The following is a 144179-nucleotide window of genomic DNA, read 5'->3' on the forward strand; positions in this document are numbered from 1 at the left end:
TTATATGCACCCAGTACCCACCCTTGGTTCCAAACCCATATGAGACTCAGTACTCTACCATGCACACATCCTGACCACACATGGCACTCCCTACCCTGTCCAGCACTCATGGCTCCCTGTACTAATTAGCACTCACATGGCATCCACTACTGTTTATCACCATCTGCTACTCATTCAGCAACTGCTTAGCACCCACTGCAAATAAACACCCAATACAAACTGGACGTTGGTACCCACAGCAGCTTGACACAGACAGTACTTTTGCACTTCAGCACCCACTGCAACTTAGCACAAACTGGACCTTTGCATTTTACCACCCATTACATCTGGGCACCGACTGCAACTTTGCACTTACTGCAGTTTTGTACCTACACCTACTAATGCTTACCAACCACTGCATATTAGCAACCACTTCTTCTTTGCCTGAAAATAAGCTTGGGTGCTTATCAAGAGGTCCCAGTAATGATAGGTGAGTCTACATCAGGCTCCACTGTGCCCACTCTAATAGTGGGCACCTTCACTGCTGATTTGAGGGTGGTGGTGCCAAAAGACTTGCTTTCTGGAGAGGGGGTATTAAATACACAATTTAGCATGATTGATCGATTAGCGCCCCTTTTTCAAATTTGAGCACCACCCCCTTGAGGATCCTCTGCACGACCCTTCTCTTTTGCTTAGATATCTGTTTTTCTTTAACTCTTCCTGTACTGGAAAACAATATAAGACTCTTTTATTTGCTACTATTGTTCTATTTCTTAGCTGTACTACACACATACGATTTATTATCTCATTAGTTTATTTTCGCATCAGTTTTGCTTTTAGAGTACAGTAACTTTGTTACATTGCTTTATAGGTCTTTCTAGTTTATTTTTTACATTTAATATTGTTCTTGCTTCTACTATTTAATAAAATATTGCCCACAATTTCTATATAAGCTAGTTTTTGGCTCATTCCTTGCTCTCATACTTCTGAGCCATCAGGTTCCCTTATTGGTTATCAGAGGGCTACAAAGCGAACTTAACCAGAAAATCACAATAATTATATGTGCTTGACGAGAAACAATCCACCAGGGGTTGAAATCTGAAAATGGGAGCTTGTTTCCTCTGACCTATGTGAGTAGTCTGCTCTCAGCAGGGGGAAATCAATAGTGATTTTTTTTCCTTGATTAATAATGCCCTTCAGTTCCAGACATTAATGACCTTCAGACGTAGCACCTTTACATAAAGTAGGGCCAGAAGCTTTAATTGTAAACCCAGGGGTTCCACTGGCGTCCAAATGCTTTAATTTTCCTGCATAAAAATGTGCGAACCTTTAATTTTCAGCAGCAGCTAATGGGATTCTGCACCAGTAGCATCATTACACAGATGTCAGCCCCTCTCCACATTATCAGCCAGATAATGATCTATCTCTTTTCTTTCCTGGCACGTTTTTTTTTACTTTGTTTAATGGGAAAAAAACATGAAAAAACAATGTAGATGATAAGCTTGCTGATGACCTGGTGGTAGTACCTTGTTGTTTGTTAGAGCACAACAATTCATCCTTTTTTTACGCTTGTCCTATTTAGAATGTTTAAAAGGTCAGTTGTCTTAAAGTGTAACTGAGACGACAAATAGAAAAGATTTTTATAATTACCCGGGGCTTCCTCCAGCCCCATAAGCAGCGCTGAGTCCCTCTGAGTGGATGCTTAAACTCTGCCTTCAAAATCCTAAACATGCTGTTATGTGATATCCTCATTCACTATAATACAATACAAACAAAAGGAGTTTTATGCTGGGTACACACATTACGTTTTTTCGTGCAATTCTCCGACCAGATCGGTTTTGCGGCACAATTCCGCACTTGATTCTGCGCTCGATTCTCTTATCTTCATTCGTTTTTCTTATCTTTTTCCATTCACCGGTATGAGAAGTCGAGCGCGGAAACGATGGGGAGCAATATCGGACATGACGGATTTTATCTATCTGATCCATCTATCGCACAAAAAAACGTAACGTGTGTACCCAGCATTAGGGAACTATGATTGATGACGTCCAAGCAGTGACATAACTATAATTCATGGCGCCCCCAGCGAAACTTTGATGGGCTCCCCCAATATTCACACCCCCTCCTTTGCCTCCCCATTGGTGCTCTTCACAGCCTTGGGGCCCATCTCTCAAAGGGTCATAAAACAAGTGTGGCCATCATGGTCTTCCCACCCATAATAAGTGTAGCCACAAAAACACCTGATCTGCAGTGTAGTCCTCTATATCGGAGTAAGGGAATGCTAGTAGTTGATGCTCCTCACAGCTCTGGGCTCCCCTCTAGTTACACCCCTGCGTCCAAGTAAACATCACATGACGTATACAGGGACTGCATTTACAATCATCCCTGACCCCAGTGGCGTAGCTAAGGAGCTATGGGCCCCGGTGCAAGTTTTACATGGGGCCCCCAAGCATTCCATGCATAGCAATTGATACGGCACACCAAAACCTGCCAAGGAGTTCCACAGTGTCAGAGGCGCAAGTAGGGGATGGGGAACAGTTTGTTAAAGATTGTTAATATTTTAAGCATCTATAGAAGTGATTATTACAAGTTCAGGACCAATAAAGAGCTAATATTGTGCTTGAGGGAGGGTCCCTCGGGCCCCGATGCGGTCATTACCTCTGCAACCCCTATTGCTACGCCACTGCCTGACCCTTCCAGATGTGCATTTCTCTGTTAAACACACTACCATTTGCCCTACCTCTCAAGCCTGCTCTCTGGGTGTCACCCTGGACTCCGCACTCCCCTTCACCCCTCATATCCAAAACCTCAAAAGTCCTGCAACTTCCACCTCTGCATCATCTGCAAGATCTGGCCTTTCCTGACCTCTGCCACCACCAAACTCCTCATCCATGCTCTCATAATTTCCCGTCATGACTACTGCAATGCCCTTCTGTCTTGTCTCCCTAAGACTCCTCCCATCGCTCCACCATGGTGGCTCCCCTCTGTGAATCCCTCCACTGGCTTCCTATCCAGTCCAGAAACAGATTCAAGATACTGTGTCTGGCCTACAAATCTGTCCAGAAAACCTGCTCAACCTACATTTCTGATCTTATGCAGAGGTACACACCTAGCCGCTCACCCAATGAACTTCGCCTGACCGGCCCCGCATTACCCAGTCCCATGCACGGCTCCAGGATTTCTCAAGAGTTGCTCCAACACTATGGAAATCCCTACCTCTCCCCATTAGGGCTGTGCCCTCCCTCCTTCAACATCTTCCAAAAAGGCCCTCAAAACGTACCTTTTCACTTTGGCCTACCCCCCTCACTGGTGCTCTAAACCCGCAGCTGAACTCTCATCCCCTATCTTTCGTGTCCCTACCTCTCCCTCTAGATTGTAAGCTTTCGGCCGGGGTCTACTCCTTGTGTCTCCTACCTGTTCATGCACCTCCATTATCATACACCCATCCTATATCTGAGTGAACTCTTCAGTGAACTCGAACGGCCAAATCTCCATGCTTCTATCCAGTGACTGACTAAGCATTACTTTGTACACACATAGGGTGCTTTTGCAGAAACTCAGTCAAGCACCGATACTGGCCATAGCGGTTGGTGGGAAGAACAGTGTCTAGAGAAAGCAATTCTTCGATACTGGAACACTTGGAATATGTGTTAAAGAGTAACTGTTAGGCAGAAAATACCCAATACATTCTCTACTGCAGGCTAATAGAGCAGTAGAAAGGATGCTAACCAGGCAATGTAAACATTCAAAATCATTCTTATGGTGGCCATACATGGTACAATTTTTTTCATACAATCTTACCATTTCTATGTAATATAAGGGAACTGCCTAAATTATCCTTTCAGTATACTCACTTAATTTACCCTTATACTACATAGAGATGGTAAGATTGTATGAAAAAAATTGTACCATGTATGGCCACCATTACTTTAGTATATTTTTCTCCTCATGTCCCAGTCTCTAAAAGTGAACGCAAGGCCGCAGAGAGAGTGACAGGCATGCTGAATCAGCCTGATTGGCTGATGCCTCTGTCACTCATCTCTCTGCACTACGATTGGCCGCCTGGTCTCCCCTTGTCTGCCTGGTCGCCGCTGCTGTTAGAGCGCACGGAGGGGGGCCAGAGGCTATCTCCTGTCACTGTCCTCTGCCCCCCTCCTCCAGTGGCATGTCCGCACCCCCCCCCCCCCCCCGCTGTTCTGCCGCCCGCCGTCGCCGCATTCTCCTTTTTCCCCGCACTGAGCTTTGGGGGAAGGATAAAGGTGGTGCACACACACAGACTCCCGGAATAATGGTTCCAGGCGCTGCAGTATCCTACACTCTGCACTAGTGCAGAGAATAGATGGGAACGACAGCGCTTGGATCCATTATTAGGTGAGTCTGTGTGTGGCTGCTGCATTTATTCCTCCCCGCTGTGCTCAGAGTCAGTGCGGGGAGGAGGGGGATGCTGGGGGGGAAGAAGATCTAGCCGGACACAAGATGGCCCCTGCCAGCAACAGGAACCTTCTAATATATAAATATGATTATAACTGAAATGAAAACTTTGACACCCAGATACATCTGTTATGTAAGTAGAGCATGTATTTATCTACTTATGTGTTTTTTTGAGGGGGCATTTTGGAGCAGTTGCTCTTTAAAAAAGCCAAAACTCAAAGCAGAACATTATGGTTTTGAGATCAGATTTTTTCTAACTTTATATTCTAATTAGGAAAAAGTGAGCAAATTTGACCTCCAAACAGCAGTTGACCTTTATTTAAAATTATTGTTAAATGACAGCCAAGGGTGCATCTACACAACCTCCAATAGTAACTTACTGAGAAAACATGCATGCATGAAAAAAGGGCGACATGAAAAAAGGGCCCAGGTTATTAACAAATTTGGTGCCAGGTATTAACGAAATTTGCGAACATGAATCATCGGTGTCAAGCTTTATTAACGATAATTACTGTTCCAAAAAACAAACGAGAAATAATAATGAATAAATATTAAATGTTAAATATCGTAACTTTTTCGTCAATACTGCTTAACCCAACCCTACCCTCACACAGAACCCTCGCCTGGTGGTCCCTAAAACTAACCACTCCCCTAGTGGCGCCTAACCCTAACCGCCCCCCAGGTGGGGTGCCTAACTCTAACCCCCCGGTGGGGTGCCTAACCCTAACCACCCCCCTGGTGGTACCTAACCACCCCCCCTGGTGTTGCCTAAAACTAACCGCTGCCTAGGTGGTGCCTAACCCTAACCACTCCCCGTGGTGTTGCCTAACACTAACCACTCCCCCTGCAGAAACACCATTTAAGATATATTAACGATAATAACTTTGAAAATGTAAAATCTTTACTTATTAACAAAATAATATGACAAAAACTATACCGTTATAAACCTCTAAAACGATAACTACCTTAAAAACTATAACGTTATAATGTTATTAACAACATTTTTCATGGCACCTTTTTTAATGCTTTTTTCGCCGTATTAAAGATAATTGCATTAAAATCTATGCCGGTGCCCTTTTTGTCCACCCTCAGCCGGCGCCCTTTTTTCCTGCTCCCGAATACATTGTTTAGGAAAAATCCATACTATGCAGTTGATGCACAAACTTGCAGTAATATAACAATATTATCACAGTTTTGTATATTAACCCTATAGTACCCACGTACTGTGAACATTACTATGGTAACACTTGCGATACTTGAGTACAGCGGGTCACGCTAATAGCTTAATTTGTCTTAACCTGCTGCCAGTAGTAATGGTAATTTCCTTTCCATCTCCATGGCAGCATACTACAGGGTTAGTCCCGCCCTCTAACCTCTCTAGGACATGTCACTATAAATTTCAAGACCGCCCCCACCAACGGTGCTTTTTTTTCTCATCCTCGATAGGACTGTTACTTTTTTATTTTTTCTCCTAATTGTAACGATTGGTGTCAGCACGCAGAGAGAATCTGATTATTGGTGATCTGCAGTATCACCAAGAATACAGATATATACCTGATTATTGATGATCTGCAGAATCACCGATAATACAGATATATTGCTAACCTCTGGACACCTGACGTGTGTGAGTGTTTGGTGTAACAGTAGAAATTGGACCACCGGGGTAGCAGGTGGTCCAATAAGTAGAGACAGACTCTACTGCAGTCGAGGACTCCAGGAGAAGAAGACCCTGACTGGTTTAGCAGCAGTGCCCCCTCTGAGAAGCAGAGGGCCCCTGCAGGGAGGCTGAGCACCCAAGAGGTGGGTGACAGCCAGAAAGGTCGGGCAGGCCGGGTCGGCAACACACTGACAGATAAAGTACAAAAAACGGTAAGCTGATTCGGTATCCAAGGCAAGCAGGGTTTGGCAACGGAATATCAGAAGTGCAAGGTACCGAATCAGAGATCAGAGGAGTGGTCAGGAAAGCAATACGTCATAACAGATATCAAGCAATGCCTAGTCTGGGTGTGAGGTCCGTGGTCTCTACACCCTGGAACTAGTCTGAAGTATAACGGAATGATAACACAAGTTCCCTAGTCTGGGTGTGAGGTCCTTGGTCTCTACACCCTGGAACTGGTCTAAGGAATAACACAGATGATACACAGTATTCCTAGTCTGGGGTGTGAGGTCCGTGGTCTCTACACCCTGGAACTGGTCTAAGGAATTACACAGATAATACACAGTAAACTGGCTAAGTGTGGATTCCCAGGACCTCCTGGTTCCACCACACTGAAAGATCTGACTAGGTCTGAGTGCTAACACATAGGTATTCACAACGCCAGACAACCAGCAACTGAACAGCAAGAGATATATATATAGTGGAGCGCTCTCCAGCGCCACCCAACTCCCATCAACCAATCAACCACTGAGCTGGGATCAGCTGACCGCCTCGCTCAGCTGACCCTTCTCCTATTGGTATAAAGAGCCTGTCTTGCGGAGCGCGCACGTGCGTAGCTCTCCATCTGTGTGCACTACTGGGTCCAGCCAAACCAGACGCATGTTGCTGCGGGGAAACCGCCGCTCTGTGCGCAGACACCGCCGCCTCACTGTCAGAAGGCGCAGCGGTTTCTCCGCAATCCGTCACACTAATTTTACTTTTCTCTTTTTTTTTTTTGTCAGCATTTTATGTTTGCCCTACCTTGCTGCTTTCCTGGCAGCTAGCCACACTTGCCTCCAGTGTGAGGTCCCCGCTGTTTGGTCTTAAACAGACCTAGGCGGCGGATTCCCCCCTCTTTCTGGCTGGTCTTTCTGGGGGATGTAATTGGGTCTCTGGCGCTGTAAATCGGCGCATTTTTAGATTGGGCAGCGGCTGTTTCGTATGCGCTCCACGCTGGAACGCGGATGGACGAAGATGGATGTGACGTCACCCGGGTGGTTGCTCTCTCTCTCCAACTTCCTCATTAGACGGCGCGAGACGCCGACTGCGTCTGCCATACCTGTGCGCTGCCTGCCTAGAATCACGCTGTACAACGGACAGGTCTAAATCGTTAAAGGGAAGATCCGCGCTGCCCAAAAAAAAAAAAAACTAACTGCACTTACCTCTTTCAGCTCCTGGCAGTCTATCGGTACCCTCGCCGCAGCTCCTCTCACTCCCGGTGTCCAGCGGTGAAGAAGCCGACCTCGCCAGGTCGGCTTCCTGTGCGCTCCACGGCGCGGGTCACGTGGGGTACGTGACGTCATCAGGTCTCTACTGCGCAGAACTACTGCACCTGCGCAGTAAAGGCCCGATGTCGTCACGTACCCCACGTGACCCGAGCCGTGGAGCGCACAGGAAGCCGACCCGGAAGTTGACCTGGCGAGGTCGGCTTCTTCACTGCTGGACACCGGGAGTGAGAGGAGCTGTGGCGAGGGCACCGATCGACTGCCAGGAGCTGGAAGAAGCCCTAGGTAAGTGCAGTTTTTTTTGGGGGGCAGCGCGGATCTTCACTTTAAGAAGCATGCAGGAGTGGTATTGCTATTTTTTTTTCCTTTTCTGTACAAGACAGTGCTGTGTTACTTTTTAATTTATGGCAACATAGAATACCACTGTTGCTATGGATTGCATTGCTATCTTCTTGTTGCAGATTTTTATCCATACTCCCTGGAGCATTGCAGCTGTATTTCGTTATTTAAAGGTACACATACCTATCTAATTAAATATTAGTGTAATATGTGGTTTCCTACACATTGAGACTCATTAGGTGTCGCATGTTTTCAATTGAGCTATGCTTGACCAGGAGACATGGAGGACACCGCCGCTGCCCAAGAAACAGACCAGCACAATCATTATAGGTAGGGCACGGTGTTTTAATATTTTTTTTCTTTTTGGATATATTTTTTCTTTATGAGGCATTACAGTGGAGAAATACTAAAGTATTTATTTAATGTCTTTTTTTGTTGCCACAGTTTCTCACAACCTGGTGAAAAACCCTCAACCTCTAAACATGGATCATCCTCAAGTAGATCACATTCTCACAGAAGTTCAAAGAGTCGCTCCCAAGCTAGGGAATCGAAGCCCTGTTGGGCCTGTGGCCAGAGCTGTATGCCAGGAAAGCTGGTCTGCCCAGAGTGCTTTTACTCAATTCCAATGGAAGAGAAACCTATACAGGACCTGCCTGCACTCGTTAGAGAGATAGTTCAACAATCTCTAGCGGAGCATTCAGCATCACTTGCATCTGTAGCAGCAGACGCTAAACAGACGGACAAATCACTGACTTCAGAAAAGCCAGAAAAGGAAGACAGCCTGCGCAGGGGCGTAACTAGAAATCAGTGGGCCCCCCTGCAAAACTTTGCATGGGGCCCCCTCCCACCAAGGGGGCTGGGTGTTGTACACAAGAGTCTTATGCACACTGAATAGGGACCGTCTACAAACCTTTGTCTGCAAACTTTGTATGATTCCTGATCAGTGGCTGAGCAGATGCAGTCATTAGAACAATTGTGCAGAGAGCAGAAAGCTTCTTCTTTTCTTGCCCATGGTTGTCAGTCTATCAAAATGGGGCCCCCTTTGGCTTCTGGGTCCCCCTGCAGCCGCATCCCTTGCAGGGTCTATTGTTACGCCCCTGCAGCCTGGCAGTCAGCTTTGATTTTTCCTTAGTGACCCCTTTCATCAAATCAGTACGAGAGGCTATTCATTGGGAGGAACCAGAAGAGCCGACTCCGAAAAGGAGATGTTACTTCACACACTTAAAGAAGAAACAATTAACATTCCCAATAATGCAGGAAGTATCTTGATAGTGGAAGATGAATGGTCGAAGATTGAGAGAAAGGTATCCATGACAAACCGATTGTCAAAAGGATATCCTTTGGCTGGCAAGGTAATAACGCAATTGGATACGCCTCCCACCGTGGACGCATCAGTCATACGACTGGCTAAGCACGTTACACTGCCTCAAGAGGATGCAGTATCCTTCAAAGAGCCGCTGGAAAGGAAAGTAGACATGGACTTAAGGAAGGCCTACAGTTCTAGGGGTGCGGCATGCAAACCGGACATCGCCTAGACCTCAGTAATGCAGGCCATTAAAGCTTGGGCGGGATAACTTAGATGGGGCCATTCAGTCCAATGTAGATCGCAAGACTCTCTCTCTTGCCCTCAAGGAGTTCAGGCTGGCAGCTGACTTTGTAAGTGAAGCAGCCATTGATGTGATCAGGTGCACTACAAGAGGAATGCTTCAAACAGTTACAGCTAAGAGGGCCTTGAGGCTAAGACCTTGGTCAGCAGACATCAACTCCAAAACATCTTGGTGCAAGATTCCGTACGATGGCAACAACCTTCTGAAGGTACGCCCACCTGTCTACAGCCAGTGGGGGGAAGGCTACAGACATTCGTACACCTGTGGGCGGAAAAGGTCCGGGGTCCCTGGGTTACAAGCACGCTAAGATGGGATAATTCATGGACTTTCAGGGTGCAACACCCAGACATGCATTTTGTAACAATAACAGTACCAAAATCATCTCAGAAGGCAGAAATACTCTTCAAGTATGTTCAAGAACTTCTAGAGAAAAATGTGATCATAGAGGTGGAGAAGACAGAAAGACAGAGGCCTGTATTCTCCGCTGTTCTTTGTAACAAAAAATCAGGGGAATTAAGCCAGGTACTGGACTTACATTTTCTGAACAAACAAATTTTACAGGACAAATTCAAAATGGAATAGCTGCAAACAATAGTACCAACTATCTAAATAAGCGATTGGTTACTAGCAGTGGATCTAGCCGATGCTTACCTGCATGTTCCAATAAAGAAATCCTTCCAGAGATACCTAAGATTCACAGTGGAGGAATCACATTTCCAATTCCAGGTACTACCCTTCGGCATTTGCACTGCCCCCAGAACATTTACGAAAATTTTGATCACAATTATAGTGCTATTGAGAGAGCGGGGCCTACATGTACACCACTACCTAGATGACATCTTGTTGGTGGCATCCTCGCAGGAGATATTGTTACAACACAGGTATATTCTTCTAAAGACACTACAGGAGTTCGGCTGGCTCATAAATTGGAACAAGAGCACGCTTCAACCAACACAAAATATCGTGTTTTTGGGAGCAAAGCTGGATACAATTCAGAATGCAGTCAAACTAGACAAGACAAGACAAATAACATTTATATTGCGCTTTTCTCCTTGCGGACTCAAAGCGCCAGAGCAGAGCAGCAGCCACTAGGGCGCGCTCTATTGGCAGTAGCAGTGTAAGGGAGACTTGCTAAAGGTCTCCTACTGAATTAGTGCTGGCTTACTGAACAGGCAGAGCCGAGATTCAAACCCAGGTCTCCTGTGTCACAGGCAGAGCCCTTAACCATTACACCATCAGCCAACTGCTACTACCTTCAGAAAAGCTGGAGTAGCTCAGGTTAAGAGTAACACAAATTCAAGATGTATCCCACCTGTCGGCCAGAGAATGCTTGGCGATTCTGGGCACATTTGCAGCCACTATCCCAAGGGTCAAGTGGGCGAGTTGGAATATGAGAAGTTTCCAAAAAGCATTCCTGGATCAGTGGAATGGGGTGGACTATCAACAGCAGATCACCATATTGCCCAGAATGAAGTACGAGTTGTTATGGTGGAAGAACAGGGAGAACTTACACAACCACCACAAACTACTGGAAGACAAGTCCATTGTAATAACGATGGATGCAAGTCAATGGGGCTGGGGGGGCGCTCACATGACCCAGAAGTATGCTCAGGGCAGATGGGAACGCAACACAGAGACAGTTCCAGCCAATATATTGGAGATGAGAGCAGCATTTGAGGCATTAAAATACTTTGTCACAGACATCAGAGGGAAGAGTGTCCTTTTAAAGATGGACAACACTACGGCAGTGGCCTACCTACAGAATCAAGGAGGTACTCGGAGTCGAACTCTTCTGGAAGAATTGGGGCCAATCATGACTTGGGCTCAACAGAACTTGGAGGGACTTCAAGCAGTTCACATACCTGGAGTAAGGAACACAGTAGCAGACTCCTTAAGTCGTCAGTGGATAGACCACAAGAGATGGAGCCTAAAACCTTCAATCTTCCAGACCATCTGCAAAATTTGGGGAGCACCCCAGGTAGACCTAATGGCATCTCCACGAACATGAAGTGCCCCCAATTCTTCTCGAGGTACAAGTACCCGCAAGCGGCGGAATGGGACGCCCTCTCAATTCCTTGGACGTTCGATCTAGCGTATATTTTTCCACCTGCCCCACTAATCCACAGAGTATTGAAGAAGATCCAGCAGGTCGAAGCAGTAGTAATAGCAATACTCCTGTATTGGCCGCACAGGCCATGTTTTCCTCTACTACGCAAGCTAGCGACAGAGCCTCCGTGGAGGTTGCCATGCCTAAAGGATCTCTTTTCACAGAACAGAGTGTACCATCTGCATCCCCAGCTGCTCAATTTGATGGCCTGGAAACTGAAAGGCAGAAGCTCATAACATTGGGATGTTCTCCAGATGTTATACAAACCTTATTGAAAGCTAGAAGGGGCACAACCAACATCACTTATCGCAGAACATGGAAATGTTTTCTTGCTTTCCTTGAGGAAAAGGACCTGCATCTGGATACAGTACAAGTAACTACCATCTTTGAGTTCCTCCAGAAGGGTCTAGACCTGGGATTGAGTCTAAGTACGATCAAGACTCAGGTCTCGGCCATCTCGGCACTGACACATAAGAAATGGGCCTTTGAGCCTCTAATTATTTAATTTATGCAAGCTGTGACTAAGCTCAGTCCAGCGAAGAGAAGCGGGTATCCACAATGGGACCTACCGGTGGTCCTTAACCACCCTGGCGTTCTATTACCTGCGCCAGGGTGGCGGCACAGCAGTTGTTTTTTTTTACTTTATTTTTTTTAAATCATGTAGCTAGCCTAGTGCTAGCTACATGATGCCCCCCTCCCTGCGGCATCCGGCGCGTACCTTCAATTGCTACCGGCGCGTACCTGTCACCATGACGATGATCGCGATGACGTCATCGACGTCGTGATGTCAGACGGAGTCCCGATCCACCCCTCAGCGCTGCCTGGCATTGACTGGCCAGGCTGCCCAGGGGTCTCGGCAGGGGGGGCGGTTACGCGGCGGGTAGCGGCGCATCTGCGGCGATCGGAACCAACACGCACCAAGCAAAGTGCTTGCTGCGTGTTTTAAAAAAAAATTGTGAAAATCGCCCCAGCGGGGCCTGAGCGGCGCCCTCCAGTGGTCATGGACGAGCTGAGCTTGTCCATACCGCCAAGAAGGTTAAAGGAATATCAAAGGAGCCTTTTGAACCAATACAGTCTTGCAGCCTGTTTAATCTAACGTTAAAGCTTGCGTTTCTAACAGCAATAACTTCAGTGAGAAGAGTTTCTGAACTGCAAGCACTTAGCTGTGAACCTCCGTATACTCAGTTCTTTCCAGACCGCGTTTCTTTAAGGCTCTTTAAGGCCAGTGGAGGAGTTTATTCTGAAGGTGGCAAGCACTTTTCATTTTAATCAGGAATGGAGCTTCTCTGCTTTTCATGATCCTACCTCAAATTATCCAGATACCTTAAACATACCACAGATACTTAAAAAGTATATTGAGCTAACAACGGATATACGTAAAATAAAACGTTTATTCATCATTCCAGCTGGATACAGAAGGGGAGAGGCGGCTACTACCAGGACGATAGCAGCATGGTTAGTGAGAACTATAAGATTGGCGTATAAGACGATGGGCAGAGAACCACCGGAAGAAGTCAAGGCACATTCCACTAGAGCAGTCGCATCATCCTGGGTGGCATTTGTGAAGGTGTCTCCGGACACGATTTGTTGCGCTGCGAACTGGTCATCGGAGAATACCTTCATTTCGCATTACAAAGTTGACCCGGGAGCATTATCTACTGTACAATTTGGGAAGGAGATCCTGTCGGCTGTTATAAAGCCGAAAATTTAAGTTCACGTAGTCTTTAGTGAAGAAACTCAAGAATACTTTTGTCATTGACTGATATTTTTCTTGTAATAAACTTATTTTGGTTATTGAGCAGATTTATTGCCTACCTCCCAATATTTTTTTTTTCTACTTAAATCGCCGTAGTATGCTGCCATGGAGATGGAAAGGAAAACGGAAAATTGAAATACTTACCTACCGGTAAGTTTCCTTTCCTTTCGATATCCATGGCAGCATACGGAGCTCCCACCCTAGTCAGTTACAGTCTGAAGTTAGGACTATAAAAAAAAAAAGCACCGTTGGTGTGGGCGGTCTTGAAGTTTATAGTGACATGTCCTAGGGAGGTTAGAGGGCGGGACTAACCCCGTAGTATGCTGCCATGCAGGGCCGGAGCTACCATAGGAAAAAATGGGCAATTGCCCCAGGGCCCCAGAGCCTGTAGGGGCCCCCAAGGTGTCCCTCCCCATCTTAGCTGTTGCTCCCCAGGGACTTTGCAGAGTCTGTTAAGTTGGGAGGTGATTGGGGGAGGGTCAGCAGCCAGCTCAGGGGCCCAGGAGGGAAATTTGGCTGCAACAAAGGACTTCTAATGACACTTTTTGGTCGGGGGGTGTCTGTTGGGGGGCCCCGGGTAATTTTGCCCTAGGGCCCAATTGTTACTTGAACCGGCCCTGCTGCCATGGATATCGAAAGGAAAATTACCGGTAGGCAAGTATTTCAATGTTCCGTTATTGCTGTGCACTCTCTGAGCGCAGCAGTATCACTGCAGCTTTGTGCATGTCCAACCCCCATAGGTATTAACCAAGCTGTTTTGCACTTTGCTCACAGAAGGGGCGTAGCAATAGCCCTGATGTCACGGCAGGTGGGGGAGAGCTTGGGGAGTATGTAATACAGAGCAGCAGCGGAGCTTTATACATTACATTTTCCCAGCAGCATGACAAGTCCTCTTCAATCTTGTTCAGTGTAGCTCATCCCCATGCTGTGCTAATAATCACCTTGCAGCTCCAGTCTCTGCATGTCATGGGACAGAGCCAAAAGATGCATGATGGTTGACTGCACAGCACGGCGATGAGTTGCACTAAGGAGGGCCTATCTCGCCACCAGGAGTATATAATATATAGCACCCCACAGCTGCTCTGCATTATGTACAGGAGTGCCCCCTCCCCCACGATGGAGATCAGCTAAATACTTGGGGGGGGGGGGGGGGGTTTGGAGCTGCCAATATGACCCAGTATTGTGGTTTAATGCACAGTAAGCTCTGCCATACCCCTGGTGTGAAGAAACCCTTAAGGTGGCCATACCCTGATAGATTTGCAGCAGATTCGACCATCAGATAGATTTCTGTCAGATGCCTGTCCGGTCGAATCTGACAGGAATCTATCTGATGTGTGACACACACAGTAGGACAGGATTTCCAATACATTTCAGAATGAAATCTATTGAAAATCGATCTAAAGGCATTACTGCACCATTAGATCCAATGCAACTCTATGGGCCATCGATCTGCTGCCAGCAGCAGATCGACCTAGATCTTCCATCCTGACAGATAGATCAAATCGATCGAATGGGGAATTTGATAGAGCAGAGAGGAGTTCTGTGTTCAGGTTCACTTTAATATAGAATGCTTACACTACTGTGATTGGTGGAGAGTGGCATTTTATGAGCCCAACTGTGACAAAGATGGACAGCAGTTTCATCGATCGATCGATGCCTGAAATCGACCAGTGTATGGGCCCCTTTAGTCTGTTAGTCATGTTGCTATCGTGGGTCTTGCCAAATGTTGAAATTTACATGCTCATCAATGTTCATTCAGCTTCCACAATCGCTGAATTATAAATGTCTATGATAATGAATTGCTAGACTCCAATTAACTGATGGCCTGGATGCTGGGTTGGTTAATGAAACTGCTGTCCATCTTTGTCACAGTTGGGCTCATAAAAGGCCACTCTCCACCAATCACAGTAGTGTAAGCATTCTATATTAAAGTGAACCTGAACACAGAACTCCTCTCTGCTCTAAAAGATACACAACAGCTTAATAACCTTTAAACAAAAAACATTTATTTGTTACACCTGATACAAATCCTAAAATACATCTGCACTGTTTCTACTTCCTGATCCATGGAAGCAGACATATTGTTTACAGCCTGTACTTTCAAGTGGGCTTATCTGCCAAAGACAGTCATGTGACATGGGGGGATCAAATTACAACTAATGATTAGACACAAATGAGGGGGAATTACACAGGCTAAACTCTCTAAATACATACAGGATCTTCTCAAAAAATTAGCATATTGTGATGAAGTTCATTATTTTCTGTAATGTATTGATAAACATTAGAATTTCATATATTTTAGATTCAAATACACACAACTGAAGTAGTTTAAGCCTTTTATTGTTTTAATATTGATGATTTTGGCATACAGCTCATGAAAACCCAAATTTCCTATCTCAAAAAATTAGCATATTTCATCTGACCAATAAAAGAAAAGTGTTTTTAAAACAAAAAAAAGTCAACCTTCAAATAATTATGTTCAGTTATGCACTCAATACTTGGTCGGGAATCCTTTTGCAGAAATGACTGCTTCAATGTGGCGTGGCATGGAGGCAATCAGCCTGTGGCACTGCTCAGGTGTTATGGAGGCCCAGGATGCTTCGATAGCGGCCTTAAGCTCATCCAGAGTGTTGGGTCTTGCGTCTCTCAACTTTCTCTTCACAATATCCCACAGATTCTCTATGGGGTTCAGGTCAGGAGAGTTGGCAGGCCAATTGAGCACAGTAATACCATGGTCAGTAAACCATTTACCAGTGGTTTTGGCACTGTGAGCAGGTGCCAGGTCGTGCTGATAAATGAAATCTTCATCTCCATAAAGCTTTTCAGCAGTGCATAACTGAACATAATTATTTGAAGGTTGACTTTTTTCTTGTTTTAAAAACACTTCTTTTATTGGTCAGATGAAATATGCTAATTTTTTGAGATAGGAAATTTGGGTTTTCATGAGCTGTATGCCAAAATCATCAATATTAAAACAATAAAAGGCTTGAACTACTTCAGTTGTGTGTATTTGAATCTAAAATATATGAAAGTCTAATGTTTATCAGTACATTACAGAAAATAATGAACTTTATCACAATATGCTAATTTTTTGAGAAGATCCTGTACAGGGTGCATTTCTGTTTGCCTTGTGTCCTGTGCAAGAGTTCAGGTCCCCTTTAACAGCTGCTGTTGTAATCTAGCCTAGGAAGGAGCTGTAACTGCCTTTGCTTGCGCTGGATGGGGTCCCAGAAGAAGCCATTCCTGCACAGAGACATGCTTCAAGAGACCACTTCTGTCATAACTATTCCTGTTTCTAGCAGAATTCAATTCCCCATTGAGTGAAATGAAATTGTCTTCAGAAGAAGCTCTTTGCTCCCTATATTTGTATCAGTGTGCCCTAAACTTTACCCAGTATTGTCCCACCAAAAATCCTGGCAAGGTCTGAGCATACATCTATACTTAATTTTATAAAAGGGACTTTTATTTAAATAACAAAAGTTTAAAACAATACAACAAACTATATCAGCCATTTTGTTTGAATTACACAAATTGTTTAACCACTTCAGCCTTTAGTGTTGTTTTACCTTATGCATCCAAGCAACTTTCACCCAGGGCTGTGGAGTCGGACTAAAAATCCACCGACTCCGACTCCTCAGTTTAGGATTCCACCGACTCAGACTCCTCTAATTTGCATATTACAATCTTGTTGATTGAAAGTATGTAACATGGAATTCGTCTCTTAACTGCCAACGCTTAGGTATTTTAAAAGACAACTGAAGTGAGAAGGATGCGTAGACTGCCATATTTATTCCCTTTAGTCATAGATTAAAACTAGTCCTTGGTAAGAGTACTTGTAAAAGGTACAGGCCAGAACAAAGAATATCTGTCAGGCCCTAGGAAATGTAACTGTAGGTACATGTAAGAGTGATGTGCAGGTACTCTGCAGGGGAATAAGGAGAGTTTTCCTCTATTACACATTCTTCATGCACAATCTGAACCAGGTTTATGGGTGATAGACAACACCTCTGTGTTCAATGTGCACAAAATTCTCAGTGGATTCCCTGCAGCTCTGTGGAGAGTGCATATGTAGAGTACTACTGTAGAGTACTACTGTGTAACAAAGTAAACCTGAGAGATGACATTAAAGTTGTAGACATACCTGGGGCTTCCTCCAGCCGCCTTCAGGCTAATCGGTCCTTCGCTGTCCTCCTCTGCCACCTGGATCTTCCGCTATGAGTCCAGGTACTTGAGCCAGTCTGGCGTAGTGCGCATGCACACACTCCGCCGCTGGGAGCGCACTACACCTGCGCAGCACTGTTGCGCAGGTGCAGAACGCTCCTGACTGTGGAAGCGCCATGCGGCCGGACTGCGCTGACTGGCTGAATTACCAGGACTCATAGCAGAAGATCCAGGTGGTGGAGGTGGACGGCGTGGGACTGATTAGCCTGAAGGGGGCTTGAAGAAGCCCCAGGTATGTATAAAACTTTTCTTTTCATCCTTCTCCAGTACCATTTAATTCGTAGTCACCAAACCAAATTTTAACAACATATCAAATTATTTGATTTCATGAGCAAAGAGTACATTTGCATAAATCAGAATCAACGCAGAATTATTTCCATCTCATTGACCATCTCTATTAGTGACACGGCTACACATCAGGCTTTATACTTACAGCATAGATGTTATTTCGTATGTATAAAAGATTCCTGTGTACACATCATATATACAGTCACAATTAGATGTGTATATCTGACTTTAAAAATATGGGGACTGCTTTATTGAATTAGCACAATTAACTATTTTTGATTGGTTTAGTTCATTTTTGTGGACTAAGCACAGCTATTACTGTATGTATAAATTTTTTATGATGAGTATTATCTGAGAAATAGAACATTTTCTCATATTTTCTATTTTAATTACAGTTTAAATTCATTAGGAGTCGGTGCATTTTTTTCCCGACTCCGACTCCAGGCACCCAAAATTGCCCCGACTCCGATTCCACGACTCCGACTCCACAGCCCTGCTTTCACCTCCCATTAATTCGCCAATAACTTTATCACTACTTATCACATTAAAAATGATCTATATCTTGTTTTTTCTGCCACCATTTAGGCTTTCTCTTTGGGCGGTACATTTTGCTAAGAATTATTTTATTCTAAATCCATTTTAACAGGAAGATTAAGAATAAAATGGAATAAATTCATTATTTCTCAGTTTTTGGCCATTATAGTTTTAAAATATTACATGCTACCGTATTTAAAAACCTTGTATTTTATTTGCCCATTTGTCCCGGTTATTACAAAATTTAATTTATGTCCCTATTACAATGTATGACGCTGATATTTTATTTGAAAATAAAGGTGCATTTTTTCAGTTTTGCTTCCATCACTTATTACAAGCCCATAATTTAAAAAATAACAGTAATATACCTTATCACATACATATTAAAAAAGTTTAGTCCCTAAGATAACTATTTATGAATTTCTTTATTGTATTTTTTTTTTTTTTACAAAAAAAATGTTGTGTAGGTATTGGGGAGTGTGGGAGGTAAGGGACTAATTTTAAAAGAAATTTTTTTTTTAATAATCTGGAAATGTTCATTTCCAGATGTAATTTTACTATTTGGCCACAAGATGCCCTTGCAGCTCACTTCTGCATGCATAGTATTACTATGCAAAGCGGAAGTAATGCGAAGATGGGGACAGAAGGGGATTTGTTAAAGCCGGAGCCGTCTTTTTGATGGTGTCCATCTTTCATACGGGGACTTAGATCAATGAATGGGAACTTTGTTCCCATTCATTGATCTCTGGGCTAATGGAAGGCGGCAGAAGCGTGCGGGAGCACGCACGATTTCGTGCCTCATGCAGCAGTGCAGGCCATCTGGCCGAAAATATCCTTCCAGATAGAATTAAGTGGTTAAAATAAGAAAACTCCATCTGAACGATATTGTTACTGTAACATGATACATTGTGATTGGATTGAAGTTCCTGACTCACCATGCACACTTTTATATTTAAGAAAGATTCACTGAGATCGTTACTAAGTAGAGAACTAACTACAGGTGCATACACACATACAATTTTGATTGACCAATCAATGTAGAAGCTCTCATACTACATGGAATTGGTAAAAATGACCAATCGTTGGGCAATCAAAATTGGATGTGTGTACCAGGCTTAAGATTTAGTGCTCTATGATTTGTGCTGTTGGTACTAGCTGCACATTACAGGCATTCTCAAACTGGATGAACCAATATGTGACCTGTGTTGACAGGTACAGCTAAATTAATGTAGAGAGGTCTCATCATTCCCTTTTACGTCATTTTAATTGTTGAAACCGTAATTCATGCTCAATTGTATTCAACTAAAAAAACACAATGGCCATACTGTTGCACTGTGCAGAGGCAGCATTGGGGGGGAGGGGGGCGATCGCCCCAGGCACCGCACCTGAAGGTGCCCACTGCACTCACACTGAGAGTCCCATTCTTCCTGGTCGGCTCATGCATAGGTGCTGACCCAGCACGCATCCTTGATTGCATGCCCACGGACGAGAGCGCCCTGCGCATTGACATCATGATTTACGTCATGCACATAGCACTCCTGGCCATGGGCGTGCAAAATACCATAGACCCACTGCGAGTCTGCGACAATCAACCTCTCACAGATCTCAGTAGCATCATATTTTGGAATTTGCTAAACAGTAAAAAAGACAATACCACCAACAGAATCAGTCAGCCAGCAAAGCCAGGCCAACAGACACAACACATATCACCCTGTCCCCTGATGGTGGTGCAGAAAAGGCATGGGAGCTCCCCATTCAGCCTAGCACCCATCCCCAGCCAATCTGGTACACACCCCTAGCTCCCCAGCCAGCCTGTATTTAGCCCAAGCTCCCCAGCCAGCCTGGTACCCATTCATAGCGCCCCAGCTGGCGTAGTACCCATCACTAGCTCCACAGCCAGCTTAGTATCCATCTCCAGTTTATTGGTTAGCTTAGTGGCCTAACAAACCTAATTGTTTTTAAACAATAATAAGACGTACTGCATTAGTAGTGGACAAGCCTGTGAGCATGGCCGTATGGTAGATGGCCTACACTTATGGCTCTAGGCCCCGCATATGACACTTACCCCAGGCCTCACATACTCTAAAGCTGCATCTGGTACTGTGCATTATCGTGATTTTGTCAAGAAGTACTGTGTACTTCTGCTTATCCTGTTTTTCTCTCTTCTTCCTATATGGTTAGGCTGTTGATAAGTAATGGTTCATGCCAAAAATTAGTGAAATATATGTACTCCCAAGTTACCAAATCAAAGTGCTCTCTCTACATGATGATCATACAGGTCAACTCTGCTAACATAAGTATGGAAACATTTATTGCAGATTTCATTATTTTGGATGAAAAGGCGTTGTTAACCACCCGAGGACCACAGTGGTAAACCCCCCTAAAGACCAGGCACATTTTAACTAAAATGGCCACTGCAACTTTAAGGCCAAGCTGCAGGACCGCACAACACAGCACACGAATGGTTCCCCCCCCCCCCCGCGCCTTTTCCCCCCACTAACAGAGCGCTCTGTTGGTGGGGTCTGATTGCCCCCAAGGTTTTTTTTTTTTTTTTAATAAATATCTTAGTTTTTTAAGCAAAATATGCTTTTTTTTTTTTTTGTTATTCCCTCCCTGCACCCAGCCAATCATGCGATCGGCTGTCATAGGCTTCTGCCTATGAGAGCCGATCGCTCTCTTGTCCCCCAGGGGGACAGCCATGTCACACGGCTGTCCCCAGTACAGCGCTGCTGTACAAGTATATAGACGGCGATCACGCCGTCTAACAGTCTCCCAAGCAGCAATAGCCACTTGGAGACTGAAGAGGGGGCGGAGCTCTGCCCTCTGAGCACGAGATGCACGTGCAGCTTGCGCGCGATCTTATGCAAATTAGAGCCCCAGGATTTGACGCCAATTGGCGTTAGGCGGTCCTGGGGCTGCTGCCGCGGCCACGCCCATTGGTGTTAGCCGGTCGGCAAGTAGTTATCAATAGTACAACAATAGGTTTAAGCGCTCATATCAAAAGTCTCTATTATAAAAAGTTCATATATTCAGAAATCGGCTGGCAGCTCTGTAAAGACACACTCCCTTCCCCCAATTTGGAGAGACTCACCGGACTTTGCGGCCTAGATGGGCCCGATAACGCATCAGGGGTATTGGCCACCCCTCAGCCTCTCTGGCAACCTCCGGGATGCTGCACTCCTTGCTGTCGGTATGCTTGGTCAAGACAATCTTGATAGCACCTCCATAAAAGGAAAGAAACCGCTCATAGCGTAAAAGTGCAAAAAGGGAGTAGTCCCGCTTTTATTAAAAAATTAAAAACATCAGGCACAGCCTACAAGTGGCTCTAGCGGCTATGCAGGGTCGGGGGCAGCAGCAGCCAATCCCAGAAACTTGGTAGGCCCGGCGTGTCCCCTCCACGTAACCTGCAATCCCCGCTATGTGTATCAAAACCGGCGCGTAAGACCTGTCACTGCGTCCAGTGACGTCGTACGTTGCGCCGCTCCGTAGCTCCGCCCTACGCGTTTCGTTGCTAGGCAACTCCTCAGGGGCTACGGAGCGAAGGAGCGGCGTGCATTTAAAGGCGGTCGTGCGCGCGCAATCAGCTGCTGCATTACCCACTCCGCATAGTGCTACATAGATAGCAATGATTACAGGATCAAAATATACTTTACATCTTACATTAATGCACAAATAAGCCCATTACTAGAGCATACCTAAGTACATACAGGCTAAATACATGGTAGATTACAAACGAACTATATTCACCAATACTCAATATCTCCAGTCTAAATAGAGCCACATGGTGGCGCTAGACATCACAGCATCAGGTACAACATTATTACAGAGTTCCACTTGATCCTAACCAGGGACAGCTGACATCAGTCAGCAGGCTATCAAAAGTATTGGAAATAAAAAGTAAAGAGGCACATTACCCCAGCCACCCATCCCTCAGAATCCTCACCCACCAGTCCCACCCCATGGGCCAAAACCACCTCTAATTAGTGCCCATGGGGTGGGACTGGTGGGTGAGGATTCTGAGGGATGGGTGGCTGGGGTAATGTGCCTCTTTACTTTTTATTTCCAATACTTTTGATAGCCTGCTGACTGATGTCAGCTGTCCCTGGTTAGGATCAAGTGGAACTCTGTAATAATGTTGTACCTGATGCTGTGATGTCTAGCGCCACCATGTGGCTCTATTTAGACTGGAGATATTGAGTATTGGTGAATATAGTTCGTTTGTAATCTACCATGTATTTAGCCTGTATGTACTTAGGTATGCTCTAGTAATGGGCTTATTTGTGCATTAATGTAAGATGTAAAGTATATTTTGATCCTGTAATCATTGCTATCTATGTAGCACTATGCGGAGTGGGTAATGCAGCAGCTGATTGCGCGCGCACGACCGCCTTTAAATGCACGCCGCTCCTTCGCTCCGTAGCCCCTGAGGAGTTGCCTAGCAACGAAACGCGTAGGGCGGAGCTACGGAGCGGCGCAACGTACGACGTCACTGGACGCAGTGACAGGTCTTACGCGCCGGTTTTGATACACATAGCGGGGATTGCAGGTTACGTGGAGGGGACACGCCGGGCCTACCAAGTTTCTGGGATTGGCTGCTGCTGCCCCCGACCCTGCATAGCCGCTAGAGCCACTTGTAGGCTGTGCCTGATGTTTTTAATTTTTTAATAAAAGCGGGACTACTCCCTTTTTGCACTTTTACGCTATGAGCGGTTTCTTTCCTTTTATGGAGGTGCTATCAAGATTGTCTTGACCAAGCATACCGACAGCAAGGAGTGCAGCATCCCGGAGGTTGCCAGAGAGGCTGAGGGGTGGCCAATACCCCTGATGCGTTATCGGGCCCATCTAGGCCGCAAAGTCCGGTGAGTCTCTCCAAATTGGGGGAAGGGAGTGTGTCTTTACAGAGCTGCCAGCCGATTTCTGAATATATGAACTTTTTATAATAGAGACTTTTGATATGAGCGCTTAAACCTATTGTTGTACTATTTTAAATGCTATCTCACTAATAGCCAGGCAGCGCTCCACCATTTATAGACTGGTGTTTACAAAATTCTCATGTACTGTTGGCTTTATTTTTATTTCCACTTCCTGTGAGCGCTTTTTGTACATTTTTTGTTTGAAGTAGTTATCAAAATGCTAAATACAGTGGTTTGCAAAAGTATTTGGCCCCCTTGAAGTTTTCCACATTTTGTCACATTACTGCCACAAATATGAATCAATTTTATTGGAATTCCACGTCAAAGACCAACACAAAGTGGTGTACACGTGAGAACTGGAACGAAAATCATACATGATTCCAAACATTTTTTACAAATAAATAACTGCAAACTAGGGTGTGCGTAATTATGCAGCTCCCTTTGGTCTGAGTGCAGTCAGTTGCCCATAGACATTGCCTGATAAGTGCTAATGACTAAATAGAGTGCACCTGTGTGTAATCTAATGTCAGTACAAATACAGCTGCTCTATGACGGCCACAGAGGTTGTCTAATAGAATATTGGGAGCAACAACACCATGAAGTCCAAAGAACACACCAGACAGGTTAGGGATAAAGTTATTGAGAAATATAAAGCAGGCTTAGGCTACAAAAATTTCCAAAGCCTTCAACATCCCACGCAGCACTGTTCAAGCGATCATTCAGAAACGGAAGGAGTATGGCACAACTGTAAACCTACCAAGACAAGGCACTTGAGGAAGGGCGACGCCCGAAACATGTCGTGTATTTTGTCATGCTTGGTTTCCTGTGAATACAGTAGTTGAACAAGCCTTCTGAGTGCGGTCTCTGATTTCTATGATCTACCAAGACAAGGCTGTCCACCTAAACTCACAGGCCGAACAAAGAGCGCTGATCAGAAATGCAGTCAAGAGGCCCATGGTGACTCTGGATGAGCTGCAGAGATCTACAGCTCAGGTGGGGGAATCTGTCCATAGGACAACTATTAGTCGTGCACTGCACAAAGTTGGCCTTTATGGAAGAGTGGCAAGAAGAAAGCCATTGTTAACAGAAAAGCATAAGAAGTCCCGTTTGCAGTTTGCCACAAGCCATGTGGGGGACACAGCAAATATGTGCATGTGTTAGAAGAAGAATGGGCAAGGATTTCAGTCTCTCGATGTGCAAAGCTGTTAGAGACATACCCTAAAAGACTGGCAGCTGTAATTGCAGCAAAAGGTGGTTCTACAAAGTATTGACTCAGGAGGCTGAATAATTACGCACACCCCACTTTTTTTTTTTTTTTAAATGTTTGGAATCATGTAAGATTTTCGTTCCACTTCTCACGTGTACACCACTTTGTATTGGTCTTTCACGAGGAATTCCAATAAAATTGATTCATGTTTGGAGCAGTAATATGTCAAAATGTGGAAAACTTCAAGAGGGCCGAATACTTTTGCAAACCACTGTACATGTCTATCTCTAGGACATGACCCTTCGATAAACTAAGAACTTGTTATAGCTCATGTAACTGCCAGTTCTCCGATCCAACATGGCTATTTTTTGCGTTTCTAGCAGTGGCTTTGGGAATGCATTTTCTTGTGAACAAGGAGGTAAGCATGCATTGGCATGCACTGGTATGTGACACTTATATCAAACACCAGTGTGCGGCACCCTGCATTGTGTCGGAACTCCACCTTTAATGTTAAGGTGAACCTCCCACTCTGGAAACAATTCCATCAAGTATGTGGTCATAGAGTTCTTCAGGAGAACCAGTATTTATCCTGTTTGCCCTAACTGCAGCTCATTTGCCTGCTCTAGTAAGCTTTATTCACTTCAGATTGCCTGAACAATGCTAACCCAATCTTAGTTTGTTCACTGTATTGCCACTTCTCCAGTTTCTTTCATCTGTAATGGGAGACCTAGGGCACTTGACATAAGTTTTGAAGACACAGATTTATGCTGCAAAGGAAGAAGACAACCTTCCGGGTGTGCTGCTTATCATCATGTCGGGTTCATCCCGTACTTGTGTAATTGCACTTTCTGTAGCCAAGTACAGGGGACACCCCTCCTTCAAAACTCCATAACTTGAGAACTGAGCATCCTACCAACTTGAGAACTGGTGCAACAGAAAGCTGGGACTTTCAGCTTTTCAAAAATTGTCAGATCTTCCTGGAAGAGCAAACAGAATTTTAACAAAAAGTTGCCAAACTTTCCAGATGGGATAATAAGTAAGTACCAAATCCCCCATAACATTGCATTAGCAAGAGCTTTTCAAAATCGCTAGCACTTAAAGGGAACCTAAACTGAGAGAGATAAGGATGTTTCCTTTTATACAATACCAGTTCCTTGTCAGTCCTGCTGATCTCTTTAGCTGCAGCAGTGGCTGAATCACACACCTGAAACAAGCATGCAGCTAATCCAGTCTGACTTCAGTCAGAGCACCTTATCTGTATGCTTTTTGAGTGGCTGTGGCTGACAGCATTAGAGACACAGGATCAGCAGGAGAGTCAGGTAACTGGTATTATTTTAAAAGGAAAAATCCACATCCTTCTCAGTTTAGGTTCCCTTTAAAAAGCTCTTGTAGTGTGCACCAGCCCTTATTTCACATCACTATTGAGCAGTTTTAGCCAATCTTTTAGAACAGATATATATTAAAAAGGACCAGAGTAGTGATCTGATTTCTGATTCTTTATTAACCATTTAGGCAGCTGAGCACCATTCAATTGTCTTATAATTACCAGGCCTGGCATATTTGGTACACCTGAGTGAAAAGTATAACTGGGCAAGATCCGCAGTATCAACCAAACACCGTAGTTCGCTCCAAGTTCAAACATTTTGAAGGTAACAAGTGAACATCCAGTGGGCAATTAATGCATCACAAATGTATACCAAATGCTTGACTATGTGGTGCGCAAGGCCTAAAAAGCAACTAAGTATTTACATACCAGAGTGTGCCATGGTGCAAACAAATGTTTCTACTTGTCTTCTCCTTGAGAAAAAGGTCCAAGCAGTGAAGGTTTCCTAAACATGTATATAATTTCCATCATCCAGAATGGATACACACAGAGCACAGAAACAGCTAGAATAAAAACAGATTGATGGCAGGAATTCAATCAATATTCAATTAAAGTAACCACTAGATCCATCTCTGTGGGGTTTTGGGCCATTGCCCAGGCTGGAAGTCATATTTACTGAGTGCTCCAAGGAGAAGCCAAGATTCCTATAGATGGAACAGAAAGAAAGGGAATATACGAGACTGGGGCCCCTAAATTATACAATTCTGAAAAGGAGCAAACTCATTCATGTTTTAGGTACTTAGTCTTACATCATACATTTAAGGTTAATAACATTTTACCAGTGATATATGCAGGGTTGGATGATTCCACAGATTACCTAAAAAGGGTAATATATTAAATTGTAATAAAGGGATATATGTTAATGCCAAGTCCAATGTGGGCCTGACAGCAATCTTAAAGTGCCCATATATGTGTATAGCTTGTAACAGATCTTCTATTCTATAAGCTGTGTGATAAGCTTAATTTGTTTGGTAGGTGGTTATTCACAGGTATGTCTATCCAGTATGGCTGGATAGTGTAATGGTTAAGGGTTCTCCCTCTGACACAGGCCTTCCTGGTCAGTAAGCCAGCACCTATTCAGTAGGAGACCTTGGGCAAGACTCCCTAACACTGCTACTGCCTATAGAGTGGGCCCTAGTGGCTTCAGCTCTGGAGGTTTGAGTCTGCCAGGATAAAAGCACAATAGAAATGTTCTGTGTCTTGTCTCATTTCATTTAAAGAGAACCACAGCTGAAGTGTGATTATGTGATCACATCAACACTTCCTTGGATCTGGTCAATAAGCACTCTTGTACATCCATGCTTCATTATGGAAAGCTTTCTGTGATATTGTATAAATCGAGATTGTGTCTAAATGAGGCATGACAAATACTTTTTTTAAACTGTGAATCTTAAAGGACAACTGAAGCTAGAGGGATATGGAGGCTGCCATATTTATTTCCTTTTAAAAAATACCAGTAGCCTGGCTATCCTGCTGATCCTCTGCCTCTAATACTTTTAGCCATAGGCCTCAATTCACGGAGCTTTATCAAACACTTTATCAAACGTTTGATAAACGTTTGATGAATTTCCTCATGGGTAAAATCTAATTTTGAATTCACTAAGGTGTTATATATTTATTGAACGTTTTATCGGTAAAAGCACTCAATAAATATATAACACCTTAGTTAATTCAAAATTAGATTTTAGCCATGAGGTAATTTATCAAACGTTTGATAAAGTGTTTGATAAAGCTCCGTGAATTGAGGCCATAGACCCTGAACAAGTATGCAGCAGATCAGGTGTTTCTGACATTGTCAAATCTGACGAGATTAGCTGCATGCTTGTTTCTGGTGTTATTCAGACAGTACTGCAGCAAAATAGATCAGAAGAACAGCCAGGCAACAGATATTGTTTAAGAGGAAATACATATGGCAGCCTCCATATACCTCTCACTACAGTTTCCTTTAAGTTAGGCTCCAAAACAAAACTGCAGAAAAAAATGAAAGTTACCATTGCTAAATCATGCTGAAATATAATTAAAAAGGAGTGGGCAACCCCTTTAACTTCATCGTATAACAGTAAAGGTTAATGGTTTTCCAACAGCAGGAACCTGCCAGCATGATACAACCATTAGCCGATTCCACCTCTACATGTTAAATCCTGAGGTGTTTAGAGAAAGAGTGGAACATGCTGAGGATTCACATAAAAAACAGTTTATTACAGTGCAGGCTTGGTTGAGACGTTACTGGGATGAGGTCATAAGCACTGAACATCTATCCCAATGCCTTGGATATAGTGCCTGGTCAGCAGCCCCAGTGTTCTCTGAGCACACAGCACTGAAAGATTTGCTGTCGGACTGTGAGATCCAGGAAATGTCTGTAACTCTTCCATACTCTAGCAAAACCTTGTAACAGAAAGAATAAAATGGGTCCACAGGAAAAAAACAAACCCTTCAAGTACTGTAAAGGGAAATTTCACTTACTGTATATTCCTGCGTATAAGACTACTTTTTAACCCATGAAAATCTTCTGAAAAGTTGGGGGTCGTCTTATACGCCAGGTGTCATTGATGCCGGGTGATACGCCCTATCCTGTTACTGCCTCTCATATCTTGCTGCTGAGCACTGTAGTGAAGTGGCACAGGCAGGGCCGCCATCAGAAATTTTGGGGCCCCTCACAAATCATCAGTCCGGGCCCCCCCCAACGAGGTGCAAGTGTCCGAATGGACGCGTTGCAAGCCTCAATATCGAGCACTTCCTCCTTCAAGCCGGAAGGAGAAAGTGCTCCATCATTTTTTTAGAACCTCCCAGTTTTATTTTCTGTTTGAAAAAGCTAAAAAAGTAGGTTTAATGCTATTGTCTCATATGGTAATGATTCAGCTTTTCCCATAGTCTCGCAGTTAGCAATCATGTGACCCCCAACAAGACAAATTCAGCAATCATGAGGCCCCCAACAAACCATGAGGCCCCCAACAAGACAAATTCAGCCATCATGAGGCCCCCAACCAGACAAATTCAGCAATCATGAGGCCCCCAACAAGACAAATTCAGCAATCGTGAGACCCCCAACAAGACAATTTCAGCAATCATGAGGCCCCCAACAAATCATGAGGCCCCCAACAAATCATGAGGCCCCCAACAAGTAAACATTCAATCATTAGGCCCCCAACAAGACAAATTCAGCAGTCATGAGGCACATAGACAGACAGCATTTCACATAAATAGGCAGAATGCCCCCTTATTATGGTAGACACCTCTCACCTGGATTCTGACAGGGACCCCCAGGTTAGGTAGTGAGTGACATGGAGCCCTTTTAGGTAGTGAGTGAGTGACAGGGAGCCCCTTTAGGTAGTGAGTGAGTGACAGGGAGCCCCTTTAGGGAGTGAGTGCCAGGGAGCCCCTTTAGGTAGTGTGTGAGTGACAGGGAGCCCCTTTAGGCAGTGAGTGAGTGCCAGGGAGCCCCTTTAGCTAGTGAGTGAGTGACAGGGAGCCCCTTTAGCTAGTGAGTGAGTGACAGGGAGCCCCTTTAGGGAGTGAGTGACAGGGAGGCCCTTTAGGGAGTGAGTGAGTGACAGGGAGGCCCTTTAAGTAGTGAGTGAGTGACAGGGAGCCCCTTTAGCTAGTGAGTGAGTGACAGGGAGGCCCTTTAGGGAGTGAGTGAGTGACAGGGAGGCCCTTTAAGTAGTGAGTAAGTGACAGGGAACCCCTTTAGGGAGTGAGTGAGTGACAGGGAGCCCCTTTAGGCAGTGAGTGAGTGCTAGGGAGCCCCTTTAGGCAGTGAGTGAGTGACAGGGAGCCCCTTTAGGCAGTGAGTGAGTGACAGGGAGCCCCTTTAGGCAGTGAGTGAGTGACAGGGAGCCCCTTTAGGGAGTGAGTGAGTGACAGGGAGCCCCTTTAGGGAGTGAGTGAGTGAGTGACAGTGAGGCCCTTTAGGTAGTGAGTGAGTGCCAGGGAGCCCCTTTGGGTAGTGAGCGAGTGCCAGGGAGCCCCTTTAGGTAGTGTGTGAGTGACAGGGAGCCCCTTTAGGCAGTGAGTGAGTGACAGGGAGCCCCTTTAGGGAGTGAGTGACAGTGAGGCCCTTTAGGTAGTGAGTGAGTGCCAGGGAGCCCCTTTGGGTAGTGAGCGAGTGCCAGGGAGCCCCTTTAGGTAGTGTGTGAGTGACAGGGAGCCCCTTTAGGCAGTGAGTGAGTGACAGGGAGCCCCTTTAGGGAGTGAGTGAGTGACAGTGAGGCCCTTTAGGTAGTGAGTGAGTGCCAGGGAGCCCCTTTGGGTAGTGAGCGAGTGCCAGGGAGCCCCTTTAGGTAGTGTGTGAGTGACAGGGAGCCCCTTTAGGCAGTGAGTGAGTGAGTGACAGGGAGCCCCTTTAGGCAGTGAGTGAGTGCCAGGGAGCCCCTTTAGCTAGTGAGTGAGTGACAGGGAGGCCCTTTAGGGAGTGAGTGAGTGACAGGGAGGCCCTTTAGGGAGTGAGTGAGTGACAGGGAGCCCCTTTAGGGAGTGAGTGAGTGACAGGGAGGCCCTTTAGGGAGTGAGTGAGTGACAGGGAGGCCCTTTAGGGAGTGAGTGAGTGAGTGAGTGACAGGGAGCCCCTTTAGGGAGTGAGTGAGTGACAGGGAGGCCCTTTAGGGAGTGAGTGAGTGACAGGGAGCCCCTTTAGGGAGTGAGTGAGTGACAGGGAGGCCCTTTAGGGAGTGAGTGACAGGGAGGCCCTTTAGTGAGTGAGTGAGTGAGTGACAGGGAGGCCCTTTAGTGAGTGAGTGACAGGGAGGCCCTTTAGCTAGTGAGCGAGTGACAGGGAGGCCCTTTAGTGAGTGAGTGACAGGGAGGCCCTTTAGCTAGTGAGCGAGTGACAGGGAGCGCCCCCTCAGCCGCCGCCGCTTTCCCTACCTTGCCAGCGTCAGACCTCAAGATCAGCGGCGACCCGACCAGAGCGGGCGCTGGACGCACCCGCTCTATATGCGGAAGTTACGTCACTTCCGCATATCAGTGCGGGCGCTGGGTCCTAGCGCCCGCACTATTGTCGCCGCCTGATCGGGGTCTGACGCGGCGGAGGCAGCGGCGGAGGCAGCGGCTAGAGGGATGGAGGGAAGGAGCAGCGGCCAGGCGGGGGTTGAGCGGCGGCCGGGCGGCACCCGCCAGGTCCGCGGCGGGGATGGGGCCCCCCTACAGGCCCGGGGCCCGTGACGGGAGTCACGGATGTCCCCCCCTGATGGCGGGCCTGGGCACAGGTGCACATGTGTGAGATCTGAGAGGCAGAGAAGGAGGTAAAAAGGATACAATGGTGGGCCAGAAGGGTGAAGGAGGCGTGTTTATGGGTACAGCGCAATCTATTCTTCCATACCGTTTTGATAGACAGGTAGAAAAGGAGAGCTGATCAATCCACTTAGGGAGAGTTGACCAATCCAACCAGTCAATTGCCTATATACTGTTATATACTGGGTAACGCATACATTACAGCACCAGTATATGTTCATACATAGCACCAGTATATGATGTTGTTTTTATTTTAATTTGGTGTGCGTTGGAAGAGGGGTAATCTTCTACGGCGAGTATATCCCAAACTCTATATTTTCACTGGAAAAGTTGGGGGGTCGTCTTATACGCCCAGCCGTCTTATACGCCGGAATATACGGTACATGAATTCTGCTTTCAACAGCTAATGCCCCCTTAGCTGTTCATTAGAATATAGGAGTACAGGATGAAGACAGGCTGCATGTGGCTGAATACCGAGTAGGGGAGTTGTATTCTACTACTGCACATTCCCCACCTGGTGGATTTCCCAAGTGTGGCTTGGGGTTACCGCTTTTAGCACTTGAAAGTAACCCCAAGCCACACTTGAGAATACCAGGGATGCAGCCCTAGGTCATAGGCCTATTTTTTATGCATATGATAGTGAATTTGCCTTAGAAAACTTCAGCATTCTATACTCTCTGTACTAAACATATTTATAATACCTGGTTGACTGACCCCGCAGTTCCTTGTCACAGCAGTGACAGGGCCACACACCAGACAGCTTCCAACTCCCTTGGATTTACTGCTTTTCTGGAAACTATGAGCTTTCTGCTGGTTTACATGATACCACAGGGATGTGGTCTACATCTAGTGGGCAGAGCCTGCTGGGACCTTCACTGTAGCCATACCTTACTAGTGACTATCAGCTAATGGCTAGACTGTTATCCAATAGGAAGGTGTGTCTGGGCCATGGATAACAGTTGACCCTTCCCCCATGACAAGGACCATGTCACTACTCATAACATATGATCTTTCAGTGATCTCCGAGGGCCCGTTTCCACTATCGCGAATCCGCATGCGTTGCCCGCATGCAGATTCGCACAGCCAATACAAGTGAATGGGACTGTTTCCACTTGTCAGTTTTGCTGTGCGTTTTTCTGTGCAGGATTTTTCTGCACGGCAGAGCCCTCAGAATTCGCTTGCGTGTGGAATGCAGGCGAATCGCACGCAATGTATTTAATAGGGAAATCGCATGCGTTTTCATCATGCGTTTTTTGCCGCAAATTCGCATGCGATTTCGCATAGGTACCCATGTTAATTCACACAGGCAGTAACATTGTTAAAATCGCATTACCCTAACCTATGCGAATTCGCATGCGAAGTCGCGGCAAAAAACGCAACGCTATAGTGGAAACGGGCCCTGACAGCTTGCCGCCTAAAGTAAAGATATTTCATTGAACAGCCTTGAACTTTTGCAATAAAATTGAATGCACTATTTTTATAATTACATGTCATTGAATAACAATTGTGAGAAAATAATAATATACCTGAAGTTTTCTAGTTTAATTCGCAAGTACAGAGAACGTTGTGCTGTATTTTCACTATTCTCAGAGATGATTTGCTAAGTAAGGCATGTAGTGAAGAGATGTCCATGTCGCATATCCAATCAGCTGCAGACGTGCTCCTGTTTACCACAAATCCATGCACATATAGCTGTACTCCTAGCTGAGGCAAAACACAGGCACAGGAAGGACAGACATTTCCAAAACAGAACGTCATTATTGTACTAAAAAAATTGGGTTTTTTATTTAGTCCTGTCTAATCTTTTCTTGAACTCGTTCCTTCTGGCCATTAGATTCCTAGCAGACTAGTGGGAAAAAAAACAGAAATAGTTTCAGGGTGTGACAGAGAGTAATACAGTTGTCTGTTGCTCTAGTCAGCACTGGTTGCAAATCTGTTATGAGCAAGCAGGCTGGGCACATTTATGGCAGCAGGAGGCAGGGATAGCACCATGTCCTACAGAAATACACATCCTAGTGTAACATAACTTGGCAACATGCAGTGGAAATTCAGCATTATTTTTTCAGTCACCTGTCAAACATCTTTAAAGAAGAACTATTGTGATAAATGTTTAAAATACATATAAATGTACATTTTTCCCAGAGTAAAATGCACTATGGCGCTGTCACAGTAGGTAGTGAACATTTAACAGATCTGACAGATTTTGGATGAGTCCATCTCCTCATAGGGGATTCAGTTACATAGTTACATAGTTACTTTGGTTGAAAAAAGACATACGTCCATCGAGTTCAACCAGTACAAAGTACAACTCCAGCCTGCTCCCTCACATATCCCTGTTGATCCAGAGGAAGGCGAAAAAACCCTTACAAGGTAAAAATTCCTTCCCGACTCCAGATGGCAATCAGATAAAATCCCTGGATCAACATCATTGGCATTACCTAGTAATTGTAGCCATGGATGTCATTCAACGCAAGGAAAGCATCTAAGCCCCCTTTAAATGCAGGTATAGAGTTATTTCTTTATTTACAAAAGCGCTTACTGAACTGTAGTTGGCTCAGTTAAACTGCCAAAATAGTGTGCAAACAAGTAGGGAAGCAAACATCTTTGTATCGATCCTTTACAGGCAGCAGTTTTGTAAAGAATAAAGGTGATAATGAGAATCCCCCATGAGGAGATGGACTAGTCCAAAATCTGTCAACTTTTTTACTACATACTAGTGACAGCAACATATGGGAAAAAAAAAGTAATTTATAGTGTATTTTACTCTGGGAGATTTTTTATGGAATAGCACTCCTTTAAGCAGGCCATACACAACTCTGTGTAATTTTGAAAATTACAATTATTATTTAGTATTTATATAGCACCGACATCTTCCACAGCGCTGTACAGAGTATATACTGTATTGTCACTAACTGTCCCTCAGAGGAGCTCACAATCTAATCCCTACCATAGTCATATGTCTATGTATGTATCGTGTATGTATTGTAGTCTAGGGCCAATTTTTTAGGGGGAAGCAAATTAACTGATCTGTATGTTTTTAGTTTTAGGTTGTGGGAGGAAACCAGTCTCTAGAGGAAATCCACACAGACATGGAGAGAACATTCAAACTCTGTGCAGAGAGTGTCCTGGCTGGAGTTCGTACCGGGGACCCAGTGCTGCAAGGCGAGAGCGCTAACCACTATGCCACCGTGCTGCCACAATTGAACCAAAAGGAAAAGTGGCGGTAGATCGACTATAGCACTGCACTGTATCAAACAGTGCAATTCTACGGTTTGATAGATTTTAAGTAGATTTTATCGTGAAATATATTGAAAATCTGTAAGCCGTGTATGGAGAGGGATTCGATACATCTCTGATCACATTCAGATCACAAAGAGTTTGATCTGTTTGCCACACTGGGTGGCATTATAAGCGTGTATGGCCACTTTCATCTTCTATTTGGAATAATTTAGCTTTTGCAGAGGATCTACATCACCCGATTAATTAAAATGTACCAAACTGCCCCAATTTCGTAATTTAAAAAAATGCCCAGTATGAAGAGCAAACCATTATCCAGCTATCGAGGTATTAGTACAAGAGGATGCACTCTACAGCACGAGTCAGGTTGGTCCTCACATAACCCAAGTGCTGCATGGAGCTTCACAGCTAGAGCCTTCAGCTGCTGGATCATCCCCACAAAGCCACCTGAGGAAAATTATTATGGGTAGAACCATTTTATTCTTATGGAAAACTAGATCATGACCTTAAGACGTATCGACAACCTTCACAAATACATATGCCGTTTCAAGAGCTTAGCAGAACTTCAAGGAAAGATCCAGGGTTAAAAAAAAAAGCAGATTTACTTACCTGGGATTTCCTCCAGCCCCTGGCAGCTTATGTGTCCTTTGCTGCAGCTCCCCTCCCAGCTGATGCCCCGGGTCCCCTCTGCTTCAGCAGCCGACCTGGCAAAGTCCGGAGCCTCTGTGCTTCACTCACGCTCTCACGTAGCCGGGAGCGTTCTGGGCAGGTGCAGTTCTTCTGTGCGCGAGTGGTCGGGCCGTGCAGGTACTGAGGCTGCTGACATCGCCAGGTCGGCTGCTGCAAGGAGGAGACCTCGGGCCACCGGATGGTAGCGGAGCTGCAGCAAGGGACAAATCAGCTGCCAGGTGCTGGAGGAAGCCCCAGGTAAGTAAATCTGCTTATTTTTTTTAAAACCCTGGATGCTTCCTTTAATGTCTGAAATAAAGCAGGTGTTCTGAGATCAAACATTTACACAGCTTATTAGAACCGTATCAATCATACCCTGCACTGATGAAGACCTAGACAGCCTGAAACAGCTGTCTGCAAGCTGAGTTATATGGCTATATAAAATGAATAGGATACAGGCATAGTGTACACCAGCAGCTCTCTACGCATGTCTGTCTTTTCATGGACATAAAGAGATGATTTGCATGTTCACTCACTGACCTAAGGTGTTGCATTACGGGAGTGGTACCTTCTAGCTCAAGTGATGCCGAATGCTTGCAAGAAAGCAATTTTGTATTTAGCCTCAAAGCAGGTAAAGAGCGTGCCTGAAGCACCCGGGTAAAATGGACGCCGCCATAGGCGACAATGATAAAAGCCACAATCCGCTGCATTAAAAGGAATTTTGGGCGCCTGATAAAATGTCGGGAGCTAGGGCTACCCGCCATGCAGATTGCGGTTATACATATTTATAGCCGCAATTTGCCTACTGGGTAGCCCTAGCGACCAAATTTCCCTGTAATGCCGTTAATAGCAGCTTTGCTTGGGGGGAGGGGGGGGGGGGGGGTTAAGGGTTAGGAACCACCGGGGATTCCTTCCAGATAATAATACAGAGCATGATGATGGTGAAAGCCTAAAGTAGAGTAGAATGGCATTTAACACTACACATTGAATTGTACACCAATCCGCAGATAAAGTGATATATTACGTGAAGGCTCTTCTACATCTGTATAAATATTTATGAATGCTCTCAGCACCTCTTTTATACGCAATTATGTTACAGGATTGATAAAACAAAGAAATGGCAAGAACTGAGAAGCCAGGTTTTCCATGTGATCAGATATATGACCCAGATTAACCTGTTTTTATTGGTAAATCATCACAAAAAGCCCCCTAGTGAAGCAGGGCACGCATTGCTGAAACAGAACAAAGTATTGGCGTAGACAGCACCCTCTTTGGGTATCTGCGCTGCATCCCATTTGGAATTTGCTTTATTTTCTGCAAGCCACTCTGACAGATGAACATAAAAGAAGCAAGGGGATGCCGATGTGAAATAATGATCATTGCCGTTTTTATATAGAAACTGTAGTGTTTAGTTTTTTATCGTCTTTGTATTACTTCATTTAAGGCCTGGTGTTGGTATGTTTGGAAAGGAGTTCCTCTTGGCAGCACCATACCTGTATCTTCTCTAGTGCAATACTTCTCTAATTCACCTCCAGATAATCTTCACATACATGAACTTCCACAGTTAGCAGGATAGACATTCTCCTCATCTGACCCTTCTTGTTTCAACATCTATATACAAACATTTATACACAAGGATAGGGCTGTTGAATCTCTTCATTCATAAGTATTTTGGAAGGTGCTACAACCTCCCTGTGGTATCCCCGATTCATCCATAAACACAGGAGAAGAGGGAAGTCTTTATGTAGAGGCCCTTGGGAAAGACAGTAAGTGTAGGGGTGTCTGGAACAGATGTCTGACCGAGTGCTGCTGACGAGGTCTCTTCCCAAGCTCTGGTTCTTCATGTTTGTAAAGTGATAGGTCAGTAGATGATCATGTAGTCTGACAACGGTGATGATATAAATGTGGATCAGCTCAGAAGGTCAAATGTCTGCAGACACTGGGTAGAGCAACAGTAAGCCACAAAACTGACAGCCGTTCTCCTGCAACAACAACACAACACAACTGCTCATATTGTATACAGTTACCAGATAAGCTATAGGCCTTGTTTACATGAAAACCCGCAGATGCAATCTGCGTTTGTATTTGTATTCACTTGTAGTGAATGGGTCTGCCGCACGTTTTGCAAATAAATTCGTGCAGCATGTGTTCGCAAATCGCACTGGTCCACAACGCATGTGAACATCAGACAGTGCAGTCTATGCACTTCTGATGTTCGTGCGTGACTGCCTCCTGCACGCGTTACCGAAATACGGACGGCAACACATGCAATGTGAACGAGGCCTTATAAAATAAATATGCATATTATGTCTAAAAGAAACATTGCTTCTTATTTTCAATAAAATCGCTGACGGAATAGCCAATTATATTTTTGGGCACATTTTTGATTTGGATATTGGTCTGCTTGTTTGCTTTCTTCATGTCAGCCATGCAGATGTATCGACATAGCTGCAGAGAAAACTGCTAAAAAACGGTTTGACAATAGTAGCTAATCCAGTGTCAATTCTAAGGCTTGGTTCACACATAAATCTGTACATTTCCAGTCCAGTCCGTTTTACCTGACTGGGTAGGAACTGTACACCTTTCATGTGTGAACACATCCATAGAAACATACAAAACTGATGCCAACTGTCAAAAACTGACAGGACTGGACACTGTTTTATGTGTGAACCAAGCCTTAGGCTTTATTAGATTGTTCATTGATTGAAAATGAAATAAGGCAGTTACACAGAATTTGACTGCGGAGAGAAGCTGGATAATTTGTTTCCTACATGAATTCTGTTCTTTGGGTTTCAAGTTCTCCAACCTTTTGTGTACCGTGTGAGAGCAGGTGCAGGAGACTTGCGCCTGCGCAGTAGAGCGGACCGACAGCGATCGGCTATTTCCGCCTATCTCCGAGCGGAGAGCCGATACTGCGCCTGCACTGGAGCCGGGGAGGTAAAGATTTACATCCCCGCTGTTCGGAGGGGCACAGCGAGATCAACGTGGGACACAGGAGGACAGGGAAAGCCTGGATAGGATCCGGAGGCTTCCCCCTACCGAGGTGAGTACCCCCCAGGGGAACTTTTTTTTTGTTACAGGTTTTCTTTAAATATCTGTCTTATGTGAATCATAGACCTTCTCAAAGCCAAGCATTCCCCAATTAGGCAAACCTTGTTGTAGCTCTGTACATAAAATGCTAAAAGGTGATGGTTTATGTTGATGACGCCACAACTGCCACTCTTTCTGCCTGTCTTTTAGTATCTCCCTCACACACCATTCCACAGACTAGAAATGATATCTTCAATATTACCCTTGATGAAGTCCAGCCATAGGCGTTTCTCTCAGAGGGAAAAGCTTTGGATAGACAATGGTAAACATTGACTGACTGCAGCGATGGCAATGTCCTAGCGGGCACTGCAGCAACTCCAGGAGACTTCTGGGTAATGAGAGGTGCGACAGACAGCTTACATCTAGTAATCAGAGAAATAGCTTGGTTAGTATAAAGCATTGTACACTTACAGGATACTAATAATCAAAAGTATTTCTGTACAATACAGGAACCAAATTACAAGGTGCAAATACCACTTGAGTTTACAAAATCAACAGTGTGGAGAATTGTGTAAAAGTGTTAGAAAAGCTGGTCGATTCTTCTCCTAGAGGCGATTTCTTCTCTACTGCTTCCCCACTGAAAATAATAAACATATCCTTACCCCAAAGGCTTATTATCTTATCAGTGGCACACGATATTAGAGTACTGACTTATTTCCATGTGTTCCCCCCTTCCACCTGTCTGGGGACCATGTTGTCTGTGGGACACACCAATCCCCCAATATCCCATGGAGGATAACAAAAAAAAAAAAAAAAAAAAAAAAAAAAGGAGGTTGAGTGGTAAGGCCAGTCCCACCCTGTCCTACAACCTCCCTCTGTATCACAATCCAGAAACCCCTGCACTGCATGCATCATCATCTGCACATTGACCGACGATAAGAAGGTTTACCAAACTGCCAAACATTTTTTATTTATCAAGGGATATTGTAGGAAGTTTACAAACAAAATGTCATGGGATTCGTATCCAAAAGAAATACAGGTAGTCCCCGGTTAACGAACGAGATAGGGACTGTAGGTTCGTTCTTAACCTGAATCTGTTCTTAAGTCGGAACACTGTGCCATCTCTGTCCCCTGTACCTCCTCTGTGCCCCCCTGTGCCTCCAGTGTTCCCCTCTGTGTCACCTCTGCCCTCTGTACCTGCGTATGCAAGTTTAAAAGCCATTTTTTCTTTGAAGTTTTTAAAATCGATTTTCTCAAAAACGTCCAATTTGAAAAACATTTTTTTGACTTGTTCCCATGGAAACACAGAATCCATGCCGTTCGTATTGGCGGGTCGTTCGTAAGTTGGGGACTACCTGTATTCCAATAATCCACAGGCTACTCTTCAAATAAGTACAGTAATAATAGGGAGATCAATGTCCAGAAAGGCATCCACCACTCTTGCTTCAATCCAACACAACAAACATGGCCTGGGCCTCAACCTGTAAGGAGAATCCCTTAAGCTTTATAAGCTAAAATGTAGCTGCCTACATAGTCTGGCTAGCATAATGTTTCAGGCCAAGGTAGCCCTCTGAATCACAGTTTTTAGAAACCAGCACCCAACTGAAAGTATCCAGGTTAGTTATTAGAATTTTGCAGACCACATCTGAGGTAACCTCTGTATTCCAGACAGTCAAACAACTTCCTGTACATCATCTACATAGCGGTCACTCTTCACCACTGAAATAACAAGGCATCCCAGCTCATCTTATCTGTAGTCTACAGCCTACTTGGCATTTAATATGAATGAATTAATGAAATAAGTATCAGTGCATTTACATTTTCATGAATTAAGACCTACATGAAAGATGGACTTTGTGGCTTTACATCTGGAAATTGCCAACTTATCGTCCTATAAAAATGTTTTTCCTTTGCAGTAATGGCATATAATCATAAAATGCCTTGTACTGAGCTGGGGTAAGTAATTACGCATAGTCTTAACACTGAAGATGTACATTTTAGTTTCACTGATATTTTTGGCCAGATCTAGCAAGCACTGAATAAGGGGGCAACAGATCTCTGCTAAGAACCGTAATTTTTCATATTGTTCTATACTATGCCATAGCTTGTTGAGTTATTTTTAACAGCGACAGTGAAAAATTGTGACCTCTACTCTGCGTGACAAAAATACAGCACAAATGATCACCCTATGGTGAAGAACTGCTATACAAAAGTATGAGGCACACAAAACCACACCCTAATCTTGTCTACTGCTCTGATTCAACCTCAAATAATGAAGATAAGCTAAACTGGGAACATGAAGTCATAGGAGACTGAAGGCCTGTCCACACTGGGAGATCAAGGCCTATTTCTAGGGAGCATTATTATTATTATTTAGTATTTACAGTTAGGTCCATAAATATTTGGACAGAGAAAACTTTGTTTTCTTATTTTGGTTCTGTACATTACCACAATGAATTTTAAATGAAACAACTCAGATGCAGTTGAAGTGGGGTGAACAAAACAATTCCATAATGTGAGGCAACTAAGGCATTTTTTTTTAACACAATCCCTTTATTTCAGGGGATCAAAAGTAATTGGACAATAGACTCAAAGGCTATTTTCATGGTCAGGTGTGAGCAAGTCCATTGTTATGTCATTATCAAACAGATAAAAGGCCTAGAATTGATTTGAGGTGTGGTGCTTGCATGTGGAAGATTTTGCAGTGCACAGATACTGTATCATGCAGTCAAAGGAGTAAAAATGAGTAAAATGAGTGGTACTTACCGGGGGCTTCCTCCAGCTCCAAGCTCCCAGGATGTCCCTCGCGGCAGCTCTCCCCGCAGCCGTTCGCTGCAGCCATTCGCCGCAGGTTCGTCCCGGTCCCCGGCGATGACGTCAGAGTGACCTCCAGGTCTCTCTGCACTGCGCCTGCGTGAGCGGCGCTGTCAATCACCGCCACGTGGGCCGCAGTAGTTCTGCGCTTGCGCAGTCCGCTCTGGCCCACGTGGCGGTGATTGACAGCGCCGCTCACGCAGGTGCAGTAGAGCGACCTGGAGGTCGGCCTGATATCATCGTCGGGGACTGGGTCGGAGCTGCGGCGAACGGCTGCAAGGAGAGCTGCGGCGAGGGCCATCCTGGGAGCTTGGAGCTGGAGGAAGCCCCCGGTAAGTACCACTCATTTTATTATACTTTCCCTGATGACTCCTTTAAAGGACTTACGAGGCCAGTATAGTGAAAAAAAGTGAATTACCTCCTTAACCTTGTACGGCACGGAGGACGCCGTCCGCGCCCTCCGTGCTGATCCGCCGGGTCCCCTCGCTCGTCAGCCCCCCCGGGATGGCTCCCGACCCCACGGCCGGGTCGGGCTCCCCTGCCTCTCCTAAAATGGCCGCTCGCTTTGGCCGCGGCTGCGCAGTCCGCACAGCCGCGAGTGCGGCTGCGCAGCTCTAGGGCCAACCTCCCCGATCCACGCTGGAGGTTGGTCCTAGAGCTGCGCAGCCGCACTCGCGGCTGTGCGGACTGCGCAGCCGCGGCCAAAGCGAGCGGCCATTTTAGGAGAGGCAGGGGAGCCCGACCCGGCCGTGGGGTCGGGAGCCATCCTGGGGGGGCTGACGAGCGAGGGGACCCGGCGGATCGGCACGGAGGGCGCGGACAGCGTCCTCCGTGCCGTACAAGGTTAAGGAGGTAATTCACTTTTTTTCACTATACTGGCCTCGTAAGTCCTTTAACCACTTGAGGACCCACCCTTAAGGACCAGCGCTGGTTTGATTGATCTGTGCTGGGTGGGCTCTGCAGCCCCCAGCACAGATCAGGGTGCAGGCAGGGAGATCAGATTGCCCCCGTTTTTTCCCCCCTATGGGGATGATGTGCTGGGGGGGTCTGATCTCTCCTGCCTGCTGTGGGTGGCGGGGGGGGCACCTCAAAGCCCCCCTCCGCGGCGAAATTCCCCCCTCCCTCTCCTACCTGCTGCCTCCCCTGGAGATCCGGGCTGCACAGGACGCTATCCGTCCTGTGCAGCCAGTGACAGGACGTCCCCTGTCACATGGCGGCGATCCCCGGCCGCTGATTGGCCGGGGATCGCCGATCTGCCTTACGGCGCTGCTGCGCAGCAGCGCCGTACAAATGTAAACAAAGCGGATTATTTCCGCTTGTGTTTACATCTAGCCTGCGAGCCGCCATCGGCGGCCCGCAGGCTATTCACGGAGCCCCCCGCCGTGATTTGACAGGAAGCAGCCGCTCGTACGAGCGGCTGCTTCCTGATTAATTAGGCTGCAGCTGGCGACGCAGTACTGCGTCAATCCTGCAGCTGCCACTTTGCCGACGCACGTTATGAGTGTGCGGTCGGCAAGTGGTTAAGCTGAGTAAACAGAACAACCCTATCTGAAAAATTGCTACAATATTACAAGTGGTAAGATCTACACTTTGGTACACACTGAGAAAGAAAGCAAGCAATGCAGGAAGACCTGGGTGTTCATGGAAGACAATAGTGATGATCACAGAATAATTTCCATGGTGAAGAGAAACCCCTTCACAGCAGCCAACCAAGTGAACGATACTCTCCAGGACAAGTGTTTTAAACTACTTACAACAGTTTACATGCAACATGCAACTACAAAATGATGTATTAACAAACAGTACTTGGAGACAACTTTGTATGTTTGAAACAACTTGAATTGTTTGTAAGTAGGGGACTGCCTGTAATGTAAGACTGATTTATCATTGATCAAGGCTTCATTTAAATTTATTTTAAGCACACTTAGTAAGTATGTCACCACTTTAAAACCAGGCTCGTGGAGGATTTTTGGAGGTCTCCTGGATTAGATGGTGTTCTAGGATTTATCTGGTCAAGATCACTGGACTTTACAGAAGCCGTTTATTGAGCTTTTAGATTCATAGTTTCACCACTCTTGAGCAACCTACAGCTGTCTCTGCACTCCCAGTCAGACTAAAACACAATCCCTTTAGTCACATAGACATCTGGGGTATACGTGGGAAGAGCTTAATCCACCTGTCCGATAACTTATCATGGCAGCCCATTTCTAGTAGGCAGACTGTTCACCTCCAGATGGGTGTAATTCTCCTTCAAGAGAAGACCACCTCTTCATGATGCATTCCGATATTCCTGTCAGCTGTAATTATATCTCTCTGCTTTTTTCTGGTTGACAGCAACGGTTTCACTTTTGGCTTCACCTACTCTTGTATGATCTTTTGCATGGCTATTTGAATTCTGATAATTTTAAACAAACAGCTGAGAATGAGCTAAATCCATATGGAGAAAGGTAAACAACTCCCATTTAGGGCTTGTTCACACTACTAGTAGAGGCAGAGCTTAGGGCTGTAAGCTCTGCTTCTACTCGCATCAATCCCCACCTCTCCCCGCCCCTCTCAGTCTCGCTTCACTGAGAGGGGTGGGGAGAGGCGGCGATCAGCGGTGATTGAAGCTAATGAAGGCAGAGCTACAGCGCTAAGCTCTGCCTCCCCGGGCATCAAAATCCACGACCAAGAAAGTCATAGATTTTGGTCCCGGTATTTAGGGGGTTTCTAAACAGCTTTCTGCCGCGGGGATGTATACCTCAAGCCAACATTGATACTTCCCATTGTGGGTGAGGCTGCTGGATTGTGCAAGTAAACCGGTTGGAAAAATGTTGTTCCTGGGCGCTAGGAGGCAGCAGAGGGGAGCAGAGGCTATCATCAAAACAAGGAATTTGTGGGGGAAGGATATACAGTAGTAACCTGCTGTGTGGGGAGCAGGGGTGGAACTTTATATTCCTGGAATTCAACTTTGAAGCTTACCCATAACCTGCTAAACATTGGATATGAGTCTTTCAGGGACTGGACTTATAGTGTTATTAGTAAACCTCTTAGTATAGGGGAGTGCATTCACCTGGTAAGAATGAGCAGATTGCCGCATGTAGGGATCGCAGCGCCAGCTCCTGTAGAGGCAACACTGAATCTGTTGGCAGACCGATGGCTTTCACCTCAGCTGGCAGATGGACGCTGAGCGGTCCGGAGGTGAAGGAAAGCAGCTTTGTTTCAGATATGGGAACAGGAGAGCCACAGCTGTGAGGATGGAAGGAAGGAAACTGTTAAACATAACACCATGAGGTGTCTTTCTTTCCTGGAATTCTTTTACAGAGGCATCTAGAGTTATAGTAATCTCACACAGCTCTCTTAGAAAATGTAAGCCAAGCTCTTAGCAGGTAGCCATTTGCAATCACTTTGCAGTGGAAAACAGTGATCACATCTTGGCCTCCACTGAGATGGTTCTTGGCGGTGTTCTAAACAGCAGCTCACTCGTACACTAAAGGGACGATACACAAAGCCTTGCAGACCTACAATACAGTTTCTCTCCGTGAAATACACTTAAAATAAGTTTTTCAAAATCTGATGAGTTGAAATCACTGAACTGAACACACATGCCGTCTTTTTTGAATAACTTTAAATGAAACGATTAAAGGCCTTGTAAAAGCAAAATGCTAAAATATTCCCAAATGCAGTATAAATGTTGCAGTTACTGCCAGTGAATTATTTTTTAGTTATTCAGTACACTTTTCCACTGCGTACATGGCTCAGCATCCATCAATCATCATGCTCACTTCCTGCTAGGCTTGCTTTCAGTAAGGATGCCAGTTTACTGAGGCAGAAAGCAGAGGCTTGTAGTAGACCCTGTAGTCTATTAGGAGGAGTGAGTCACTCAGATGGGGGCCAACAGTGTGTAGGCTAAAGAAGCAGTCAGTTTACATGCATCATGTCCACACTGTGTATGTCTTTCTGCATTAAAGAGGAACTTAAACCCAATCAGTAGCCCTCCCATGAGAAATCTTTACTTTTTCTTGAATAGATCATCAGGCTCTGTATGACTGATATTGTGGTGAAAGCCCTCCCACAAAGTGTTGTCAGGGCCATGGCCAGTGAACCCTGTTGCATTGTGGGAAATAATGGCTGTTTCTAGCTGCCAAGAAAACAGTCTGTGTTTGTGTATATATGCAGTAAAGATGCTGATCTACAGGATCTTGGTGGATCAAACAACATGCACAGATTACAAGGCGAATATCAATCATTTCTTGATCCATCTTCAATTTTTAACTTCTCACTTGCAATATATTGATTTTTTTTTCACTCTGCTTCTATCTTTCGGCAAAGTTCCTCTTAACGTTTCATTAAAACTATTTGTATTGCAGTTGAGACTTATATACTCCTTGTCCACTTATGACACCTCACCTATTCAGTAGACCTTAGGCAAGTCTCACCAACACTGCTACTGCCTATAGAGCGCGTCCTAGTGGCTGCAGCTCTGGCGCTTTGAGTCCGCCAGGAGAAAAGCGCAATATAAATGTTATTTGTCTTGTCTTGTCTCACTATCAAACAATGAGCCTGATCTAATTCACTTTTTCTCCTCTGTTTTCTCCTAGATGATATTTTCACATAAATAAAATGCCTTTTAAACCACCAGCAAGCAAGAAAATACTCTGCATACAGTAATTGTGACAGTATTTTAACTTTTTTGTACTTTTTCAAATGTAGAGTGCAAAAGTTTTTTGAAACAGAAGATGAAAAATGTTCTCCTAGGCGAAAACTTAAAGGAGTTGTCAGGCAATCTATAGTAAAATGAGTGGCACTTACGGGGGGCTTCCTCCAGCTCCAAGCTCCCAGGATGTCCCTCGCCGCAGCTCTGCCCGCAGCCGTTTGCTGCAGGTCCGTCCCCGGCGATGACGTCAGAGCGACCTCCAGGTCGCTTTGTACTGCGCCTGTGTGAGTACAGCGCCACGTGGGCCGGAACGGACTGCGCAAGCGCAGTAGTTCTGCGCTTGCACAGTCCGCTCCGGCCCACATAGCGGTGATTGACAGCGCCGCTCATTTTATTATAGATTACGTGGGCTGGAACGGACTGCGCAAGCGCAGTAGTTCTGCGCTTGCGCAGTCCACTCCGGCCCACGTGGCGGTGATTGACAGCGCCGCTCATTTTATTATAGATTGCCTGATGACTCCTTTAAGAGAAAAAGTGAATTGGATCTTGCCCAATATTTGTTTCCACAAAGGCTGTGAGCACACTATGCCACAGGGTGTTTTGCAGTGTTTGCTGGCACTCAGAAGTTGAAAGGTGCCATTCATTAAACGAGTGAAAAAGCAATGTGCTCTCCAGAAAAACACATGTGGCTGGATTTTTCCACAGTGGACAACACCACAACAGACAACTGTAAAAGGGCCCAGAGAACAGCTTGGGCACTTTCTGCGTAGGTCTACACTTGTAAAGGTTTGTAGTCTTCTATTTGATCTTTTGTTTGACCAAATGATAGCACGGCCACGTTTAGGCTAACTGACACAGGAAATTGAAGTGTGACAGTCCGGAGATGAACTACGTTACAGAAGTAAAAAGATTAGATTAATAAACATTTCAAATAACAGCACATGTATCAGAAAGAAACAGAACCATTAAGATTTATAGTTATTTTTTGCCGCAGATACCCAAAAGAGTTTGAAGGAGAAAAACAGACCAGGCATCTTCCAAAGGCTGGTGGAGTGTATCAATATGGGTTTCACTTTCCTCCACAGTAGCCTTCACAACAATCTGGCACTAGAAATCTACCTCATAAATGAAGACCACTGATTTGCCTAGGCCTTGAGGGGAATGAGTACACGGAAGCTAGCCAATCAACGATTGGGCTACAGAAGAATAGTTGTGCACACACCTCTTACATCTGTATATTGCAGACTGAATGCCTCAGTTTTAGGGGAATGGAAGAATTCCAGTGCTGTGTTCTTGTTGAGACTGTGGTGGAGAGAAGTGACGCATACACCGTCATAATTAATTCCCCTCAGCCCGTGCAAGAGGACTGGCTGCTAATCATAACCATGTCACATCCAAAGTGCTTACCCACTACAGCCGATCACTTTATTGTACAGGTAGGAAGGCAGACCCTTCAGCTGATTATTATTATCCACATAGACATACTGTAACTCTCGAGATCTTCCCAAATCTAAATGCATAAAATGAAAGACAAAAATAAAGTAAACAACATAATACTACAATTATAACGCTTCAAGAAATAAGGCTAGAACATGATATAAACCCAGCATATATCAAAGAAAGGTCTATGCGATATCGAGAACATAACGGTTTCCATGGTAAGAGAATGTGCGTGCTCAGTCAGAAGTCAGGGAAAGTAATAGTCTAGGCACAAATCACAACCTGTATATGCAGCAATCTCTAAACCTGTGGCAGAAATATCGGTCCTTATTATGTGAATGCCATACTTTTCTGCATGAGCTGTGATGTCATGAATGGAATGGCTGGTGCCATTCAGATGTCACTGTGTTGCTACATTTGGGGTGTCAAAACTTAGGCCTATCGCTGTTCTTGAGAGTGCAAGGGCGCGGAACTACAGAAATTAAACACAATTTTTGCTAACCGCCGTTAGATACACTATGCCTGTGACAATGTCAAATAAAATATTTCCATAGGAAATAACCCATATACAGTGGCAGATGCTAATCAGTGTCTGTTACTGCTGCTGGAACAATGACAGCTGCTAATCATTGGCTGCTACTGCTACAGTGGTGGCTGATAACCTAAAGACAAGCAGAGGGGGAGGCAGAGCGGCAACACAAGGTGGCCCCTACATTTGGCAGCACAGCTACGGCCTTCGGGCCACATGGAATTAACTGCAGAGAGCTTTGAGGGCCACCAGAAAAGGATCGGCGGGCTGCAGTTGGCCCCCAGGCCAGACTTTGGACATCCCTGTGCTACACTAAGGGGTTTCAAGCATGGGTTCACTTTAAGACTAACACGGAGCAGCTCTCGACAAAGTATCTTCTACACAGAGTGCCCACATAGCTCATGGTGTCCCATAATTACTAGGAGATTATAAGAGACTAAAATAGACCAAATAGTGCTTGTACAGAAAAAAAAAGTATATTTATTTGTTTTGAACTATCTTAAAGAAAAACCAAGCAGCACCTGACTTGTGCGCAAAAAGAGTGCTTGGGGCCCTGCTTCCCATTAACACATACGCATTTTTTTTGTGAACCAACAGCTCTTAAGGTGGCCACTAACGGTCCAATTTCTAGCTAAAAATCGTTCGAGCGATCAGAAATTCTGATCGGACGAAAAATCGTTCACTACACCATCAACTAACCAATCATTGCTTCCGATCTATCACGACCACCAAGAAAATCCAAATTTTCGTTCGACGAAAATTCATTCGGGCGACATTTTTTTTCACTCGTTCACAATCGATTGTGTCCACCAATGGAGATTATTTACAACCAATCCGATCAGAATTTCTGATCGCTCGAACGATTTTTCGCTAGAAATTGGACCGTTAGTGGCCAGCTTTAGTCAGAGAAAGAGACAATGAAGTAGGTTTTAGCCCTGCATATTCTGGTACTGAGGATGCAATTGTACATGCTGTGCCTTTAAATTCACAGAAAGGCTTTTTCTGTAACCATTATAATTCAGGTGCTGCTGGGTAATGAGCACTTAACATGACACTAATTTGTAAATCTGATTTAGCATTCATAAAACAGAATGCATTAGCAATAATTCAGCTTTAAGCGAGGAAGTACAGTTTCCCATGATGCATCACTTGTGAATAGGCAAATCATCTCTTTATGCTCCTGAAAGCCAGGCACACATCCAGAGCCGCTGGTGTACAGCGAACCTATAGCTTACAAGTTTTACAGAGCCACATCTACCCAACATGCATTCAGCTGTTTCAGGCTTTGTGGTCCTCATCAGTGCATTGCATGGATTGAGATGGCTCTATGGGATAGGGCTTGGACCAGTACTACAGAATTCTGCACACTGGCCCTAGAAATCCTATGCTACACTGTACATATCTGGTGACTATTTGTGTAAGACATGACTTCTTTTCTGGTTTTCAGAGCTCTAATTAAATGTATAATTACATAACACATCGAGATTACTCATTAACAGAATGACAGAAAACTTCTCACCATTAAAATGAGATGCTCTGTGCTGAAATCCTTGCAGCATTCTGAGGTGGTGTAGCTGCTAGTGAAGTGTCCTTACATAACATGCATCAGGTAGCCCTCAGCCGCACACACAAATGTCCACAGTACAGGAAATGTAGGGACATTTAGTTTTACTTACCACAGTACATCACAGGCCCACCAATCACTATGAGGGCTGGGACCTACTAGAGAGTGTCTGGCAGCGTTCTGAGATCGGTTTCAATCGCTAGCGATTTCCCAAAATGCTTTGCCAATGTAAGTGGATGGAGCAGATCTCACTAGAGTGATTGCGATTAGGGAGATCGCAATCGCAGCATTTTGAAAGTGTTTCCAATCTAATGTATTATACAGGAGCAGGGAAATCACTCTTACAAAGCGCTTCCACAAATCACCAGTGACTGTGATATCGCTTTGTAGTGGGTCCCAGCCCTAAGGTTCATTTAGGGTGCATACACACATCTAATTTTGATTAGCCAATTTTACCAATTCCTGGGGGGGTTAATAGGGAGAGGGGAGTTCTGGTTTCAGGCGTCAGGATACTAGCTAGTATGCATGGTGTGCTGTGCTGATTGCTTTCAAGGGGACGGGATGCTATACTTAAATGGAAATAAAAAATGAGATTTGTAAAGTTGAACCTTGAGGACTAATTCAAATGAGCGAAGTTTCTAAACTGGGAAAATTAGTTGTACTCTCTTTTAATATTAAAATGTCCTTACATCGGCTATATAAAAAATAAGCCACTTTGGTCTAGCAGCGTTTCCCTTGCGTTGTGCATTGATGGCTGTGGGCATATGGACACACTGCAGAAACCCTCCCACACATAGGAGGAACATACTGTGTGCAGACTGCGTCACTCTATAAGGCTGAGACGTGACAAAAAAAGAGCAGCTATTAGTTTTTCTGTGAAAATAGTAGGGCATTAAAAGAGGTTGAGAGGCCTCCACCAATTACCATGATATCCAAGGTTGGAGAAAGCAGAATGCTTTGCATTCCTGGTTTGGATGTCCTCCTGTCACAGTCCATAGGTTCAGTGAATCTCAGCCAAGCAGAAATACTAATGACATCCATTACACCAGCGCCCCTCCTGGGAGTCTGCTCTGTGTATCCACCACCTTGAGGCTGAAGGGCACAGTGTTTACTTCCTGCACAGCTGCACTTGGCACAGATCAGTAGAGATGCTGTTAAGGTGGTCACTAACAATACAATTTGCCAAATGATTGTTCATATGAATGATCGGAAATTATTCTTCGGTAACCACTAATGAAAGAAAGTCTCCTAATCAATATGATTGTATTAATAAAATCAATCCGCTTTTTTGATCGATCCCATCAATCTGATCGGATTGGCTATGAGATTTTCCTCTGTTGGTTATCCCGAACGATAATTTCCGATCCATACAAATTATCAGAAATGAATGATTGTTTTGTAAATTATATTGATAGTGGCCACCTTAACCACTTTGGTACCAACGGTCTCAGTCCCATTAAAGCAGGAGGATTAGCCATACTATACCAGGGAAAAAAACAACATTATAAGTAGATAAATTCTTGATCTACTTACATAACACATGTATTGTACTGTCCACATTTTGATTTCAGTGAATTTTATATAGCAAATTAAGAGAATTATGTTACTGGTGGGAACCAGGTCTTTTGCCTACAGTTTGAGGCTAAATCCTGATGTCATTTCTTCCTTTAACTTTTATTTTCTTTGCTCCTCCAATCACTGAGTCATCTCAGCCTTGCTCGTAAACAGGAGTGAGCAGAGGATAATGTTTCTGTTTCAGCTAGGCAGCAGTCTGCTCAGCCAATCAGTGAGAAGCAGGAAGGTGAGAGAGTCATTGGCAATGGCATAGAAAAGAGCCTGGGGGACTGAGAAAATATAACAGCCTAGAGATTCCTGGATAGATTGGAAAGCTTGTACTTGCAGAGAGAGATTTCTGACAGTATTTTAAACACACTGCAGTGTTTAAATAGAATAGGATTTGGTTTTGTGGCTGACAATCCCGCTTTAAGCACCACTTACCACTGGTACGAAAAACAGGTCTCGGCGACATCACCCCGGCAGGATTCACCATTCCACTGATCGTGCCGCTCTCCCGTCGCTATGACAGCAGAGCTCTGTGAAAATGTCAGGAGCCGATTTCAATGGCTCTTGACCCTGTAATGAATGTGAGCGAATGAGATTGGCTTGCTGATTTGGCTACGTTCTTCTACGTAATCTTCAGGTACTGGATACTTTCTCTACCTCCACCTCACCCCCGAGCTGCCCACCAACCTCTCTCTATCACCACATTGTTTGGCACAAAGCTCCCATGTCCAAACAGCTCTACATCGGTCTGACCCTCCACTGGTGCCACAGCATGTACAGTGTCCGCCACTTCCGCATCTCCCGCTGTTGCGCTACATGCCACCGAACCGGACTCTCAGGCCGGCTTTACACTGTAAATTGGAAAAACAGGCCTTTGGGAATTACCGCATTAGCACACGGTAATCCGTTTGGCATCCAGCCAAGCAGGAAGTGACGCTCACTTCCTGTTCGGCAATCAACGACATGCGCGGAAGCTTATTGTTAAAATACGCTTCCACGCAGGCACAACATAGAAACCTGTGGCGGGTTTTTTTTAAATACGCCATAGTCTTTACAAGACTTCTGTTCTGCCACAGGTCGCCGCAAGATCCGTATGGTAACATAGGTATTGAAGCGCTTTATGTTCCGTGAACTCCCCTATAGCCTTTCATTAGGCTGCTGTGGGGTAAATTTACTGCACTTCCTCAGTGTGAAAGTACCCTTAGACTCACCTCCTCAGACTGACGCATGCTTGCATTTACCACATTGTTGATTTGCCACTGCCCAATCCGTGCATGGAGTTTACAGTGCAGCTGGTCCATAAGGATATTGTTGAGGTACTGCCTCCAGTATGGGAAAAATCTATTAACCCTTCGCACACTCACATGCAAATGTTCACACAATTGCATTCACAGATTCACTCATCCAGGCACAACTGTTATCCCTACAGCTAAATTAAAAGCCAGGGTCCTAGTTCACAGAAGAATGCATTCTTATGCTTAATCACCTACACTGCGCAGAAGTACCCAGGTAAACATAGGTGTCCTAACTCTGGCCCTGTAACATGCATAGTGCAGACATGCAAACACATTCATTGCATCAAACCTATCAATGGATTAGGAGCACACATCCTAACTTCCTCTCCTGGGAAAGACAGTGCATCTTACCAATCGCACAAGGGAGCTAATGTTATGTGTCCATGTGCACAATGCGCATACACCAGCATAAGCTGTCTGCATGCTGACAAACATACAGGGGAAGGGGGAGTGCACCGAATTGGACCCTAGCCACAGGGGTCAATGATAAGAATAAACATACATATATCCAGGCACATCGCCTCTAGTTAGGACATTAAATAAATTATTAGGGAAAGGGAGGTGCTGAAGGGGGTGTGGCTAGAAAACAGCAAAAATCTATTAACCCTTCGCACACTCACATGCAAATGTTCACACAATTGCATTCACAGATTCACTCATCCAGGCACAACTGTTATCCCTACAGCTAAATTAAAAGCCAGGGTCCTAGTTCACAGAAGAATGCATTCTTATGCTTAATCACCTACACTGCGCAGAAGTACCCAGGTAAACATAGGTGTCCTAACTCTGGCCCTGTAACATGCATAGTGCAGACATGCAAACACATTCATTGCATCAAACCTATCAATGGATTAGGAGCACACATCCTAACTTCCTCTCCTGGGAAAGACAGTGCATCTTACCAATCGCACAAGGGAGCTAATGTTATGTGTCCATGTGCACAATGCGCATACACCAGCATAAGCTGTCTGCATGCTGACAAACATACAGGGGAAGGGGGAGTGCACCGAATTGGACCCTAGCCACAGGGGTCAATGATAAGAATAAACATACATATATCCAGGCACATCGCCTCTAGTTAGGACATTAAATAAATTATTAGGGAAAGGGAGGTGCTGAAGGGGGTGTGGCTAGAAAACAGCAAAAATCTATTAACCCTTCGCACACTCACATGCAAATGTTCACACAATTGCATTCACAGATTCACTCATCCAGGCACAACTGTTATCCCTACAGCTAAATTAAAAGCCAGGGTCCTAGTTCACAGAAGAATGCATTCTTATGCTTAATCCCCTACACTGCGCAGAAGTACCCAGGTAAACATAGGTGTCCTAACTCTGGCCCTGTAACATGCATAGTGCAGACATGCAAACACATTCATTGCATCAAACCTATCAATGGATTAGGAGCACACATCCTAACTTCCTCTCCTGGGAAAGACAGTGCATCTTACCAATCGCACAAGGGAGCTAATGTTATGTGTCCATGTGCACAATGCGCATACACCAGCATAAGCTGTCTGCATGCTGACAAACATACAGGGGAAGGGGGAGTGCACCGAATTGGACCCTAGCCACAGGGGTCAATGATAAGAATAAACATACATATATCCAGGCACATCGCCTCTAGTTAGGACATTAAATAAATTATTAGGGAAAGGGAGGTGCTGAAGGGGGTGTGGCTAGAAAACAGCAAAAATCTATTAACCCTTCGCACACTCACATGCAAATGTTCACACAATTGCATTCACAGATTCACTCATCCAGGCACAACTGTTATCCCTACAGCTAAATTAAAAGCCAGGGTCCTAGTTCACAGAAGAATGCATTCTTATGCTTAATCACCTACACTGCGCAGAAGTACCCAGGTAAACATAGGTGTCCTAACTCTGGCCCTGTAACATGCATAGTGCAGACATGCAAACACATTCATTGCATCAAACCTATCAATGGATTAGGAGCACACATCCTAACTTCCTCTCCTGGGAAAGACAGTGCATCTTACCAATCGCACAAGGGAGCTAATGTTATGTGTCCATGTGCACAATGCGCATACACCAGCATAAGCTGTCTGCATGCTGACAAACATACAGGGGAAGGGGGAGTGCACCGAGCCAATCAGTGAGAAGCAGGAAGGTGAGAGAGTCATTGGCAATGGCATAGAAAAGAGCCTGGGGGACTGAGAAAATATAACAGCCTAGAGATTCCTGGATAGATTGGAAAGCTTGTACTTGCAGAGAGAGATTTCTGACAGTATTTTAAACACACTGCAGTGTTTAAATAGAATAGGATTTGGTTTTGTGGCTGACAATCCCGCTTTAAGCACCACTTACCACTGGTACGAAAAACAGGTCTCGGCGACATCACCCCGGCAGGATTCACCATTCCACTGATCGTGCCGCTCTCCCGTCGCTATGACAGCAGAGCTCTGTGAAAATGTCAGGAGCCGATTTCAATGGCTCTTGACCCTGTAATGAATGTGAGCGAATGAGATTGGCTTGCTGATTTGGCTACGTTCTTCTACGTAATCTTCAGGTACTGGATACTTTCTCTACCTCCACCTCACCCCCGAGCTGCCCACCAACCTCTCTCTATCACCACATTGTTTGGCACAAAGCTCCCATGTCCAAACAGCTCTACATCGGTCTGACCCTCCACTGGTGCCACAGCATGTACAGTGTCCGCCACTTCCGCATCTCCCGCTGTTGCGCTACATGCCACCGAACCGGACTCTCAGGCCGGCTTTACACTGTAAATTGGAAAAACAGGCCTTTGGGAATTACCGCATTAGCACACGGTAATCCGTTTGGCATCCAGCCAAGCAGGAAGTGACGCTCACTTCCTGTTCGGCAATCAACGACATGCGCGGAAGCTTATTGTTAAAATACGCTTCCACGCAGGCACAACATAGAAACCTGTGGCGGGTTTTTTTTAAATACGCCATAGTCTTTACAAGACTTCTGTTCTGCCACAGGTCGCCGCAAGATCCGTATGGTAACATAGGTATTGAAGCGCTTTATGTTCCGTGAACTCCCCTATAGCCTTTCATTAGGCTGCTGTGGGGTAAATTTACTGCACTTCCTCAGTGTGAAAGTACCCTTAGACTCACCTCCTCAGACTGACGCATGCTTGCATTTACCACATTGTTGATTTGCCACTGCCCAATCCGTGCATGGAGTTTACAGTGCAGCTGGTCCATAAGGATATTGTTGAGGTACTGCCTCCAGTATGGGGGCAGCTGGATTTACAAATTTTGAAACAGACTAAGGTCTGACCTTTCATATAAGTACAGTATCACTTTGAGGAAGGTTGATGCTTTTACCTAATCAGGGTATGTTTTACGGTTTTCCTAAAGCCTTATGATGGGTTAAATAGCTCAATGATTGTCTAAAGTAAGGTGATAATTAATAAACAATTTCATGTGTTTTTTTTTTTTGGGGGGGGGGGGGGGGGGGGGAGGCAGGGAGCTGATTGCAATCGTGAAGATGAACCTGACCTGTCCTATTGGGGATGGGCTTTCCCCACAAGTCTTGAGTTGTGATTGCTCTGTCAGCAACCTGGGTTTTGTGAGTACGTCCTCTGCTTACTATATTATTGATAATCATCTTACCTTCAGTTTACTATACCATATTGGGCTCTCGGTATCTACTTTGTGCATTATTAAATCCTATCGTCCCTCACATGAGCTGCTTATGCTGGGAATACACAATGAGTTTTTCAGCAGATTTACTGGCCGATCGATTGTCTGATGGTTTTTCTGATCGATTTCCATTCACTTCTATGAGAAAATTGATCAGAAAAAACAATCGAAATTAGATCGGAGCTGTCAGAAATTATCTATCGAGCCATCTATTGTCAGATCCATAAATATTGGGACATGGACACAATTGTAACATTTTTGGCTCTATACACAACCACAATGGATTTGAAATGAAACGAACATGATGTGCTTTAACTGTAGACTATCAGCTTTAATTTGTGGGTATTTAAATCCAAATCAGGTGAACGGTGTAGGAATTACAACAGTTTGCATATGTGCCTCCCACTTGTTAAGGGACCAAAAGTAATGGAACAGAATAATAATAAATCAAACTTTCACTTTTTGTTTTCAATCATTTTTATTGTAAACTTTCACTTTTTAATACTTGGTTGCAAATCCTTTGCTGTCAATTACAGCCTGAAGTCCGGAACGCACAGACATCACCCGACGCTGGGTTTCATCCCTGGTGATGCTCTGCCAGGCGTCTACTGCAACTGTCTTCAGTTCCAGCTTGTTCTTGGGGCATTTTCCCTTCAGTTATGTCTTTAGGAAGTAAAATGCATGCTCAATCGGAATCAGGTCAGGTGATTGACTTGGTCATTACATACCATTCCACTCCTTTCCCTTCAAAAACTCTTTGTTTGCGTTTGCAGTATGCTTTTGGTCATTGTCCATATGCACTGTGAAGCGCCATCCTATGAGTTCTGAAGAATTTGGCTGAATATGAGCAGATAATATTGCCCAAAACACTTCTGAATATATTCTGCTGCTATTGTCAGCAGTCACATCATCAAAAAATACAAAAGAACCAGTTCCATTAGCAGCCATACTTGCCCACGCCATGGCACTACCACCACCATGCGCAGTGATGAGGTGGTATGCTTAGGATCATGAGCAGTTACTTCCTTCTGCATACTCTTCTCTTCTGCATACTCTTCTGGTACAAATTGATCTTGGTCTCATCTGTCCATAGGATGTTGTTCCAGAACTGTTAAGGCTTTTTAGATGTAATTTGGCAAACTCTAATTTGGCCTTCCTGTTTTTGAGGGTCACCAATGGTTTACATCTTGTGGTGAACCCTCTATATTCACTCTGGTGAAGTCTTCTCTTGGTTGTTGTTGGCAGCCAGACATCTCCTTTTATCAAATTGAAAATCTGTGGAAATCCCTTCATTAACGCACCTTTTCTACTTAAAGAGAAACTGTGACCAAGAATTGAACTTCATCCCAATCAGTAGCTGATACCCCCTTTCCCATGAGAAATCTATTCCTTTTCACAACTGGATCATCAGGGGGCTCTGTATGGCTAATATTGTTATGAAACCCCTCCCACAGTGTGATGTCAGGACCATGGTCCTGACAGTTTCCTGGCTGAACCTTGTTGCTGTTTCCAACTGCCAAAAAAGCAAGCAGCGTCTCCTTCCACTGACATCACTTGCCAGCAGTAAAAATGTCACCATGTGGTAAATGTCAGAATGTAAATCAGGGTGAGGAAAGACTTTACAATGGACAAACACTGACTAAATCATTTATACATAATTATTGTAAAAATGAAGCACTTTGTTTATTACATTATTTTCAATGGAGTTCTTATTACATTATTTTCACTGGAGCTCTTTAATACAACACATTCTGCCTATGGAATCAAGATTGTGGGCCCATTGGGGAAAGAAGGATTTTTGAATATATTATGAAACTCACCTAACTAGATACACAGGTGAACTACTTTATTGGGGCTCCAAGTAGGTTATACTGAGTTTGCCGTGTATTCTTAATTATAATTTATCATTATTTTCAGAATGTTCTCCCTCAGCATCTCCTACTCTAGTAAGTTGTTAAAAATTTGACCAGGTATAAATGCTACTTATTAATATTTGAATATGATTCTTACACATAGCAATGGCAGAGGTGTTCCCAGAGTTTGTTTTAATAGGTTTAATTAGAATTTCTATTATTTTATCCTTGTTATTAAAACTCTTTAGTACAACAGGCTCTAAAGAGTTGCCTTATTGTAGAATTATACTACATTTATGCTACTTTTGTGTTGGCACGGCCAGATGTGACTACTTAGCATGTGTAACTCTTTGCTAGTTTAGGCCGATTTGGGTCAGTTTACTTTACTATGTTTGTAAATTAGACAATCTTTTGTACCGCTACATTTTGAAAATTTTGTACTGCTACATTTTGAAAATTTTGAAAATTTTCAATGAAAATTTTTGAGAAAAAAAAACAAAACAAAATACTAAAAATCCCCTAGAGGATTTGAACCTGTCAGTTCTGTCAGATTTCTATTACCTACTGTAAGTGACAGCAACATAGGAGAAAAGTAATTTATGGCTCATTTTTCTATGGAAGAAACATTTGTATGAATTTACATGTATTTTAGCAAGTACCCCACCACTGGTACGTGTATGTACGCCCCTGGAAACTTCACTTAATAACCAGGGGCGTAGATATACGTACTTGTTTACTTCACCGATCTCGATCGCTGCATTGCAGACGGATTCCTGCCGTTCCACAATCAGGGCATGAGAACAGCTTGTTCTCAAACTCGATCACAGTGCCTGTAATGGATCAGAGCCAGTATCAGTGAGACCCCGAACATAAACAGTACTTACTTGTACTATTTATAGTACACTGAAGTTAAGTGTAGCGCCATCTTGTGGCCAAAAAGTAAAATTTCACCCACACATTACAGACATACAATACATTTAAATACATACATTTTTATTCATTTTACCCCTTACACCCATACCCTATGGTTACCAAAATATAACACTTGTAAAATAAAAAATTACACACAAAATGTTAAAAGGGTATATTACTATTAATTTTACAAATAAAGGCTCGTAATTATTGATATAGTATTAACCACTTTGTCCTCCTTGACGTATAAAAACGTCAAGGAAGACAGACGGAATCAATGTATCGGGCTAGGGAGCCCGATCATTGATTCCTCTCCCCCACTGAAAAAGCGACAGCTTCTCTCGGAAGCTTCGCTCTTTCTGAAGCTGTGTCCCTCTAAGCGTACATTGTACGCTTAGAGTGACGTCATGTAAAAAAAATCGAGATTGCCATCTTGTGGCCAAAAAGTAAAACTACAAGTAAATGCCCAAAAACATTACAATACACCAATATTTCCCCAAATAAAACACTTTTATATCCCACCCTCCCAAAAATGCCCACATAAAATGTTTAATAAAAAAAACAAAAAAAACATTACTATAAAAAAAAAAAAAAACATAAATATTTACCTAAGGGTCTAAACTTTTTAAATATCTATGTAAAGATGAAATATTTCTCTATTTTTTTTTTTATAAGCTTGTAAATAGTGATGTATGCAAAACGGAAAAAATGCTCTTTTATTTCCAAATAAAATATTGTCGCGATACATTGTGATAGGGACATAATTTAAATGGTGAAATAACCGTGACAAATGGGCAATAACAACACGTGGGTTTTAATTATGGAGGCATGTATTACTTTAAAACTATAATGGCCGAAAACTGACAAATAATGAATTTTTTCATTTTTTTTCTTATTCTTCCTGTTAAAATGCATTTACAGTAAAGTGGCTCTTAGCAAAATGTACCATCCAAAGAAAGCCTAATTGGTGGCGGAAAAAACAAGATATAGATCAGTTCATTGTGATAAGTAGTGATAAAGTTATAGGCTAATGAATGGGAGGTGAACATTGCTCGGATGCATAAGCTGAAAACGACTGAGATGTTAAGTGGTTAAAAATCACTAAATGGAAAAGATACATCCTTATTTCCACATAAAGTTGTAATAACCAGGACAAAAGGGCAAATAAAACGTGTGGGTTTTATCTATCGAAGCACATTTTATGTTAATACTATAATAGCTTATTGCCATTGTGTTACACATTGACAATAAAGTGCTTGAATTGAATATATATAAAAAAAAAAACTTTTGAAACTATAATGGCTGAAAGCTGAGAAATAATTTTTATTTTATCTATTATTCCCTGTAAAATGCATAAAAAAATAAAATAATTCTTAGCAAAAAGTACCACCCAAAGAAAGCCTAGTTTGTGGAAAACAAAAAAAAAAAAATCATTTTGATGTGATAAGTAACGATAAAGTTATTGGTGAATAAACAGGGGAAAAAATGTGGTTGGGAAGTGGTTATTTATTTATTTATTTGCAATAGAGGTCCTTTAGCTTTGTATAGCAGTGCTTTGTGAAAAAGCTTTCAGTTAAACCGTGTATAATGTGAACTGGGCCATAGGGAAACATGGAAATTAACCATGCACATCAATTGTTGTCCGTTTAGTTATAACTGATGTAGTGTAAAGACTCCCTGTGATGTTCTAGCAGGAGTTGGAACAACAGCATCCTAACCTTAGTTTGCGTTTCTCCAACTCATCCTCTGGAAAAGCTTTCTCAGCTCTTGTAATGTGCTGTCATTCCGCTGGCCCCTTGGTCGTAACCCAACACATTATTTTTTTTTATCACCGCGGCTCAGATGTTGGCAGCTACAGCTCTATTGTCTGAAGAGCAGTACTTGTGATTTACATTGAACTGCAGGCTGGACGAGTGCTGATGGCCAAATTCACAGAAAGTCCAAATATGGCAACTTCTGCTAACTGTGCAGAAGGAACAAAAGTAAATGATGTTTGCGTAGAAGCAGCACCTTGCCAAAAAGCACATTGATGTGGTACAAAAGACATTACAGGGAGGAGGAGAAAGTAGTGATAAAAATGACTCATCCATTAACTCCTGGCCTTCAGGGGCTGGGGAGACGCACGTCAGGCAATAATCCAAAGCTATAGTATAATTAAGTCCCTGTTAACCGGTACCCGGCGGGAAGTTATTTTTCTTTCTAAAAGTTTATATTAACAAGCTGAATTTTCTATAATGAAATTGTTTTTTAACTGTATTTTCATGGAATGAAAGAGCTATGCATGAAAGCAGTTCAGTTCTACACCTGTATAGAGAAGAAAGGAACAGAGAAAACCCTCATTCATGCGGCCTCTTTCATGCTTCTAAATGATGTGGAGATGATTCATACAAATTGTTTTCCTCAACTCTTGACATGCAAAAGCTATGTTGTTTGCTCTCTTATGAACATGTAAGGCTGTTAGCAGCATACTTGAGGGGGGGGGGGGGGGGGGAAGAGATTAAAAGCTGAATCTGCGTAGAACAGACTCACTTCCACACAATAAGGTCAGAGTCATAAAAACAATGTTTAACTTTTTACCCAACAAGCAGAGCAGTGTTTGCATGACAGGAGTTTCAGACGTAAACAAGGAGTTAAAGGACATCTATAGCAAGAGGGCTATGGAGGCTGCCATATTTATTTCCTTTTAAACAATGCAGATTGCCTGGCTGTCCTACTGATTCTCTGCCTCTAATACTTTAGCCATGGACCCTGAACAAACATGCAGCAGATCAGATGTTTCAGACATTTTTATCAAATCTGACGAGATTAGCTCCACGCTTGTTCCTGGTGTTATTCAGACACTACTGCAGCCAATTTGATCAGCACGGCTGCCAGGCAACTGGTATGGCTTAAAAGGAAATAAATATGGCAGCCACCATAGCCCTTTTCCTACAGGCTAAAACTTTATTTTCCCCATTACTATAAGTGCCTAAATCATTACTTAAAGCATAACAAATCCAGTTTTATATATTACCATTTGCTCTGTTTTTTTACTGGAAGCAAAATATGGAACATCCCTCAAACAACAGTTAGGTAGTACCAGATGCTAACTGCAGCCACAAGATTTATGGCTGGTACGCACAGGCAATTTTGATTGGCTAATGACTGGCCATTTTTTCCACTTCCAGGTGGTATCAGAGCTTACCTAAACAATCACTTCATAGTATTCAAAGTCTATTGGCACTTATTCTACATGGAGGTGGTAAAATTGGTCAGTGATTGGCCAATCAAAATTGCATGTGTGTTGTCCTGAGAAGGAGGAATCATAATACTGCCAGCGGTTCCAGATGCTGTAACCTGATCCTTGGCATCTCATGCATTATGACAACCTTCTAATTTAGGTTGTCAGTGGCTGCAAACACTAGTGCACATGACAGACAGGGGCCCCTGAGCACTGCCACCACTCCGGACCCCCAAACCAGCATGTAACACAATAGGGGAGCACAGACAATTCCCGGAGCTGCCACCACCAGGAACTCACCCCCACCACTCCTTCAACTTACCAAACACAAAAGGAATGCTAACTCCTCCTAGACAGCACTCTGCCACGTATATATACGGTAGTCCACAGACTGCCAGTCAGCCAATAAGAAGTGCAAATACATTACACCTAGTCTGCAGTACTTAATTGAGCAGAGGCTGAGCAATTCATCCAAACAATTCCATTGTGAAAAGCTGCATGGTCACCTGGGGGGGGGGATGGGTGAAAACCCGTGGTCCTCAAGTGGTTAAAGGTTACTAGGTTGTCGCTTATGTTTTAGAGCAACGTGGAAGTTCTGAGTTTAGGTCCGCTTTAACCGATATGCTGGCAGAAGTCTCATCAACCATCACACCGAACAAATGCCAAGCTTTTTCTATACTCACCCAAAGGCAGTGATGCCAAGCGGTTTCCGGCCATAGAGAGCTCATTAAGACTGGCTAGTTGGCAGAGATGACGTGGAATACTGCACAAATGGTTCTTATCTACAGTCAGGTACTGCAGGGACTGGCACAAGTGCAGCTTCTCTGGTAAAGTGACAAGGTGGTTTGTGGAAAGGTCCAATGTCTGCAGCTCTTTCAGCTTTCCAATTTCTGTAAATATAAGTACAAGCATACAGATGCTGTCATAAAATGCAAGGACATTTTTATAATTAGACCAGCCCTTCTCAATCATTTTACCCTGGAGAAACCATTCAAAGAAAGTTTGGGTCTCAGGGAATACCTGTATAAAAACTATATCTGCCAATGACCGTAAATATATTTGATCAATAAGTTATAGCTATATAAATCCAAATAAGGGACTCCTAACACGTGTAGCAATCATCTTCCTCTGTATATCTAGTGCAGCTATCAATTTACTGATAACAAGTGCAGCAAACATATTCCCCATATAAGAAGTAGAGCCATCATAAGCCATTTATAACAAGAGCAGCCTTTTCCCTAAAAATACTACAGCCTGATGAATTTCACCTGCAGGTTAGCAGCAGACCAGGCTGGAAATTCACAAAGTCAAAGACACAGAAGGCTCTTGCTTACAGCCACCATTATTGGAGCCTTATTCTAGGGTTTCTCAATACAGTTGTAGCATGTGCACCTTTATCAATGACTGTACAGGTCAAGTATCCACTGTTGTGGTTATTATCATCTGAAGTACCAGATAATTGTGTTTGCTTTTCAAACATTTGTTGATGGTTCTACTGAACTATACATACTTATTCACTCTTTTTTCAATCTCTCAAAACTTAGTACTGTATAATGAATTGACTATGACCAGTTCAAGTACCCCTAAACTCAAAGTACTCCCAGGGGTATGAGAACCTAGAGGGTCTAGAGGTGTCACTCATGGAAAGGCACCTGTTCCCTGCATCTCCTCAGGTCACGGCTAGGTTCAGCTACATCTCCCTACAAAAAACTTCCTGAGTAAGGAAAAGTGCAAACAGCGTCAGTTTGGCTTGTGCTAAGTACACTGGCTGTGCATGGGGGTCCATGGGCCATACTGATTGAGGATTCACAGTAGATTTAAAAGGCAGAAGACATGATGCTAGCATGCTAAAAAAAAAAAAAAAAAAAAAAAAGGCAAATCAGGAGGGAAGTTTGACTTCTCAGAGCATACAGGCTTCCTGTTTTATCATGCTGTGGGTATGGAAGTGAGTTTTAAAAAGTTGTGGCACGCACTACATATTCATGACTGCTGTGTCAGTGCATTCTGTGTTCAGTACGGTGTACCGTCAGTAAAATCCTATAAGTAAAACAACCACAGAGCTGTCATCCTGAGTCAGGGTTGTATTTTCTTAAAAAACCCTCTGTAAACTGCATGTACCAATTACAATACAAACAAAAAGACAAAAAGGTGGTTTCCCTGGTTGTCATGCCTATTCTGTGTTTCACTCACTCTGAAGCATGCGCATTGGAGCTTGCAGACTACACTGGCAGCCATGTATGCTCCAGATCATGGCCTTGCTAAGTAGTAAAGCCATAATTGAATGGTGATACAAGGGAACTCGAGGTGAGAGACATATGGAGGCTGACATATTCATTTCCTTTTAAACAATGCACATTATCTGGCTGTCCTGCTTAGCCTTTAACACTTTTAGCCATAGATGCTAAACAAGCATGCAGATCAGGTGTTTCTGACTGAAGTATGACTGGATTAGCCACAGGCTTGTTTCAGGTGTGTAATCAGGCACTAATGACCAGAAAGATCAGAAAAGCAGGGCTGCAGGCAACTGGCATTGTTTAAATGGAAATAAATATGCCAGTCTCTAGAGGTTTCTCACCTCGGGTTCCTGCACCTTGGTACAACTGCAGCCTGTATACAGCTATAATCACAGAGAAGCCCCATCACTGATACAAATGGTGTCTGATACATACAATGCAGTAGTTATGATGGATGTGTGTAGGTTACCTGGAGGAAGGAATTTTAGTCGGTTGTTGGTCAGTCGTAAATGACGCAGTGATTTAAGTCTCCCAATATCAGGACATAAGATTTCCAGAGCATTGTCACTCAGGTCCAAGGACTGGAGCTTTACCAAGGAACCAATGGCTGCAGGGAAAAGAGCAGACAGACATCAGAAGGATGGGTCAGAGGAAAAAAGAAACGGCCAAAATAACAAACAGTATGGGAATGTTTAAAGGGAACCTTAACTCTGGAAAAAAAAATGAGCTTCACTTACCTGGGGCATCTACCAGCTCCCTGCAGCCATCCTGTGCCCTCGCAGTCACTCACGGCTCCTCCGGTCCCCCACCGCCACCTAGGGCTGGTAGATGCCCCACGTAAGTGAAACTCTTTTTTTCTTTAGAGTTAGGTCCCGTTTACACTTAATGAGTTGGTACGCGTTTTTTTTTTCTCCATAGCAGTGGATTGTGAAAAAGATTTCAGTTAAAATGTGTTAAGTGTGAACTGTGCCATAGGAAAACTCGGGCATTACTTTGAAAATCAGTTGTCCTTTCAGTTACAACTGAGAGCAACTGATAATGTGTAAACAGGGCCTTAAAGGAAACTAGAGACTAAAAAAAAAGGTACTTATCCGTTAGCCGGGCGCATCCGGCAGGTGGCGCTAATTACTATTCCCCCTCCAGGCCAACATGGATAGTAGGGAAAGATGTAACTCTGGTGGAGTTTTGTCGCCACCTGCCGGATGCGCCCGGCTAACGGATAAGTACCAAAAAAAATTATACATACATTCATACCTTGGACTTCCTCCAGCCCCCTCTGGCCTGATTGCTCCCTCGGCGTCATCCTTTGCCTCCTCCATCTTCCATACGGGGTCTGGTAACTTTGGCAGTTGGGGATAACTGCGCACCTGACTCGCCCCCATCCCTGGGAGCTCTCTACGCCGGGACCCTGTACAGAGGATGGAGGCAGTGGTGGACGGTGCCGAGGGAGCGATCAAGCCGGTGAGGGCTGGAGAACGCCCCAGGTATGTATACATTTTTTTTTCACTTTGTCTCTGGTACACTATAATAAAAATGTTCCCCAGACAAAAATGTCAGAGAAAAGGTTTGAAATACATTCTCACATACAGACATCAACATCACCTGCTATGTTTTGCAGTAAAGTCCTGTGCCACTGCTGATGTGCAGCATTGACTTCGCACATTCACTTTCAGGAATCAAGGGGTGTGGTGTGCATGCACACTATCTACATTTGCATTGTAACTGTTCAAGCATCACTATTCTGTGCTCACACCTTTACTGCCTGTGAACCAGACAACCCTGGTTGAGAAAGACTGCATTAGGGCATGAGAAAACACATTTTGTACAGATGAGAATTTTGGCATGTGGGAACACACTTTTCCCAAAATGCATTGTTAATGGGCATGAGAAAACAGCTTCTGAATAAAGTTCTGCTTTTTAGCAAAAAAAGTATTTCTTGCGAAAATCCATTGTATGTTCGTGAAAATTTCACATCTGGCAAAAAAATGAATTTAAATGCGAAAATGACTTTAGAAAAAATTCAAGCTCATCCCTAAAAGAGAGTATGGTCAGTGGTTGCAAGCCGTTTATACATTTTACAGTCTATAACGCTGTTGTTTTTTCCCCCATCCGTGTAAATAATAACCCACTGTGTAAATGTCCTTCCTTGCAGGAACTGGCATGAAGCATGGTATGAGGATGATGGGAGCACTATAATACGGAGAGCACATGGAAGCAATAATGGTGGCTATGTTGGACTTTTATAATAATAATAATAATTATAAATCACTGGCAACCCATTCCTCTTCATGAGTCTGAACTATCCCCATATGTAGTAGGGGTGTGCAAGAGCACAGCTAAGTGAGAAGTAAACTATACCCACTCATGTCCCAGGAGAGGCTGCAGCAGAGAGGGTTAATATGCCCGTATGACCGGCTCTTGCCTGCCACTCTATCCTCCTGACACTTCCACTTCCTCCTTCACAGCCAGAATATCCGCTATGAAAGAATGAGTATCGGGTAGATGGAGCGCAGCGGCAGCAGGCGGTCATACAGGTATATTGAACACTTTGCATCTAGTTCAGGCCTGGGCAAACTTGGCCCTCCAGCTGTTAAGGAACCACAATGCATCTGCCTTTATGAGTCATGTATGTGACTGTCAGACTCCTGCAATGCATTGTGGGACTTGTAGTTCCTTAACAGCTGGAGGGCCAAGTTTGTCCAGCCCTGATCTAGATCTTGTTTCCCCTTATGGACCAGAGCAGTTTTGACCGTTAGCTATGTTGCTATTTAATCTGTGATTACTTTATCCCTATGTGATGAAATATATATCATTTTTTTCAAGACAAACTAGACTTTCATAGTATGGCATTTTTTCCCTAGAACAATTTAGATTTTTTTATGCATTTTAATGGGGAAAAAAAATAGAAGAAAAACATATTTCTGTTTTACCAATTCCAGTAAAAAGCTCTACTGTATATAAAAAAAACCTACAGATTTTTGTTTGGCTATTTATATCATTTATCACAAAAGTAAGATTATGTTCCTGTCACAAATTATGGTGAGGATATTTTATACTGAAATAATGCTACAGTGTGTATTTTTCACTATTAACTGAGAAAATAAATATATTTTTAATGGTAATAATCAATCTTATTGTCTCAGGGTACATATATTCCCTTTCACCAATTAGTGTTGCAGCAGAGAGCGCCGGAAGTGTGCACAGGAGCAAGCCCAATTGTGCATAGCTGTGCTTCTGCTACAAGACGTATATCTACAGCCTCGTGGCTCAGATGACGTCACAGAGGGCATAGATATTCTGTAGCTGAGGCTTTACACCTCTCTGCTGTGGCCCCCTCCTTGGTCACAAGCAGGTAATTTTTCTTCTTGTGAAGCTGAGCTCGATCATCCTTATTCTTTGGCCTTTTGAAAGCGCACACTTCTGTACCAGAAAGTCCAGCTGAACCTGGGTAACCACTGGAGATTATAGAGCTGTATTAGAGCGGTTAGTCCTTCTTAGAGGCAAGTCTGGATAGTATTCAGCCTTTCCACTAGGGATGATCAATGAGATGCAAATCATTTTTCCGTGCATTCAAATTTCATATTAATTATATGGAGCTTGAAACTGGACCAATCAGAATAACTTCCTGTCAACTTCTATTGGTCCAAGCTCAAGATGTATAACATTTACATGCACTTCAATTGCAAGGAGAACTGATTTGCATCTCACTGATCATTCCTTCTTTCCACCAGTTAGAGGTGGAGCAGACAACTTCAGGAATACAAACTTTATGTATTTTCAATTTTTCGGCAGCAATATCAATTTAAACATCCCTTCAAACACCTCATATTATAAAATAATCATTACAACTGCTTTTATTGCAATAAGTGAGACAGTTACTCACCTTCTGGGACAAAGACAATGTTATTTGAGTGCAGATACCTTGGAGACAAAGAGAAATATCACAGCTGTTACCCTTAAGGATTTCTACTAGGACATCAATTTCCAGACATGTTAATACACTAGAAGCATCAAGGGCAAAGCACTGATACTGTTGCTCTTGCTACAAATTAGACAGAGGCAGGCAGGCTGAATTAATGTCTCAGGCTTTCTTAACCTTTTCCCTCTCACATATGTTGCTCAAGATGAAACTATAGACGTGATAAGACTGCACTTATCACATCCTTACTTCAGAGGTACCCATAATGTGCGTGATTATACCATATCCAGGAGAATTTAATCCACTCTCATATGACCTAAGCAACATCAGACTATGCACACAGCAGTGTGATCTGTAATGCAAACCTATGTAATTGCCCAGCAATCAGCCTCATTTATAAAAACAGGAGCAGAAGGTCACAGAGCAAATAAGAGATTTCAGGGGGTTCTTCAAATGCATATAAGAAAACAATCTTATCACCTGGACATTTACAATTAGTGTTCTGCACTACGAGTACGTAACTACAACTAATCAAAATTTAAAGGAACACGATCAATTAAATAACTTTTTTAATACGCTATAATAGGTTACACATTCCCACTAGTGCTAGGAGCACATCATTTATTCATCCAGCTCTCTCTCTATCTCTCCATGCTTTAACCTCCTGGGCGTTACGGACGAGCTCAGCTCGCCCAGTAACACCGCAGTGTATTGCTCAGGCCCTGGTGGGCCGATTTGCATAATTTTTTTTTCAAACACGCAGCTAGCACTTTGCTCGCTGCGTGTTTGTTCCGATCGACGCCAATACCCAACACGAAAGAGGCCCCCCCCCCCGCAGACCCCTTGCGCAGCCTGGCCAATCACTGCCAGGCTGTGCTATGGGGTGGACCGGGACTCTCCCTGACGTCATTCAGATCGTCGCCATGGCGACGGGGGAAGCCCATACAGGAAATCCTGTTCAGAACGGGATTTCCTGTTGGGTATTTGTGCCAGCGGCAATCGGAGGGGTGGGTGGGAAAGCGAAGGGAGGGGGGAAGCATGTAGCTAGCGGTAGGCTAGCTACAGGTTAGAAAAAAAAAATTAACTATAAAAAACCCTACCGCGGCCGTGCGCCGCAATTAATCGGAACGCCAGGGAGGTTAATACTTCACTGTGTCACATCATGCAGGAGAATGAGTAAAGGGGCCTATTAACAGTACACTTTTCCACTAAATGCGATCTTTCAATGCGATTTGAATGATCATAGCTAATCGGAACACAATTATCCATTGTTCATATTTACTTAACGATTCTTTCTTCAAATTCGATCATAAAATCAATTTGTACAGATTTTATCCTATTTAGCAATCGACCAAAATATCGTTCCTTATCAATTGCCTTCATAAACAGCAAATTTTCTATACAATTCGATCATAAAAATTGCATCGAAAGATCGCATTTGGTGAAAAAAATTGTACCGTTAATGGGCACCTTAAGAGGCTGATTTGGAGAGGTAACAGCTAGCCTGTTGCTGTAATATGTAACTCCACTTCTTCCTCCTTACGGGTTTGAAGGAGGAAGTAGTAGAGTTACGTGGACCGCATCGGCTATAGGTGGGGGCATAGGTAAGTTAACCCTCCTCTGCTGCTGGCAGTGCTATCTAATTTAAATTTTGATTAGGAGTACGTTCTTGTAGTGCACAAAACTATTTACAATGAGCAACAGAATTATTTTTCCTTTGGTTTTTATACATTTTCGTGCTCTGACAGCAGAATACTCCCAAACACTATGAAACTATCTATATGATCTATCTATAAGATTAATTAATAATTTTTGTGCATTCTTATTGCGTTTATTCTCAGGTTTATGGCATGGTAGATAATGAGCTGCTCTGTCCCATCTTCAGGCAACTTAGCTCTGGTGATTGGAGGTCATGCTTACAATCTGCCCTTGCAGGTTCTGTCTGTATAGAGAGTGTGCCTAGCCAGATACCCCTTTGTGAAGGACACAGTGACGGACCTGTATCTGGAATCTGGCTGGCTTCCTGCTGGCAGCAGTGCCATCTTCAGACACTTGATCTTGCCTGCCCTTCACTTGCCTTGGGATTGGACAAAACTATTACTGCTGTGTGTCCCATCAACCTGAAGGACAATGTGCTACAGTCCTGCCTATCCAGTGCAAGCCGCTATCAGATTAAAGCAAAACTCCACTTATTCCAACAAGAAACATAATGTCAGCTTTATCAATTAGAAAGTTTACTTGTGTGGATTCTGAGGTGTAAATACCGAGAGTAGAAACGAGAGGAATTCCTGACTGGAATTGCCAAAATGGGAGATTCTGTCTGTTCTAAACAATTAAATTAACTCCAGTATGGTAAAAAGGAAAATATAATAATGCTATGTACCGTGGTCAGTATTCAAGAAGCACTGTGAACTGGAAGCCCTAACTCACACTATTTTTTGTAATGCATATCCTTGTACATTTACATTGCATTTCTGTACTTTATACAATGTACCTGGCTGGCTGGGTCCTGTAGCTCCATTTGCTGTTGAGATGATAGTGAAATTTTATGAGACTTATCAGTGCTTTAGCTACTGACTAAGCGCCTGCCCTGAGCTTATTATCCACATGAAGAAGTCAGGGAGGAAGCACCAACCAGTCTTTTCCTATGAGCACAGAGCTAAGTACCTGGCTACTTCCAACCTTCCTCTGCTGAGCCATCGCTGCAGCTCAACAGTCTTGCTTCTGTCTGCCTGTTCAGTGTGTTAGACACAAAAGCATTTAACCCTTCCTGCTCTACCCAGTGTAGGCTTGGTTTATACTACAACGTGAAATACGGCCGGCCAGAGCAGATAGTAGATCTTCAGAAGTGTTATGATTGTACAATTAAGATTGTATCATTAGTGGGCATCTTTATGCACTTCACTGCTCCAGTGTTGTTCACAGTTCATAAGGAGCACGTGTTCCACAGAATACGAAAGATGAATCAACACCAGTAGATTATCGTGCAGGTCAGGACTTTGCATTCCAATCACGTCCTGGTTGCCAGAGGAGGTCCAACAGATCCTTTGGTAAAAAAACAGATATGAACAAATCATATGTTTAACAAAGGATCCATTGACAGTAATCCGACAAAAGGAAAACTCCTGATCACTTGATCATGGAGAAAGGTAAGGGCTCTTTCACGCTAGGAGCTGTTCCGTCCATTTTGACGGACCGCTCCTAGGATGTGATTAGAACGGTAACACGAAAGTCTATTGACTTTCATGTTACCGTTCACATTAGACCAGGGGTCCCCAAACTTTTTCGGTCAAGGGATGGGTCAACATACTTCAGACTGCTGGGGAAAGGGGGGGGGGGGGAAGGGGGTGGAACATACATAAAATGTTGAAAAACATTACATTGAATCTAGGTATTGATTTCCTTGTAAACCCCCCCCCCCCCCCCCCATCATGCCCGGAGGAGAACTCCCAGCAGCCATTCAGGCATGCGGCGCCTGAAGAACATCTTTGTGCACCACGCAGTGAAGCATACCCAGGTAACAACCTACCATTCAGTTGGATAGCAATATCACCTGATGCAGAATTGGATTGGAAGCCAGCAAATTACTGTTCGGTGGCTTCTACAGTATGTAGCACTGCTATTCTACATGCGGGCCCCCAATATTTAAAGGTGCAGTGAGCTGCATCTATAAGTTATATATTTTGTGATTGGGGGCCAATGAAAAAGCCTCAGGGGGCATTCGGCCCGCAGGCCTTAGTTTGAGGACCACTGCATTAGACAAAGCGTTCCAGAGCGTTATGTTGTAACGCATCTGGGAGCTTTTAATTTTCCGGTGTAATCGGTTTCCTGTTGAGTGAATTAGAACTTTCACTGCTGATATATGTCGAACCGCAACTTCCCGACGTCACGCCTTAATTCATACCGTGTGCACGAAATCAGGTTCGTTAATGCGTTAGCTAGTGTGAAAGAGCTCTTCGCGAGTAGCAGTTTTGTCAGTTCATTTTCTATTGTGCCGATTACAAGAATTGGTAGGATGTGGTGACCGGGAAAAGTTTTTGTGGGATCACAGGAGGAACGCCACTGCTGTTACAGCAGCCTTGGGGGGAGGAAACCTGCAAAAGAAAGGGAAGGAATACCAAGGAAAGCCTTACTGGGGAGGGAAGTATTCAGCTTTCTCCCTACAGGAGACACATTAGCAGCCAAGACTTTCACTTTAATATCTGCACAGAAAAAGAAACCTGAAACAAATTTTCTACTGCACCTGCTATCCGTCAATATCCCACAGCACATTTACCTTTATAAGACTGCGTGTGCTCCTGGCAGAACTTCTCCCCGATATTCCTTGCTAAAGATTTCATACTGACTACAAGGAGACCTTACAGCGAAGAAATAAGCCTTAGACTTGCTACACCTGCTGCATCACAAAACACTCATGCTGGGGGACAGAAGAGGCTTATGAGCAGCGCGGTCCAGGCTTATCTGAAAATCAATAAGGTCGAGGCCTACATGTATAGCATGCACCGGGAATACCCCTGTTGCACATATTGATTTCACGATTACGTTAAATCCAGCACCATAAGGTGTTATGTAAGGACACAAAAGTGTATACATAAGCTTTCATACATTCCTGGTGGCCGCCTGCATTCCTCACTGTTGTAGCTTTTACAATATTCATACTGTGCATGGCTGAAGGTGGAGGCACAGGAGGGAGACATTGCGGTTAGAAGACGGTATACCTATATTGACTGTTCTTCCAGCACTGGAAGGTGCTGCAGTCTGGTAGAATTATTAGTCAGGTCAGTTGATTTGTTACAAGAATACAATTAAAATGTCTTAAAAGACGCTAATGAGGTACCAAACACAAGTGAATAATTCTTCAAGCAGATCCAAAGTTCAGGAAGGTGGATAATCCACAACACTCCAGTTCTGTGGATTAAACCCCCACCTCCCTCTTGGACACCCACCTGTTATATTGACCTTCAGATGAGTCAGCAGCACATCTGGGGTCATCAAGCTGCCACACCAACAACGCTCCCTATCTGCCTCCACTCTCATATAGTGCCCTACCCTCACAGGTCATTATAATAATAATAATTGCAGTATTTGTATAGCGCCTTTCTCCTGTCGGACTCAAAGCGCTTGCGAGGCAGCCACTAGAGCGCACTCAGTAGGCAGTAGCAGTGTTAAGGAGACTTGCCCAAGAAACTCCTTACTGAAATAGGTGCTGGCTTACTGAACAGGCAGAGCCGAGATTTAAACCCAGGTCTCCTGTGTCAGAGGCAGAGCCCTTAACCATTACACTATCCAGCCACTGCTACTGACTACAAGGAGACCTTACAGCGAAGAAATAAGCCTTAGACTTGCTAAACCTGCTTCATCACAAAACACTCATGCTGGGGGACAGAAGAGGCTTATGAGCAGCGCAGGCCAGGCTTATCTGAAAATCAATAAGGTCGAGGCCTACATGTATAGCATGCACCGGGAATACCCCTGTTGCACATATTGATTTCACGATTACGTTAAATCCAGCACCATACACCTCAAATACACAAATTCACATCAACCATAGCATGATACTGTATAACAATGTTTTATCATAACTGGATGTTTATCCTCTCTAACCATACATGTCCATGTACATAAGTGAAGGAGCGGACTTTCTACATCTCTGACTCCACACATGGTGTCCAGAACTAGTAACCTGAATTACTGGTAAAATATTGTCTACAATAAAAAACGAAAGTCCATTTGAAACAGGAACATTTTCCTTTGGCGATTATCCTTCGTAGTTCTGCTGCCACTACCTTGCTGAAAGTAAATACCAAAACAAAACTAAATAGCATGCATCTGAAAGCTACAGTAGCTGTTTAATGTTGCATCAGCTTGTGTTTTATGAAAAATACAAGGCTTAAGCTTATTACAGTAAAAGCATTCATGACTGAAAAAGCAATGCCTCTCTTTCTTATCCGTGTCACCTAGTGACTCTACAAAGTGAAACACACTAAACAGCCAAAGCATTAAAACCATTAGGGCTACGTTCCCTCTTAAGCCAGACTCCAACAGCCAACAGGATCAGACAGGTTAGTGTTCACTCCAATAGTCCCTTTGTGGTCCTGTCAGAGCCTGGGGCAGATGCATTTCCACCATAGGCTATGTGCAAAATAGGAATGGCCAATGAGATGCAAATAATTTCGATGTTCATGCAGCATTATGCAAATTTTGTATGCAAATTCATGCAACTTGAAAATGAACCAATAGAATCAACCTGAGGTAAAATTCGATTGGTCCATTTTCAAGCTGCATACATTTGCATATAAAACTTGCATAATTCTACATCGATTTGAAATGATTTGCATCTCATTGACCATCCCTAGTGGGAAACACATCTCAACTCCAGTAAAAAATCATGGATAGCAGAAGAGTGCGTTCCGCTTCACCAAACGGACTTGTTGCAGACTCACAAGTGCGAATGTATCCCATTTATAACATTTCAGCTAAAGGGACATGAAAATGTCAAGTTTTCCACTGTAGTGGGAATCAAGCCTTAGAGGTGAAGTGAGATAGGAGCATATTCACTTAAAGGAGAACTGTAGTGAGAGGTGTATGGAGGCTGCCATATTGATTTCCTTCTAAGAAATACCCGTTACCTGGCAGCCCTGCTGAGCTATCTGCCTGCAGAATCACACCAGGAACAAGCATGCAGCTAATCTTGTCAGATCTGACAAAAATGTCAGAAACACCTGATCTGCTGTGTGCTTGTTCAGGGTCTATGGCTAAAGGTATTAGTGGCAGGGGATTAGCAGGATAGCCAGGCAACTGGTATTGCTTAAAAGGAATTCAATATGGCAGCCTCCATATCCCTCTCACTACAGTTTTCCTTTAACAGTGGTAAAACTGGTGTGTGCAAACCGTGCACGGCACTTTTACCAGTACTTACACCACTGACATAGTGTGCCTTGCTTTTCCTAGGTAATGGCTGCGTTGCTAATGTCAGAGCTGTTTTAGTACCACACGGGGACCTATGTAGCATTATGCTTGGCTGAACAGTGAAAGAACCAAATGGTGGGAAATGAGAAAGAGACACAGTTAGAAGAAAAACTGAATGACAGCAGCGCAAAGCCGTTTGAGCACAAAGGCAGTGTGCTGTTGCCCTCTAGTGGGAATAAAGCATTTAAACAAAGTAACTTACAATTCAACAAGGTTTGGGAGCTTCTGGGCAAGATTTTCTGGCTGCAAAATAAAGAAAACGTTTAAGTAAACATTTCCACAAATATTTACTTACAAACTAAGACACGTTCATAAAAAACACAAACACAAAGAGAACAAGGAAATGAGATACCAAGCCTAGTGTGGTGGAAGCATGGCTTTGTCAAATTCTTACCCCCCAAAGAACAAAAACAAACAAACAAAAAACCAACACACTTATATGGATGTAATGGAAACAAATGTTTACACTACGGCCATAAAAAACAAATTAAAAACAGATCAACTATCCTGTTCCATAGCATAAGATATGTCAAGCAATATGGTCCTGATGCCATATAAAGAGGCATTCTCACTTTGTTTCACTAGTTTCCTCCTACAATATTCAGAATAATGAGTGTTTTTTGTGTAGATTCTGCACCTGACTGGAAATGAAAATAGGCAAATTGAAAGCTTTCTTGCTTTATAGAATCAGACCCCATGATTCAAACAGGGGTTTTGGAATTCTACTTTTGATACATAGGGTAACTGTTGTGAACAAGTATTAAAGTTAACCTTAACCCTGGTACATTAAAAAAAAATCACATACTCAGGGCTTCCCCTGCAGCCGTCCTGTGCCCTCGCCGCTCCTCGAGTGCCCACCGGTCCCCACCGCTGGCTAGTTTTGTTTTTGACTCAGGTTCGGCACCCGGCCTCGCGTAGTCTTCTTCGGCTTCCCGCCGTCAAGTGCGTCCTGGGCAAGCTCAATACGCCTATACAAATATTGCTGTATATTTGTATGTAGCCCCACCCTCCCAGTGATGCTTAGCCTAGGCTATTTAGCTGTGCAGAATTCTCCTCTCAGTGCATGCTTGGGAGACCAGGCATTATTTTCAATGGCTTCAAAATCCTCAAAAACAGACATTCTGAAGAGCTGTACCTGACAGCACTAAAGAGGTCACCACCTGTGATAATTTTTACACTATAAATCGAGGTGAGGAAAGATTTTACAATGAGCAAATACTGACTAAATAATCTATAAATGAATGTAGTAAAAACAAACAAACAATTAAATGCATTACATTATTTTCACTACAGTTCTTATAGGTGCCCTGAAAATTCAGTACAGGCTGACCTGGAGCATCAAACATTATTTCAGCTCCTATATTTGTCTTTGATTTATAATACCTACATTGTTGGTGTATTCTATAGTCTGTTTCCCTTAAAACAGTGTTCCCCAACACTGTCCTTAAGGTCCACCAACAGGGTATGTTTTGTGAAAATCCACAGAGGTAGTTAATCATTCTGCTGCAATTACCCCACCTGTGAATGTTTGTGGTTTTCTGCAAAACATGTACTGTTGGTTGGCCTTGAGGACAGGGTTGGGGAACTCTGCCTTAAAGGATAACAGAGGCGAGTAAAGGAAGTTCTGTTTAACTTACCTGGGGCTTCTCTCTCCCACTTCCCCCGAAGTCTATTAGGTCCCTCATTGTGGTTGAGATCCACTCCAGTGGAACACTGCCCCCTTAGAAGATCTGCAATGGCGCATGCGCAGCCCTGGCAGTGCGCCTCCTCGCTATGCATGTCTAAATTAAACTGAACTTCTTGCACTTGTTTCGGATATCCTTTAAAGAGAATCTGTATTGTTAAAATCGCACAAAAGTAAACATACCAGTGTGTTAGGGGACATCTCCTATTACCCTCTGTCACAATTTCACCGCTCCCCGCCGCATTAAAAGTAGTCAAAAACAGTTTTAAAAAGTTTGTTTATAAACAAACAAAATGGCCACCAAAACAGGAAGTAGGTTGATGTACAGCATGTCCACACATAGAAAATACATCCATACACAAGCAGGCTGTATACAGCCTTACTTCTGAATCTCAAGAGATCACTTGTGTGTGTTTACCTTCTGTCCCCAGCTTCTCTCATGCACTGAACATTACAGGCTTCCTGCAGACAGCTCTACCTATGTTGTTAATTCCTCAGTATGTGACAGACCAGCTCCTTTCACAGACTCCAGAGGAGGATTTTTATCCAGCTCTCTTCTATCACTGATAAGATAGCAGAGAAGCTGCTGGCTTATGTAAATAAAACACACACTGGAGTGTGCATAGAGGAACAGTTCAACACTGAAGAACTTGGCAGCCTTCCAGACACAGGCCGACAAGTCTGACAGGGGAAAGATACATTGATTTATTACAGAGATGGTTATAGTAGAAAGAGCTACAGTAAGCCAGATCACTTTAGAATAGGTTTAGGAACTTGTAGGATGGTAGAAAAAACGTTTGTTACAGAGTCACTTTAAGCAACTGCCAAGTTAAAGTGCGAAGTGTTTTGGCCAAATAAAAATGATTTTGACGACATTTGCAATGCATCCTCATGCAGCAGAACTGCAACTGATGATGAAAAACGAACACTGCATAGATTTACAGCTGCCGATATCTCGTGCAAGTGCAGTATAGTGACCCACTAGTTGTGTGACATGATGCCACTACTGATGACCAAACATTCCCAACATGTTGGATCCTCTCTTTCTGTAGACTATGGTTTGTTTAATTGAAGCACAAGTAAAAATATAGGCCATCAGAGTTCCTTTTCTTTTCCTTTTTTGAAAGCTCAAGCTGTCCATTATCACAAGTGTAGGTAAACCACATGGGTGTAACTAGGGAGGAGCAGCCCCTGCAACTACAAGGGGGCCAAGAGGTTTGTGGCGGCCCCAGCTACTAGCGTTCCATTTCTCTGATACTTCAGATTAGGTGGTTTTGTAGCTATACTTGTTATGGGTGTGAAGATTCTGATGGCCACACTTGTTTTCTGACCCTTGCAAGATGGACCTCCAAGCTGTGAGGGTCACCAAGGGGAGGCATGTGAAGGGCTGTGAACATTAATGGGGCCCCAGCAGAGAGGTGCTGGGGGGGGATCCATGATTTCTAGTTATGCTCCTGGTAAACCGCCCATGGTTTTTGCCTTCTTAAAGTAACACTAAAGTGAAAAAAAAAACTCAGGATATAATGAATTGGTTGTATAATATGGATATTTAATAGAACTTTAGTAGCAAAGAAAATAGTGTCATTTTTTATTTTCAGGTATATAGCTTTCTTATATAACATTGCATCATTCTCTAATAATTGCAGTTTCCACAATACACTCAGCATTTTAAATGATTTCACAGAGCAGGCTAATGACCCTTTGAACTTTTCACTGCAGAAAAACCCTAAACAAAGAAGAAACAATGAGAGACAGTTGAGATAAGAACTTTAAAAGACAGTGCTGCCCACTACTTTATGCATACTACTTTGCATAGATAACATCTGAAGTTTTTTAACTCTTCCTGTACTGGAAACCGTAAGAGACTCATATCAGTGCTAATAATGTTTTATTTCTTAGCAGTACTACACATACAAATCATTATCTCATAAGTTTATTTTCACTTCAGATTCCCTTTAAGACACTCCACGTGCCATTAGAAGGCTAAAGGAGTAAAATGATACATTGCATTAAAATGTGAAGTTATACTTTTGAAAATATAAAGTACGGTATATCACTGAAGTTACTGTTTTAGATATGATGCTTATGTATGCCTGGGTGCCTGATCCAAAAGGGTTGAGAACTATCATATTTTTTTCTCATATTGAGCCTGATCCAAGTCACTTTTTCTACTAGGTGATATTTCACATCTTATCAATCAAATGCCTTTTAAGCCGCAAGCAAGCAAGCAAGCAAGCAAGCAAGCAAGCAAGCAAATACTCAAAATAATTCTGGCAGTACTTTTTCATCTACATTTTTTCAACTGCAGAGTGCAGAAAAGTTATTTTAAACAAAAAATGAAAAATGATATCCTAGGAGAAAAAGTGAATGAGTTCAGGCCGATTGTCTCCTTTATTTGCTGGCACTGACAATCAAACTGCATTCTTGCACTTTTTGCTGATTAGATCCTAATTATTAGCCAAGCTTATGAAATATGGAGAAAAGGCCAATCAAATATTCATGATCTCTTAGAAACAGCATGCACAAAATTATATAAAAAGGTACATGCACAAGGTTATTGCAATAAAATATTCATTTTGACTGTGTGCATAAAAATTTGTATATATCCAGTGTTCTCCCCAGAAATTTTTTCCAGCCGTGTGGCATGAAAACGTAGCCGGGTGGCATGAAAACGTAGCCGGGTGGCATGAAAACGTAGCCGGGTGGGGCGAGATGAGAATGCAAGGTTGGTGCTTCTGTGATCAACTCTGCTTACAGCATAGGAGATGGTGAGCCGATGACAGCCGGGTGCTCACCAAAACTAGCCGGGTGGAGCACCCGGGTAAAAGAGCCTGGGAAGAACACTGTATATCATCCAATATGGTTGCCAATTTACCATTAAAATGTTATTTCTGTAAGACTATGTTAAGTGAGCTCTCTAGAGAGGATACTTTTCTGTTGCTTTCAGAAGATAACTGTTTACCATGTGATTTAACATCCCGTTACTTACTCAAGTCACATCTATAATCTATGAAGTAAGACCGGTTGATACTGTCCATCATGCATTCAAGCCCATGTGACTAAGCTTGCCAGCATGACACGAACTAATGAAATATTCAGCAACATAAACAGATCCAGGAGCAACTGACTTTCTTCATTGTTTTATAAATGGGGTGTGATCAGTTTCCTGATTCTGATTTCCTATTGAATGACTTCTGGGAAACCTTAAATATTGCAGCAGATACAGTTACAGCTTTGCAACCTTTTTACTTCTATCCTTTACACCTACCAGAGTGGTTAAAGAATTCCTCTTCATGTAAAGTCTCTCCAGATACTGGAGCCCCTCATCTTTCAGCAATTCCAGAGGAAAATGATTTAGGTTTCGATAATTTAAGAAGAGATTCTTGTGTCTTTCCAGCTTGGCCACAGAGATGGTCTGACAGAGTTCAGAAGCCATGACTGGCTGGGGTCCATCCGACTGGACAAACAGGGTGCCAACATCTCAAATCATCTCTAAAAGACAAAGCAAAATGGAACACTGATGACCATTATGTGTAGCAGTACAACAACCCTAAACACAGGTGAGCTAGTTGTGGTTTAGGGAAATAGAGTAACTCATACAATACATGCTACAAAAATAGCCTCATAGACGAGACATTTCATATAAGAGCATCCACTTCTTCAGAGGTAAGTAACAACCTGTACCATGCTCGTATAACAATTTGCAAATTGGCTAAGATACCATCACTGAAGTAAAAAAAACAACAACCTGGGGGAGTTATGCAAATACACAATCCGTACTTTCAATGCGGTGCTTTGGAGAATTGCAATTCTAGTTCCTACTTCATGAATCTGCATGAAACAAAACATACACAGTGCAGGCCCAGGGCTGTGGAGTCGGTGCAAAAATCATCCAACTCCAACTCCGTCTTCTCAGTTTATGAAGCCACCGACTCCAGGTACCCAAAATGGCTCCGGCTCTTTAGTCTAATACTTACCAGGGCTGTGGATTAGGTACACAAATCATCCGACTCCTCAGTTTATGAAACCACCGACTCCAGGAACCCTAAATTGCTCCAACTCTGACTCCGCAGCTCCGTGTGCACTCTGAGATCTGCAGATCATCATACACACCTTGTTTAGCAGGCAATCATCTGCAGATCATCTGCAGATCAGATCCACCAGGATGGAGTTTAAGATCTGCAGATGATTGCCAGATATGCAGATGAAGTCTGTTAAACAAGGTGTGTATGAGGATCTGCAGATCTCATAGACTATTAATGCATTTTGCAGGAATGGATCTATTGCAGGAAGAGATCTTTTGCAGATAATGATCTTTTGAATGTGTAAGGGCATCTTTGTGTGCAGCATCTTGCAAAGATTTCTGTCTGATGGGGAGTTCAGCTCCATAGAATAGACTGTGTAGAGTATGGCTCTCATACTACATTGAATGGGGTAAAATTGGTCTGTGATCTTGTCTTTTCCAGAGACTTTTATCTCAAGTGTGTATGCAGCATAACAGTCAGAATATTACTAATGCAGACAAGCAAATAGGGTAATTAGAAGGAGGCTTGCAAGTAGCAATAGTTCATTTTTCCCAGATGTGTACTGCAAAGCCCAGCTGACATCTGCCTGAATCAAAGTAAACTAAGGACCGGTTCACACAGGCCTGTGTGGGTGGTATGTTTAGTCAATGCTTAAAGTGGACCCAAATTAAAAATACAAGATTTCAGAAATAAAATCTATTTTCTAAATTATAATATTAAAGGGAAGGTCCAAGCAAAATAAAAAAAAAAAATGAGTTTAACTTACCTGGGGCTTCTACCAGCCCCATGCAGCCATCCTGTGTCCTCGTAGTCACTCACTGCTGCTCCAGTCCCCGGCTGGCAGCTTGCCGACCTCGGAGGTCGGCGGGCCGCATTGCGTACATTTTTACGCATTCCCGCTAGTGCAGGAACATTAACACATACATTTTTACGCGTTACTGGTTCATTGCGTTCATTGAACCAGTAACGCGTAAAAATGTATGTGTTAATGTTCCAGGCACTAGCGGGAATGCGTAAAAATGTACGCAATGCGGACCGCCAACCTCCGAGGTCGGCAAGCTGCCAGTGGGGGACTGGAGCAGCAGTGAGTGGCTACAAGGGCACAGGATGGCTGCATGGGGCTGGTAGAAGCCCCCAGGTAAGTGAAACTCATTTTTTATTTTGCTTGGATCTTCCCTTTAAATAACAGCTTTTTTTCAGCTGCATGATGACAAATATAAAATATTTTACATTTATTGGAGAAACCCCTCCCTTCCTTTCATATTGCCGGAACAGAATCCGGCAGACTGGTGGAGTAGGTCAGTAGGAGGTGTCCGGCAAAGGAGGACTTGCTAATGGCTACCACCTGTATAACCCTAGTAATGAAAAGAGAAGGGTGAAAAGCATGCACTGAAATGCTCATAGGCTTGAAGGAGTGTTTATTTATCTTTGTATGTGTCAGAGTGGTGCAACTAAATATTTAGAATTACAAATTTTTTAGTTTGGGTCCGCTTTAACACTTTTCTGCAATGGGGCAAAAAAAGTTTGGCATGGATTCCTGTTGGCACGCTACATGCAATGTCAGATAAACTTCAACCAATCTGACGTTTGTGCAATTGCCTGTATATACTCCCCCATTCATGTCAATGCAAGTGTTGGTCGATCCTGACGGTAAACGACATTACCAAATGCTGGTAGTGGCCTGTGTGACTAAATGTTTCCATGAGAAACAAACACTATAAGGTGCCTTGCCTTTACATTGACACCTGTAGTAATATAGTGCCTTCTTGCAAATATATATATATATATATATATATATATATATATATATATATATATAGATATAGATATAGATATATATATATATATATATATATAGATATAGATATAGATATAGATATTATATGGATATATATATATAGATAGATACTGAGGTTGGAGTTGCACAGGAGCAGTGTCTGATCACAGTGCTTGATATTGCACCTGTAAGGGCTGGTTCACACGGATGCTTGGTGGCGTTTACCGCCAAGCGTTCGGGACTCGTCGGCTATACGCTCCCATTCAAGTGAATGGGAGCGTTTAGCATTGTGCGGTTACCGTCGATTGCGCAAACGCGGTGTTCCGATCCCAATTTAACGCGTCGTTTTGGCCGGCCCTAGAAGCCGCATGCGACATCCAGGGTCAGCTAGCCGCCACGGCTTCATGTCCCCGGGGACAAGAAACACCGATTGCGACGGGAAGCCGTCAATCACCGTACTGCCCCCCCCCCCCCCCCCCCCGAACAAAATGTCACAGGACGACGCGGCTTCCCGGCCGCCCCAACGTCGCCTGACGTCTGTGTGCCCTTGCTGATCTCAAGCTTATGACTGTATGTAAATAAAATAGGAAACTCTTAATTCAAACGTTTTTGAAGCCCCAGGAATTAAAAAACATGGCTTGACTTTCAGTTCATTTTCAAGATAATATACATCACATTTCAAATCTGACTACTTTCTTAAATTACTCAATCTCTTGTGTACAGCAACTAAAAATGATGCTGCAGTTTGAATTGCCATGCAATCGCTCCAAAAATGCTGCAGGCCCCACAATTTAACAAAATCACAAATGTTCCTGTGGGATCAGCTCCATTGACTTTCATTAGCCCAGTGCTTTTGGAATCGCCAGGAGTCGCGACTGAAAGCGCTCTAGTGAGCTCCAAGCCTTACAGTATCCAATTTACCATGGCTTTGTGACAAATACTGTATCTCACATAAATGCCACCTCTGACCGCATCTTATTTTGAACGTTAGAGAGTCAATGGATTTACAGCATTCAAAACCAGCTACACTTGTAGGCTAGACTACCTGTTACACCTACCAGTACTAAACCTAAGCAAGGCCCCTTCACTACTGCTTGCAATTCAAGTGGCCATAGCAACGCACGGCACCTATGCTGCTCTCCAGTTCTCTCTCCGATGTAGTGCAGATCCCTTCTATTTACAATGAATGGAATTGCCCCTGCGTTTGCACGTTGCTTTACCCAACACATGAATGGAAATATCAGACAGTGCAGTCTATGCGTATCACACACACAGGCCCTTATTTCATTCACTTCTTAAGTTTTCTCTTAGGTGATATTTTTACAACTTATCAATAAAATGCCTTATAAGCCTCTAGCAAACAAGAAAATACCCAGAATAATGTTGGCTGTACTTTTTCACCCACTTTTTCAATTGCAGAGTGCTGAAAAGTTATTTTAAACAGAAGATGAAAAATTATCTCCAAAGAGAAAACTTAGGAGAAAAAGTGAATTGAATAAGGGTCACTGTGTTGCTGAAAATTTGACCAGCAACACACAAGAGGGTAAAAAGACCCCTAAGTCTCTGAAACATGGAAAATGCAGGGTGAACAAATGAATATGGAATGCAGCAACCAGCAAACCATAAAATAACAAAAAACTTTTAGGTGCCAGCCCATTGACAACTCATTATTCTGCACCAGTCATAAACTCCTTATTTCCCAGATCTTACCCAGTCCCGATATAAGCAATAATACAGCTAATCATTATACCCAACCATATGTAACCATACATGCTGTAAAAACATTTCCCCATCTGGCTACTGGATTGGAGAGGCTGGCTCCTGCATTACATATTCATTTATCCAGCCCTGCTGCGGAGTATCTGTTTTCCTGAGTTTATTATACATACTTTGTTCAGCGTTCCATACGCCAGCCCATCACTGCGTGCAAACGATAAACTACTGAATGTCTGATAGACTGAAAAAAAAATCCTGGCATTTATGCCTAGATCTACTTCAAGCTGTTTCTCAGAATCTGAATTAAGATCACCACATAAAATGTAGACAGCTTATGCTCAATGCCGGTTAGAAGCTACACAAGTACAAGTACACAATCCTAAGTGCAAAGGATTAGAACAGTTGTTGAGAAACACACACTAAGCAACATTTATAAATGAACATAACTTGGGCCTGAAGTGATCTTTCGTCACACAAAGTAACACAGTCAAGATAATATTGAGATAATCCTTTACCTGCTTCATAATGCTCTGTCAAGACCAGCGAAACAAAAGAGTACGGACAATTGGCCGCTTTGAACATGTCTGATGTGCTAGTACATTTTTTTTTCCTTGGAAATCTGTAGATCTCTTCAGTGCAAACAAACAGTCAGTCTTTGGCTTTTGCCCTTCCGATCGCTTTGCACTTAGCCGCGCACAGAGTGACAGCCAGCAAGTCAGGAGGAGGCAAGGATCAGATGTTGAAATCGGAGCACAGCTGCGGCAACAGGTGCTAGTTACAATATTTTGACTGTGAGTCAGTCTACATCAATGTAGAGAGCCAAAGAGCTCCACAGCGTACTAATGGGAACCACCACATGGCTGAAGCAAACTTTGCCCATTTTAATTCACCAAGTTAAATGAAAAGAAAGGCTTTCATGATTCCACATTTTGCCTTCAATCTTCCACTACCATTAAACCAAAGTGCTGTAGTAAATGTACAAAGTGTAGTATAATATAAACAAGTGCAGATGTGTACATTCTCTAAGAAGACATTTTCCAGTGTCAAAGAACTATGCTATTACCGCAGGAACAATACTGCCCAGTGACAGCTGTTTGAATTAGGCCCCGGGAGGCTGATAGTACACAGATTTTCCGCTAAAATGGCACAGCTTCTCATTCAGAAACCTACAGAAAATATATATATATATATATATATATATATATATATATATATATATATATATATATATATATATATATATATACACACACACACAAAAAAATTAGCATATTGTGATAAAGTTCATTATTTTCTGTGATGTACTGATAAACATTAGACTTTCATATATTTTAGATTCAAATACACACAACTGAAGTGGTTCAAGCATTTTATTGTTTTAATATTGATGATTTTGGCATACAGCTCATGAAAACCCAAATTTCCTATCTCAAAAAATTAGCATATTTCATCCGACCAATAAAAGAAAGGTGTTTTTAAAACAAAAAAAGTCAACCTTCAAATAATTATGTTCAGTTATGCACTCAATACTTGGTCGGGAATCCTTTTGCAGAAAAGACTGCTTCAATGCGGCGTGGCATGGAGGCAATCAGCCTGTGGCACTGCTCAGGTGTTATGGAGGCCCAGGATGCTTCTATAGCGGCCTTAAGCTCATCCAGAGTGTTGGGTCTTGCGCCTCTCAACTTTCTCATCACAATATCCCACAGTGTTTTAAAAACACTTTTCTTTTATCGGTCGGATGAAATATGCTAATTTTTTTAAATAGGAAATTTGGGTTTTCATGAGCTGTATGCTAAAATCATCAATATTAAAACAATAAAAGTCTTGAACTACTTCAGTTGTGTGTATTTGAATCTAAAGTATATGAAAGTCTAATGTTTATCAGTACATTACAGAAAATAATGAACTTTATCAAAATATGCTAATTTTTTGAGAAGATCCTATATATATATATATATATATATATATATATTTTATTTGGGGGGGTCTAAATACAGAGTTGTCGTGCTCTAAAAAATGCCATAAGAGAATAAACTTCCTCAGGTACTCTGATTGTGTTTAGAAAGCAACAACATTTTACTAAGTGTCTCTAGCAGGGCTCGCAATCTAAAGGTGTCCATATACGCATAGATTTATGCCTACTGTGGCAAATCATGAAATCTTTTGATAATCTATCGAACTGCAGCGTTGCATTGTTCGATACAATGCAATGCTATGGGTTGTCAATCTACCACTGCCCCCCCACCGGGTTTGACTGACCAAAATTTACCATCCAGTCTGATCTTAATTTTGATTGATTTGTGCTGAAAATTGATCGAAATTACAATTGATACGGCTCGTTTCATTGCAGATAACCGACAGGGTTCCCAAGGATGGAGTCAGCACACTCCAGGGTGTAGAAAAGTCCAAAATCATTTATTTAGTTGTGACATAGTGCGCATACGCAGAACAATCCCAGGCCCAAGGCGCAAAATCAAGGATGCGCGTCGCCGGGCAGCACCTGTGCTGTCTGCACTGATCCTCCTGAGCTGGAAGTAGGTTTGGGATTATTACATAGTAACAGAGCGGGACAGAGAAGAACAGGGAGCAGAGAGGCTACACGTGCGGGAGATTTGGACACAAAGGAATTACGGCTATAGCTGTGCTCAGTGAGTAATTTGGGCGCGGTCAAAAGACGGAGCTCAAATTACTTTTAAAACACTGTAATTTGGCTGCCAGCAATAGCTGGAAGCCGAATTACACTATTCCCCACCATCCATGGCGACCAGGAAGGGGAATAGTAATTAACACCGCAGGGACTTGTGCAGGAGCAGGGTAACCCTTATATCTGCTGTATCCTGCTCCCAAATCTCCCGGTGGCAGATTCATAGGTATGCATACACATGCCCGCTCCTCCCGTTTTTAAATTTTAATAAGCGCAAAGGTGTCCTTTAAAGTGAATCAGAGACGAAACACCCTCATGTATTTTACCATATACAGTGGAGGAAATAATTATTTGACCCCTCACTGATTTTGTAAGTTTGTCGAATGACAAAGAAATGAAAAGTCTCAGAACAGTATCATTTCAATGGTAGGTTTATTTTAACAGTGGCAGATAGCACATCAAAAGGAAAATCGAAAAAATAACCTTAAATAAAAGATAGCAACTGATTTGCATTTCATTGAGTGAAATAAGTTTTTGAACCCCTACTAACCATTAAGAGTTCTGGCTCCCACAGAGTGGTTAGACACTTCTACTCAATTAGTCACCCTCATTAAGGACACCTGTCTTAACTAGTCACCTGTATAAAAGACACCTGTCCACAGAATCAATCAATCAAGCAGACTCCAAACTCTCCAACATGGGAAAGACCAAAGAGCTGTCCAAGGATGTCAGAGACAAAATTGTAGACCTGCACAAGGCTGGAATGGGCTACAAAACCATTAGCAAGAAGCTGGGAGAGAAGGTGACAACTGTTGGTGCGATTGTTCGAAAATGGAAGTAGCACAAAATGACCATCAATCGACCTCGCTCTGGGGCTCCATGCAAGATCTCACCTCGTGGGGTGTCAATGGTTCTGAGAAAGGTGAAAAAGCATCCTAGAACTACACGGGAGGAGTTAGTGAATGACCTCAAATTAGCAGGGACCACAGCCACCAAGAAAACCATTGGAAACACATTACACCGCAATGGATTAAAATCCTGCAGGGCTCGCAAGGTCCCCCTGCTCAAGAAGGCACATGTGCAGGCCCGTCTGAAGTTTGCCAATGAACACCTGAATGATTCTGTGAGTGACTGGGAGAAGGTGCTGTGGTCTGATGAGACCAAAATAGAGCTCTTTGGCATTAACTCAACTCGCTGTGTTTGGAGGAAGAAAAATGCTGCCTATGACCCCCAAAACACCGTCCCCACCGTCAAGCATGGGGGTGGAAACATTTTGCTTTGGGGGTGTTTTTCTGCTAAGGGCACAGGACAACTTAATCGCATTAACGGTAAAATGGACGGAGCCATGTATCGTGAAATCCTGAACGACAACCTCCTTCCCTCTGCCAGGAAACTGAAAATGGGTCGTGGATGGGTGTTCCAGCACGATAATGACCCAAAACATGCAGCAAAGGCAACAAAGGAGTGGCTCAAGAAGAAGCACATTAAGGTCATGGAGTGGCCTAGTCAGTCTCCGGACCTTAATCCAATAGAAAACCTATGGAGGGAGCTCAAGCTCAGAGTTGCACAGAGACAGCCTCGAAACCTTAGGAATTTAGAGATGATCTGCAAAGAGGAGTGGACCAACATTCCTCCTAAAATGTGTGCAAACTTGGTCATCAATTACAAGAGAAACGTTTGACCTCTGTGCTTGCAAACAAGGGTTTTTCCACTAAGTATTAAGTCTTTTATTGTTAGAGGGTTCAAAAACTTATTTCACTCAATGAAATGCAAATCAGTTGCTATCTTTTATTTAAGGTTATTTTTTCGATTTTCCTTTTGATGTGCTATCTGCCACTGTTAAAATAAACCTACCATTGAAATGATACTGTTCTGAGACTTTTCATTTCTTTGTCATTGGACAAACTTACAAAATCAGTGAGGGGTCAAATAATTATTTCCTCCACTGTATATATATCAGTAGAAACATTAGAGAAAACACCTACCCTGCTCTCGGTTTCATTCTTCACTGTTCAGCCTGTTTATTATCAGCCCTGATTAATCCCTGACTGAGCATTCAGTCTAGGTTTGCTCAGGAATCATTATAGCTGAGTCTGTCTTCTCTGATGTATTTTCAAGCCCAAGCCTGTCCCCTTCTGGCTCTGCTATAATAACTCAGCTATGATTCCTGAGCAAAGCCAGACTGAATGCTCGGTCTGGGATTTTATCAGGGCTGATAAAAAGCAGGCTGAGCATTGAAGAATGAAACAGAGAGCAGGGTAGGCGTTTTCTCTAATGTTCCCACTGATCTATATGGTAAAATACAGGAGGGTGCTTCGTCTCTGGTTCCCTTTAACATCTTATCAAAAATTCCTTTGAAAGTAAATCTTTAAGAAAGAAAGAAACGTCATTATGAGCCTGGGCGATCAAGTCCTGGAAGCCCCTGAACACCAGGGAGGCAAATATTTACCTACCGCAATCCAGCACAGGCACAGTAGTGGCTTTGCGATTGGACGGAAATACTGAGCCCGATCGGGTCCGCTCTACTGCACAGGGGACTCGCATCTGCTAGTAAAGCAGACCCGATCGGGCTTGTCTACTTCCGCTGGAGGTCAACAGAAAGCACTACTGCACCTGCGCTGGGGAATGTAAATATTGCAGGCACTACTATACCTGTGCTTATGGTGTGGTTTTGGGAGAGCCAGTGCTGGATCCCTGAGGCTTAGGAGGATGGCGAAGCCTCATTAATAACCTCCCTGGCGGTTAATTTCCCCAGGATTTCTGTGCAAAAGGTGTTCCAATTAATATTCATAACCTTTTTTTTCCTGTAACTTGCCAAAATGTGTAAAGCAAGGGTCTAGTATACAGTGCAGGAGAGTATTGACGTGTATGAACGTCAATACTGTTCACAGCATGACCATCAATACCGCTAGGGAGGTTAAGATCCAGAGACTTTCCCCTCCTGAGGTAAGTATCCCCTGGGAAAAAGTAGGGGGGGGGGGGGTGTTGCAGTCTCTTAATTTCTCTTTAGGCCATCAGCAAGCAACAAAATACTCAGAATAATGTTGTCAGACCTAGCAAGCAAGATCATGGCGAACCAGAACTCTTAGAAAAGGAGGGAGAAACTTATTGGCCCGGGCAGATGAGTGAGAGCAGTTGTCTCTCGCTCCTCATAGAACCTTACTTCGGCAGGCTGTATAATGCGCTTTGGTGTGGGGGAGCCGAACACTAGAATAATCTACAGCCGCACTCAGAAAAAGGAATCACCTCACATAATCACCTGGTCATTTACCCTGTGCCGTCAATTTGTTAAGGGGACGCCATCTATAAGATACATGAAAAAAAATGACACTGCACAGCAAGAGGTAGGGCAAATGGTAGTGTGGTTAATAGTGACATGCCCATCTGGGAGGGTCAGGAATGGCCAGGGTGGGAAGATCATAAATTCCGTTTTGTCCAGGTTTAGTTTGAGGAACCTAGCGGACATCCAGGAGGAGATGGCTGATAGGCAGGAGAAGACCTTGTCCATGGTATTGTTATTATTTATTGGATTTATATAGCGCCAACATATTACGCAGCGCTGTGGATAGGTCAGGGGTGTGGAGGTAGATCTGGGTGACATCTGTAAACAGATGATAATTAAAACCCATGGAGGAGATAACCTTGCCAATGGAGGATGTGTATAGGGAGAACAGTAGGGGGCCAAGGACCGAGCCTTGGGGGACTCCTACCGAGAGGTGGTTGGGGGTAGATGAGGACTCATTGAAGGATGTCATGAAGGAGCGGTTGGAGAGCTAGGATGAGAGCCAGGCCAGGGCGAGGTCATGAATGCCCATGGCCTGGAGGAGTAGGGGATGGTCCACTGTGTCAAAAGCTGCTGAAAGGTCAAGGAGGAGGAGAATGCAGTACTTGCCTTCAGCTTTAGCTAAGGCAAGGTCATTGACCACTTTGGTGAAAGCTGTTTCGGTTCAGTGGGCAGGCCGAAATCCAGATTGCAGTGGGCCTAGCAGTGAGTTAGCATTGAAATACTGGGTCAGGCGTTAGTGAACCAGGCGCTCAAGGCGTTTTGAGGCAAAGGGGAGGAGGGAGATATGATGGTAATAGGAGGATAGTCAGGGGTCAAGGGAGGGTTTCTTGAGCAGGGGTAGTACAATGGCCTACTTCAAGTTTGAGGAGAATGTGCCTGTGTTGAGGCTGAGGTTAAACAAGGCAGTGAGGACAGAGTAATTCAGAAGGGACGGGGTCAAGGGGGGAGGTAGTGGCATGGGAAGTCTGCAGTAGGTGGTTGACTTCCTCAATGGTAGTAGGACTGAAGGAGGTGAGGGGAGGATAGGGTGGAGGAGGAGCTGGATGAGAGGGGGTGGGAGGTGTGGATTGAAGGCTGGATATTTCCTGATGAATGGAGACGATCTTGTTGGTGAATTGAGTGGCTAAATCAGTGGCAGAAGCAGGAAGTTGAAAGTGGCAAAGAGACGCCGGGGGTTGGAAGCTTGAGCTCTGATAAGCTTGGTGAAGTATTCCTGCTTTCCATCAGCAAGGGCAGTGTGGACATGTAGCAGGTTAGCCTTGTATTGTAGGAAATCCTGATTGAGTTGAGTTTTCCTCCATTTCCGTTCAGTGGCACGTGTTTCCTCTGAAGGTTGTGAGTATAGGTGGTGCACCAGGGCTGGGGGTTAGGGGGCGGTTGTGGCAAAATATTGGGGGAGCAGCTTCCTCTAGGGCCGATGATAGGGTCTTTGCGATGCACATTTTACCTAAATTGCATTACATGTACTTTCTGTCACTCATATTATCAATTCCATGCTGCATGCAAGCTGGAAATATTTTGATCTTATTGACCATCCTTACCAGGCACTGGAAAAATGTGGAAGTCTGCAGGGTTTCCAAAGGGAAACACTATAAGGCTACATTCACAGTGGCCATTGCATTCCCTGTGACAGCAGCGCCGCACTTATGCTCCTTTTGTGTCAGGTACAGTGAAGCACTTAGTTAATGAAACGTATGCTTCACTCCCACCATTAACATGCATGTTAAGCGGTAATGCAGTGCGTTTACGATGCTGCAATCCGTAATACTGCAACACTCCCACCGCACTGTGAATGTGGCCTAGGTAATGCACAGTAAGCCGCGTGACAAAGTGGCTGTTACATCTCACCACTGTGAACGTGGCCTTAAATTTCCCTGATGAAATAAATTTTTAATGTGTATGATAAACAGTATGCCCTGCATTCAGCGACTCCACAGCTGATATTACAAGGTGTATGACTCAAAATGCAGAGAAGTAACGGACAACTGACATCACCTAGGTACGACCTTGCACCTATGCAGCATTCAGTGATGCCACAGGAGTCTTGCATTGCATGCCGTATATGTCCTCAATATGAGATATACATATTATCCTTGGAGGACTTATGCTGGTTCAAAGGGGGGGGGGGTGGTATTATAATCGCTTCAATCAATTATTTATATTAAATTTATACATTAAATGCATGTTAATGAATCTGCAAAAGCAAACCTGGAAGAGTATTTTTCATTGATTAAAAGCATAAGGGAATATTAGAACATCTATACATAGTAATGTAGCAGTGGTCCACAAAGGGAGTATTTGACAAAATCCTGCATAATAATGAGAAACAACCAATTCTCTCACCAGCATCCCACATAAGCAGGTACATCATGTGTGCAGCATTAGGCTTCCCTACATGGTACCCCCGCCTACATGAGTGCTGATTGTTTCTCACCCAGCTCCTCTATACAATAACAGGCACAGCCGCTCTCCTGCACACAACGGCCGCAGCCTTTGCTCACCTTTACACCGCTCGTGAAGTCCAGACATAATGGTAGATGACACCCCACCGGGGTAAAGGACCTCAGTGACGTCCAAAGCCACGTGATCGCCCCCACGTGACAGTCTGGTGGCAGACAGGAGAGCGACGAGTACGCACAGGCAGGCACAGGGAGAGGAGCTGTGCTGTTATGTATGTAGTGCAGGGGCAGTGTGCGGGCATAGGCAGCAGAGCACCGGGATAGGCGCTGACACAAGGACGAGGTGAAGTATTTGGCCAGCATAGCTTCCTGCTGCCAATCTCTGCATCTGGGGAGGGAGGGGGACCACTAGATTATTTGCTGAAAACTTTAAAGTGTACCAGAGACGAACATTCCCAATAAAATATACATACCTGGGGCTTCCATACCTCCCAACTTTTTGAGATGGGAAAGAGGGACACAAGCCAGGCCCCCATCACACCCCTAGTCACGCATACCATAAATATTTAATAAGAAAAATATGTTGTTTTATAATCCAAACCACACTAGTCCTTTCTATCCTGGTTAATTTTCCTTCATATTAACATTTTAAAATTAATAATATATCAATTTAAAGGATGGGAATAAAGTTCAGAGTCGATCAAACACATTTTTTAGTACAGCAATATATATATTTACATAGAAAGGGGGACAACGTCCTGAAAGAGCAATTTTTTTCATTTACGTACCCCTTTAAGTGGAACAATGGGAACCAGTCAAAACAATTTATTAAAAGACCTTGTAGTTTTTTTTTTTTTTTTAATGGATTTTAAAGGAAACCTGAGACGACAGGACATAAACGTTTTATACATACCTGGGGGTGCCGTCCAAAGCCTCCTGGATCATCCAGTAGAAGCTCCGTTATCTTTGGCCAGTGGGGCGCATGCGCGGCCTGACCGCGAGTGTGCCCCCGTTGTGCTCCCGCGGCTTGGTGCGTTCTGCAGGTGGAGCTTCTACCGGAGGATCCAGGAGGCTTTGCATGGCTGCGAGGGAGCAATAGGCATGAAGGGGGGTGGAGGAAGCCCCAGGTGTGCATAAAACTGTTTTAAAATGTCCTATCGTCTCACGTACACTTTAAACTCAGTAAAATGACATTATGCTGAGTTTAAAAAACATTTTTTTGAATTTTTAAGGAGAAGCGGGTCATCCAAATCTCAGTGAAAACTATTAGGGCAGGGGGATCCACTAGACCAGTGTTTCTCAACATTTTATGGCTATGTACCCCTTATAAAACCCTGTGCTCACCAAGTAGCCCTTGGCATAGTAAATATTATCACAAGTATCCCTTGACAAATATATATTTAACTGTAGTACATAATTTGTTCTAAACAATTTCTAAGCATTTACTATTGCTTTTAGCTAGCTAAAATACTAATTTGGTGTTGTTTATATAGGATTTAGCATTTTCAAAAACTCTACATTTGTTATTATTGGTTAAGTACATCAAGCCTGAGTACCCCCTGGAACTATCAGAAGTACCCCCTGGGGTTCGCGTCCCACACTATGAGAACCTAGGCACTAGACCACCAGAGAAAACTATAAGTGGCTTTGGAAACCAGACCAGAAAGCAAAAGTATATGGGAGGGGGAGCTATACTAATGAAATAATAAAGGGGGTGGGGCCTTAAAGTACACCTGAGATGAATATGGAGGCAGACATAATGGCTACTAATACCATAAAGTTCAGCAGGAAGCCAATCAACCTGTATTGTTTGAAGGCTAATAAATATGGCAGTCTCCATATCCTTCTAAGTTCACGTGTTCTTTAGACCACCACGGAAAGCTATGAAAGGGGGAATGGAGGACACTTGACCACAGGGACGGATCTAGGGGGGGCAAGCGGGTCTCTTGCCCCAGGCGCAGTTTGTTGAATTCTTAAAAAGGCGGCAAAATTTGGATGGGGAATGGCAGTTTAGGCGCCAAAACCTGACCTTGCCCCAGGCGCAACTTGGGGCGACTTGGTCTAGATCCGTCCCTGCTTGACCACTAAGAAAAATTATGTAAGGGGGAAGGGAACCAGTAGACCACCAGTAAAAACTATATTAGGAGTGAGATAGACCAATTGGGAAAACTAAGGGTGATAAGGGAACCAGTAGATCTGCCAGAGAAAGCTATTTGGTTGGAGAAATTACTAGATCACCAGGAGAAACTATATGGGGGGGGGGGAACCACTAGATCAGTGATCTGCAAACTTGGCTCTCCAGCTGTTAAGGAACTACAGTCATGATTCATAAAGGCAAATGCATTGTGGGACTTGTAGTTCCTTAACAGCAGGAGAGCCAAGTTTGCAGATCACTGCATTAGATCATCAAGGCAAGCTTAGGGGGGATAGGGGGACCACCAGGGAAAACTATGTAAGGTGGAGAGGGGGAACCACCAGGGTAACATTTAAGCAACCACTTAACAATACTAAAATGGACAGTTGACTCAAACTGTACTAGCAACAGTACTGTTTGGAGCACTGTTGCCGTGAAACTGTCCAGAAACTCTCACCTTGCTGCATGAAAAATGAATAAAGACTGTCAAAACTTTGGAGACGTACACATACCCACTCTTTTGCTGCTTTTGTTTTATATGTTTTAAATATCTCTGTAAAGGACAACTTTTTCGATTTTTTTTTTTTTATTATTATTTATTTATTTATTTATTTATTTATTTTTTCACTAAATTGTCCATTTCCAGAGATATTTCTCCCACCCAGCATGGATATGTGTGTGTACGTATCGAAGGGTACCTGAGGGTTTAGGAAAATCTACAAGAGCGAAAAAAAAAGGAGGTAAGAATACCAAAGAAATTATCACAAGATTACTTGGCTTAAAAGGGACCCTGAGACGGCAACTCTCCAATAAAATACATGTACCTGGGGCTTCCTCCAGCCTGATCGCTTCCACAGTGTCCTCTTCTCTCCCTCCTTGCGCCCGCAATTGGCCCCGGAAAGTCCTCCGGTCTGAGGCCAACTACACATGCGCGGCCCAGCCGTGAGCGTGCTCCCGCCCATTCACATCGCGTAGTGTTTTATGCGCCTGCAGAGTATTACAGCACAGGTGCAGAACGCTCCCGGAAACGAGTGAGACAGTGAAGAGGGCCGACTGGCTCCAACTGACGGATTTTTCTGGGCCAGTGCCGGAGGAACGGAGAGGGAGAAGAGGACCCCCGAGTATGTATATTTTATTGGGGGATTGCCGTCTCTGTTACACTTTAAAGAGGAACTCCAGCCTAAACAAACATACTGTTATTAAGTTACATTAGTTATGCTAATTAAAATAGATAGGTAATATAATCTCTTACCCACACTGTTTTAAAAGAACAGGCAAATGTTTGATTTCATGATGGCAGCCATCTTTTTGGTTGAAAGGAGGTGACAGGGAGCATGAGACACAGTTCCAACTGTCCTGTGTCCTGAGCACCTCTCCCAGTTGCTAGGCAACGTGAATAACGACATAGGAAATCCCATCATGCTCTGCACAACATCTTTGATGGGTGGAGCTTAGCTAAAAATGCAGCTAAAAATAATGCTTTGGTAAGAAAAACAAAAGAAACGCCAAGCCTTTTTAGTTCTGCTGAGTAGATTTTTAGTCCGGAGGTTCACTTTAATATAGTGAAAGGAGAGCCTGCAATAACCATTTATTTGTTTCTCCCCAGATATTGGCCCTAGCTTAGGATAAGGACACTAGCTGAAATCTAGGCCAGTGCACTATCAGCATGCAGTTTCCCCTTGTGTGTGTGTGTGGGATTCCTATGGGAAGTCTAGTTTCCATTTCTCAAAAACAAATAAATGAATTTGCCTTTAATACGGTAACTCACTAAGTGTGCCCATACAGTACTCGATATTACAGCTCGATCAACCCTCTGATTCGATCATTTTATTAAATCTGAAGAACATAGGACACTGGCACACTTGTGACATCACTACACGCACCAAGTCACATGATACTGGTGCTCTCTGTGACGCTGAACAAGTGATGTACAGTACAGACCAAAAGAGTGTGCAAAGCAGTAATCAAAGCAAAAGGTGGCTGCTTTGAAGAACCTAGAATATGGCATATTTTCAGTTGTTTCACACTTTTTGGTTATGTACTATACTTCCACATGTGTTAATTCATAGCTTGGATGCCTCCAGTGTGAATCTACAATGTTCATAGTCATGAAAATAAAGAAAACTCTTTAAATGAGAAGGTGTGTCCAAACTTTTGGTCTGTACTGTATGTCCCACTTAAAGCAGCCGTCCTGTGCCCTCGCAGCTCCTCAAGTGTCATCCGGTCTCCTGCTGTGACTTAGTTTCGTTTTCGGCGACTGCTAGTCGGCTCCCGGCAACACGTCCTATTGTTCCTTCCCCGCTGTGAAGCGCGTCATGTGCAGGCGAAGTACGCTTGCATGATGAGCTTCACAGCGGGGAAGGCGAACAATAGGACGCGTTGCCGGGAGCCGACTGGCAGTCGCAGAAAACAAAACTAAGTCGCAGCAGGGGACTGGATGACACTTGAGGAGCTGCGCGGGCACAGGACGGCTGCAGGGGGCTTGGGAAAGCCCCAGGTAAGTGAAACTTTTTTTCCTATCTACAGTTAAGGTTCCCTACAAGTATTTATACTACAAGAAAATCCTACTAATTGCAGCTTCCACTGTCTGTCCTCAGACATTGGACATGATTCACAAAGCTTTTTCACCTGTTTCCCTCTGTTTTCACCTTATCTATGTTACATGTTTAAAGGAACACTATCGATTTACATTTTTTTTTTCAATTAAGATAGGAATTGTTTGGGAAGTGCTGCTAAGTACTGGTGTATACATTTCACTGGAAACCTCTTTGTTTACTGTTGTCAAAATACTTTCAAACTTTACTGACGCCAAAACTGACGGTAGAATGAGCCATGAGGGGAGGGGAAATTCCCCTCACACTTGATCAGTTAATCCTGTGTGTAAAGCTACGTACGCACATGCGACAACGATTGTTCGTTGTCAACGACGAACGAACTTTTAATTGATGAAAGAACGACCTAAGTAAAGTTAGTTTTAAAAGGTGTGCAACGATCAGATCGTTAGAACGAACGTTACATCACGTAAAAGTAACTATTGCGCCTGCGCATAAAAATGAAAAGTTACATGGAGAAATAGTGAAATGCGCATGTCAAGCCTAGTACGAACGATCGTTTCCAACGATGTACTACTTTTGCAAACGATTGTCGTTGGGAAAAATCCGCCAAGCTAGATCATTCGTTTTGAACGATCTAGCTCGTCCGTCGTTAGACTTCATGGTCGTTGTCTGCTTTTTTTCAAACGATCATCGTTTGAAAGGATCGGGGAACGATCGTTTCAAACGACTATAGTCGCATGTGTGTACGCACCTTAACTCTGTGTGTGTGAGAGAGAGAAAGCTCCCAACAGCTGCAGCTTCTGTGTCCTGTGTTTCTGACTGAAGTATCTGAAGAGAGCAGAGGAAACTGAGGAAACATTTGTAATTGTCACAGCTTTTCATACTGTTTTTGTTTTCTGAGAAAAATACTCAGTAGTCTGATAAGCAACACTGGCTGTGCATTGAAGCAGACACCCCTTCTGCAATTGATTTGTCCCAATATAGCTAAATCCTACACTCAATAAATTAAAGTTTTTGTCTCTCATATATAACATGAAAACTAGGAAAATGCTACTTAGGGTGCGTACAGACATCAGACTATAGTCGTTGGAAACGATCGTTACCGACAACATTGCCCGACGATCGTTCGTAAAAAGTGCACGAACGATCATTAAAACGAACGACCAACGAGATATGTCGTTGGTAAAGAACGATCCATTCTGCCAGATCTTTTCCAACGACCATCGTTCAAAAAGTAATGTCTGTACAACGATCGGTCGTTGATCGTTCGTTCTCAAAGCTTTGCACATGCTCAAACAGTTCTTTTTGACACTTGTGTTTGAAATCAGTTTATACATCATGTTGCGCACGCAACGCTCGTTCCAAGATCGTTCGTACACGAACGATGTTCAAAGTAGCCTTTCTTCAAACGATCATCGGCGGATACCTCCTTTAACATCGTTCGTCGTTCAGAACGAACGATCGTTATCGTATGTCTGTACGTACCCTTAGACATTATTTGTACATTGTCATTTTAGGACACTTGGGCATTGATAGTATTCCTTTAAGCTTCCAAATAGCAAACATATAAATATAATTAAGGCAAGAAAAATAATATTAAAATGAAGTTAATCAGGAACAACTTTTACTTTGAGTGATTATTTTGTTTGTAAATGTGCTGAAAGGTTATTTTTATCAATTAGGTGTTAAGTCATTTATGAGAAATTTTGTGAACAGAGCCTAATCACTGTAAATGGAAAAAAAAAAAAGGGTGAAAAACAGCCTAACCCATGCCTCTTCCTGAATAGTTGACATGTTGTATATTTCTGTGCTGTCTCTCTAGGTTTCAAATCATTTCCCCAGATATGGTGAAGATATTAACCACTTGACCACTGAGGGGTTTTACCCCTTGAGCACCAGAGCAATTTTCACCTTTCAGCGCTCCTTCCATTCATTCGTCTATAACTTTATTATTACTTACCGCAATAAATGAACTATATCTTGTTTTTTTCGCCACCAATTAGGCTTTCTTTAGGTGGGACATTATGCCAAGAATTATTTTATTCTAAATGTGTTTTAATGGGAAAATAGGAAAAAATTTGGGAAAAAATCATTTTTCAGTTTTCGGCCATTATAGTTTTTAAATAATGCATGCTATTGTAATTAAAATCCATGAAATGTATTTGCCCATTTGTCCCGGTTATTACACTGTTTAAATTATGTCCCTATCACAATGTTTGGCGCCAATATTTTATTTGGAAATAAAGGTGCATTTTTTTCAGTTTTTTTGCGTTCATCCCTAATAACAAGCCCATAGTTTATAAAGTAAGTGTTATACCCTCTTGACATAAATATTTAAAGAGTTAAGTCCCTAAGGTAACTATTTATGTATTTTTATTGTCATTTTTATTTTTTTATTACAAAATAACAATTTTGGGGAGTGTGGGAGGTAATGAGTTAATTTATAGTGTAAAACTATGCAGTGTTCTCCCCAGAAATATTTTCCAGCCGGGTGGCATGAAAAAGTAGCCGGGTGGGGAAGTAAGGTTACGCAGGGTGCTGCTGGGTCAGAAAGTAAGGAAACGCTGAAAGGAGAGTGAGGGTCATACTGGCTGGGGAATCACACTGGCTGGGGAGAGGTCAGCATCACACTGAGCGCTACTGGGTGGGACGATAACTTGTTCAAGAAACAAAAATCGCATTGCGAATGCTCACAAAATGCTGTATGCAGTGTATTTGTGATTTTCATACAAATCGCAACTGTAGTGTGAATGCCACCATAGGGCAACTTTGTCATAGCGATTCTCTGTTCGCTGGCGTTCAGCAAAACTCTAAGGATTCCCTGAAAAGCACCTGTGTGAATGGGGCCTTAGTGCCATAGCCACATCATCACATATATGACCGGACACCATTCACCATCCCTGCATGCAATGTATGTTACTCCTGCTGCTGCACAGACACTAGTTGCAGAGGAGTGCTGACTTAAAGCTGATCACATGGGCAGGCAACATGAGTGGTGAGAACTCCAGCAAAGACTTTGCAAAAGCCATGCTAGTTTAAAGGGGAACTGAAGTGAGAAGAATATGGAGGCTGCCATATTTATTTCCTTTTAAACAATACACATTGCATGGCAGCCCTGCTCATCTACTTGGCTGCAGTCGTGTCTCAATCAGACAAGAAACAGGCATGCAGCTAATCTTGTCAGATCTGACAACAATGTCAGAAACGCCTGATCTGCTGCATGCTTGTTCAGGGGCTATGGCTAAAAGTATTATAGGCAAAGGCTCAGCGAGGCTGTCAGGTAAATAAAGATGGCAGCCTCCTTATACCTCTCACTACAGTTGTTCTGTACAGCACAGTGATTTGTGAACATACAAGTATTTTGTCTGAACTCAATGGATGTATGTCTTTCTCAACCTAAATAACTAACTGCTGAGACAAAAAAAAGGCTAAACTTGATGTAAAATGCTGAACTAAACTTTTTGCCATTGCCCATACTGAAAGCTAGATATCACAGTGATGGAACTAAACTGAACAATTTGGGGTTAATAGCTAGCAAACCAAGTGTCAGCTTGTGATAAAGTGCAGAGACACAGGAGGCAGAATGAAAGCTGCCTTTTACAGCCCCTGTAAACCACTTATCTCTCTCACGGAATGCTCCAGAATAAAGAAACATGTTGATATGTTAATGTGCCACACTTCTTTGAGGTCTCTGACATTCTTGTGACCTGAAGGACCTGGGGAAGGGGGCATTGTACATGCTGCTCTGACAGGGAGAGGAAGAGAAGAGCGTCTGTCCACTGTAGTAGCCAGCGGGAGTGACTCACCAAAAGATAAATCAAACCGCACATTCTTTTCAGTGCGGACTCCATCTGAAAGTTCCCGCAGTCTGCCTGTTCCTCTCTCTGCTATGAGATTTCCCCGCCCTTCCACGCTGCTGATAGGAAGGAAGCTGAGGAGGAGGGCGGAGATGGTGTCTCTGCTTGCCTTCCAAGCTGTCATGTCTATCGTGCGGAGGAAAGAATTTATGATGCAGACAGCGGCCAATCACAGCAGCCGGGCGGGGACAGAGATCTGGTGGGCGCTCCGCCCGGGTAATAGGCTCTGGGGAGAACACTGCTATGCATTTGTATATGAAAAATGCTTTTGGGTGTAGTTTTACTATTTGGCCACAAGATGGCCACAGTAACTTTTTGTAAATGCATTCTGCAAGCGTACAGGAAGTACGCTTGCATGAAGTTCAGGGAGGCTGGGAACCTTTTTTTATCACAATGATCGCGCTGCTTCTCATAGAAGCAGCCGATCATTGCTGGAGGGCAAAGATCAACAAACAGTAACGGTTTTTCCCATTCATTGATCTCCGAGCGGGCAGCGGCGTGCGCTCGCACGAGCGTGCGGGAGCGCGGACAGCGGCGGGAGGTGCGGATATCTATGCCCCTGGTGGTTAAAGGTTGTGCAAAGGGGCGGAGATATCCGCACCTGCTTAGGTAAAGTGGTTAAGCTATATTTGTGACCTGAACAGATCATTGAATCTGGAACTTCATTGAAGCAAAGGACTTTAATAGGTGTGCCCATCTATACCGTCTGTAGTGGCGTCTATAGAAAAAAAAAAGTTTAAAATACAATTTAAGCAGGACAAGTGCCATATAATTACAAAACTACAGCCAACTGCACAACCAATGGATCTGATTTATTAAGGCATTTCCAGTGGGGATTTAATAACTGATCTAGTAAACCTGGAGGGATTTTCAAAAGATTTGACTATTATGTGGCAAACTTACCTGGGGCATTTTGAAATTTGAGGGCGGCTGAAGGGTTAGTGAATTAGGATTTGTGTAATTGCAGTCTCATGTAATACCTGGTACACTATGAGATTTTCTGGCAGATTTACTGCCCGATCAATTTCACGATCTGAATAGAAAATCGATAGGAAATCAGATCGGACATGTTGGAAATAATGGATCTGGCAGTAAATCTGCCAGAAAATGTCATCATGTGTACCTAGCATTTGTGTCCACAGGTAGGCTTTAGTATAACTATACATACTATATATGTGTGGGCTGGCCTGGAATTTGTTAAAGTACACCTGAATTGAGAGGGATATGGAATTTGCCATATTTATTTCTATTTAAACAATACCAGTTGCCTGCCACCCCTGCTGATCTCTTTGGCTGCAGTAGTGTCTGAATCACACCAGACACAAGCATGCAGCTTGTACCTGTTCTGTATATTTGTTCAAGGGCCATGGCTAAGAGTATTACCAACAGAGGCTGAACAGGACAGCCAGGAAATCTGCATGGTTTAAAAATAAATAAATATGGCAGCCTCCATATCCCTCTCACTTCAGGTGTCCTTTAAAAAGAAAAGAAATAAATATTTTACTGTGAATGCTGCACTTCATTACCCAAGCATTAATTCACAAGGCTGGGGACCTAACTACAGTTATATTAGACCTGGCTGAGAGTGGCAAATCCTAACCCCTTTAAGAGACTCTGAAGTCTCCCAAATTACCTCTTTTTAATTCACGTTCCTCTTGAACACTAACAGCAAATGTGACTCGCCGCATCCCCGCAGCCATAGAAGGTCTTTATCCTCCCTGAGATCCCCGTCGCCAAACCCTCCGGTATTTCCTGGGGGAGGCAGAGCTCTTTCCTGTAGCTCTGCCTCCAGTCCATTCAATCACGGCAGATCGCTGTCTCTCCCCGCCCCTCTCTTTGAAAGAAGACTGAGAGGGGCGGGGAGAGGCGGCGATCAGCGGTAGTTGAATGAACTGGAGGCATAGCTACAGCCCAAAGCTCCACCTCCCCGGGCAGCAAAATCTGCGACTTTGAAAGTCATAGTATTTTGCCCTGGGATTTGTGGGGATAAAGACCTCCTACGGCCGCGGGGATGCGGCGATTCAGCTTTGTCATTAGTGCTCAATAGCAATCTGAATTAAAAAGAGGAAATTTGGGAGACTTCATAGTCTCTTTAATCTCTAGCCGACCGCGTCACGCCGATGGGCGTGGCCGCGACAGCAGCCCCAGGACCGCCTAACGCCGATCGGCGTAAAGTCCGGGGGCTCTGTCTTGCAGGAGATCGCGCGCAAGCTGCGCGCGCATCTCCTGCTTGGGCGGAGCGGAGCGAATTCGCCGTCTAATCACTGGTACAGCGCTGCGATTAGCAGCAGTGCTGTACTGGGGACAGCCGTGTGACACAGGCAGTGGCAGGCTGAAGCCTATGACAGCTGATCACAGGGATTGGCTGGCGGGGGGGGGGGGGGGAGGGGGGAATAGAATAGTTTAAAAAAAAAACACATTTTTATATAAAAAAAAAAGACAGATAAACAAAAACAAACAAACATCTGTTGGGGGGGGGGGGGGGGATCACTAGCGTGCTGTGTCGTGTGGCCCTGCAGCTTGGCCTTAAAGCTGCAGTGGCCAATTTCTCGAAAAATGGCCTGATCTTTAGGGGGGTTCACTACTGCAGTCCTCAAGAGGTTAAGTTTTGTACACATGTACAAATTTGGTTGCCTGGAACAGGACTCAATCATAGCTGAGTGCTGTTGCTATGGAGGGGTTAGATAGGAGAGGGTTGGAGGTTTGTTGACACACGTCTTAACAACCGTCTCAGCGGAGATTAACCGTAAGGCGCCGTTTACACTTAAACAGTTGGCACGCATTTCTTTTTCTTCTCCATAGCAGTGCATTGTGAAAGATTTCAGTTAAAATGTGTTAAGTGTGAACTGTGCCTTAGAAAAACATGGGCATTACTTTCAGTTGTCCTTGCAGTTATAACTGAGAGCAACTGATGTAAACTAAGTGTAAAGTGTAAACTAAGTGTAAACAGGGCCTTAGTGTAGGAACATACAGGGGTTGGACAAAATAATGGAAACGCCTAACATTTTGGCATCATAATCTTTGAACATGTTTTAAGCAAGCAAAACTTGACATATGTTAAAAAAAAAATGTGTTTATTATTTTTGTTATTTGATATGTTTAATTAAAATAATAGTGTTTTACATATATTTAAACCAAAATTGGTTATAATTTATAAAATGGCAGATCTCTCAGACTCTCAAAGAGGCCAAATTGTTGGTGCTCGTATGGCAGGCGCTACTGTAACAGAAACTGCCCGAATGCTTAGCATTTCAAGAAGTACTGTCTCAAAAGTAATGACTGCCTTTGAAAGAGAAGGAAAAACGTCCTCAGCAAAGCACAGTTGTGGCCGAAAGTCGAAGTTGTCTGAGAGAGACCGTCAGACTCTAAATCGAATTGTTAGAAAAGCTTGCAAGACCACGCCTCCCAAAGTCACTGCAGAGCTGAACACCCACAAAAAGCGTTCGTCGGGAGCTGCACAAATCTGGATTCCACGGAAGAACTGCAATTAGAAAACCTCTGCTCTCAAAGGCAAATGTTTCAAAGCGTTTAGAGTGGTGTAGAAACCACCAGAATTGGTCCCTCGAGCAGTGGAAAAATGTGATTTTCTCTGACGAATCTTCGTTTACCTTATTTCCGACCTCCGGCCGAGTGTACATTTGGAGACAGCTGAAAGAAGCATTTCATCCAGACTGCCTTCTCTCAACCGTAAAACATGGCGGGGGTTCTGTAATGATCTGGGGTGCTATTTCTTTGAAATCCGCCGGGCCAATGATTTCCCTTCATGGAAGAATTAATATTCAAGACTATTTAGGAATTTTGGGTGACCAAGTTCATCCTATGGTTCAAGAACTGTTTCCGGAGGGGAATGCCATCTTTCAAACAATATTTAAAGATAAATACAGTAGTTAAAACATAGCAAAATATCGAGTTGGCTGCTAATTTTGTCCGGTGTGAGGAGAGTCTATAGAGTTCAAAGAGTTGACAGCTGAAGGGAAGAAACTGTTTCTGTGTATTGTGGTCCTGGTGTAAATTGACCGGAATCTCCATTCCAAGGGAAGCTGGCTGAAGAAGCGGAAGCTCGAGTGAGATGGGTCCTTGATGATCCTCAGAGCTCTGGAGCACAGTCTGGAGTTAAAAAGTTGATCCAGGGAGGGAAGCGGTTTCCCAATGATCCTTTCCGCTGATCTTATGACCCTCTGTAGTTTGAGTCTGTCGGCGGTGGAGCCAGCATGCCAGACCAAGATGGAGGAGCAGAGGACAGATTTGATCGTGGCAGTGTAGAAGCTCGTCAGAAGTTCCTGGGCCATGCCGAACTTCTTCAGTTGGCGGAGGAAAAATAGTCACTGCTGGGCTTTTTTTCTGGGTGGAGGTCGTGTTTATACAATACAATACAATAACATTTCTATAGCGCTTTTCTCCCATAGGACTCAAAGCGCTTAGGCTCTCTCAGATTCAGTAATTAGTAGGATGAAGTATTCACACAACAAAAGTTATATTTCTGCAAATGCCAAACTGAACAGGTGGGTTTTCAGTCTGGATTTAAACACGTCCAGGGATGGAGCTGTCCTGATCTGTTGAGGTAAGGAGTTCCAAAACGTAGGGGCAGCATGACAGAAGGCTCTGGGACCAAAAGTTTCCAAGTGGACTCTGGGTATGACTAGATTATTAGAACCTGTTGATCTGAGAATGCGGGGATTGCTACGCAGCTGCAACATATCTTTCATGTATCGAGGGCCTAAATTATTCAGGGATTTAAATGTCAGTAGGCCGATCTTGAATAGGACCCTCCATTCTATAGGTAGCCAGTGAAGGGAGTGCAGGACTGGCATTATGTGGCAGTGACGGGGTTGGTTGGTTAGCAGTCTGGCAGCAGTATTCTGTATCAGCTGTAGTCGGTACAAGACCTTTTTTGGAAGGCCAGTGTAGAGAGCATTGCAGTAGTCCAGTCGGGATGTGATGAAGGCGTGGACTAAGGTTGGCAGATCTTCTGGGGGTATGAGGTGCTTGATTTTTGCAATGTTCTTCAGGTGAAAATAGGATGATTTCACCACAGCAGAGATTTGAGTTCTGAAGTTTAAATCCCAATCAATTAGAACTCCCAGGCTACGCACATGATCAGAGCTGCGCAGATTCGTGCCTCCTATTCCCAGTGGTGAAGACTGCAAGTTAAGTTGTTTTGTTATCATGCTCTGCCCTCCTATCAGAAGGACTTCAGTTTTGTCTGCATTTAGTTTCAGCCAGTTGTCATTCATCCATTGCTGTAGTTCACGTAAGCAGGCGTTTATAGTTAGAGTTGGGTCTGTCACACCAGGCTTGAAGGAAAGATATAGTTGGGTGTCGTCTGCATAGCAGTGGTATGTCAGGCCATGTTTTTGGATTAGTTTTCCCAGCGGTAACATGTAAATCGTGAAAAGCAGGGGAGAGAGGATTGAGCCCTGGGGCACCCCATACTTAAGTGATACAGGGGTGGACAGGAAGGGCCCCATAGACACTTTGTGGGTTCTGCCACTCAAGAAGGATTGGAACCACTGAAGAACTATGCCATCAATGCCGCAGTATTCCTGTAGCCTGTTTATCAAGATGTCATGGTCAACTGTATCAAAGGCTGCAGAAAGGTCTAGCAGTATGAGGATGGAGCACTCTCCTCTGTCTCTTGCCATGAGCAGGTGGTTGCATATTTGGATGAGGGCAGTTTCAGTGCTGTGGTGTTTCCTGAAGCCAGACTGGAATGGGTCATAACTGTTGTTTAGTAGGATTTTGGCTTCTAGCTGGAGGTAAACAGCTTTTTCAATTAGCTTGCCCAGAAAGGGGAGGTTAGAGACGGGTCTGTAGCTGGTCATTGCATCTGGGTCCAGGGAAGGTTTTTTGAGGAGAGGCTTGATGATTGCTTCCTTCAGTAAAGCAGGAAATATCCCTGATTTTAAGGAACAGTTAACAATTTTTAGGAATACCGGTACGAACAGGTTCTGTACTGCTTTCCAAGTCAAGTCAGGTGTTTGCTTTCCAAGTCAGGTCCTTGGAAATTATAGTGCCTAGGAGGCGTGCACAGGGGACTTTTACCACTTCCGTGCCATCAATACAGATTGGAGGCGGGGTGGGAGCGTGCCTTCTGAGGTCAACAATCAGCTCAATAGTTTTTCCAGTGTTGAGGACCAGGCCATTCTCCCTACACCACTGGCAAATACTGTCAACCTGGTGGCGGTACTCCTGCTCATCATTCCCAGAGATGAGAACCACTATAGTGGTATAATCGGCGAACTTGATAACTTTAACAGAGTTCGTCGTGGACCTGCAGTTGTTTGTATAAAGGGAGAACAGGAATGGCGACAGCACACATCCTTGAGGGGCCCCTGTGTTGGTGGTCCTTGGTTGCGAGGTGATAGTGTCTAGCTTGACGGTCTGGGAACTTTTACTTTGGAAGTCCACGATCCACAGGCGTAGGGTGAGGTGGACCTTGAGGGTAGCAAGGTTCTCGTGAAGAATTTGGGGGCTGATGGAGTCCATGCATAAATTATGAACTTGATGTCCACTGAAATTTCTTCAAAGCAAATGAATAGTTCCACTTTCACTATCCAAACACCACGGTGGTCAAGCTTCTAGGCATCAACAGGTTCTGACAAAACACAGTGACCCCTCCACCACACCCCTTCAGCAGGGAACTCACTGCTGTAAATCACCCTAAAGATTATGGTCATACAGCTCTTGTAGGGTAGTTTACAGGCTTCCCTCTGCCTTATATTGCTCCTGCTCAGCCACCTCCATCCATTGTCCTCTTTTATGCATGGTTAATTCACCTCAAGAAATCATAATGCTTCCCATAGTGTAAAACAGTACAGAACTAAAAAAGTCGTTCTCTTCCTTGTCGGCCTGGAGGCTGAACTGCCTGACAAGCCTTTTGTCTGAAAGAAGCCTTAATTCACCTGACAGTTCAGTGCATACAGATATGTCTCTCAGAAACAGCACAGTAATGCCTAGGATACCAGAGCCGAAATAAGCAAGAGAAACGGGCAGAGCAGGCATATACTGTGACCTGATGCCTACCACTCCCCCATTCCCCCCTCTGCCCCACTATCTACCTAAACGCCCCCCGGCATCCTCTTCCGGGTCACCGGAGTCGGGCACTACTGTGCAGGCGCTAGCTGGGCTGCACACGTCCTAGAGCGCGCGCCCATGGCCGGGAGTGCACTGTGCATGTGTATGACGTCACTATGTAATGCACAGAGTGCTCCGGGCCATGGGCTCGCACTGTAGGATGAGCCAGCGCCTGAGCAGTAGTGCCAGACTCCGGTGACCCGGAAGAGGCTGCCGGGGGGCATTTAGGTAGATAGCAGGGCAGAAAGGAGAGCGGTAGGCATCAGGTCAGGTCACAGTGTATGCCTGCTCACCCCGTTTCTCTAGCTTATTTCGACTCTGGTATCCTTTTAAAAGGTGGACCTGAACTCTTGCACAAGACAGAAGGACAACAGAGAGAAATTCTCCCTGTATGTATATAGAGAGTTTAGCCTGTTTAATTCCCTCTCATTTGTGTCTTATCACAAGTTATAATTTGATCTCTCCCCTATGTCACGACTGCCTATGGCGGATAAGCCCATTTGAAAGCACAGGATGTTAACAATATGTCTGCTTCCATGAATCAGGCAGTAGAAACCATGCATATTTATTTTAGGATTTGTATCAGCTGTAACACAGAAATGTTTTTGTTTAAAGGTTATTATGCTGTTGCGTATCTTTTAGAGCAGAGAGGAAGTTCTGAGTGCAGGTCCCCTTTAAACGAGGTTAGGACAACAACATTAACATAAGACCTAACTTTTGCCGCCTGGAAAAGGTAGATGTTCCCCTTGCCTAAATGTTGCGATCATGGGCAGATTTCACCAAGAGACAAATCTCTTTCTTATCGAATCTGATTAGAGAGATCTGTCAGCTGCCCATACACCACAGGCCGATTGCCGATCAATTTTAGCACGAGATCTCTTGGGAATTGGCTTTGTGCGCCGCATACAGCCGCCTCCCCGCCCAACGCTGTCCCCTAATGTAAATGTCCCCCCGTGCAAAGTTTATACATCACTTCTCCGCGGCCTCCGCTTGTCCCCCACTGGCTTCCGGGATTCCTCCACTGCATATATGTGCGCCCCATGTGGTTTCCTAGTAAGGGCGCACGTGTGTGATGTCACGCGCCCTTATTAGGAAACCACGTGGAGCGTGCGTGTATGGAGTGGGGAATGCAGAGGGACAATCGCAGGCCCCGGACAGGTGATATATACACTTTACATGGGGCATCGGGGGGACAGTTACATTAGGGGAGACACCGCCTGGGTTTTTTCGATCATCTGGGAATTTTCACGCCGTTACTGCCGCACACCTGATTGAACAACATCTTTCAGCATGCGCGATTGAGAATGCAACCAATATTGGTCCTGAAATTGGTCGCATTGTCGGTCAGGCATGCACTTGGCGGCACCGATTTTTATCCAATTCGATTATAATAATTGAATTGGATGGTCGATCGGCTACCAAGTTGCCTGATGTATGGCCACCTTAACAGATGAACAATAGTCTGACTCCGGCTCATACACATGCTCAACTTAATGCACAACCAACCGGACAATGTGACAACCCACACAACAAATTGTTTACCTGGCAAGTACCTACACACAAGCCAACAAACTAAACAACCAACTCACTTAAATACTATGTGTGCAAGCTAAATGACAAACTGCACAACATGTCTACATTCAAAAACAACAAAGTTGTTCAAAAGACTTGTACACATGTTCCAACCTGCATGATAGTTGGTCAGATTGATCCTCCGGCTGGATCTGGCAAACAATCTGTTATCAGTTGGTCATCTGGTTGTTTGTCAGCCGTACAGATGCCCAACTTATCTTCCAGCAGACAAGTATGGACAATAGTTGGACAGATTGTTGGTACGTGTGTATGAACCTTTAGGGTGGCCACTAATGATCCAATCTTTTTCATCCAATCTTACCAAATCTATGTAGTAGAAGAGTAAACTGAGTGAATATATTGAATGAATACTATAGGCTTTCCCTTATATTACATAGAAATGGTAAGATTGGATGAAAAAGATTGGATCATTAGTGGCCACCATAAGTTAATCATGCTAAATTACATCTACTGTAACGGATAAAGAAACCGTAATTACAGTTAAAGTGCTCTTTTGCTGTTACATTTCATTTTCACCACAAAAAAACTGATCAGTTTGACTGCAACACAAAAGCCTCTTGTGCTAGATGTGGGCAAATGGGCGCTAACCTCTTTCTTATGTTGTGGGAGTGTCCCAAGCTGGCAAAGTACTGGGGGCAGGTTCAGCTTGAATTACAGGAAATCTTCAAAGTTTGAGCACCCTTGAAACCTTCCTGTTGGGTGTAATTGAGGACACTTCTCTGTCGGTATCTTGAGTTGCTTGTCTAACAACCCTCATAATATACGCAAGGCACCTGATAATAAGGCTTTGGAAAAATGCATTAGCACCCTCAAAGTAAAGCTGGATTTTGGCTGTACATTAAGAAAGTGTATTTATTACATAGTTCGCATGCGCAGAGCACTCCCGGCCTTTAGACGATGATGGAGAGGGACGGGGGGAGCAGTGGCCATGAATACTGCTTGCTACACATGCCTGCTCACCTTGTTTTTAAAATTTCCGGGAGCTAAGGTATCCTTTAAAGTGTAAGAAGAAATTTTTAAAAAAGCTATGGTCCCACTTCACAACTCATTTTCAAAAAATCCTTAGGTGGGAAAAAAAACTTGATGAGGGGGGGCACACACCTGACTCAGAATAACCTGTGCAGGAAGTGGGCGTTGTACTGTTTAGTACATGTATTGGATACCCTGTTCACAGCTATGCCTTGTTTCAGTTGGAGCTGGGAGCATGAGCTCTTCCCTCTGTGTACTCTCACACTACTGAACATCTGTGCAGAGGAACCATGACTGAGAGCATCCTGGGCATGTGCGGTTCAGAGCAACAAAGACAAAATGATTGGAGACCTGGATTTGTGTGGTTCAGAAACATTCATACCCCACATGCCCAGGATGCTTCTGGCAGCAACTGCTACACACAGCCCTGCTGGAAGGTGCACATAGCGGGCACACGAAGTGAACAGGCCATGTGCCCTTTAGCTTTTTCTGGAGCTAAGAAGGAGGCTATAGCGGTAATATGGAGTTAGGCCAGACTCAATAAGTGGTGATGTGACCTTATAGATTATGCAAAAATTCACCTCAGGTTTACTTTAACTACACATTTTGATCTGCATACAGGCCCTATTTACTGTCCTTATCCAATGACTGTAATGGTAGCATCAGAGGAGTTTGAGTTCACCTTGCCTATACAACCAGTTTAAAGCCAAAGTCAAATTGAAAGAACAATAACTATGCTAGAGGTGATGAGTTCTAAGCTAACATATATTCCCCACCCTCCTCAGAAGACCTTGGGTCTTATTCATCAAAGCTACCACACTCAAGCAGCGCAGGTTAATACTAACGAGCTCAAGCAGCGTGGGTTCATACTAATAAGCACACAATCCTTTCATCGGTGCGTGCGCTCTTTACTTAGGCACGGATGTAGGTATCGCAGTCGCACTGCGAGGCCATCGCTGGGCATTAGGAACATTTTTTAAGAGTGCACGCTACGCTGACAGGACTGTGCATAGCATGCACTCTTAGTATTAACACATGCTGCTTGAGCCCGGTAGCGTTGATAAATCAGCGCCCTTGTCTGTTGGTGGGTGAAGTGAGGCCTGTTCTATAGTTGGGTACAGTAAGACCTGATCTATAGTTGGGGACAGTAAGACCCAATCTATAGTTTGATACAGGGAGGCCCAATATATAGTTGGATACAGTAAACCCAGATCTAAAGTTGGGGACAGTGAGACCAGATCTATAGTTGTGGACAGTGAGACCTGATCTAAAGTTGGGTACAGTGAGACCCGATCTATAGTTACGGACAGTGAGACCATATCTAAGTTGGGGACAGTGAGGTTCGATCTATAGTTGGATACAGTGAGGCCCAATCTATAGTTGGGGACAGTGAGACCCGATCTAAGTTGGGTAGAGTGAGGTCCGATCTATAGTTGGGGACAGTGAGGCCCGATCTATAGTTGGGTACAGTGAGGCCGATCTATAGTTGGGGGTAGAGTAAGGTTCGATCTTCATCACATTAGCAGTTTCAGGACTGGTGCCAGGACTTTGGCACTGCATCTGTTTTCAGTGCCTCTCTTATGGAAGGATCTTAAAGTCAAAACACCTTTCTACTACCACTTAGCGCTCACACCAGATGCTGTAACAGAGCTTTCTAACTAGAGTCAATTGTTCCAGTTGTTACACTCCGTATACACAATACAATACTAATTGCAGGACCCCCTGATGAGTCATGTGTGTGAGTGACGAAACTAGTCGGGAGGAGCTTTGGACGGCGTTGCAGCGTGGACAGGGATGAAAATGTTGGTGACAGTGAAGCTACCGCTGGGTCATCGTGACCGTGCGGGGGAGAGCCTGCTGGCAAGAAAAACTCTGCCTGTATTATGAAGCCGGAAGATGTGAGTGCAATTTATGAATACATTATTGTTTTCAGTGAAACATGTTTGCGATATGATCGATGTTATTATTCTGAGGTTATGGCATCCTGGAGGTGGTTGTGACAACACAGTAAAGTGGAGGTCTGACCGAGTGGCAAGGGGAGCCCATTGAATGCCCCGCAGGCGCAGTGGACCATTGTGATAGTGGTCACAACCACTCGGTGAGTCTTTCACCAAATGGGTGTTGGTGGTGGAAGTAATTAGTCTCAGTAAAGCTGTTGAGTGCTGACAATATATTGGAAAATGATCTTAAAGTCACTGAAGACTGAGCCTTACCCTCCCTGCCTATTGAAATTCATACCTGCTGAGGGTGATACATGTGAGGTTAGTGATAAACTACATAAACACTTCAGATTTTCATATAAACTGTTTACAGGTGTACCCTGCAGCAAGCTGCCAGTATGGATTGAATCACATAATGTTATTTGCTATTTGGGAGAACTTTATAAGTAAACTACAGCAGCACACGATCCAATTTTCTGGCAGATTTACCTGCTAGATCGATTTTTTTTTTTTACAACATGTCCGTTCTGAATTTAGATCGATTTTTCCGATCGATTTCCGACTATGGAAATCGATCAGAATTCAGATCAGACATGTTGGAAAAAATCGATCGGGCAAATCTGCCAGAAATCTGCCAGAAAGTTGTATCGTGTGTACCTAGCATTAGAGCAGAACACACTAATCACTGAATTGTACGCAAGACAAACAGGGTTATATTAAATGAGACTAGGATTAGAAAGCTGGAAAAAATAAGACTGCAGTGATACTCAAGGAACTTCTTTAACAAAGTCCTGGCACTAATTGGGCCTGATGTTCTAACACATGTCCAAGGATTTCCAGATCTCCGAGCATCTCCAGGGTAATATTACAAGTGGTCCAGCAAACCAGAACTATGTAAGGTTCACATACCTTTCCCGCCTGCACTGTCAATCTTTACATGGTGCAATCAATAAAAGCATTGAAATGTAATTATTTGTATGATATTAGTTTAAGCAGACTGTGATTGTCGATTGTTGTGACTTAAATGAAGATCAGATAACCTTTTATGACCAATTTGTGCAGAAATCCATATAATTCCATTCCAAAGGGTTCACATACTTTTTATTGCTACTCTAGATTGAAAATGAACAATGTTACCGTAGGTAAAACTCATATATTTTATTTTCCCATCAATACTAGTTATCCCAACATTTAACCACTTGACCACTACAGGATAAGTTCCCCTTATGGACCAGAGCAATTTTCACATTTCAGCACTCCGCCCATTCATTTGCCAATACATTTATCACTACTTATCACACCTAAATGATCTATACATTTTTTTTCTGCCACAAATCAAGCTTTCTGTGGGTGCTACTTTATACTAAGAGTTATTTTATTCCATATGCATTTTTAGGCTACTGTATATTGGATGGAAATGTAGAAATAGTGTATTTTTTTCCTCTATTCTCCCTTTAAAATGCATAGATAAAAAAATAATTACTTTAACCTCCTGAGCGGTATGCCCGACACTGTGTCGGGCATACCGCTTGCTATCCTCAGGAGTCCCCCATGGTTAATTTATTAGATCAAATGGCTGCAAAAGGATTAGCTAGCACTAGGCTAGCTAATATAGGTGGCCGACACCTCCCGATCGCCCGTGATTCCCCCATCCAGCCACTTATACATTACCCAGCCTGGTTCCAGCGATCGCCACAGCCTCCCCGCACAGCTCCGGTCGGATGCGGTCGGGGGGTTAAAAAGCCGCATTTTGCCTTAAAAAAGACAAGATATAGATCATTTAGAGGTGTTAAGTAGTGATAAAGTTATTGTGAATGAATGGGAGGCGCTCTAATATGTAAAATTACTCTCGTCCATAAGGTGAAAACAACCCGCAGGCTGAAGTGGCTAAAGGACCACCAATGTTCTCCCCAGGCTTTTTTAGCCGGTTGCTCCGCGCAGCTAATTTTGGTGAGCACCCGGCTGTCATCGCCTCACCTCCTCATCCTCCTCCAATGCTATAAGCAGAGCTGACCTTGCTTTCCCCCCTGGCGCCCCACCTGGCAGGAAAAAAATTCTGGGAAGAACATTGGCCACTATCACAAAAAACAGGAACACGTAAGGAGTACATTTTGCCCAGATTAAAATAAACTGTATATTACTTTTCTCATATTTTCCTGTCACTTACAGATCTGGGAATGGGGGATACTCTGGGTTTTTCTTTATTTTCAAAAGCACTTACTGAATAGCACGTGGTCAGTGCAAATGAGTAGGTGAGCTGGCTGACATCTTTGTATTACCGTAATTCTTTCTTGGGAGTTGTCTTTCTAAAGAATAAAGGAGATGTTCAGAATTATCCATGATTTTTACTACCTATGGTAAGTGGCAGTAACATAGGAGAAAATACATTTATAGTGCACTTTATTCTTAGAAAAAATTACTTCTGTGTACACATGTATTTTAAATCTTAATTTATTTTTTTTGTGATAGTACTCCTTTAAGTTGAATTTGTACGTAAGTTATAATACTGCTACTCCCTCGGTCTATTGTGACTCCCATGTGAACCTTTATATATAATAATAATTTCAACTTTTGTATTGTGCTTTTCTCCTATTAAGCGTTTTAGAGCTGCAGCCACCAGGGCATGCTCAGTAGACAGTAGCAGTGTTAGGGAGTTTTGCCTAAGGACACCTTACGGAATAGACACTGGCTTTCTAGCCAAACTCTGAACCCAGGTCTTCTATGTCAGAGGCAGCGCCCCTAACCATTACACTATCCAGCTTCGTGACTCCTCCAGCCACAACTGACCCCCTCAGTCCCTCTAAGCTTACTTACCACCAAAAATGTACCACACAGCTACAACAAGCTCCCTGTCTTCTTCTCCATCACTGTAGAAAAGACATCAGCACCATAGACATGCTGGTCTTATTGGTGGGCTGTATGTAAAGCCTGGTACACACTTGCAATTATGATTGGCCAATCACTGACCAATCTTACCACCTCCGTGTAGCACAAGAGCTTACCTATACAATCTGCTCATAGTATTCAATATTTTTTGACCCTGATACTACATGGAGGTTGTAAAATTGGTCAGAGATTGGCCAATCATAATTGATGGTGTGACCAAGCTTTAGTCTTTATGGTGGAAAGGGCAGGGATGTTTCTCCTAATGATTCCCATACAGATGTGTATATGTCTTTATTTCACCCATGCAAACAATGGCCTTGGCAAGCTGATCATTTCCATATTACCTTTTCAGTGGCGTAGCTAAGGAGCTGTGGACCCCGATGCAAGATTTACAATAGGGCCCCCCATGCACTCTTTACATAACAATTGATACGGCGCACCAAAACCTGCCAATGGCAACTACAGTGTCAGAGGTGCAAAAGGGGGATGGGGAACAATTAATGATTACCACTATTCAAAGTATCTATAGAAGTGATTATTCTGAGCACAGGACCAATAGAGAGCTAATATTGTAGTTGAGGGAGAGCCTTCCAGGGCCCCTCTGGCCCAAGGGCCCCGATGCGGTCGCAACCTCTGAAATCCCTATTGCTACGCCCGTTACCTGTTTTATCTTAACTCTGCACAGATGTAACTTTGGGACTGCCTTTACAGCTTCCCTTACCTCTTGTTATCGAAGTTTTGGGGGTATACACACATTCAATTTTTTTAAGTGTAGGCAAGCTCTCATACTACATTGAAGTGGTCAGACTGGGCACTCATTGGCCAACCAAAATCGGATGTTTTACGCACCCTTAAAGGGAACCTAAAGTGAGAGTGATATGGAGGCTGCCATATTTATTTCCTTTTAAGCAATGCTAGTTGCTTGGTTGTCCTGCTGATCCTCTGCCTCTAATACATCTAGCCATAGACCCTGAACAAACATGCAGCAGATCTGTTGTTTCTGACATTTTTGTCAAAACTGACAAGATTGGCTGCATGCTTGTTTCTGGTGTAATTCATCTACTTCTGCAACCTGATGGATCAGCAGGGCTGCCAGGCAACTGGTGTTGATTAAAGGGAAATAAATATGGCAGCCTCCATATCACTCTCACTTTGGGTTCACTTTAAAGCCTGGTACACACTCTCAATTATGATTGGCCAATCACTGACAAATTTAACCATCTCCACATAGTATGAGAGTCATCAGGAATTGAATACTATGAGCAGATTATGCTGGTAAACTCTCATACTACAAAAAAATTGGTCAGTGATTGAACAAACTAATTGAAAGTGTGTAGAGGGCTTTAGTCTTTTTTAGGCTGGAAAAGGCAGGGCTATTTTTTGAATGGTCCCAGTACAGATGTGTGTATGTCTTTATTTCACCCATGCAAACAATGGCCTCGGCAAGCTGATCGTTTTCATATTACCTGTATTTCCATCATTGTTAGCACAACTTTTGCATATACTCCATATACAATTTCTAGAGTAGCTGTTCATTTCTTCATATTTGTATTGCAGTGTTTATTTGTGCAGCTGTATGTCTTTGTACAGTGTATTTTATAATAATACGTTCCTGCAGACTTTAACATGTATACTGCAAGTACAGAACACTGTGTTATTAGAAATAGACACTAGAGGGCAGCTTTGTACTTCGTAAAAAAAATTACATACTTTACATTTCTTCTTTTCCACTTGCTGTGATCAGCTCAAAAAAAGTAGACCGCTCACGTTTTGCTGATCACAACAGCACGGCGATTAACATGTAAATCAGGGTGCCCCTTTACCATCAGCACGTTTCAAGTTTTACACAAATGCAATCGTCTGCCTGCATGATTTTGGCAGCGATTGCGCTTTAATGGAAAAGATAGAATCCTAGTGAAAAGTGCATTTGTTGCAATTTGGTGCAGTTTTTCCCACAAATCTTTGCAAAGCCTGCCAGAAGACTCCCTGTGCTGCTTCCTGTATCTTGTTTCCAGGTATGTAGAGAAGAGCTATGGTGTGGTTCAGCACAGATGACCTAATAGCTCACCTACAGCCACACACATTTGATCCGCTCTGTTTCAAGCTGCATTCAGTCTCCATGCAAGCCAGAAGTATTAGCATATCGTTTCTACTGGAGGTCATTTACCAGATGCCTTCCAGGAACACAATTTTAAGGCTTGGTTCACACTATGGGCCTGATTCACAAAGCGGTGATAACTCAGTTATCACGCCTAAAAGACTTTAGGCATGATAAGCTTTGCACCGCTGAGTTAGCACCGATTTGTGCTGCTTATCGCGCGCAAAGTCCCGAGCGCAAAGTTTTGCACGCGCACGTGCGCGCGCAAAGTCCCATAGGGCTTAATGGCGCTGCGCGCGGAAAATTCGCGCGAGTTTCTTCTTATCATGCCTAAACTGAGTTTAGGCGTGATAAAGGGCTTTTCACTGGCGTGCAAACACTTTGCACCGCTTTGTGAATCAGGCCCTATGTCTTCTGTCCTGTATTTCGACAGACAGGCACCCAGATTCTGCTCTTACAGGGGAGAAAAGAGAGTTAGTGATGTGATGGCAGGGGTTAGATTTTAGGCTCCTCTAGAGATAGTTAGTGACATGATGGCAGGGGTTAGATTGTAGGCTCCTCTGAAGATAGTTAGTGACGTGATGGCAGGGGTTAGATTGTAGGCTCCTCTGAAGATAGTTAGTGATGTGATGGCAGGGGTTAGATTGTAGGCTCCTCTGAAGATAGTTAGTGACGTGATGGCAGGGGTTAGATTTTAGGCTCCTCTGAAGATAGTTAGTGACGTGATGGCAGGGGTTAGATTGTAGGCTCCTCTGAAGATAGTTAGTGACGTGATGGCAGGGGTTAGATTGTAGGCTCCTCTAGAGATAGTTAGTGACATGATGGCAGGGGTTAGATTGTAGGCTCCTCTGAAGATAGTTAGTGACGTGATGGCAGGGGTTAGATTGTAGGCTCCTCTGAAGATAGTTAGTGATGTGATGGCAGGGGTTAGATTGTAGGCTCCTCTGAAGATAGTTAGTGACGTGATGGCAGGGGTTAGATTTTAGGCTCCTCTGAAGATAGTTAGTGACGTGATGGCAGGGGTTAGATTGTAGGCTCCTCTGAAGATAGTTAGTGACGTGATGGCAGGGGTTAGATTGTAAACTCCTTGTCGAGCAGCAAATTCAGTGAGTAACAGGCAGGTCAGAGATCACTGTAAGTGCTTGTTCGCTGCCTTTTCATCCCCCGAGTGCCAGATCTGTTGTATCAGCACACTGCTATCTGCAAACTCTGTGTAGCAAGATGGATGTTCAGCAGGCTAACTTCAACTGCCACTCTCTGTCCGCCCCCTGCTTTCCTGGTGCCCTAGGCCATGGCCTTTGTGGCCTTGCCTGAAATTCAGCCATGAATACAAGTAAGCACCCCACCGATGCGAGGGCAAGAGGGTGGAGAGCTCCTCTTGGGTCTTATCTACAGGGCCGGCCCTAGACTTTTTGCCGCCTGAGGCAAATTTAGAAAAAATTGACACCCCCCCCGCCGAGCCAGAGGGGTAGCGGGCAGGACGGGGGTATTGGGCCTAGCGGTAGGGACCGACCCCCCCCCCCCCCTCCCTCACCTGGGTCCCCCGATCTGCACTCCCCTCCAGCTGTAAATAGTTAGGAAGCAGCCGATAGTAAGAGGCACGGGCGGGGAGGACTCACCTCTTCCGCGTTCCAGCGTGCGCTCCACAGACGTCACTTCCTGCAACGCCGCCCACTGTATTGTAAGTGGACGGCGTTGCAGGAAGTGACGTCAGTGGAGCGCACGCTGGAACGCGGAAAAGGTGAGTCCTCCCCGCCCGTGCCTCTTACTATCGGCTGCTTCCTAACTATTTACAGCTGGAGGGGAGCGCAGATCAGGGGACCCAGGCGAGGGAGGGGGGGTCCGACCCCCCCTCCCCACCGCTAGGCCCAATAACCCCGTCCTGCCCGCTACCCCTCCGGCTTGGCGGCCGGCCCCCCGCACCCACGGACGGGCAGGTGCCGTCCCTAGAAGTTTGCCGCCTGAGGCAAAAGTTTCACCCTGCCTCATGAGCGGGCCGGCCCTGCTTATCTAGTACCGAGGTCCTTGGTACCAACAGCAAAAACATACTTACAGTGTAGATAGCCAGGTATAGGTGCCCCTAGTATAGGTAGCCAGGTATAGGTGGCCCCCAGTATAGGTAGCCTAGTATAGGTGCCCCCAGTATAGATAGCCAGGTATATGTGCACCCAATATAGGTAGCCAGGTATAGGTGGCCCCCAATATAGGTAACCAGCTATAGGTTCCCCAGGGTTATAGCAGTAGGGGGGAGCAGAGGGCACATGGAGCTGCAGGGAGGGGGGTTCAGACCCTCCCTCACCTTGGGCCTTCCCTCCAGAAATTACAGCAGCGGGCAGGGAACACAGGACTACTCACCTCTTTCAGGTTCCATGCGATGGAACTCCGGTCTTCTCTGTTGCAGCACCGCTCACTCACTCAACTTCCTCTAATCAGGAAGTAGAGTGAGCGGCGCTGCAACATGGAATACTGGAACCTGGAAGAGGTGAGTTGTCCTGTGTTCCCTGCCCCTGTCTGTAATTTCTGGAGGGGGGAGCGCTAAAGGGGGGCCCAAGGTGGGAGGGGGTAGCCGCCCCCCCCCCCACAGCTTTGTGTGCCCGCTGCTCCTATATACTCTGTATTGGTAGTTGGGAGGTGTTGGTCTCCTGTTGTCACATCTGAGCATGGCTGCACATGATGCTGCTTCCTGCTGCCCAGTAACCACACTACATTCCAAACAATGCTATTTGGCTGCATTAAATTGCAGAAATATATTTTCTGCTTTTTGATGAACAATTTGCTTTCACCTTCTCATACACACCTGAGAAATAACGGCTGTGGTAATTTGGCAGCTCTTGGCAACTTGTCTTTACCTTGGTTTTATAGGTCAGTTCTACTGGGTGAGCGCTGAGCAGAAACAACATGCAAGCATGTCTCCCCCAATGCCCAGGATCCAATGTTCTGTGTTGGAACTCTTTCTGACAGATGCTGAGTGCTGTTTTCATGGAACTGTTGATTATCTTTCATGCTTTCAAAGTCTAACTTTCCATCTGGTGTGAGCACACAGCCTGTGGAACTGAGAAAATGAATGCTTAACTCTTCCATTACTTTAATTACACAGGACCATATTTATAAAGATCAGTTTAGAGGACGCCTGAACTGAGAGAAATATGGCGGATGGCATATGTATTTTCTTTTAACCAATACCAGTTGCCTGGCTGTCCTGCTAATATCTTTGGCTGCAGTAGTATCCAGATCACACACCTGAAATAAGCATGAGGCTAATCCAGTCAGACTTAAAGTGGATCCGAGGTGAACTTTTACTCATTGCATAATTGTGTTCCTTTCCTATTGTTTATAGGGCATTCCTCAAGACAAATACTTTTTTTGTTTTTGTTTTAATACTCTAATTCCCTATAAACTAAATAAACCACGCCCACAGGTTTTCAGAGAGCCGTGGCAGTAGCAAGGGCTCATGGGAGCTCAGTCTGGGCAGGAGGAGGAGGAGGTATTACTAGCCAGAGATTTCAGAGGCAGAGGGGAGGAGGGAGGAGGGGGGTTAGGTTTTTTCACAGGCTGAGTGCTCAAGATACAGATAAGCCTGCCTCTGTGTAATGTTTACAAAGAACATGGCTGCTGTCATTGTATCACAGGAAGACATAAACATTTTCTATTAAAGCTGTTTACAGCTAGATTTGCTGTGTAAACTATCGAAACTTTAGTTAAGATATATAGACTAGTTACTTGTTATAGTTAGTTTTTCATCTCGGATCCGCTTTAAGTAGGAAACATCTCATCTGCATGCTTATTCAGCGTCTATGACAACAAGTATTACAGTAGAATCCCTTTATAGTAAGCTCCATGGGACCGGACAAAGTGGATTATTATATCAGAAGAATCTGAAGCACAGACAATGTTTACGCTAGATCAAAATCCACAGTGCTCAATATGCATGGATTTGCATGCAATAAACATGAAAGAGCTTGCACAGGAAGCATAGGTCTCACCAGTTAATGCAGGTACAGTACGGATAGTGTGCTTCTTTGTCCACATTCCTGTGCAGCCTGGGGGGTACTGTAGCATTGCAGCCATGCACATGCAAGTCACAGATGACAGGCAGTTCCCTCAGTAATCAGGCAACAGCTTACACAGAAAGCATAGGTCTCACTGGCTGGTGCTTTTGAGGTAATCCACGCAGGCCCAGAGTAGTGTGCAGGTAGTGAGCTGCCTACAAGGGGCTGCCAGCCCGCCCAACGACTATGGATCATGGGTCTCCGACTGATGTATGATGCATGTGCCCGCCCACTTTCCACTATAGCTAAATACAGAATACTGCAGGGGGCAAAAAATAGGTTTACTATAACAAAAGTTCTATTATATAAGGGTTTACTATACCAGGTGTTACTCCATTATACTTATAATGGTGCTTGGCTTGGACCTGACAATTTAATTTACTATACCCGAATGTTTACTATATCAGAGATTACTATAGCGAGATTATACTTTAAAGGCAGAGGATTGGTAACACAGCCAGGAAAAGTGCATTCTTTAAAAGAAAATAAATATGCCAGCCTCCATATCCCTCTCAGGTCAGGAGTCCTTTGAATATTGATATAAAGCGCCACACTCATAAGCTACAACAAGTTCTTTATTAATACTTCCAGAACTAGGTCTAGAATTGTAATTGACACAATTTTAAGTACTTTTTGTGAGAATTGCTTTTCACCATATTTATAACCTGTACAATCTGTCTATATTTTGCTGTAACTGATGGCAGTTAATTCTCCTGGCATGCGAATTTCCACTATGCACCCATGGAGGGAATCAAAGCCTCTGGTTCTTGTTATGAAATCAGTTGCCTGCTGTTTAACCAACATCTGCTGGCTTTGATAGGCTCATTTTCTTTCTGTCTGTGTCAGTCAGAATCAGGCATCTGAAACCTCAATATTGAATACAAACATCTGGTCAACATTTACCATTCTGATTGGCTGCGATTGTCAGTTTTCTTTATACTGCACAACCCATGTTGACTACTATAACACCCTAACCTGTGGTCTACCAAAAAACAGTCTGGTACCTCTCCAATACCTGCTGAATTCTGCTGCCCATCTCATCCACCACTCCTCCTGCTCCTCTGAGGCAGTCCCTCTCTGCCAATCTTTCCATTAGCTGCCTATTACCCAAAGGATCCTGTTTAAAGGATACCCGAAGTGACATGTGACATGATGAGATAGACATGGGTATGTACAGTGCCTCTTTCTTGCTCTAAGAAGCCATTTTCTGCTAGGAAAGTGTTTTATAGTTAGAATTTCTTATCGGTGAGGGTCACACTGTAGTCACTTCCTGCAATCAAGCAATGAGCTTGAAATCTTTCAGGTTGGAGGGTCTTCTTGACCTCACCCTGATCTTTAACTCCCTCCACAGATTCTCAATTGAATTTAAGTCAGGACTTTGGCGGGGCCACTCCAAAACGTTAATATTGTTGTCTGCTTACCATTTCTTCACCACTTTTACTGTGTGTTTTGGGTCATTGTCATGCTGAAATGTAAATTGGTGCCCAAGGCCAAGTTTATCTGCAGACTGCCTGACGTTGTCATTGAGAACCCTCATGTATTGTGTTTTTTTCATGGTGCCATTTACTGTGATTATTTTCTGTGGTCAATTGGCTGAAAAACACCCCCAAAGCATTAGGTTCTCACCACCATGTTTGACAGTGGGGATGGTGTTCTTTGGGCTGAAGGCTTCTCCTTTTTTATGCCAAATGAAGGAAACATCATTGTGACCAAACAATTCAATTATTGTTTCAGAAGACCAGAAGTCTTCTTCTTTTTTTTTTTTTCCAAATGAGCATGTGCAAAGACTAAGCAAGCTTTTGTGTGCCTTATCTGGAGAAGTGGCATCCTCCTTGGTCTGCATCCGTGGAACCCAGCAGTGTGCAGTGACCGTTGGATTGTCTGCCTTGAGACATTGCCACCAGCAGAGCCCAGATTCACCAGGATGGCCTTGGTGGTGATCCTTGGATTCTTTTTTAACCTCTCTCACTATCCTCCTGGCCAGCACAGGTGTCACTTTTGGCTTCCGACCACGTCCTCTGATATTTTCCACAGTGCGGAACATCTTGTATTTTTTAATAATACTTTGCACTGTAGCCACTGGAATTAGAAAACATTTAGAAATGGCCTTGTAGCCCTTTCCTGACTTGTGAGCAGCCTTAATGTGCAGCCGCAGGTCCTCACTGAGCTCCTTTGTCTTAGCCATGACTTTCCACAAACCAACTGCAGGGAGCTGCTGTTTTTCACCTGTTGAGTTGATTAAAACAGCTGTTACCAATTAATCAGGGACAGGGTAATTAGGATGCTTTATAACAGCTTGGACTATTTGGAATGGTATAGAACTTTGGATTTTCCCACAGACTGTGGCAGTTTGTGTAGGATATGTATAATTTAGGACTGGACATTTTTTTGCTCAAATGGAAATAAAAGCTGAGGAGGAATGTTTTTTTTTTTCACAATAATGCCTCTTGTACATCAACTTATTATCTTTTGGGAGACACCTATGTTATTCCCAGTCAGAAAAGTACTTGCTTGCTGGTTGAATAAAAGTATGTAAAGTCAAAATTTGCCAGGGGTATGAATAATTATGGGCTGCACTGTATGCATTTGTACTTGCATTGCTGGATGTCCTGAATGTATATTGTTTTTAACTTCTCAGGTATATATGGTCCCCAATATTTGTTTTGTACTATGTACAGCACTTTGGGAGATGTTGGCCCTATATAAATACAAAATAATAATGTGAATTTGTCTTGGCAAAAAATAAGAGAAATAGCTGCAAGTTGCCAGACTACTGAGAGTTATGCTGCATACACACTTGAGATAAAAGTCTTTGGAAAAGGCAAGATCACAGACCAATTTTACCCCATTCCATGTAGTATGAGAGCCATACCTACACAGTCTATTCTATGGAGCTGCACTCCCCATCAGCAGGGGCGTCTCACCCACCAGGCAAGTATAGGCGGTTGCCTGGGGCGCCATGAGGTGGTGAGGCGCCATGAGGTGGTGAGGTGCATTCCCCCACCTCTGCTACCGTGACCATGTTTTTTGGGTTTTTTTATATTATATTACCTCCCGACCATGTGCTCAGCAGTGTCTCCACCTCCACTTCTCCCCAGCCAATAGAGCAATCAATACTGCTCAATACTGCTCTTCTCTGCCAGGCTCCTTCTTTAAAGCCGTGCCCCTTCTTCTCAGTAGCCACACAGGTAAAGTGTTTACCTCGTGTGGCCCAGCCTTTAACTCCGCCCCACTGCCAGGAGGCAGCGGCCAGCCAGCTTATGCCCCCGACAGTCTGACCCCCCACCTGTGTCACTGGCTGCACACAGACACTGGAGCGAGACAGCCAGGGGACAGATGCAGTCACAGAGAGAAGAATGTGATGTGTCCGTGTTGGAGCCCCGCCCTCGCACAAGACAGCAACACAGCTCGGGAGAAGGGAAGTTTCTGCTCCAGAGTAGTGATGGGAATTCCGGCTCTTTTCAGAGAATCGGCTCTTCTGAATCGGCTCCCATTAAAGAGCTGGCTCTTACGGCTCTGAATCGGCTCTTCATTAAATATCACTAAACACCACTCAGAATCGGAGTAAAAGCCCCACCCCCGTTTCCATGACAATTCCAGACTGCTTCTCTGACTGGGGCAATCCCTCCTTCTACTGCTCTGCTCCGCCCCATACACTCCTACAAGCTGCAAGAGGAGGACTACATCTCCCAACATGCCTCAGCGCCCTTTATTGCAGAGCAAAGCAGAGCTCTGTGGGGCGGCTGAGGCATCGGCTCTTTCAAAACTGAGAACCAGCTCTTGTCGTTCGCAGCGTTCGCGAACGACCCATCACTACTCCAGAGATAATAAGCTGCATGCACAGGCAGAAGAGAAGGTATTCAGGCAGGCTGCTAAGAACACTTCCTGTCCTGTGTGCATACTCCCAGTACTGTTATAACTGCTAGAATGTGCCCTGCTCTTTTGATACAAATTTTTTTTTTGAAAGCTGGTTAGGCTGTAGGCTGGTAAAGCTGTAAACCTGTGCTTTAGTGCTGTGCTGTCTCTCCCTCTCCCCTCTCTGTTCCTCTGCCCCCTCTTCCATCTTATGCTGTCTCTACCCCTCTCTGTTCCTCTGCACTCTCTTCCATCTTATGCTGTCTATCCCTCCCCCTCTTTGTTCCTCTACCCCCTCTTACATCTTATGCTGCCTCTCCCTCTCTACTCTTTCCCTCTGCTCGGATTACGTGTATTTTATGGTGAAACGCTTCCACATTACGATTATTTTCTGACAACGCTGCCCCATTACGATTATTTTCTGGTGAAACGCTGCTGCCCTATGATTAATTTCTGGTGAAATGCTGCTGCAATAAGTGTATTTTCTGGTGAAACGCTGCCACCTTACGAATATTTTCGAGTGAACTGCTGCTGCAATAAGTGTATTTTCTGGTGAAACACTGCCACATTACGATTATTTTCTGGTGAATTACGATTCTGAATTACGATAATTACTATTATTTTCTGATGAAACACTGCCGCATTATGATTATTTTCTGGTGAAACGATGCTGCATTATGATTATTTTCCTGGTGGGGAGGGGCTTGGGGGGGGGGGGGCACAGGTTTTCTCGCCTGGAGTGACAAAATGACTAGAGGCACCCCTGCCCATCAGATAAAATCTTTGCAAGATGCTGCACACAAAGATGCCCGTACACATTCAAAAGATCATTATCTGCAAAAGATCTCTTCCTGCAATAGATCCATTCCTGCAAAATGCATTCATAGTCTATGAGATCTGCAGATCCTCATACACACCTTGTTTAACAGACTTCATCTGCATATCTGGCAATCATCTGCAGATCTGAAAATCCATCCTGGTGGATCTGATCTGCAGATGATCTGCAGATGATTGCCTGTTAAACAAGGTGTGTATGAGGATCTGCAGATCTCATAGACTATGAATGCATTTCGCAGGAATGGATCTATTGCAGGAAGAGATCTTTTGCAGATAATGATCTTTTGAATGTGTCCGGGCATCTTTGTGTGCAGCATCTTGCAAAGATTTTATCTGATGGGGAGTGCAGCTCCATAGAATAGACTGTGTAGAGTATGGCTCTCATACTACATGGAATGGGGTATAATTGGTCTGTGATCTTGCCTTTTCCAAAGACTTTTATCTCAAGTGTGTATGCAGCATTAGTGTTCAAATTTGTCATAGCTAGTTCGGAACACCTGAATACTACTGATTGCTACTTTTCAGCATCATTTCAGTACCAAACTAGTGGACAGAGTACAGAGGAGAGCAAACCGGCAGTCAACATTGTGATGAAAAGGAAGCCTTCTGCCATCCTACCACACTAGGCCATGTCCCATATGGTCTAGGCAGAAATATAGCCTTGAAAGAGCAGCAATGTCTGGAGTATGTGTCTTATCCAGTATTCCTTGCAGGAGCAGTTTGAAGTCTTTTCTATAAGGTAGAGGGCAGATTACCTGCGATAGAGTAGGAGAACTGAGTAAACTAGTCTGTCAAAGCCACAGACTGCTACAAGTGGTGGACAGCAGAATTGAAAGAATGTTTCTGTCCTGCAGATCCACACAGTGTATTTAAAGCGGATCCGAGACGAAAAACTAAATATAACAAGTGACTTGTCTATATATCTTATCTAAAGTTTAGATAGTTTACACAGCAAATCTATCTTCAAACAGCTTCAACAGTATATTCATATTTTTTCCTGTGATACAATGGGAGCAGACATGTTTTCTGCTTGTCACTATTACACAATCACACACACAGGCAAACTTATCTGTATCTAGGCATGCTAATCTGCATATTCTGTGAAAACTCCACTCTTATCTCCTCCATTACACAGGCAACTGATCTGTATCTGCACTGCAGCTCAGATTGTGAAAACTCTGCCTTTGAAATCTATAGCTAGTAACACCTTTTTCACCTGCCCAGACTGAAATCCCACAATCCCTTGCAAGCGCCAAGGCGCTCTGGAGAAGCTGTGGGTGTGGCTTATTTAGTTTATAGGAAATTAGGGTATTAAAACAAAACAAAACAAGTATTTGGCTTGAGGAATGCCCTATAAACTATATGTAAGGAACACAATTATGCAATGAGTAAAAGTTCATCTCGGATCCACTTTAAAGGCAGTACAGTTATACTGATACATCTGTGAAGTTAGATCACAGTATTTTGGTTGACTTCTTAGTTACTTTTACTGAAGTGTACCTTCATTTTCATTTTTTAAGTTGCAATTAGTTGTAAACTTTTTAGTAACATTTAGTTAGCAGTAGTCCAATGAGGTGGAGTTATAGCTATTTGTAACTGGCAAAATGTATATGAATAATGATGAAGTTCTATACAGTATTTACATATAATTACAACATCCTAAGCAACATCCTAAGCAATGAAATGTAGACCTAGCACACAACAGAACTAATACATTTATTTTATAGAGCTTCCCTTAGCAATGCTGCCAATGGGCTTGTCATTTTGGTATTAAATGTCTTACATGTGAACTTGAAGAGACATTGGACACACGCAGACACACATACAGCTTGACATTTTTACTGGCAGGACATCCATAAATTACCTGACATCTAGTAGACAGGTGGGTCTCAGATTTACAGATCCTACTTTTATAAATAGTTTCTCCTGTTGTTCTCTATGAATGTGAGCACTACATGCACTTGGTCTCAACTCCTCTTTGGTCCTGAATCTTAAAGGCAGGTCTGCATTTAAAGTTAACCTGAGAGAATTTTGACCTATTTAAACTGTCAGCCTATATAAGTTTAAATGTCAACTCTTTGTAGTATGCAAATACATTAAAGTGGACCCGAACTCTTGAACAGCACATCAAAAGTCTTTATTTCACATATACTGTAGTTGCTGGAGAAATTCTCTTCTCTGTGTTGTGTGTTTGTGTAGCTAGCTCAAACTTTCAGAGGTCTTTCAGCTCACCCTGTGCCCAAATGAGCGACAATGGGGTAACACATACGCAAAATGTTCAGGACCGTATGGTAACAATGGACACTGATGAATGGATGTAATTCTGTCCTAGCAAATGACTGCCTAGGTGAGCAGATATTACCTTACCTTTTACAAACACCCTGAATTACAAGCTTGTTCATTTTTGCAGTAGCCTCACTCAGTCGCACTCGAGGCTACATCACACAGACAGGAAAAGAGGATAATAAGACCAACTTTAGCTGTAAGATTTACACAGGTTTTACACTGGACTACTCCACATGCATTTTCCTGCAATGCAAATTCGCATGCATGAGCAGCCAATATAAATCAATAGAGTTATTTCAGATCTAATGCAAGACAAACAAATAAAAAAAAAAAAAAAAAAAAACAGCAGTGCTTTTCATACACCATACAACATGGTTAGCTAATGTGGGACAACATTTTTCCGCATGTACACAGGGTGTGCATAGAAACATGAAAACGTGCTCATTTTCAGTGCATACCCTCCCTTAGGGCTAGTTCACACCAAAAATCACTAAGCATAAATGCTTAGCGATTTCTGTAGAGATTTGCTGTAGCAATTCCTGGCATGTGCCTAGAGATTTTCTAGTTCTTGTGGCAAAACAGGAAGTACACTGCTTAATTGCCTCCACAATGGCCTCAATTCACTAAGCAGTTTAGACTAGTCTACAGATGGTTTGGTGTAATGTTTTATGCTGGGAATACACGGTCCGTTTCTGCCGTGTGTTTCTGCTCTCGATTGTTTTTGAGGCTCGATTCTGCAGTCGATTCTCTTCTCTTCCGCTCGTTTTTCTTATCTTTTTCCATTTACTTCTATCAGAAAAGGAGCAGCCAAAGAATCAAAAGGGAGATCGGACCTATTGGAAATGATCTATCGAACCGTCTTATCAGCATAAAAACGAACCGTGTATTCCCAGCATTAGACCTGTTTTTAGACCTGGTCTAACATTCAGTAATTACACAATTCACAAAGGCAAACAAGGAGTAACCATGCCCACTTTTTCTGACAGAGGGCCGGTGCACACCAGAGTGGTTCTGAAGCATTTTTTAAAACACTTGAGGATAGAAAACTGTTTGGGTAATGTATTTCAATGGGATGGTGCACACCAGAGCACTTCATTTTTCCCCCAAATGCAAACTCCTGTCCTGCAGCATTTTTTAGATTTCTGAGGCATTTCTGCCTCAATGTTAAGTATAGGAAAGTGGAAAACCGCTCTAAAAAGCGCTAGATCAGAGCGGTTTTCCAGGCATTTTTGTTACAGTAGCTGTTAAGTAACAGCTGTACTGTAACAATATATGAAATCTGTTGCACAAAAACGCTCCAAAAACCGCTAGGCATATTTAGAAAACCTCTCTAAACATGCCTAGAGAATCACTCTAAACTCTGCTTCAAAAACCTCTAGCGTTTTGCGGATCTGCTGGAGGTTTTTGGTGTGCACTGGGCCAGAGATTAGACCAGCTGATTTCTTGTCAGTAAAGTAATTCTGTGAGGTATTTTAGATGTGAGGATGGAACCTTTTGCATTAATTGTGCAGGAGTTTAATTGTATGCAGAGGAGAGCTCATCAGAGAAGAATGTCAGTCGTAGCTACTCGTTTGTGAATTGCATCTTTTGATCATTTCCCCTGCTTCACCCACCTAATTACCAAATGGTTTAGACCACGTCTAAAAACAGGTCTAAAACATTTGGTAATAGTGAATTCCCCTTTGATGCAACTGACCAAACCATCAGTAGACTAAAAACCATCAGAAGACTAGTCTAAACTGCTTAGTGAATTAAGACCAATGCTGCAGGACTTACGTTTGCATTTGGAAAAAAAATCACATTGCCCAGGTGTGAACTAGCCCATACAAACACATTAGCTAAGTGCTTTTCAAAACGCGGGCATTTTTCAAGCGCTCAAAAGCGGTCTTGGTTTGAACCAGCCATCACGCAACATAAAATGACCTGCCACTAAAATTAACTACACGTAAAAAAATAAAAAATAAATATTTGCATATTCACACTGAATGAATTGATGATAGTTTTGTCTAAGCTAACCACACATGTTTTTGTTTGTTTGTTGTTGTTTCACAAAGCGATACTTCCTCTTTAAGCAAAATTGTTGTTTCCATGGAGATAGTAGCAATTGAAACAAAACTCTGAAAAATAACATCTCTAGTATTGGAAAAGACAAACAGGCTTTCGGGAAAAGGAGTGTGGGCTGCTTTTATTCTCTCAATGAGTTTGCAAGAATTCACTAGTTAGAAGTTTCCAGCATCGCGCATTACCTATTATTTTCCAAGAGTGTCTGTGTCTGGATGGGGAAAGTCAGTGGCTCTCTGTCAGACAAACAAAGGATAGCATTGATTCGGCCTGGTGCACTGTTGGCACAGTTACCCACCCCTTGGTGGAAACGAGAGCTTATGGCCATTTTTTCCCACCTAGATCAAATAGACTGGAAGGAGTCCAAACTCAGAGGAAAATATGAACTCTGGAAACAGAGGGCCCACAAGGCATTTTGTTATTTTTTTCTTATTATGAGCCATCAAGCTAAAAACTGAAACTATTGAAGTTACAGCTTCAGTCATTATTAAAACAGGATTAGTTTAGCTATTCCTTCACTGTAACCAATCCACACAATATTATAACCTTACTGTGACCTCATGGCAGACCTCTTTATAATGGTTTACTTTCATGTCATTAAATAGCTATTAAAATGTATTTCGGTATGAACTGAATTACTTTCTTTATTGCTAAGCGGTCACATGGAATTTGTAGCCATGTCATGCTTTTGTTACTGTTATACAGTATACCAGGGCTGTCACCACTACCACTTCTTAAAAAAAAACTATAGTATGATTTTAGCAAAGGAAAAGTAAATCAGTGGAATGATGATTGTAGGTATGGCAAATCCATGTTTTCTGATCATTTATGAGTGGAATGGAGTAGCATTGTACCCATGTGGTTGGCACACACTTCTTACTCTAAATTAAAAAAAGAAAAAGTAGTATTTGGTGTGCACTCACTTTTTCTTTTTTAATTTAGAGTAAGAAGTGTGTATGCCAGCAATTAAAAAGACACTGAAGCGGAAAAAAAAATATGATATAATGAATTGGTTGTGTAGTACCGATAATTACTAGAAGATTAGTAGCAAAGAAAATATTCTCATATTTTGTTTTCAGTTATATAGTGTTCTTTATGACATTGCATCATTCTCTAATATTTGCAGTTTACACACTACTCAGCATTCTAAATGTTTTTACAGAGCAGCCCAAGTGAACTATTGACCTGTCTTCTGGAGAGAAAAAGAAAATACAGTTAGGGCTCTTTCACATTAGGGCAGACTTTCTGCGTTAACGCAAACGGAAGCCGTTTGCGTTAACCAAGGTAAGATGAAAGTCCATAGACTTTCATTTTACCTTTCACACTCGACGCTGCGTTTCGATGCGTTGTGGTTCCGACGCACCCGGGCGCAGTTTTTCCTCCAACGCACCCGCGAGCCGGCGTTTTCCGTCGGGTTTAATTACCAGCTACCGCCGCTGATTGCGTCGCACCGCAGATACCCGACTACACGCCGCAGGCAGACAACGCGTGCAGGAGAACGGCTCCTGTTCGCGTTGTCTGATGTGAAAGAGCCCTAACAGACAGTTGAGATACCAAGCTTCAGAAGACAGAGCTCTCTGCGACTTTGAAAGTCGTGGAGCTCAATGGCTTTTTTGCATAGACAACAACTGGAGTTTCTTAACTCTTCCTGTACTGGAATCAATATTAGACTTATGTCTCTGTTACTAATGTTTTATTTCTTAGCTGTACTACACATACAAATCATTAATTATATCATATATTTTTTTTCCGCTTCAGTGTCTCTTTAAGAATAGCAACCACCTGTGAATACATTCACTTTCCTGCAGTGCAGCATCCCGATAAGAGACAATAGTTCCATGCATCTATTCAAGTAGAAAGTGACTCCAGGAGCAACACGCTGGCTGTTATAAACACACTTCTCATAAGCTTTAATCAACAAATCTTCAAACGCAAAAACAGCAATTAACCACTTCACCACTGAGGGGTTTTACCCCCTGACCACCAGAGCAATTTTCACCTTTCAGCGCTCCTTACATTCATTCGTCTATAACTTTATCATTACTTATCGCAATGAAATGAACTATATCTTGTTTTTTCCGCCACCAATTAGGCTTTCTTTAGGTGGGACATTATGCCAAGAATTATTTTTTTCTAAATGTGTTTTAATGGGAAAATAGGAAAAATGTGGGGGGAAAAAAATAATTTTTCAGTTTTCGGCCATTATAGTTTTTAAATAATGCATGCTACTGTAATTAAAACCCATGAAATTTATGTGCCCTTTTGTCCCGGTTATAAAACCGTTTAAATTATGTCCCTATCACAATGTTTGGCGCCAATATTTCATTTGGAAATAAAGGTGCATTTTTTTCAGTTTTGCGTCCATCCCTAATTACAAGCCCATAGTTTATAAAGTAACAGTGTTATACCCTCTTGACTTAAATATTTAAAAAGTTCAGTCCCTAAGGTAACTAATTATGTATTTTTTTTAATTGTAAATTTTTGAATTTTTTTTTAATTACAAAAAAAAAAAAAATGGGGAGTGTGGGAGGTAATGAGTTAATTTTTTGTGTAAAAGTCATTTATTTGTATGTGAAAAATGTGTAGGGTGTAGTTTACTATTTGGCCACAAGATGGCCACAGTAACTTTTTGCTTTATTGCGACCTCCAAGCCTCCTTCCGGAAGCTTGGAGGAAGAATAAGGAGGCTGGACACGTGAGTTTCTTCTCACAATGATCGCGCTGCCCATAGGAGAGCAGCGGGTCATTGTGGGGCTTAGATCAACGAACGGGAATGGATTTTCCCGTTCATTGATCTCCGGGCGAGCGGGCGGCGGCGGTTTTACTAGCGGCGGGCGGCGTGTTTACGAGCGGGCGCGCGGACAGCGTCGGGAACGCGGAAAGTACGTGTTTCTCCGTCCCTGGTTTTTAAAGGATGGAAAAAGGGGCGGAGAAATACGTACGCGCGGGGGTAAAGTGGTTAAAATCCATAATATTTATTGACACATGCAGATAATAAGAAAGGTGTGGAGGAGGGTCGATGATCGTTTCGCCCTGCAATGTGAGCTTTTTTGAAAAACCGAATGATCCCCAACTCGTACCTGGATAGTTATATATCAGAAGCACCACCCCTGTCATCTATAAACAACCAGTCAGTATACACCAAGCGTGACCAAGCGTCATATCGACGCAAAATGGCCGTCGCTCCTCCACCTAGTGCCTGACACCCACCTCCTGCACCGTGAACCCTGTTTTTTCCTGACATGTAAGTGATACCTAGCGTCACACCCATGTAACACTTGAATGGCATTTGAAGTGCTTTTGTTGTCTGTTCACGAACATTGATTGTCACTATATGCAAGTAAAGTTGTGAGACGCAAGGTGCATGCCTGCTTTTTCCTTGTGCATAGACTCTATACAGTACTCTTCCAATTTACCTCAGCGGAGCACACGTCTAAGTGACAATTGCAGTATACAGAGCGTGGTGACACAGGGAAGCGGGATTTATTTTCCTGTGTGCTTACTCGGCTCACGGCATGTATTGATGTGGGAAGGCACTTTTGTGGCACACACAGAACCCTCCTTTTTTCTTTTATTGCACATGCTATGCACGCCTTACATAACAGAGTTTGCTGCCATGTAAGGAGCGCGCCTTCCCTTAGTTATGCACGCTACTTCCGTAGCAACGCACATAATTTTAAATGCAGGCGGTACTGTGAAGTATCACTAGTACCGCGATATTTCACTAGCAGACACTACTATGACAATTAACATGTTAATTGTCATAGTAGCGGCTGCTAGTGAAGTATCGCGGTTGCAAACTGTTCTATATAATCTACTGTAGAAAACATGTTACATTATAAAAGAGCTGCATTTCTTTCCCTCTTCAGTTTTAAAACATCTAGTGAGGAGCCGTGTTTGTTTGGAGGCGGGCAATCCGGCATGCAGACGGAGGAGGGAAACAGGAAAGGCACCAGTTCGGGACACACATACTGCAGCTAAACACTGAGAGCATCTCCTGTCTGAAGAGCCAGCGGCACAGATCTGAGCAGTGTTGCCAACTCGTCCCTTTAATTACTGACACACCTAAGTTATACAGGTTCTGGGGCACATAATCAGTGCCTTAACTGCATCTATCTAACCACAAAACCTGTATAAATCATATGTGTCAGTAATTAAAGGGATGAGTTGGCAACACTGGATCTGAGCGGTCCGTGCGGAGGCAGTACAGGGAGGACACTAGCTGCCGAAGTTCACTCCGGGTAAGAGCGGGTGAGAGCACTGATTATAACGGCTGCTGCATCATGCACAGGCTGGCAGGAGGGGACACTGTGCAACATGTCTGTACTTAGATCATGTGCTGGCAGGAAGCTGACTCGCGTATAAGCCAAAGGGGAGACTTTTCAGCACATTTTTTGTGCTGAAAATTCAGCTTATACACAAGTATATACAGTATACCCATATAAAGTATTCTATAAAAAAAAACATACTTTATGGACTTTTTTTTAATATGTATGTCATAAGGGTATATTAGTGTTATTTTTGCAAATAAAGGCTTGTAATTATTGATTTAGTATAAAAAAAAACACAGAAAAAATACACCTTTATTTCCAAATAATATATTATGGCAAAACATTGTAAAAGGGACATAATTTAAATGTTGTAATTAGAGATGTCCCGAACGATTCGCCGGCGAACTTCGGTGGTTCACGTTCGCCTGCCAAAAGCAAACTTTCACGGAAGTTTGATTTGCCCCATAATGCTCTATTGAGCAAAACTTTGACCCTCTACATCACAGTCAGCAGGCACATTGTTGCCAATCAGACTGCACACACTCTTGGAGCCCCACCCCCCCTTATACAAGGCAAGGTCCTTGTGCCATTTGACTCACTCGTCTGCCTACACTAATTAATTAAGGGACAGCTGCTACACACACTCTGCTAGGGAGAGTTTAATTAGCCTCTTGTAGGCTCCTCCCTCCACCCTTTCCCTCCTACCGGAGGGAGGAGGGTCTCATCTGCCAGGGAATTACAGTATTTCAAAAGCCAGCTTACATACCGTCGCTGGGAATTGAACCCAGGTCTCAGTGTATGGTAGGTACCGTAACTAACATATCCATTATACCACCAACACTACTAGCTGAAGCTAGCCTAGCATGTACCATTTATGCTCAATCCAAAAGAAAAATTAGACAAGACAAATAACATTTATATCACACTTTTCTCCTGGCAGACTCAAAGCACCAGAGCTGCAACCACTAGTGCACAATCTATAGGCAGTAGCAGTGTTAGGAAGACTTGCCTAAGGTCTCCTACTGAATAGGTGCTGGCTTACTGAACAGACAAAGCTGAGATTCAAACCTTGGTCTCCTGTTTCAGAGGCAGAGCCCTTAACCATTACACCATCCAGCCACTGCTTAAGGATTTCTAGCCAGGCATGGCCTTGCCTTTTGTGTTCAACAGTTCTCCAAAGAGAACCCCAGATAGCCAGGTAGATCCATCTCTCTCTCTCTCTCTCTCTCTCTCTCTCTCTAGTAGGGATGGTCACCGCTTTCTGTGGAATTGTATTTTTGAGCATAAATGGATTGAGCATAAATGGTACATGCTAGGCTGGCTTCAGCATGTAGTGTTGGTGGTACAGTGGCAACTGTACCAACACTACATGCTGAAGCCAGCCTAGCATGTACCATTTATCCTCAATCCATTTATGCTCAAAAATACAATTCCGCGGAAAGCGGTGACCATGCCTACTAGAGAAAGAGAGGGAGAGATATGAATCTACCTGGCTATCTGGGGTTCTCTTTGGAGAACTGTTGAACACAAAAGGCAAGGCCATGCCTGGCTACAAATCCTTAAGCAGTGGCTGGATGATGTAATGGTTAAGGGCTCTGCCTCTGACACAGGAGACCAAGGTTCGAATCTCAGCTCTGTCTGTTCAGTAAGCCAGCACCTATTCATTAGAAGACCTTAGGCAAGTCTTCCTAACACTGCTACTGCCTATAGAGCGTGCCCTAGTAGCTGCAGCTCTGGCACTTTGAGTCTGCCAGGAGAAAAGCGCAATATAAATGTTATTTGTCTTGTCTAATTTTTCTCTTGACAACTGTTGAACACAAAAGGCAAGGCCATGCCTGGCTACAAAGCCTTAAGCAGTGGCTGGATGGTGTAATGGTTAAAGGCTCTGCCTCTGACACAGGAGACCAGGGTTCGAATCTTGGCTCTGTCTGTTCAGTAAGCCAGCACCTATTCAGTAGGAGACCTTAGGCAAGTCTTCCTAACACTGCTACTGCCTATAGAGTGTGCCCTAGTGGCTGCAGCTCTGGTGCTTTGAGTCCGCCAGGAGAAAAGTGTGATATAAATGTTATTTGTCTTGTCTATTTTTTCTCTTGGATTGAGCATAAATGGTACATGCTAGGCTAGCTTCAGCTAGTAGTGTTGGTGGTATAATGGATGTGTTAGTTACCTACCATACACTGAGACCTGGGTTCAATTCACGGTATGTAAGCTGGCTCTTGAAATACTATAATTCCCTGGCAGATGAGATTCTCCGGTAGGAGGGAATAGGTAGAAGGGTGGAGGGAGGACCTCCAGGTATTAGATCTATTGAAATATGTTTTATATAATTTTTCCAGCCAGTAGAAATTTTTCAAAATTTTTAAGTTCGCCTCCCCATTAAAGTCTATTGCGGTTCGTGAACTTTTTTGCGAACCGAACTTTCTGCGAGGTTTGCGAACAGGGTTCGCTAACCGAAAATAGGAGGTTCGCGACATCACTAGTTGTAATAACTGGAACAAATGGGCAAATAAAATGTGTGGGTTTTATCTACTTTAGCACATTATATTTAAAACTATAATGGCTTCCTTCTTATTCTTTTTAAAATGCATACAAAATAAAATTATTCTTAGAAAAAAGTACCACCCCAAAGAAAGCCTAATTTGTTGTGAAAAAAAAAAAACAATCTATAGATAATTTCAATGTGATAAGTAAGAATAAAGTTATTGGTAAAATGAAGTTGAGGAGCATGATGTGAAAATTGCGGTGGTTTTTAAGGGGGAAAAAAAACTGTGGTTGGGAAGTGGTTTAAAATAACTTTTAAGCAACCTGAGCTTGAAAAAGTAGCAAAAAAGTACTGTAAAAAAATCTGAGTGTTTTCTTGCTTGCTGGTGGTTAAAAAGTCATTTTATTGATAAAGTATGAGATTATCACCTAGGAGAAAATTTAGGAGAAAAAGGCAATTAAATAAGTGCCAATGTAGTTAACAAAGTGTTGGTACTAAGGATGCTCATTCCAATTCCACGGAACGGAAATTTCCGCATTTCCAATCGGGAATCACATTGCCGCATCGGAATAATTAGAAAAATTAGGAAATTAGGAAAATTAGAGTGCGGAATGCGGAATTCGATGGAAATCGCAGAAATTTTAGCAATACCGATAATCGGTAATTTTAAGCCAATCAGAAGACTCGGGATGAATAAACCAATCAGAGAATGAGGGTTTGTATTGCAGTAAGCGGAAATTTCTGCGGAAATCGCTGTACCAATAGTTGTTAACTTTAAGCCAATCAGAAGATTCGGGATGAATCAACCAATCAGAGAATGAGGATTTGTATTGCGGTAAGCGGTAGCGGAAATTGCCGTGGAAATCCGCCATACTAATAGTCGACAATTTTAAGTTAGTCAGAAGACTCGGAATGAATAAGCCAATCAGAGAATGAGGATTTGTAGTGCAGTAAGCGGTAGACAGAATTTTTTGCAGAAAACAGAAATCCAGGGAAATTGGAATACCGTCGGAATACTGCTTTATACCGTCGATATACAGCGGTAGCGGAAATCTGCATCCACGGAATCGGAAATCGGCAATTCCGACCATCCCTGGTTGGTATGCTGATAATGGATAGTGTACTGGTTAAGGGCAACGCCTTTGATATGGGATTTCGAAATAAGGAGACAGTAAGGAGTTCAAGGCAAGACTCCCTTACACTGCAGGGTGGTCTCTTGATTCATTGCCTCAGTGGCTGAAGCTCTTGAACGCTTTAAATCTGACAGGAGAACAGCATTATGCAAATGCTCGGATTTGGATTAAAAAATGTTAATATGGGAAGTATATTTTATTCACATCTTATCGTACTCTCATAAACTTTTAGAAAACCCCTCACTAACTCTGAAACTCAAATTCTAATATTTGTGATGCCAAATTAGTTTTTCTTTATGAGAGGGTTAAACAAAAAAAGTGAGTGAAAAGCTATATCCCTTCTGAGGAGAAAGCATTTCAGAGAGCGACATCTGAGGCTCGACGCAAAGCAGAGGACCGCCGTGCAGCCATGAGAACCATGTTTGGAAGTTGTTTCTTTCCTTGATGCAGACTTTGGGTCCTTTCCAAAATCTCCCTCTCGCTAAGCACAGTCACACACTGTCACACACACACGCTGTGCTCTATGTGAACATCACAGTGGCTGCATATTTATTAAAAAATATTTTTAAAAAATATTTCCTGCCACAGGCTTTTCCTATGGAGCTTTGTTCCAAAAATGGGATGATGTGAAATCTTATCCTTGCACATCACAAATCCGCCTCTGGTTAGGAGAAATGAAGCATGCTATACATCTGACCCATGGTAGACACAGCAGCTGGTGCAGGGCTTAGCAAGCAGGCAGAAGGGCTTCTGAATACATACCACCCTACTCTCATTGCTTTTATTGTGGAAAGAATACACAGGTGTAGACTGGTGAACCACAGTGGCTTCTAACAATGGCCTTAAAAAAAAAGCATAGTTTTGCAGCCTAATTATATGTCTAGTCTCTGTATTAAAAACATTTTACAGAAGCACTTAGAGCTTTTAGAATCCATTTATTCCATGTCCTCACCTAAATATCAGTCAGCTGACATGACTACTAAAATCCTTTAAAAAGTGATTGTCAGCCACAAAATCAAATTCCATTTACCTATTGCTCTGTGTTCATTGTGCAGCCTGGAACCTTACCCTGCATTGCAAGCACTCCAATCTAATCAGAAATGTTTCCGCTGTAATAAATCTCATCTGTCAGCTTGGCCCTATTTGGTACATTGCCGAGGAGAAGGAAGCTTGTCATTACCCCTCCCAAATTCCTGCTCCTCACTGATTGGCTGAGGGCAGTTCAGTGTGACATGAGGCTGAAATCTGATCTTGCTGTACTCAAACATTTACAAAGCTAACTAGCTAGAGCAGAAAAAAAAAAGAGTAAGGGAGGAAATGACATCAGTATTGGCTTCAGAGGGAACCAAAATGACAAATGCCAGGAACAGAATTCTCTTTATTTACTATATAAAATTCACTGAAATCAAAATGAAGACAGTACAATACATGTGTTCTGTAAGTAGATCAAGTATTTATCTACTTATATATGTGTTGTTTTTTCCTGGCATAGTATTGCTGCCCCTGCTGCTTTAACGTGTTTGTCATATGTGCAAGCCACCGACACCGGCAAAACATGCATGTTGCATCACCTAGCATACTATTTTTACTAAAGTCCAAATAATGTTTTTTTTTTTTTTTTTACCAGTGCTGAATTTAAGGTTGAGTTAATAGTTGGTGATAGTTTGTTTTGAGCAGTGCAGCAGTTGGTGGCTAGCCCTTTATGTAACATATGGATGCATTTACAAAACAATAGTTATCTTAACATGTACAGACAGTGCATGTGAAAGGGACCCTGAGCAGTAAATAAAAATGAAATTTGGAATGACCTGGGGCTTCCTCCAGCCCCCCATAGCCCGCAGGTCTTCTGGCATCCTCTTCTTTCCTCTCCTGGTTCCGCTGGCGGCTCTGGTAATCGGCAACTTTGGGTAAAGTCGTGCGCGCCTCCGTTGTGCACCCGCCGCGTCATCCTGCCGGTCACCGTAAGCCTCCTGCACATGTGCTTTTCAGTCTTTAGAGAACCGCGCATGCCCAGGAGGCTTATGGCGACTGTCGGGAGGATGCGATGGGCGGCACGCGCGACTTCAACCAAAGTAGCCAGAACCGCCAGCGGGACCAGGAGAGGGATGCCAGAGGACCTCGTGGGCTACAGGGGGCAGGAGGCTGTAGCTGCAGGCTTTCCCTCCAACCCATGCTCTCATTTACACTGACAACAGTGTTGCCCTCCATAGAAAAAAGTAACAGATGCAGTGGACATTTGACCTCAATTCTCATGTGTGGAAAGCAGCCACACTGCACCATGGCATGCACAACTGTGGCTTGCAGATGGTCTGAACCGTGGGTGTGGCGTGACACTGCTGCTGTTGGGAACAGGTCTTAATTAATGTATAACAGCAGATGTGCGGAGAGCGGAATTCATCCCAAGACATCACACCCACACAAGATGAATCCAATTTGGATCATCTGGGAACACCGGGATATATTTGTAGATTTCACATCCCCATAGAGGTACTTATTCATCCTTAAGTTATCTAGAAACTAAAATAAGAAAAAATGCCCAAAGCTCCACATTATTTTGGTTGACCTTCACCCTGCCATAGTCTTTGTTAATTCAGTTGCAGTGATTGTATTTGTGTTCTGTGTACATGCTTGTTAATTAGCTCATGTCAAATAAATCATTTTTAAAGTACCAGGTCAGGAGCCCAGACACTGGCCACTTCCTGTACCATACTTCACTGCTCTAAGATGCAATCTTCTCAAAGACATTCAGTCTGTGCCTGCTCTCTACCAAGCAGCAGCCCCAGTCACAGAGCTCGAAACTCATTTCAACAACTCACATGCTTCTGGTCATGTGATCAAAACTGTTACAGGTGTACTTTTTTTTTCTTTTTTTTTAAAGTTAGCTACTTACCTGAGAAGGGGAAAGCTTCTGAATGGTCCAGAGGCTTACCCGATCCTTTGCAACCTCTCCACTGCTGTCTGGGACCCTCCTTATTTTCGTGGCGGCAGTCTTCTCTGTGTACGAGCATGGCCACACTGCAAGGACACCAGTGGGTTCACACCTGCACAGTAGCATGGAGCTTCTAATGCATGGAGAAAAAAAGCAGTGCACAAGCGACCCTGCACTACAGCTCAGCTGCGGGCCACACTATGCTGCTGGGCAGTGTGGCTGCGCTTGCACACAAAGGGAGCAATGCCACAAACTATCTTTGACTTAAATGTTGCAGATTTTTAGGAGGGTCCCAGTACAGAGCAGGAGGAACGTAGGTGTAGGAGGATCATCCAAAGGCTCCCCCCTACTGAGTTTTTCACCTCCTTTTCCTAAGGAAAAAAACAAACCCTATCAAATTATCTCTATATATTTCAGGTGTTTCAATAAACTGCAGTATAAATACCGGACAATCCCATGCACAGGACACAATAGCACGTCGCTGCCGGCACAGAACTCAGCTGTCTAAAGACAGACGAATTCCGTACCTTGATCAGAAGCCATTTTGAGCCAATCACAGTGATCAGGATGTGCAAAAAGATAAAAAGCCTCTGGTCCTTAAAGGGAACTGAGCACATTCTCTTTCACTGGAATCTCTCCTGGCATAGAAGCTGCCATGTCCCCCCCCCCCTCCCCTTCTCACATTCCTTATTTACAGAAGTCAGAGATGCTATCTTGACACTTTGACACACACAATGTCTTTGAAGAAACAGACCTAATTACTCACCCCCTTTGTTAATGAAAAGGTATCGTTTACGTCTTGGTAATTAGCACAATAAAACAATTAGCTTCCTGAAGTCTCTGCGGTCGGGGACGGCCGGGCAGGCCTGCTGAAACAGGCTAATAAAACTACTTTGAATGTAAAATACAAGGTAAAATGAACGTTTATTTTAATAATGAAACAGATTGTTGGCATGCATTTTTCATGTGCTATAGAAATGTTCTGAGTGCTAAAAAAGGTGCTCGGTTCACTTTAAAGGGACTAGAGCCTTTGGTTCAAAATGAGTTAATGTGCAAGGAATATGTCAGAACAGACCCAGCAAAACAGCGAAGGATGTGAAGGGATAAAATAACTATTACTTCCTACTTTGTGTGGACTCATGAACCAGTAAAACAAAGGGATAAAGGACATTTCTGTATATCTTGCACACCAAGTTGTATACTGTTGCCATGGTTTTCAGTAAGTTTATTGAAAATAAAAAAGTTATAGAATCTACAAATAGAAGTTTAAATATGATATAAAAAATGTGCTAAAATTAATTGACCTGGAGCACTTGCAAACCTCTAAATAAATTAGCTACTAAAGGGTTATGATATTTATAATGGCATTTGGTAACAAATGCGGTTGGGTAGCAATGACATATGTTATCTAGATTTTTGCAGTAAAGTGGAGTAACCCTTGAAAGTCTACCTCAGAAATGCTTTGTATGTGAGCATTGTGCGTGTGCCTTGGCTAGGAACAGAAGCTGAAGTCGTAAATTATTCCCTCGCAGCTTTGTATGCTGTGATTTAAACGCTCAGTCTTTGAAAATTAAACAAGAAGGGAGGCTGTTGCATTTTAAAATAATCCTGACCTTTCAAGCCGTCAGAGCATTGCTTGTTGCAGAGCTATTCTTGGGTCCTGCGGGAAAACTGTTATTAGTTACTGATTTGTTAACCTGTACATTGCTGGAGGACTTAGAGACACAGGCATGAGTTCCAGAAGGGACTTTTAACCCTTTAGCAGCTAATTTATTTAGAGGTTTGCAAGTGCTCCAGGTCAATTAATTTTAGCACATTTTTTATTACTTATTTGTTACATTTAATTGCTTCTAATTAGTACTGCTGTAATATGTATTTATGGCCACTTGTTACTAGGGGGCACTGTGAAACACTAACAGAGGACTTCTGCTTTCAGTTTCTATATTTTCTTCTAGTAGAGAGGGATCAAAGCATTCCAAGAATGTACAGCACAACAATTCTGGTGTGGCTGTGCCCACAACAATTCAGCTTGTATTATTTTTAATTCACCATTCGTTCTGAAGCTCAAAATTCAAGGAAGGACATAGAGAGATTTTAAGATCTGTTTAATGCTTGGAAAAAGTGCAAACCAGTAAATAGTATCAAGAGGGATTCATCAGAAAAAGACAACACTGCATATTAGCAACATCAACTTATTTTTATGATTATGTTATTTAAAGTGGAATATTGCAAGCTGGAAATCCATTCACATTACAAAAATAAATCTCTTTTTGCCTATAAAGTTTGCCTCCGTTATAGTATAAAATGTTACACTCTCCAGAAACGAAATAGCATTATTCTACCACTTCTTGTTAGGTTCCATCTGATGGATAGTGCCAAACATAAACAGTTTCCAAAGTTACTACTCCTTGTCAATTCTATTTCAGTTGTATTCAATGTAGAAAGGGCAAGGAAAGGCAAATTGTAATTGTTTGCTGTGGGATAGGGCAGTCTGCAGGGACCAGAATTTATCATAAGGCACTGTAGGCTCGTGCCTACAGGCGCTTAATGATGGGAAGGAGGTTCACTCTCCTCTCCTAGTGCCTCCCTGCCTCCTTCCCTATACAGAGTCCCGAGCAGAGTGTAAATGAGATGTTACTCACCCAGCTCTCTGCATTCCACTGAGGAGTTCTCCCTTCAGACAGGGGCACCACTAGCTACTTAATACTGAGGGTACCGCTGGCTACTTAATGCTAAGGGACACCTGTAGCTACTTATGATGTGCAGGGGAAGAGAGAAGTGCCAGCTGGGACAGCCAGCACACTTGCGGTGCAGTTTGGCGGGGGTGGTAGGTTCATGGAGGGTGAAGTCTAGGGTGCCAGGACATCTCTGCCTATAGGCTCCAGTGATGTAAATCCAGGGCCTGGCAGTCTGCACTGTTTATTGTGTCACTCCATACACTAAAAGAGGTATCTATTACATATAGTGAGCAATGTGACATA

At 43.6% G+C, this 144179-nt stretch overlaps 1 protein-coding gene across 2 annotated transcripts; it reads right to left on the reverse strand.

The window, feature by feature from the left end:
* Nucleotides 1–36167: 36167 nt before the first annotated feature.
* On the reverse strand, nt 36168–92399 carry LRRC28 (leucine rich repeat containing 28). Of its 2 annotated transcripts, none has more exons than XM_068275131.1 (10): nt 92293–92399; nt 79612–79835; nt 74862–74902; nt 67655–67692; nt 64241–64378; nt 62221–62427; nt 46930–47032; nt 43939–44114; nt 38335–38494; nt 36168–37024 (listed from the first exon to the last, which is right to left on the reverse strand). In XM_068275131.1, exons 2-10 carry the CDS (start codon nt 79777–79779, stop codon nt 36952–36954), a joined length of 1104 nt encoding a protein of 367 aa, XP_068131232.1. In that variant the 5' UTR covers nt 79780–79835; nt 92293–92399; the 3' UTR covers nt 36168–36951. The 2 variants fall into 2 exon arrangements, with proteins under 2 accessions (XP_068131232.1, XP_068131233.1); XM_068275132.1 differs by lacking the exon at nt 92293–92399 and adding an exon at nt 84377–84557.
* Nucleotides 92400–144179: the final 51780 nt, after the last annotated feature.

The sequence above is a fragment of the Hyperolius riggenbachi genome, chromosome 3, assembly GCF_040937935.1.
Source record: "Hyperolius riggenbachi isolate aHypRig1 chromosome 3, aHypRig1.pri, whole genome shotgun sequence".
NCBI classification, from domain to species: Eukaryota; Metazoa; Chordata; class Amphibia; order Anura; family Hyperoliidae; genus Hyperolius; species Hyperolius riggenbachi.

Bases quoted from the DNA above. Each gene is read 5' to 3' on its own strand.
- LRRC28 (XM_068275131.1), bottom strand. From the start codon at position 79,779: ATGGCTTCTGAACTCTGTCAGACCATCTCTGTGGCCAAGCTGGAAAGA. The intron at 62,428-64,240 runs GTAACCTACACA...TTATATTTACAG, and splicing joins ACTAAAATTCCTTCCTCCAG to AAATTGGAAAGCTGAAAGAG. The intron at 37,025-38,334 runs GTAATATTGAAG...TTGTTGTTGCAG, and splicing joins ATGGCTGGACTTCATCAAGG to GAGAACGGCTGTCAGTTTTG.